Here is a 131,866-nt window from a genome sequence, read left to right as displayed (position 1 = left end):
GAAGCTGCTTTTAGACCTTATGCTGGGCTGGCTGCTGACAGCCTCTTTCCCTGGTAGACTGTGGGACAGTGGGGGTCCTTCTATCCAGCTTCAGTCTGTAGGCAGACTCCCTTCTTCTGGGGCCCCCTTCCAGGAACCACACCAGCAGCACTTCCTCACTCCATCTTCTACCTGACTTCCCTGATGACCATGCTCTCCCATATTTAAGGGCCAATCTAGCTACCATGGCAGATCTCCTGCCTGGGGATTGGCCAGATGCCCTAAAGTATGCAGATCAGCCCCTCCTCAACCCCGCCCACTGCTTCTAGAAACTTCTCCAAGTTTCTTTTGCAGGGGGAGCTATCAGAGAACTGACCTCACTCGCAGGCTGACTAATACCCAGGCCTCCAGCAAGCCTCTTATGCTAGAGGGCATTACATACCTTTCCTTCGCCTCTGCAGTCTCTGTCTTAAAGCAGAGCTCCACCCAAACTGGAAAGTTCTACTTTAAGCCTTTGTCCTCCGCTCCCCATTAAGGATTGGCACCTTTTGGGGAGCAGGGGGGGGCAAACGGGGAGCAGGTACCTGAATTTGACAGGTACCCGCTCCCACTTCCGCTAAGATCGCCTAGGCGATTGGAAGCAGAAGTTGTCCTCCCACCCTCCCTCCCTGTAGTCTTGTGGGACATGTGACAGGTCCCAGAAGACTACGGGCCATTTACTAAGCACAGCACTTCTCGCACATGTGCAGTGGGCACCCGGGTGTGAAGCCGCAAGCTATCAAACCTGGGTGCCCACACTGAAGATGCCAGTGCCAGGGAGAGAAGACGTCCGGTGAAACCAGCGGTGGTGAGGACACCGCTGGACCGAGGGAAAGGTAAGTGTCTGTATTTTAAAAGTCAGCAGCTACAGTTTTTGTAGCTGCTGACTTTTTTTTTCAGGTGGAACTCCGCATTAACATCCAGGGGTACTTGGATGGGAACTGTGCAAAAAGTCACGCTTGTCATCTCATGATCTGTGTACAGGTATGTGACAAATGGCCAGAGGTGGCCACAGCAGACATCATGACCACTAAAGTTGTCAGATGAATGAGTTCCAGCAATGGTCCACAATTCATTTCAAAAGAGTTTGATACTTTCCTTTATTTAGAACTACAGATGAAATTTTTTTTTCATTTTGGATAGAGTAAGGGAGGGTTATAACCCCTGTTACATTTTTTTGCCATCTGTACCCCACTGGGAAGATTTCTCTTCACTTCTTGTCCCATAGCCAAAAGAGTACATTAGAGGAAATTCCTCCAAAGTGAGAGAATCTCTGGTTGTCACCAGGATAACCAGAACTAGTGTCCTCATTGGAAGATTTGGAAAACAAAAAAAAAACATATTGTACATCTCGGTAACACATGAACATTTCCTTGTGTTTTTTCCGTTTAACCATTTGGGTACAAACCTACTGTATCTCCCTTCATTTCCAGGCAATTTTTTTTTACCAGGTTAGTTTTCTGTGCTTTGGTAGTTTGACAACTACTTGGTCATGCAATGCTGTAACCAAATTAATTAGATTATTTTTTTATACCGAAAGAGCTTTCTTTTAGTTATACAATTACAATACAATAACCACTGTTTTTTTCTTGATTTTTACTACATAAAGGAAAAAGACTAACAGTTTTTAAAACAAAACCTGATGTTCTGACTGCTTAAACACCTTATTTCTTGAGACCCTGAAATGCTCCCAAAATTGTTTAGAGTATAGTGTATACAGTGCAGCAGTCAGAGTGAAGGGGGACTGTGTAAAGCAAATGATAGCTTGCAAATATCAGTGGTCAGGAGTTAGTACCCCTTTATGCAAATGACCAGGGTGAATGCCTCTTTAAAGGTTGGTGATCATTGGTGTATGCCCCAAAACTGTTGGTGGTCCACCCTGAATTTCTGGCAAGAGTGACAGGTTTTGTTTTTGAACAAGCCAAATGGTTGGAAATAGGAGGTTCTTTGTCAGGGTTTACATACACTTATAAATAATAACTCTTTGTATTTAGGGCTACTTTCACACTGATCCGCTGCAAAAACGCAAAGGCATTTTACCGCATTTTTGCTGCGCTTTCTGAGCGTTTTTAAAGAACATGTGACATAAAAACTGCACCAAAATCTCTTCTCAGAGGCATTTTTGAGGTGTTTTTGAGGCCCTTTTCAGACGTTTTCTATTGATTTCAATGGGAAGAAGCGTTTTGGGGGCGTTTTTTTATTTTTATATGTTATAAATATTTTATTAATTTTCAATAAATCACATTAAATAGTGAAAAATTTTAAAATATTCAACAATACACAATTCCCTTATACTTCTAAAAAAAGAGACGAAACCCCCGACTTGCCCACTCCCACCCCCTTGCCCCCCTCTGCTCCCTAATATTTTCCCTCTTATCCCCTCGCTCCACTTCTTTATTCTTCACTCTCAAGGCACCCTTCTCTTTATTCCTTTCTTATCTCCTCCCTGTCTTTCTTTAAATTCCTCTTTGAACTTATCCCATTTCTCCCACCTTTCTCTGAATCTCACCATTCTATCTTCTTCCTGATAGTAGAGTTCTTCCATCCTATATACATAGTCAACCCTAGTTATCCAATCTTTTTTTTTGGTATTTCCTGCTCTTGCCAAAATTTAGATATTAACCGCATTTATCAGATGAAATGTCAACGACTTCTTATATGTTTGAACTGTAGTCTCAGTTTTATGGAATAAGCATATGTCTGGATCTTTCAGAACCTCAACCTCCGTTATCTCCTGAATTAAATAAATTATTTCTTCCCAATACTCCTGAATTTTAGGGCACTCCCACCATATATGTGCTATTGTACCTTTTATCTGTCATCCTCTCCAACATGAGGGTGATTTATCTATTTGTTGTTTATGTGCCACACATGGTGTAATATACCACCTTGCCAAACACTTATAATTAATTTCCACCACCCTCATATTTACCACTCCATGTGCTAATCTAAACATTTAATTTTTTTGTTGCTTGTCAAATGTTATTCCTAATTCCTTTTCCCATTTCTCCATGTACGCAGGAGGGGCAACCCCCACCATTTCAGTAAGAGTTTTATAAATCCGGGAAGTACCGTTTCCATATTTTATTTGTATTAAAAAGTTGTTCTAGTAAGTTTAAATCCATCATTGGTCTTAAGGGCTTAGGGAGCAAACTAAAAAAATGTTTTAACTAAAGATATCTCCGCTCGTTTAACAAGGAAAACAACTCCTCCTTTTTTTAACTCCTGAAAGGGGTGAATTTTCCCCCCGTCTATTATATCCTTTAACTGTGTATTCCCTTTTTTTTATCCATTTACCTGAAATGTCTTCCCTCCCTGGAAGGAAGCAATCTGTGTTTACCAATGGTATAAACATAGAATTGAATTCCCACCCCATTTGTTTATAAATCAAATCCCATACCCTAATTGCATTTTGTGTGTAAGTGCTTATACTTTCTCCAAATATGCCATATTGATGTGGAATCCATACTATCTTATCCAATTGTGTCCCACTTAATGTGTTTTCTATATTCACCTAACTTTCTCTTAGTGCATTATATGTCCAATCAAAAATACGTGAAAGTAACACTGCATAATAATCTCTTAAAATCAGGCACACTTAGGCCCCTCTTATCCATGTCCATACATAACACTTTGTAACTTATTCTCATTTTTTTATTTCCCCAAATATATCTCAATATCATTTTTCTAATTGTTTTAAAATAGGCTCCTGGGAGTTGTATAGGCAACATGTGGAATTTATATAGGATTTGTGGGACAATTATCATTTTTATCAAATGTATTCGTCCTATCCAAGAGGATGGTCCTACTGATAATCTTCTCAGTTCCTCCTTTAACTTATTTATTAGTGGTTTTATTTAATAGTTTATTTTATATAAATTCTTTAAGCACAAGGTCAATTTAATCCCCAGGTATTTTAATTCTCTTTCCCTCCATGAGAAGGGAAATTCTCTTTGCAAGGTTTTTTTTTCCATTATCGGGACATTAATATTTAATATCTCTGACTTTACCGGGATTAATTTTTAAATTTGACATCTCTCCATAGCATTTCATTATTTTCATTAAATTAGGTAATGCCAGCCTAGGATTAGCCACTTAGAACAGCATATCATCTGCATACGCTGCCACTTTGTGTTCTATCTCCCCTATCCGGATCCCTTTTTATATCTATACTGTTTCTTACTGTTGCCAAGGGGGGTTCTAGGGATAAAACAAACAACAGAGGCGAAAGCGGACACCCTTGTCCTGTCCCATTATACATCCTAAAGAACTCTGATAGTGACCCATTGACCTTTACTGCAGCTGAAGGTTGACTATAAAGCTTTCCTATCCATTTTCTCTTCTTGGGCCCAATACCCAAGATGAGAGCATTTATGTCTAACATAAAGCCCCAATCTACCCTATCAAAAGCCTTCTCTGCATCAACTGACAAAACCAGTACAGGGGATTTTTCTCTCTTACTTTTCTGTATAAGGAGTATTGACCTTAACTTATTGTCTCTTCCCTCCCTCCCGGGAACAAATCCCACTTGGTCCAGATGAATCCACTCGGGCATTAGATCTTTCGATTTGGTTGCTAGTACCTTTGCAAACAGTTTAGTATCTGTATTTAACAGTGAAGTAGGCCAATAACTAGCACATTGGATCCCATCATTTCCCTCTTTTAATATGGGTGTAATATATGCTTGTAATGACTCCTCCCTCATCTCCATCCTTTCTCCTAATGCATTCATATAAATCCTCAATTTGAGGACTAGTTGTTCTTGAAATGTTTTGTAATATCTCACTGTATACCCATCCGGCCTCGGGTTTTTCCCAGCAACTGTCTCCTTCAATGCCTTTTGGATTTCCTCCTGCGTTATTGGGTTTTCTAGATGTTTTATTCAGTCTTCTCCTAAAATTGGTAAATTCACCACTTTTAAATACCTTTGCCTCTGTCTTGTTCTCTCCTCCTGTCCCCCTCTAAACTGTTTCCGATTTATATCATATCATTTACTATAGTATTTTTTTAATACCTTAGTGATATCAGTGGTCGAATACACCAGTTCTCTATTGTCGTCCTTAATTTTCTCGATATAATTCCTAGATTTCTTCTTTGTTTGTACTGTCATTAGATATTTACCCGGTTTATTCCCCCACTAATATCTCTCTGTTGCCATCATATTGAAAGTTTTTCTCACTTCTTCCTCCATTAAATTGTCTAATTCCTCTCTTTATTATTTGCTGCTGTATCTCTACTGCTATTCTCTTTTTATGATACTGTTCCAACTAATATAATTTGCTTACTATGGTATTGATTTTCTATTGCCATTCCTTTTTTTTTTTTTACCCCAATCGCAATCAGTATTCCTCTGATATATGCCTTATGGGCTTCCCGCATCGTGGCCACTGACACTCCTTCAGTCTCATTTCTTTCAAAGAACTGCTCTATTTCTTTTTTTATTCTCTCTTGTGTGTCCTGATCCTGAAGGAGTGTCTCATTTAACTTCCATATGTTTATCCTGTCCTGCTCCCTTCCCCATAATAATTTTGTTGTAACTGGTGCATGGTCTGATACTGTTGTAACTTCTATATTGACCTTAACCAATGACTCCAGTAATCTATGTTCCAACAAAATATAATCTAATCTTGAATATGTCACATGGGCCAGAGAGTAGAATGTATAGTCTCTATCTCTAGGATGTTTAATCTTCCAGATATCTACTAATTGACACTGATATAGCATTCTTTGTATTTCCTTCTGACTTCTACCTTCCCCTCTCTGCACATGCAACTTTGTGTCAACCTGCGGATCTATGCAGAAGTTAAAATCCCCTGCCACAATCAATTTGCCCATTTTGAAATCCAACAGTCTTCCCAGTATATTCTTAAGGTAGGACTCCGGATTCCTGTTGGGGCAATAAATATTTGCCAATGTGCATTTAATCTCTTGTAATCTCCCCTTCAGAAACAAAAACTGCGCCTCAGGATTCTCCAACCTCTCCTCCAGCTTAAATCTTAAATTCTTTGCTATACCAATTGTTGCTTCTTTAGCCCACTTGGTAGGTGAATCAGCATAATACTAGGTTGCGTAATATCTAGAATATAATTTTAATTTTTTTTCCTGTTATAAATGTGTTTCTTGTAAAAATGCTACTCCAATAGATCGTTGTTGTAATTCTCTGAGGATCTTATGCTTTTTTGGTATATTCAGTCCCTTAACATTATAATTCATAAATTGACCACCTCCATCTCTCTAGTGTATATATTATTTTTTTTCTTCTCTTACTCTCTTTTGTCTTCCAACCCAGAGTACCATCAAACTTTAGAAAGGGGCAAGAATTAATCTGCTGTATAATTCTCCCTCCCCATCCCTCCCTCCCTCTCTCCCTTCCACCCCTATTTGTAGCAAGGGAGTAATTTCTAGCGGGTCTATTTCCCCCCTCCTCTCACTCCCCCCCCCCTCAGAAATCCCCCCCTCTCTCCTATCCCCTCCTCCTCCCCTCCCCTGAACCCTTGGGCCTAAGTCTTGCCCTTGAATATGGGGACCTTCCCACTGGCGATTCCTATGTCAGGGTGGGACTCTAAACACTCATGCCCACTCCGCTCCCCATCTCGCAACATTGGGGATCTAGAGTTTGGCAGCAAATTCAGCCTCCAGACTGCCCACACTCACCTTCTCATCATCTGCCTGATTCCTACTGCCCATCTAACCCTCCTGATTTCTCCATACATAAGACTTACAACCCCAGCGTGGGGAAAGAGAGCTGGGGGTGGAGGTGTGTGAAGAAAAAAAAAAAATGCGGGAGTCACCCTCCTTTCCTCCGTCTCCCTCACCCCACACCGGTTTACCTTCTCCTTTTATTTACCGTCTGCCACGTTTCTTTTCCTGACCCTGAACACTCAGTAGACCCCCCTGACCACCCCACAATGTCCATTTCCTGTAAATATAATTTTCTACAGAAGTCACTTAATTCTTTTGGGAATCTCAATCTTGCCAACTTCCGTCTTTCCACCCAATCAGACAGGTCAGGAAACCCCAGTTATATCGAATGGTTTTCTCGCTCATCTGCTACGGTTTCAGGGAGCTTCTTCTAGCTAGCGTCTCAGATGCAAGGTCAGCAAATATTTGCAACTTTATCTCTTCATATTTTATTTCAGGGATCTCTCTGAGCTTTTTTCATATTTTTTCTCTGTCCTCGCAGTGATGGAACTGAACAATCACATCTCTAGGCAAGTCTGTTGGCACTCCTTGCGGTCGCCTTATCCTGTGTACTCTCTCCATTTTTAAATGCTCTATTGTGGATCTACCCATCAATGGGTTAAGCACTTTCTTTATTTTATCTCCCAAATCTTCCCCATGGGATTCTTCTGGCAAACCGTGAATCCTTAAATTATTTCTTCTTTCTCTGTTCTCTTGATCTTCTAATTTGAGTGCAAGCTTTTTATGTTCTCTTTGCATCTCTTCAACCTGTGTTTCTAGTTTAGTGATCAAAAGCGCTCGTGTTTCCATTTTTCCCTCTGCTTCTTCCAATCGTGTCAGCATTTGACCCAGATCATTGTGTATTGCCACCATTTCATTTTTCACAGATATCTCCAATTTTGTGAACATTTCCTCCATATCAGCTTTTGTAGGTATTAGTAACATAACTCCCTGTTGTTCCGAAATACTTTGGTCTGTTATACTATCCACATTTATCAGATCATTAGTCTTGTTCACATCATGTGTCCCGAGTAACATTCTTTAGGGATCTCCACCCCTTTTCTAGTTCTCGCCTGTTGTTTATCAAGGGTTAAATTCTCTGGGCTTTTCTCCTGCAAAGGTAGATATTTCCTTATTGTGCTAGTATTTGCACTTGCTTGAGGGTTTTTTACCCCTTCCCACTTTAGCTGATCTGTTCTTCATCTCTTTAAACGTTGTTGCTGTTAAATTTGCTATTGATGCCTCGCTGCTGTGTTATCCGACCCCAGGAAAAACTTTTTCCTCTGATGACTTGGGAGCAGGAGTGATCTAGCCAGTTCCGCCAACCGCTGAGGACCACTGAGAACCCCTGAAAGTATAGTCCTCCATCCCCTCTAACACTCTACAGTGTGTTTAGACTGCAGCAATAACAGATGTATCACAATAAAAAAATGCCCCACCGTTACTCATGGCAACTCACCACCACCTTTTGTGCTGACAAATCAGGATCTCTTCATCCCAGAGCGCACTCAGTCCCAACCGTTGCCTCCAAGCCTGACTCCAAGTGAGATCAGATGAGTTAGTGAGGGGTCACTGTATATTAGATTTCTAGGGTGTCTCAGGGTCTTCCAAGGTCGCTGTCTCAGTACAGCATAAATCACCTTTAATATACAGCCTGCTCTTCAGCCGTGAAGCCACACTGCATTCCTGGGCTTTGGGACAGCTTGTCACTTTAAAATTTGCCACCAGCCATCAAATGGGCTGTCACCTAGGAAGTCACATGGCATTCACATGCGTGGTCATAGGAACGCTCTCACCGTCTCCTTCTCCTCCGATGCCGCCGCCTCCTGCTCCCAGGGATCCGCCAAGCTTCACTGACCCGCCAATTCTCCCAGGGGCACAGGTCCAGCCTCCACCGACACCTCCTGCCACCGGGACCACCACCAGGATTCCCAGGCTCCACACATGGCTAGTGGCGCCTGGAACTCACTCTGTTCACTGCGCCATGTTCAGGCCCTTCCTCCCTTCATGTTTTTTTTAAGTCATCAAACATGCCCCAAAGATGCTGCAGGCAGGAATTTGTACACCGCACCGCAAGTGCAATGCCGTAGTGTGAAAACATACATAGATATACATTCACATACATAAGGTAGCGTTTTTCTTCAGCTTTTTAGGCTTTTTTTTTTTAACGCAAAAGCACTTCAAAAACTCCTCAGTATGAAAGTAGCCTAAGTGTAGCACTACCCCTTGAGGAGCCACTTGTATTTTATTGCCCAGGTTTCCCCCTTTCTTCACCCCGCAGCCAGGCACAAAGTATTTTCCACAGCCAAGTACAAACACTCTTTCGCTAGTTATCTTCAATGACCAGTCTAAGGGATGTTTGTTTTTGGAGTTTTATTGTACAACTGGGGATAGGGATGGGGAATTTAGTAGGATACTCCAAAATTAGAACTATTTACACCCAGGACATCTAGCTGATCTCTTAGTTGAGCACAATTGAAGTTCTGGCTAAAAGCAGATATCAGACTTATCTTTAAATTGTAGTAACCAGTAGTTTAGGAGTGAGCAAAGTCTCTTTAGTGGTAGCAGTAGTTGCAAGGCTGAGTTCCTGAGGTACAGGCCTGTTACGGCAGACTGTGGAAGTCCAGAAGTATTAGAACTGAGCAAAGTCCAATGCAGTAGCAACAGTTGGACAAGCTCTTCAGAACACCAGCCAGTGTTTCCTTTTCTCAGAGCCACACTGACTATCAAGCACCAGAGGAGTAGCAAACCACACAGAGCCCCCAAGATCTCTCAGTGTTTTTACTCACAAGTCCAAGGACAGGATGGCAGCCTCCTTCCAATCTTCCAAGCGACTCTCTCCAGTGATACCAGACAGATCCTTGGCAGACAGCCCCCCTCAGTCAGCTTTCTGTAGAACCAGGTTCACTCTCTCTAACGTCAGGCCTTCAGGTCGCCCACCGCATAGCAGCAAGTGCCAGGTGAGGCAAGCCTGCCTCCAGCTTGGCTTGGGTCAATCCTCTCCTGGGAAAGATGTTGAACCCATGTTCTCACAGAACATAAATACCATTCCCAGCATGCAATGGGACCACTTTCCCCTGCAGTTGGCCAGGACTGTATCCATATTCATGCTGTTCATTTGCCTACTGCCTACCCATGTTCTGGAAGGCTCTTATAGCTTCTTGAATGCGGACAAAACTCAGGCAAACTCAAACAGCACCAGAACATCATGAGCAGATCTTACTAATCCATCACAGCACTCTGTTAAGCAGAGAACCCAGATAGATTTTCCTAACAGTCTCTCTGTTAAGCAGAGAAACACGGCTATACTTAACTTAACTATACAAATCCTAGCACCTAACTACACTAGGGAGCTACACTAGCACTAATGTGTTTGTGTGTTGTCACTTGCTACTTGCTATCTTTTTTGAGGTGCAAAAAAAATCCCTGTTGGGGGAGGCTAACTGCTGCAGTTTTTAGGTGCAAGGATAACTTCTTACAAGCCATGGAGGGTGCCCATTATAGTGGTGGGACAATGGGAAAGTGTGATGAGCTGGGATAGTACAGCAAAGTAGGGAGGGCAGAGCAAAACATTAAAAATGGTGTCATTCATAGCCACTGTTCCGAAGCAGCGGGAAGCTGCACATGCAGCTTCTGCTGTTTATCAACAGCACTAAGTGGCGCTTAGAGAGTGCTCATAAAGCCCAGGTGCCCAGTCTGTGGCCCGAGGGCTGCATGCGGCCCTTTCATATATGATGTGTGGCCCTCAGACTTCAGCAGTCTGTAGTGGGAATAATGATTAGGGGTAATAGCTCTTATATCTACTATCCTCATGTAACATGTTCCCAGTTTCGTATTTCGTATTGTCTCCAAGCCAAACATGTAGCAGGTACACATTCTCTGACCATCATTTCCTCTATTAGGTCTGCAGTCTGGCAGTCCTCTCAAGCAATTACATACAGTATATTGAACATTATGTGCAGCCCTTTGGTGATGTCAGAGGCTGCAGTTGAGGCCCCCTATAGCTCATGTTGACAACCACTTTCCTAGAGGAATAAAAAATATTTGCACATTTATTGCAATAATTAAATATTGAAAAAACAGTGAATATCCACTCCAAAAGATTTTACCACCTTCATGACCAAGACGTTTTTCGCGGTTCAGCAAATGGCTACTTTAACTGCCAATTGCACTATTGTCATGCAATATTGTATGCAAATGAAATTTTGATCATTTTTTCACACAAACAGAGCTTTCTTTTGGTGGTATTTGATCACCACTAGGTTTTTTATTTTTAGTCATATAAATGAAAACGGAGCGGAAATTTTGAAAATACCTATATTTTCTACTTTCTGTTATAAAATATATCCAAAAAGATCTAATTTCATCGTACATTTAGGCCAAAATATATTCTGCTTCATGTCCTTGGTACAAAAATACCAATAAGTGTATAGTAATTGGTTTGTGTGAAAGTTATAGCATCTACAAACTATGGTAAATATATTTTAAAATTGGACAGTTCTGATGTACTGATGGCCTCTTTAATTTCATGAGCCCCTAAAATGCTAGAACAGTACAAATTCCCCCCAAATGACCAATTTTTTGGAAAGTAGACAGTCTGAAGTATTTAATAAGAGGCATGGCGAGTTTTTTGAAGTTGTAATTTTTCTGTCATATACTGTAAATATATATTTTGTCTTTCATTCAATTTTTTAAAACGTTTTTTCATTTTTTACAATTTTTTTACATACTATCATCAGAGTAGTTCAGTGTCACCATGGTAACACTGTACTACTGTGAGAGGGGGGATCAGGGATTTTTTAACATTTTTTTGCTATTACAAAGAAGATCATTTTATAAGCAAAGTTTTCAACTGTCATGAATGGGTACATTAGGGAAAGTTGTGTTCACTAGTGATCTATGATTGGCTACAGCTAATCACGTAGTACAGGGTGGTATGATTGGCCCAGGTACCATTTGATAGCTGTCGGCCAATCACAGCACAGGGAACATAGCTGTTATGAATTCCTTCATTCATAACTGCTTTGTTGACACTGTACCCTGAATACCAGGATCCACAATCTGCTGTGTCCGGGTGCTGGAGTGGCGCACTGTGCGCCCCTAGCCCGGAGCAGGCTAGATGACATACATGTACGTGATCCAGCCTGCCTGTGCTGCTCGCCCACAGTAAAAATACTGTGGGTGGTCAGCAAGTGGGTATAGCTGTGTCTGAAATTGAACTTTAAGTATCTTTGATCAATTTAAGTTCCAGGAAGTAATAATTTTGAGTTTTTATTCAAAAATGTATCTGAATATTATGTCTGAACATCATTTTTATCTTTTTTTACGTTATTTATCATTTCACCCTATTTTATGAAGACTTTTATAGTTGATCTCTCTCTGTTGGCTGTGTGTAGTGCTAAAAGCTTACTTGCTGGATGACTGTAATGAGAATATAAATTATATTACATCATTAGGCACATTAGGTCTATTTTTTTAATCAGTTTACCCTGAGTTAAAGGATAAGTTCACCTTTGGGAACATGTTACATGTTCCACCCATTTTTAGGGTAGTTCATTGAATCTTCCTGTCAGTATATCTGCTTGCCCGTACATCCTGTACGAGCAAGCAGATATACTGACAGGTCTGCAGGAGACCTGCATGGCACCAGCAATCTGATGATCACTGGTGCAATGCGTTACAGGCTCCTGCAACCAAAAATAATAAATCCACATTTTTTTACCTCCAAAAAAATGTGCATGTATTATTTTTGGTGAAGAGGTGAAGTTATCCTTTTACATTTTTAATCAGTGACATGCTTGCTTTCAATAAGAGTTGACTGACATTGTGGTTTATAGGCACATTAGGCTGATTTACTAAAGAATTTGAGAAACTTCACTCAAAAAATTGTGTTAATGTTCACTTTCAAGATCCATTTGTTTGAAATGAAAATTTCTGTTCACTTTGAATGACCAATCAAGTGCAGATTCTTTTCATATTGGCTAATAATGTGAATATTCACAAAATTTTTAAAGTTGTGATTTTCAGTTCCTTTAGTAAATCAGCCCTATTAAGTTTAAATAAAATTGTAATTTCAACGGTGGACAAAACAGCAAGCACAATATTCATTATGTATGAATGTGCACTGTAAGGCTTCCCCATGTGTATATTTAGAAACCACAACGTTTTTAAAACAACACAGAAAATGTTGCTTTTATTATTTTATACATTTACATATATCTTTTAAAAAAATAAATACGTTAAGAAAATAGTCAATCAAAAGGTACGGTTTTACCCTGATTTCATTGTTTCAATGAAGTCCAAAGTCACCCCAACATAATATATATATTAAGCAAGCCTTTCTCAACTATTTTGTCTGAGGAGTCCTTGAAAAAATGTTTAGGTCTCGGGGAAACCCCAAAATAATTTTCTGATCTATAGATAATGAGACATTAACGGGATCAGATGTAATAGCAAATCGCCTAAATAATAAAATTTACACTAACCTATGCATTGGTGCCTAGTGGAAACACTAACATTGCATTGGTGCTCAGTGGAAAATGCTTTTTTTCCTCGTATTCATTTAATTCTCTCAAATACTCTATTCGTTTATTCCCACAGAAACTTTACTTTTTTATCCTCCTAGTCATTTTCCCCTTATTGCAACCAGTCCTGCTTTGTTGAGAACCTGGGATTGTTCCCAGCAGTAGGGAGAACGTAATGATGCTGCCGACCTAAGATTGCTACCATTCACAGGAGGAACTTCTGTCAATACAACTTCTCCGCCTCTGTCCTGTTCCTTCATTCTTCATTGCTCTTAGATGCCATTCTCCCTGCATTGTTAACAGCCTGTGTTTGCTCCGATCAGTGGGAAAAACTCTCGTCAATATCATTGGGACCACATGCTGCCTACTCCTATCTTGTCCAGTCCCTTCCCTTCGAACACCCACTCTTCTTGGCATCCTGCACAGAGAATACTGTAGGCACCACCAGTTACAGGCTTAGTCATAGAGGCATATTTACATAATTCAATTTATCTATAAATAGGCTTCACCTCGAAAGAACACCAAAGTAGTTATGATTCAGTAGCTCCCTCTTGAATCAAGATAGCCAAAGATCACACTTTAAAAAAAAAAAAACTGGATATTGTACTGTATGTATGTGTAAGTATGCATGCATGTATGTGTATGTGTATATATATATATATATATATATATATATATAATGTATTTATTCCTGACTGGCTGCCATTTCTTTTTTTCATTAAGTACAGGCACACATGAGTTCAAATGAGTTTGGACTTCCTATATGTTGTTTTACCTTTGAGAAGGTTGGTACTACTTCCAAGTCATACTTGCTCTCAGTGTATACAGTACATTGCTATAAATGCTCCAAGGTGGGAGCTCAGATACATTAGAGTAAGGAACTCATTTTGCAGAGGTGCCTTGACATAGTAGTGTGACTTCACATGTATTTTCAAATGTATGTACTGTAATAAAAACCTTGGTTTTTAACCAAAATTTTATAGTAGTTTTATTTAGTTCTTTTGAGATGACTAGGTAGATGGTGTGATGAGGAATTTTCATAATATTTGGTAAATTATATACTTGCTATATATTTTACCAGGAAGCCAGCAGGTGGAGATATTGTCTCCTTTTCAAGTTTTTCTGTTTCCATGTTTAAAAGTATATAGTTTCAAGTGCCTTGCGGTTCACATGCCCATTCGGTTTGGCTAGTAGTATTCCTCAAGAGAACAGCCACAGACAAGAGCATCTGCCCCTCCAGTAGCACTGAAATTCTGTTCCTCACTCCCTTAAACTCACAAAGCACAAGTTTTTTTGTGGTTTCCCTGCCAGGTGCAAAAATTGTGTCCTCCTAAGCTATGCAATGCTACATATAAAAATAACCTGTCTAAAAAGACATAAACACGATCAGACCAATATAATTTTCTTTTATAAGATATAATTTCCTTATATTATCATCCAAACCACCTCAACTGGTGATTCTTGATTTGCAGAAGCAGTGTCTCCTTAAAGATGCTCATACTTTTCCAGACTTCTCCCTCTACTACAGGTAGTAAAGTCCAACAGTTCTGTAATCTATTTTTGCCCATCTGAATTGCAAAATTAATCTTTCAATCTTGACCCAATCTTGAATCATAGTTCATGCATGACCTAATTTGACATTGGGGATGTGGTTTGCCAGGTAAAGATCATTAACACAAAAACTTGGCTTACACTTGCCCACTATAGATCACAAGTGTCCATGAAAATACATTTGTTGGCTCAATCTGTTTTACAGAAGTAGCTATTTGGGTACTGTGTATAGCAAATATGCTTTATTGTATTGACTAAAGGTTGAGCTACGGAATCTTGAAAAGAAAGATTCTTCCAAAAAAAGCATAAGGAAGATAAAAAGAATGACAGGAGCAACCAGTACTGTAGTACTTATGGATCAAAATTGTTGGAATGATGAACACCAGACAAAACTGATTGTGCAATGAGATTTCCTAAAAATGTTTTTAAAAAATAATAATATTGTAAAAAATATGTAAAATAAATAGTAAAAATAAAAAAAACAATTGATGTTGTCCACGGCCCTACTGACTCCAACTTCTACTTTGCTGACCCTGTCCTCTGCCCTACTACCACCCAAAAGGGGAAGTTCTGCTTTAAATACTGGTTCCCCTCTCCCCGTGAGGAATTGGCAGGAGTGGGTACCTGATTTTGGCAGGTACCCACTCCCTCTGTGACCGCCTAGGTACTTGGAAGTGGAAGTTGTCTAACACCCTTCCCTCCCACTAGTCTTCTGGGACAGATCACAGAAGACTATGGGACCATTTACAAGGTGCTGCGCTACTCGTGCATGCTCGGTGGGCACCCAGCTGTGGAGTGAGGACAGCCTGTTAAACCAACTACGGTGAGTACACAGCTGGATCGTGGGACAGGTGAGTAACTGTTTTTGTAGCTGCTGACTTTTATTTTTGTTAGCTTTGACTGGCGTTCCACTTTAAGGTAGGACACGTTTATATTTTTACAGTGACTTATTATATTTTTATGGGTGCTGAACCCCAGTGATCTTTGATCTCTTTCATGTTGCTCAGGTAGATCTCCACCTCTCAGCGGTTGCCTACCCCTGGTTTATACTGTGTCTCAGGAGAAAAGTGCTTTCCACATCACCCTGCGTAGGTAATTCAGTAAACTCTGAGTTTCTCATTTCACCTACTGTACACAGGTTGATGGGGCAAGTGTGCAGTGGAAGTGGAGGGTCATGGCGCGGGGGTCCAAGTCAACTTTTCCATCAAGGCCCACAAGCATCAAGTTAGACCTCTGAACATAAATATATAGAAACTTTTCTATACTTATAAAGTAATTTTAACCACTTGCCGCCCAGCCACTGTAGATATACGGCGGCAGGGCGGCACTCGCAGGCAAAACCACGTTTTAAAACATGTGTTTTGTAAACAGCTAGGGGACGCGCCGCCGCCCTATCTGTCCTGCCGATCACCGCCGCAGATGTGAGTCGCCGGGTCACAGCCGGTCCTTACCGGCTGTTTCCCGGCGATCGGCGGCAAACAGTGACAGACAGCACAGCTGCAGTAGCTGTGCTGTCTGTCACTTCCCTGTCAGCTCGAGGATGAGCTGATCGAGAAAGAACAGTTTCTTTCTCGATCAGCCTTGTCCCATCCAGTACACACCCCCGCCCCCTAGTAAAACACTCCCCTCACTCCTATAACCCTTCCCTGCAAAATAAAGTTAACCCCTTCCTCCCCCATTGCCATTAGTACAGTGTCAGTGTTTTTTTTTTTGCACTGATCACTGTATTAGTGTTTTTGGGGATGTCAGTGACCCCAAGTCAGTACCCCCCAATGTCAGAATGTCCGCCGCCGTCCCGCAATAAGTCGCTGGTCGCTGCCATAAGTCCCTGATCGCCGCCATAATTCGCTGATCGCCGCCATTAATAGTATAAAAAAAAAACTAAAAATCCCAGTATCTTTCCCGCCATTTGTAAACGCTATAACTTTCACGTAAACCAATTCATTTACACGTATTGGGTTTTTTTTTTTTTAGCAAAGACATGTCGCAGAATGCATTTTGGCAGAAATTTATGACTAAATTTGATTTTTGCATTTTTTTTTTTACTGGACATGTTTTATAGCAAAAAGTCCAAAATATTGTGTTTTTTTCCTCAAAATTGTCAGCCTTTTTTTTTTATAGCGAAAAAATAAAAACCGCACAGGCAATCAAATACCACCGAAAGAAAGCTCAATTTGTGGGGAAAAAAAGGATGTAAATTTCATTTATGTACCGTATTGCATGACCACGCAATTGTCCGTTAAACTAGCGCAGCGCTGTATAGCAGAAAATGGCGTAAATTGCAGTATTTATACCATAGTTTGTAGACGCTATAACTTCCACACAAAGCAATCAATATACACTTATTGGGATTTTTTTTACCAAAAACTTGTAGCAGAATACATTTTGGCCTAAATTTATAACCAACTTTGAGTTTACTATATATTTTTTATAGCTGAAAGTAAAAAATATTGTTTTTCTTCAACATTTTTGGCCTTTTTTTGTTTATAGCGTGAAAAATAAAAAGCGCACAAGTGATCAAATTACACCGAAAGAAAGCTCTATTTGTGTGAAAAAAAGGACGTAAATTTCGTTTGGGTGCAGCATTGCATGACCGCGCAATTATCAGTTGAATTAGTGCAGCGCTGAGTAGCAAAAAGAGGCCTGGTCATTAAGGGGGGTAAATCCTCTGGAGCTCAAGTGGTTAAGGACTTGTTAACTTTTACATTGCTTTATTTGTGGTTATAGAAAATAGGCTCTAGGCAAAACCCTAATTCAAATAGCTATTTATCATTGTCTGCTTTCTTGACATGGACTTACAAAAAGGTCTATAACAGGAAGAAAATCCTATCTGCACCAATATCTTGACAGCTTGGGGGAGATTTACTAAAGCTGGTTCACTCGGAATCTGGTGCAGCTGTACATGGTAGCCAATCAGCTTCTAACCTTAGCTTGTTCGGTTAAGCTTTGGCAATACAACCTGGAAGCTGATTGGTTTTTATTCAGAAGCTAACCTGATTTTGCACTCTCCAGCTTTAGTAAATAAACCCCCTTGTGTTCTGAACAAAGTTATCAGCTGCAACCCATGGAATTCAGCAGATTACACAATCCTTCATGCTGCCAGTTTCAAATGTAAATTCCTTTGCTAGGAGTAAATTTGTAACCTGAAGTAGAAATATTTCTGAATTTTTCTTTAAAAAAGTGTTGAAAAGTAATTACATACCCGACTTCAAATTACCAAAGTAACAAAAAATAAAATAAAATAACAAACATATATATGTTATACTCACCTGCTCTGTTCAGTGGTATTGCACAGAGCGGCCCCGATCCTCCTCTTCTCAGATCCCCCGTCAGTGGTCTTAGCTCCTGCTTTTCTTTGTGTGTCTCCATAGCAAAGAGCCAAAGGATTCTGCTGCTGCTTGAGGGCTGTGTGAAGAGAAAGAGAGAACAGATGCAGCCGTACACAGCTCTGGATCTGTGTAGAAACAGTTTTTTTCACCTTAATGCAAGGAATGCATTAGCTTTAGTATCACTTTTAGTGGCAAACTGTCAGAATCTTGAATCATTTTAACTATTTGACCTCCAGGAGATTTTAACCCCTTCATGACCAGAGCGTTAATTTCTACTCAGCACTGAGCTACTTAAACTGGCAATTGCTCGGTCATGAAACACTGTACCCAAATAAAAACTTATGTCATTTTGTCACACAAATAGAGCTTTCTTTTGATTGTACTTGATTACCACTGGGTTTTTATTTTTTATTATATAAACGAAAAAAGATTTAAAAAACAGTATTTTCTACTTTCTTTTACAAAACATATGCAATAAAAAAAAATTTAAAATCAAATTTCTTCATAAATTGTTTTTGGTAAAAAAATCCCAATAGGTGTATATTAATTGACCTGAGTGAAAGTTAAAGCTTCTACAAACAATGGCCTATACAGTATACTGGAATGTACGCAGCTACAGATGCTATGCTGATAATGGCAGTGATCAATGACTTAAAATGGGAATACGATAGTGTGGTGGGCAATCTGGCAATAACAGCCACTGGGTGGGAGGGACATTAACTGACTGACACTGACGTCACTAGTGACACAAATACAGTGAACAGGTATAAAACTTTACACTATATTAATGACACTGGCTGAGAAGCAGGTAACATCTAGGGGCAGTCAAGGGGTTAAATGTGTGCCTACCTACGTGCAATGTGTGTAATATGTGCTGCTTTTAATCAGAATTTTTTCTCCCTGATTTTCAGGGAGAAGTAACAGTCAGATCGCTGTTCTGTGTACACAGAGTCCCGTGTGTTTGTAAACAGAGAACTGCCTGCATTACATGTACTGTTGGGGGGCAGCAAGCAGTTAAAGGTGAATTTCAAGCAAACAGCTGAATACACAGATAAAATACATACATATATGCTTTTTAATATATGAGAGCTTCTTTACCTGCCAAAAGATTCACATTTTTGTCAGTCCAGGTCTGAGATTTATGCAGCTTTAACAGAAAACACAATCATACTGATAACCTGAGCATTCTCTGCTACAGGTATGCAAAAGACTAGGTCAACCTCCCTGCCCTCACCTAGCCTGTGACTGCACAGCGAAAGAGCAGCAGCTCACTGATGATATCCTCCTCCTCCTCCCAGCTCTTGTCAGCATGTCGTTTTGTCAGCACATGTGCATGTACCCCACTTGATTGGTTCCTAGTGCTGCTGATTCCTGTCCAGTCTGAGTGCAGCTGTACAAGAGGTTGATATCATGACTGCAATAATTGGTGTTGTTTGTTTACGTTTTTATAACTGTAGTTCAACTTCTTATTCAGCACTGCTCTTGTAACAAAAAAATAAATCCAAAGGCTAGGTTTACACTATGCCAGTTTCCCTGTGGCCACATTTGCATGAGCGCAGTAGCCCATTCATCTGAAAATGCAAAAGGTTGTTGCATCTTTTCCAAAATCACAGCTGCAGGGACACTACATAGTGACCAACATGGGAAAACGCACTGCAGTTTCCAGTGTGAGGGTGTACCTTTAAGAATGAATGTCACCCCCCCATGCATCTGCTAATGCCAGCGTGTTTATTGGTGCGGGAATGCGTGTGATTATACAGTCCAATACCCACCTATAGTGTGAACCTAGCCATCAGCATGACTGTGTTCATATTGGATGAAGCCATGAATTTTTTTTTTTTGACCAGACTTAAAGGATAAGTTCACCTTTGCGGGAACCACCCATTTTTAGTCACAGCCGCGCCTGCCACTACCCCTCCCTCTGACAGATAGTACAGAGAAGCTTCTCGCCATACTATCTGTCGGATTTGAAAACAGCGCGGCTGTACGGGGCTCCGCCCACACGGCCGCGTCACTCATTCACAGAGTTCAGTGAATGAGTGCCTACAAGTCCCGGCAGCTTTAGCAGCTGTTGGTTTGTAGCTTTCAGTGAACTACCACGGTGCTGTGGAGTGCCGTGATAGTTCATTGAAGCTTCTTGTCAGGATGTATGGTCAAGCAGATATTCTGACAGCTCTGCAGGAGACCTGCATGGCATCAGCGATCTACTGATCGCTGGTGCAATGCTTTACCGGCTCCTTTGGACAAAAAAATGCAAAAAAATTTGCTTTTTTTTTTTTGTCCAAAAGGTGAACTTATCCTATAAAGATCAGGCATAATTTTTTAGGAACCACTGATTATGCTAGTGACTCCTGTAAGGAAATATGCTTTATTAACTGGCATCAATTTTGTATAATGCCTTCATTTCTAGATGTGTGAACAGTTAGTTTCGATTTTGTAACTTCTTTTTCCTTTTCTTAGACTAGTTTCATTTCTGTAAATGGAACTACCTTAGATGGTATTTCTCAATTACTGGCAGTTTCTGTTTTTCTTGTAACTATATTGATAGTAATGGAATGTTTCATTGGTTGTCCTGAGATTAAGCGATGCCTACTGAGTTCTGTATAACTGTTCTTGTCATGCATTAAATTTACCGAGATTTAGCTTGCACACTTCGGTGTCCGGAGCTTTATTTCTCCCAGGCATGAGGGGGAAAATAACGAGGACAAGGGCTACAGACATAGGTTGAATTCTTGCAACTCCTAAGGGAAGATGAATAAAGTTTCTGAGATAAGTTCTATCTCAGCTGGTACCATTGCCCAAAGCAACTAATCAGCTTCTTTCTTTCACATTTTCCCCACAACTTAGAAAGTGAAAATTTAAAAGCTAATTTGCTACTGTCTTGTTCTCAATCCTCCCTTCTCATGTGTCTAAGGCTGGCCATACATGCATTTTTTTTTCAATTAGACAGCAGCCTGATAAGAAAAAAAATATGAATGGTTCCCCCCATCCACGCAAGCGAGGTGGAGGCAGGAATCTTCCCCACTGCGATATTGTATTCTGACAGTGGAAACTCATCAGCTGTCAGAATACACTGATCAACAGTACAGCCAACTGAGCTAAAAACAGTGACCTGTTAGGTTAGTAGCTAGTAATCTAGGAATGCATGACATCAACTGAACAGTACGCTAACTGTTTCTTTATCTATGATAGTTCTGTCTTATCCTTTTAGCAGGAGCCTGACTTTCCAGACAACAACATTGTGTTCAAAGATCAAACAACCTTTTTTCTTCTGCATTAATAACTGAATTGATCAAAAAAAAGTATTTTCTTTAACAAAACAGTATGCACAGCTGGCCTGGAGCTAGGTGGTGTGACTACATTCCAAGTCACAGGTAAACGGAACATGATTTTTTTTTGACAGAGATCAATTTTGTTGTGCAACAAACTGCAAATCAATAGCAACGGTCCATTCCAACAGTAAAAAATCCCTGATTACCTTTTTTTAACAATGGCATGAAACGTCCATAATAAGTGAACCATAATGAACGCTTATTATTAATGGAAGAAAGGCTATGTCCATTGTATTAAGACCCTCATTCTAGAGAATGGCAATACATTAATACACGTGGTTCCATGTGAATTGGTCAGAACATATTAGTTTCTTACTTCCGCATGGTTTTTATGTACTGCTAAGAATCTCTTCCTTTTTATTAAATCACCATTGGGCAAATTTGTGTCCCAAATATATTCTGGAGAAAGCACTTTGGTGGGTTTATTGTATACCAAATATCTGTTGAGATGGGACTCCTCCTGCCAGACAGCTTCAATGTTCTTTTTCTTGTCCTCTTCGATTCCATTATGGCAAGCTGTGCTAACCTTAAGAATTTCTTCCACCTTCCCACCGTACAATGCTGCCATATAATAGAAGTCCCCTTCACCATAAGGTATATAAGCAGCGGAAATGGGCCGTCGCTCATATGTAAATCCTTGTGGATCAGCAAGGAAGTACCCTGGATGTATTGTGGCAAATAGGTCACCAAGGATTTCCACTCCCATGTGGTCATTAAAGACCATGTCCACATCAGCGCATACCAAGTAGTCAATCTCATTTGGCATCTGCTCCTTTGTCATGACAGTCAGGATTTCCATTCGTCGCATGGACACATCTTGCCATCGCTTGTCGGCGGACACTTTATGCAACTGCAGAATGCGACCTTCACCCATTTTGGGCTTAACTACATCATCGACTTTGTCAGTGAAAACATAATATGTAACATTATGGCCAACCATGAAGAAACGTTCTGCTGATTCCAGGAATGGACCAAGAAACTGAATATACCTGGAAAGAATGATGCCAGTGTTAAAAAAAAATACTCTAAATACAAGAAAAAACAAATCCAATATTATCAAATAAAGCTGTACAGATTTCAATCAATCGTTTTAGGTTTTCTTTGCATTTATCTGTACTATAAGTAAAAATAAGGACAGTATCGGGTCACCTAACCACTTGTCGCTCCCACGCAGTATATATATGTGCTTAGGTGTCCACCAGAGCGCTTCCCTCTGGTGGACACAGCAGATCACTGTTCATGCAATCATGTGATCACTATGATTGCAAACAATCTATCATGAATGGCTTTCCATTCATGAACAACTTGATTACTGCTGTCATCTGTGATTGGCCCACAGCAATAACATGTTAGCTGGGTACCTGTACCATGTGATTAGCTTAGCCAATCACAGATCACAATCAAAAGCAAGCTGTTCATTAAAGGGAAACCCATTCATGACAGCTTATACAGTGTTCCCTGTTCACCTCCCCACCAGAGTAGTAGTCTCACTATAGTGACACTGAGCTACTCTGATGACAGGGTGTAGACAAATGTTAAAAGATTTTTTTTTTAATGTTCAAAATGTTCGTTTTAAAAAATGGAATTCAAAAAAATAATTTTTTTTTCATACTGTCATCACTCAGTATCCCTGATGACTGCCACACCAGTCATATGATGACGCTGTACTGCACTGGTGACAGTATGTAAAAATTAGTTTAGTTTCTTAATTTTCAAAAAAACTATGACAAAAATTACAACTTAAAAAAATTGTCCATGCCTCTTGCCAAATACCTCAGAGGTCTACTTTCTAAAAAGGTCTACATTCCAAAAAAGGGGTCAGTTGGGTGGTAATGGTATTGTCCTAGCATTCTAGGGCCTCAAGAAATGAGATAGACGTCAGTGCATCAGGACCGATCAATTTTAAAACACATATACCATAGCTTGTAGATGCTATAACTTTCACACAAACCAATTAATATACACGTATTGGGATTTTGTTTTTACCAAAGACATGTAGCAGAATACATTCTGGCCTAAATTTATGAAGAAATTAGATTTTTTTTTATTGGATTTGTTTTAGAACAGAAAGTAGAAAATATTGTGTTTTGTTTTCCCCCCCCAAAATTTTCAATCTGTTAAAAAAAATTATTAAACCAAACAAAAACTCGAACTATTAAGCTCCTGTTCACATATCGCGTAGCAAGAATAAGCGCTCCCGCTTGTGATTTTTGTTGCGCGATCTTCACATGTTGCGCATAGAGCAGCCCATTCACGTCAATGAGCTGCACCATGCACGTCTCCCAAAAGAAGCTCCTGCTTGTTTTTGGGCGACAAGCTTAGCTTGATTTTTCAACACTTGCATTGCCTTGCAATTCTGTTGTATAACAATGGTGGCAGAATCACACCACATTCAGGGTAGCATTGAGATTAATGGCAACTAAATGCGCAATGCCCTTTTTGCTGCAATTTGGAATCATGGGCATTTCCAAATCGCGTAATATGAATGCGGCCCCATATGTAATGACTGTATACGTTTCCTTTAATCTGCCTTTTTCTTTTTTTAATTTTACATTTGATCTGGCCAGTAGGAAAGACGCAGGGAAGTGGATATCGATTTATAGTTGGAGGATATGATTGTGTAGTAAGTTGTTATTATTATTATTATTATACAGTATTTATAAAGCAACAATAGTTTGCTCAGCGCTGTACATTACAAATGGGGACAGTAATGTACAGTGCCCCGATGATCAGTGTACATGTCCCCTCTGCGGAATGCCGATTTCCGGCTCTCCTCTCCTCTAAAGCTGTCGGCGTGACCGCTCGAGAGGAGAGAAATGCCGATAACTGGCATTTCCCTGTTTACATGTGATCAGCTGTGATTGGACACACCTGATCACATGACCGAGCCAACATCTTCAGCTCTTTCTGTGGATTGGTGATCCGCTGTGTCCGAGGGACACAGCGCACCGCCGATCGCCACGCTGCGCACTCCCTGAGCCGCACATGCGCAGTGAGAATGGAAGTACGCCATATGACGTCCTATCAGAACGAGAGAACCACCTTGCGCCCGTCATTGGACTTTATGGCGGGCGGGAGGTGGTTAACAGATCAAGCTATCTAGCAAAAGTGGCAGTTAGAGGGTTGAAACAAGTAATTTACTACTGACGGGGGTTACAATAATCAGTTTTTATTTATCACAAAAACAAAAAAAGTTGTTGCAGTAACTGCTTAAAAATTGTTGGCTGGAGTTCACAGTAAGACTACCGTCCTCCATGCTGCTCTCCATAGTGTCTCCATTGCTCCTCCAGTGGAGTGAAGACACACTACGACAGGATATGTTTTATTGGCTGGATTACCAGGTAAAAATACATTTAAAAAAGAAATTAAAACAAATACAGCCACCACATTTCAGGGATTGATAAACTGAAATATATGAAATTTTTGTTTTGAGGTTTAATATCAATTTAAATTAAACTAAAGAAAAAACATCTGAATGGTACAATTATATTCCATTTTTTTACACTGTTTTTCTTATATTTCCTAATACTTTTTGTAACTGCTCAACACTTTTGAGAATATGTGGCAAAGCAGTCCAATCCCACAAAACCAGTACATTTACTCATACTTACTTTTTCACAGCAAATACAAAGAGTCCTATCCTAGTGTCCTTATGTTGCTCATTTAAAATGTTTAAATTATATATTCCATCCCAGATGATTGGAGCAAGCCAAGAAGTGAGAACATTCAGACTGGCTTTCCTAATGACAGATAAAATCGATTAGATTAACAACATTCAACACAAAAACAGCACTCCAGCATTGGTTATTCTGTTTTCCAGTGCTGGACATGTTGCAGTCTTACATGACAACTTCAGACCAATCTCTAAATGCATATCTGAAACACATATAGCATCTCTTTAGATTTTAAGGGCGAATTCACACCCTAAAGCCGTTAAATCTCAAAGCAGATGGAGTGATTCACCACTGCAGCCGCTCTGCGTTTTTGGCTGCGCAAGGGGGCAGTGTGGTGCGTGGCACATGGCCAGAGCAGGTGCTACACTATCTTGTGCCCTAGGCAAGACCAGCTACTTGTGCACCCCCCCCCCCAAAAAAAAGAAAAATTAAAAACAGTAGAAAATATTACATTAGCAAAACATGAAACTGCAAAATTGCTTTTAATGTGCAAAAATAAGTTCCATAAGATGCCAACAGCACCAATATTAAAGGTAAACACAGTGTCATGGATGGATTGCATCTGTGGCTGGCAGTAGCAGGGTGACAGTTGCAGTGAGTGCAGGATGATAGATCCCAGGCTGGAATTCTGCAGGCATTGGGGGGAGATAAAATGCTGTGACAGCAGGCAGCTGAACTGAGTGCCCCCACACAGTGACAGATCCAACAGTGACACAGATCAGCAGGCCCAGAAGGCACTAGAAGAGTAGGCTGTAGGTTTGTGATGATGTCATCACTCACTGACACATTGCACATGTGATGGATGTCCGGCCGGCCGGGTCACATTCACACAGATATGAGACATCAAAGTCAGACATTACCTTCCCCCACAGGCGCAGCTCTGCCTCCGCTGATGAATGGGAAAAGAAGGGCTGGAACTCCACAGTGATCAGCAGCTGCCAGCCGGCTTACAGCAAATAATGGAGTCTGAGAGGAACACTGGAAGGAGCTCAGCTGCTACACTGGTCGCAGACACCCGGCATCTTCTTTTGTAGTTTCTTCCTCCCCTCTGCAGCCCCTCATCTCTGCTAAAGGATTATTCATGACTTGACAGAGTTCCACACAGAGAGTTCCGGCCTTTGCTGTGTCCAGGCGCCCCTAGGTGGCAATGCGCCCTAGGTGGCCGCCTAGTTTGCCTAGCGGAAGCGTGGGCATTGCACATGGCTCCCTTTTTTTGTGCAAGCTTTATTTGAAGTATACAAAATGTACACTTCATTCACTGCAATGTAAGGCAGCGCTGCGTTGCCCAATAATGCAATGTGATTCAGCTCACTGTGCTGTGATGAAATGCAATATGTCTGCATTTTACCACAGCACACTGCAGCGCAGTGCTAGGCAGCATTGTAGTGTAAATGCGACATATTGGAAACAACTGTTTCCTGTGTGTTCCTGCAATGACAGGCGATTTACAATGCGGTATACAGTGTGAATTGGCCCTTAGAGTTTCCTAAAGTGATGTGCATACTCTTATGATCAATTATATCTGCTGTGCTATACAGCTTCATAGCGGGCAGAGAGGGAACCTGCTTTTTTTTTTTAGCCTGGGGTTTGGTACAATGCCTACTGCCCCCAAACTGGGCAATTTAAGAAATACCAGGTTTAAGAAGCTGCCAATTTGCTAAGGTGATTTAAACTGCTCTTGAGCACTGTAAAGGCTCCCCCATGTATGATGTTGCTTTAATACATACCCCCTACAATGCTATTATGCCTTTTGCTTGTTGATAAACGTAAGGTCCTTTTTATCTGTGACTATCACCTGTATAAGGTATGCCTGGGCAACCACTGACCAGATAGTTAGTTAGGGATATTTTCCACTAGACTGTAAATGTGCAGTAAAGTAGTTACACTTCGACACTCAGTAAAGTTTGCTAAATCGTTCACCAAGCCTGGTCTGAAGTTAATTAAAGGGGTGCATGAAGGATCAAATGGCAGATAAATGAACTTGGGTCAGTTAAAGCACATACGGGGTATAAAGTAAGTATTACAGGAGGCTAACTTGGCACCAGTAAGGAGGAGAGCAGTTGCCATGCATAACTTTGGTCTGGATTCAAGAAAATAGCAGCCTGTCATGAAGCATGGTACCTGGGCACGGTGAGGTGTTCTGCTGTAATGAGGGGGTCATTGCTCTGGCCTCCTCCCCAGTGGTCAGTTTTCCATAGCAATCAGGACCAAACCCACATTATGGAAACTCTCAGCTTAACTGCTTGGTATGGAAGAATTAGAGGAGTTAAAGCAGAGCTCCACACAAAAGGGGAAAGACTGGTCTCCCGCTCCCTATTAAGGACTAGCACCTTTGTGGAGTCGGTACCTGAAATTGGCAGGTACCGGCTCCCACTTCTGCTGCAATCACCTAGGCGATCAGAAGCAGAAGTTGTTCTCCCCCCCATAGTCTTCTGGGACACATGACAGATCCCAGAAGACTACAGGACCATTCAGAAAGCACAATGCTACCACAGCCGGGTGCCCACACTGAAGATGCCAACGCCGGGAACACCAGATGGCTGGGGAAACGGGCTGCGGAGAGGACACCGCGGGATCGAAGCACAGGTGATTGGCTGTTTTTTATAGCTCAGCCCAGCACCTACATTTTTTGTAGCTGCTGAATTATTTTTTACAGTGTGACTGGAACTCGGTTTTAAGTTAGAGCATGCATGAGGTCTGCGCAGCTGCTTGGCGGGACCCCATTCTGTCACTGGGAATGAGGTGGCAAAGGTACACTGAACAGGTGGATTGGGCACGTGCTCAGCAGTGTCCCTCCTAAATGCAACAGTTCACGAGCAAAGTGTGCAGTGATATGGGACAACTTGCTTTACTGCATTTCCATTATTTTGCACAGGTGATTTGATCAGTTTCACTGCCTTAGTAATTACCACAGCTGTTTCATCTGAGGGAAATCCTGAAAACATGACCTGTTGGGGGTCCATGAGGACTGGAGTTGAGAAACACTGCTTTACTGGGACTCCGTACACACATTCATTGCACACGGTGCAATGGCCAATTTCACCTGAACACGGCCACCGCCTTGTCCCGGGGCACTGATGGGTATGTGCACAGACAGGGCTTACAACTAGTGAAACCAGACCACCAGACCACATGTGGTGATGTTTTGTCACAGCTTTATTGGCAATTTTGATCTTGCCAGCAATTGATGTTTATGGCCTATGCTCTCAAGGTAAATTTTGGGGTCAGTCTAATGCCAGTCTGGCACTGACGGTAAAGACAGGCCTCTTACACTATGTGGTTTGTTATAAGGATGCTCACAGTGCAACTGTGACTGGAACTGTTGCTTGGTACATTTGGAAAGTTCACTGAGGCTCCATGCACACTGGGCATTTTAATAATGCTGGTAATGTTAGCTATGTAAAGTCACGTTAAAAACATGAGTTTTTTCAGCGGTTTTTAGCATTTTTGTATTAGTGTTTTGCAGTGTTTTTTCACGTTTGCGTTTTTTAGAGGTTTTTTTGACCCCCCCCCAAATTTTCTTTTTGTTCAAAAAAAGTCCAAAAACTCTGGTTTGCTGTGACTTACCACGGTTTGCCACATTTATCAGCATTAGAGCATTTTTACAGCTAAAAAACGTCTCTAGAAACCCACTAGTTCTGTGGGGTTTTTCCAGCCAAAAAACGCTGATTACAGTCTATGTGTGCATGGATACATAGGATAACAATTTTGGGTGGGGCAAGGTATTGGTTTATTAGTTGGTCATAACTGACCCTATGCTTCTCAGCATGGGCTTCCCTAATGAACTAGTAGTGGCCTCTCTTTCCAGTTCCCTGCAATCAAATCTAGAATGTGACTAGTCGGCATATGAAACCTGAACCTGAGTAGGGGAGTTTTTATATTACCACAATCCAGCTTTAAAATGTATGTTAACCCTACAAAATTATATTTCATTTATGCCTTGCAGAAATAATAAGTGTACAAATGTATTATTCTAAATTCATAAATTTGGTAGTTACTGTATAGGAATTATATCATGATGCAAACTTATGAAATATTTGATTTTGATGATTAATCATGGTTAATATGGGTGTGAGCAGGGGCGGACTGACAACTCATGGGGCCCCCAGGCAATAGGGGATCATGGGGCCCCTGTGTCCCAAACTCAAGAAAGCCTATGAAAAAGGTTCTAGGGGCATCTCTTGGGGCCCCCTACTTACCCCGGGCCTTCGGGCAGTGCCCGAGTTTCCAAATGGTCAGTCCGCCCCTGGGTGTGAGAGAAGTTTTGAATAGCTTGATCAGTAAATTGTATAGCATAGCAAGCCAGAAATAAATACTGTATATAGCAAACAAATTAACTGAGATGAGTAATATCTACCATGTAGCATCCTCCCAGCATCCCAAATATAGCAATAGCAAATGTAGATCCCACACCCCACTGGAACTTTTCAGGCAGAAGCACAATGGAATATATCATCTAAAACGTATCATTCTTTATTGCATATACATAGCGCAAACACAGTAAAAAAAGACCAATAGGTCGATCAAATCTTATGGTCTTTACATATGGCTGTACCCAGATGCATATGAGTATACACCTGAAACTGCCAAGTTAAAATTAATTCTACAGACTTCTGAATGCACCTTGTGGGGCCTTCAGGGATCCTTGTGATAGTTGGAGGGACTTCTTGGGGTCACAGCCTTGCTGCTCCCTGTGGAGGCAAATTTCAGCCTCAAAAGATCTACTTTGGGCTATCCCCATGTGTAATATTACTTATATTGACTATATGAGTGTCGATCAAAAAACGCTTTTGAAGGGAAATGTATGTCTTTTAGGTCTGTCATTTTGTTTTCCCCCCACTCCATTCTATATTTTGTACTAACATGTTGATTAATTGTTTTGTATTATATCCAGAATGAGTTAATGAAAATATGCTGTGTCAGTTATGTGTTACAGAACTGTACTCACAATATTCTTCTATTTTTTATCTTAGCTTAGCCTTGGTAGAGACGGAGATAGTATCCAATTATTTCTTTGTACTAACAGCACCTGTTTCTGTTATGATATAATTAAAAGTCAAATACTTCTGTCCCATGGGAAAATAACTGTTGGATACTTGTAACCGATTTCAAAGCCTGAGAAAATCATGTTTACAGCCTTGACAAGTATCTAGCGAGATTCTATTGTATATAGTAGATAAGTGTTTTAAAACAATGTAGAAACTTTCCTTATTCCTGGGAAAGTGAAACTCCACTTCTCATCACTTTTCAGAATTGACGTCAATGTTGTCTTATTTGTATTCAGCCAATCAATTACTGACAACTCCGCTTTTTGATACTCTGTGCCCCCCACCTTTCTTTTTTCTGTTATATTAATTTTCTTCCCGCTAATAAACTTGAGAGATTTATTTCACCTATCACTGTGTGTATGTCTGTTGTTTCTGATGGTGAAGTTAATCCTCCGGACGCGTCCGTACCTTCAACAGACTGATAAAGACAGCTAGCCACGGGCTAGCGACAACCTTTCAGCTTTCTTGGTACCATCAGATATATTTTTATTGTAATCTTGACTTATTCTTATCTGATTTTTGTCGATATATGATTGATCTTTGTGTGTTATATTTTAGAGTTGATGTACCCAGTCCTTCCCCCTGAAGGAGTTGCTTTCCGAAACATGTTGGGATCTGGGATATATTGAAGAAACACACTCTGTTTTATGACTGGCAGTTTCTGTATGGTGTATATTCCTATGCATGGGCAGCACAGTGGCTAAATGGTTAGCACTTCTGCCTGGCAGTACTAGGATTGCTGGTTCAAATCCCAACCACGGCATCACCTGCCTGGAGTTTGCATGTTCTCCCTGTGCCTGCGTGGGTTTCCTCCGGGTACTCTGGTTTCCTCCCACACTCCGAAGACATGCTGGTAGGTAAATTGGCTCCTGTCTAAATTGGCCCTAGTATTTGTATGAATGCGAGTTAGAGACCTTAGATTGTACGCCCCTTGAGGGTTAGGGACTGAAGTAAATGTACAACATACATGTAAAGCTCTGTGTAAATTGACGGTGCTATATAAGTACCTGAAATAAATACAAAAATAAATAAATAAATATGCATCTGGGTACAGCAAGCATGTTTTGTCAGTTAAGCTGTATATTGTACCATATGTAAAGACCAGACGATTTTAACAACCTATTGGTCTATTTTACTGTGTTTGCTCTATGTATATGCAATAAAGAATGATACTGAAAGTTTTCGATGGTACTGTATATTCCATTGTACTTCTGCCCAGAAAGCCAGAGATATTTAACCTGAAGGCTGGTTCATCATAAATATTTGAGATAGCTGTGCTTAGAGTAGATAAGCCATAGAATAGATAGTGGATGTTTTTAAAGTAAATCATTACCAAATACTATGCAAGTATTGTATAATCCTCCTGCGCTCAATGGAGTATCTATAAATCACAAGCAGCTGGCACTCAGACCGATCCCATACAGAAGATACTAAATATATGCAAAAGAGTAGTGCAGCGCTTAGTCACACAATCACATAAAATCCCAAAATGACAGATGAATAATATTATTAGTACTGTATATGCTCTTAGATATATTAGAGTGACTTGTAGTACCACAAATAACAATAAACGTGACCCCCCTCACTCCCACTCTATACCGTGACAAGTGGATATAAGTAATCAAGGTGGGTAAACGCAATTCATAACATGGTAAGTAATGGTGCTCAATACAGTAAAAGTTCATGCATTGTGCGTGATCACACAAAACTTCCAGTGCTGGTGAGTGACTCTCCTCCTATGGCTGAATTGCCCCCCTCACCTCCACTCTGCGGCTCACTGGGCCTATGTGCCTTCAAGATCACTAAAGGATCTTTCCTCCAATGCTGTCCAATGGTAGCCTCCTGCAGACCTCTCATCAAATGGGGATGATATTCTGGGTGTACTGGCTCCTGGTCTCAGCTGGGTCTCCCACTCATCCAGGTAATGCAAATATAAGGAGATACTCTGACAGTGTAGTATGCCAAAGCAAAGTGCTTTATTGGTACGGTCAAAAAATGGCACTTACATCAAGGTGTCACAATCCACTGCTCTCCCCCACATGTATGGGTGTACTGCATGTACACCCATGCATGTGGGGGAGAGCGGTGTACACCCATACATGTGGGGGAGAGCGGTGTACACCCATGCATGTGGGGGAGAGCGGTGTACACCCATGCATGTGGGGGAGAGCAGTGGATTGTGACACCTTGATGTAAGTGCCATTTTTTGACCGTACCAATAAAGCACTTTGCTTTGGCATACTACACTGTCAGAGTATCTCCTTATATTTGCATTACCTGGATGAGTGGGAGAGCCAGCTGAGACCAGGAGCCAGTACACCCAGAATATCATCCCCATTTGATGAGAGGTCTGCAGGAGGCTACCATTGGATAGCATTGGAGGAAAGATCCTTTAGTGATCTTGAAGGTGCATAGGCCCAGTGAGCCGCAGAGTGGAGGTGAGGGGGGCAATTCAGCCATAGGAGGAGAGTCACTCACCAGCACTGGAAGTTTTGTGTGATCACACACAATGCATGAACTTTTACTGTATTGAGCACCATTACTTACCATGTTATGAATTGCGTTTACCCACCTTGATTAATTATATATCCACTTGTCACGGTATAGAGTGGGAGTGAGGGGGGTCACGTTTATTGTTATTTGTGGTACTACAAGTCACTCTAATATATCTAAGAGCATATACAGTACTAATAATCTTATTCAGCTGTCATTTTGGGATTTTATGTGATTGTGTGAAAGTCTGTTAAATATTATATTCTGAGTATATTTATTTAACCACTTGAAATCAGCGACATACCGGTACATCACTGGATTAGAAGATTAGTGTCCCGGTCATTGCTGCAGCGATGACCAAGATAAAATTTTTTAGGGCTGGTGATTACCTTGAATGTGAGATATAAGCATGAACTTCAGAGAGAGAGCAATAATTCTAGCACCAGATCCCCTGTGTAAATCTAAAGTGGTAACCTGTAAAGGCTTTTAAAGCATCACCTATGGATAATTTAATGTATCTCAGCTTGTCGCCATTCTACAAACATGCTCATTTTTAGAACATGACATGATTGGTATCTATTTACTCGTAGTAGTAAGTAACATCATCTTTTATATTTTACCCCAAAAAATGGGTTTTACATAGTTTGTGTGCATTAAAAAGAATTGACGTGTATTTTCTTTCAAAAAATGTGCGCAAATTCCGCGTGAAAATTGCAACACCCACCATTCCAGGGTCTCTGCTTAAAAAATACATAATGTTTGGGGTTCTAAGTTATTTTCTGGCAATAAAATGCTGTTTTTTTACATGGAGGAGAAGAATGTCAGAATTGGCCTGGGGCTCAGGTGGTTAACATACAGTATATACAGACATCGTTAAAAATATTGGCACCCCTGCATTTCTGTCAGTGCACCACTTCGCCCAGAAAATTGTTGCAATTACAAATGTTGAAGCGTTCTCATGTTTTTTTTTTTGTATGTATTGGTATGACACAAAAAAGTGGAGAAACAAAAAGCCAAATATGACGCATTCCAAGCAAAACTCCAAAAATGGACTGGACAAAATTATTGGCACCCTCAATTTAATATTTGGTAGCATACCCCTTCAAAAAAATAACTGAAATCAGTCACTTCCTGTAACCATCAATGAGTTTCTTACACCTCTCTACTGTAATTTTGGAGCACTCTTCTTTCACCAACTGCTCCAGGTCTCTCAGATTGGAAGCGTTCCTTCCATTGCTGGCCAGTTCAGTACTCTCCAGCGCTTTGTCTGAAACCATTTCTGGGTGCTTCTTGATGTGTGCTTTGGGTCATTGTACTGCTGTAAGATCCATGACCTCTGATGGAGACCAAACTTTCTTACACTGGGCTCTACATTGCACCCCAGAGTTCTTTGGTAGTCTTCAGATTTCATAATGCCATACACACAGTCAAGACAACCAGTGCCTGAAGCAGCAAAGCAGCCCCAAAACATCAGTGAACCTCCACCATGTTTGACTGCAGGTACTGCATCCTTTTCTTTAAAGGCCTCGTTGCTTTTTCTGAAAACAGTAGAATGATGGACTTTACCAAAAGGAAGTAATTTTGTTTCATCTGTCCACAGTACATTCTCCGAAAAGGATTTTTGCCTCCTCAGGTAAGTTTTGGCAAACTTCAATCTGACTTTTTTATGTTTCTGTGTTAGCAGTGGGGTCCTCCTGGATCTCCTACGATAGCATCCCTTTTCATTTAGACGGCAGCATATAGTGCGAGCTGACACAGTTGTACCCTCTGCCTGAAGGTCAGCTTGAATTTGTCTGGAAGTTGATTGAGGTTCTTTAGCCACCATTCGAGTAATCCTTTGTTGCATTCTCTGATCAACTTTTCTCTTTTGCCCACATCCAGGGAGATTAGCTACAATGCCATGGGCTGTAAACTTCTTGACAAAATTGCACACAGTAGACACATAAAGATTAATGTAGTACTACTGCCCTTAAGGGTTGCTTAGTAATTTTTGGGTTCCCTGTCAATCTGTACCTTTTGTTGAAAGCCCAACCTCTGCTGACACCACCGTGCTTTCATGACCAAAGTAAATCACAACTGTAAAATGGACTCACACAGAAGTTGGGATAAACCAATATGAAGTTTATATTGGAATCAAAGGTAATTTGGTCAAAAAGAACAAAATGACACTGATATATGCAGTAAATATAATCACTCTTGGCAGTTGTGAGTGAAAGTAACAACATACACAGTAAAGTAACAGTAATTGCTAACAGAACTGCTTTCAGAAATAATCCACTGCCTCCAATCTGAGGAGACTGCTGAATCCCCAGTGAGCAGAAACAACTATCAAGAAACAGATAAGCTCACTGTGGGTCCTCAGAACTAGATGACAAGGATTAGATGTGAAGGAAAGAGAATTCTCATTTGAAATTTAGCACTGTCCCTTTAAGAACACTACAATGTCTTATGTGCACTTGTTGGGGCCCAGTTGGTATGAAGATGAGTTGAGGTGTGAAAATTAGTTCCTTGGGGTGGTAACACAAGAATAGTGAAGGAACAAGGGAGATTTAACACTTTTCCTTCTGGTGGTAGTGAATTAGGGCAGGGTCCCCTTTAAGGCACTAACATGGGCAGGCTTGAAGTAATGAAAAGCAACAATTGGCATAAATGTCTATAGGCAAGGACATCTCTCTTTGTACATCAATGGCAAAAATTAACAGTAATGGGAACCCTGCATTGTGGAAGAAGTGAAACGTGTTGTTTCAGTTGGCCCTGTTGTATCTTGGCCTGCAACTGTATGTCCTGCGGTCACCTTGTACAATAAACTGCAATGCAGATGTATCTCCACAATGGTGGCTGAGAGAACTAGTCCGCAAACTGAGTCAACTATATGTAAAGTTCACAACTATGTGTAGATAGATAGATAGCTGAGGTGGCGAACTGTCAGTACTCCTGTGGTTAGTGGGTGCATGGGTCTCTCTTACCCGATCAAAGTAATCCCTGGCTCAGACTCGGCATCCCATCTGGTCAGATTGGCCTGCTGGGCAGCGTGGCAGACCGGGTGGTCAGTAGGCTCTTTCTGCTCTTCCTCTCTCTCCAACCCTGGCTCTGCAGCCTAGTTCAGCAGTCAGCCCACCTATTTTTTCATTCAGTGTCTCCCTGCACTGTCCTGGCCAGTCTCCCGGGCTTTGATATTTATATGCCACCGCCCACGCGCTAGCCTTCCTGGGAAATGTAGTCCCTGGCTGCCCTTCCTACTAGCTGAGTCCTGCTATTCAGCATACAAGATCCAGAGGGCTGTTCTGTCCTTGTGATTGACCTTGAATGGCAGTCTACCGCCATCTAATGTCCATTTTAATGAATTGCAAGTAATAACATTTCAATGGGTTACAGTAAGATCTCTGGAGATGAACTTATAACCTTGAGTATGTCCATGCTTTTTCACAATTTTTGTTCTCAAATCCTCAGACAATTATTTTCCGCTCTTTCTTTTCTCCATTCTCCATGTGGCACACAGAGACACACAACAGAAAGGTTGAGTCAGTTTTTCACCATTTTAACTGGTTGCCGGCGTGATTTCTATACTATTAATTGATACAGGTGAGTTTAATTACAAATTACAGGAGCAACATAAACTTGGAATGCAAACATTTCTTACATTTTTGAGAAAGTGCTAATCATTGTCCAGTCCATAATTGGAGTTCTGCGAGGAATGTGTCAGATTTGGCTTTTTGTTTCTCCACGTTTTTGTCATACCAATACAAACAAAAGAAATAAACATGAGAATGCCTAAACATTTGTAATTGCAACAATTTTCTGGGCAAAGTGGTGCATTATCTGACAGAAATGCAGGGGTGCCAATATTTTTGGCCATGACTGTATACATATAGTTTGGTAACAGACTTAAATTACAGAACCATGCAGAAAATGCATTTCAAAACAAGAGTAGGGTGCTGCTGTTTGTTCTGTCAAACTCATTGACCTCGAAAAAGTGCTTCAACCTTCTCCCATCGTTTAAAAGATAGATTATGTAAACAATATTTTCAATATCTTCAGTTTCCACTCAGCTGTTGAAGTTCTCACAATATTGAAGTTTTTAAGGAAAGGACTTGGAGATTGGAGTCTTAAAGTGGTAGTAAACCGCATTCAAAAAGAAAAGGCAAAAAAAAAACCCTGCAAGGTAAAGGCATAACGTGCTAGTATGCATTGCATTGCATTGCATATTAGCACATTATGAAGTGCTTACCTTGAAACAAAGCCGTCCAGCGGAGCACTGTCACGGCTCCCTGGGGTTTCCATCTTCCTTCCGGGATCACAAGCTGGCTGACTGGCCAAGCTGTGATGACGTCACTCCTGTGCATGCACGCCAGATTCCTGGTCCACAGCACAGTGGTGCCAGCTATCAGAAAAGGCTAATGTCTCCTAAACGGTTCATGTTTACTAGATACTAATTTTACCTACAGGTAACCTTTAATATAAGCTTACCTGTAGGTAAAATTATTAAAGAAGAGTTTATTACCACTGTAATGAATATGTAAACCCAACAGTTCATATTCCTGATATGTGCCTGCTATACCATGCATTTGTATGAAAACATATCCTGTTGTCTTGGTATTGCTTCCTTTTGTGTGAAATCCCTGGTGTTCCTGCCAGTCCCCTATCAAAAACTCCTCCAATGATCAGACTTGTCCTGTCAACCCCCTCCCCCAGCACAGCCTTACACTGGGAAGATCAGTGTACTTCTGTTTCTCCCCCCTAGCGCTTATGCAGCTGAAAACAAAGGGCATGTGATCACTCAAAAAAGTAGGAAAAAAAGGTATTTGTAATGTTTTATTTATACACATTTATTCCCTTTAATTTCTATAGTTTAAACCAAATAGGTTGTTTTTCAAGGTGAGGGTTTACAAACGCTTTAACCTAAACATTGGGTGTTCAGAGAGGAGACACATCACATTTCAATCACATACATTTGCATATATACCCTGACAGACACTCTTTTTTCACTTAGCAAACAGCTGTCACTCTGCCCCACCCTCTTTCAGAACATGCTATTTTTTGTTCCTTTAGTAGACACACGTTGCAGTGATTGGACCTGCTACAACAGACAAAAGCTCATCTTTCTAAAACACCCCATAAACCGCTCGATTCCCCTACCAACACAGAGTGTTGATGGGGGTATGCCGCATGCAGCACTAGTGTATTTTGTCTTCCCTGACAGCAGAGCACAATGATCACGGCTAGCAGCTATAGCCACGAGCAGTAGTCACATACAAAAAAATCCAACAGGCTAGTTGTAGTGAAGTCTATCCAACGATCGACTTAAGTACAGCCAGCCTGCCCATAGATCAAAACTCGGCAGGTTCAGCAGGGACCAGCCAAAATTCGATCCACCTATTTGCAGCTTAAAGTGTATGTAACTCTAATATGTAAAATAACCTATTCAGTTTAAAATAGGAATTAAAAGTAAAAATATTTGTGTATAGATATAAAAACATTATAAATACCTTTTTTTTCCCCTTTTTTTTATAAGTGATCACATACAGTTGCAAGAAAAAGTATGTGAACCCCTTGGGATTAGGTGGAGTTTTGCATGAATTGGGCATAAAATGTGCTCTGAACGTCATCTAAGTCACAACAATAGAAGAACACAGTCTGCTGAACATAATACTACACAAACATTAGATGTTGCCATGGTTTAATTGCGCATAACATGGAAACATTCACAGTGCAGGGAGGAAAAAGTATGTGAACCTTTGGACTTAATAACTGGTTGACCCTCCTGTGGCAGCAATAACCTCAACCAAATGTTTCCTGTAGTTGCAGATCAGACCTGCACAACGATCTGGAGTCATTTTGGACCACTCCTCTTCACAAAACTGTTTCAGTGTAGCAATATTCTTGGGATGTCTGGTGTGAATCTCTCTCTGAAGGTCATGCCACAGCATTTCAATCGGGTTGAGGTCAGGACTCTGACTGGGCCACTCCAGAAAGCGTATTCTGTGCTGTTGCAGCCATTATTTTGTTGAATTACTTGTATGCTTTGGGTCATTGTCCTGCTGCATCACCCATCCTCTGCGGAGCTTCAGTTGGCGGACAGATGGTCGTACGTTTTCCTGCAAAATGTCTTGATAAACTCTGGAATTCATTTTCCCATCAATGACAACAATCCGTCCAGGCCTTGAGGCAGCAAAGCAGCCCCAAACCATGATGCTCCCTCCGCCATGTTTCACAGTGGGGATGAGGTTTTGATGTTGGTGTGCTGTGCCTTTTTTTCTCCACACATAGTGTTGTGTGTTCTTCCCAAACAACTCAATCTTGGTTTCATCTGTCCACAGTATATTTTGCCAGTAGTGCTGTGGAACATCCAGGTGCTCTTTTGTAAACTTCAAACGTGCTGCAATCTTCTTTTTGGACAGCAATGGCTTCCTCCGTGGTGTCCTTCCATGTACTCCATTCTTGTTTAAAGTTTTCCCTATTGTAGATGTGTCAACAAAAATGTTAGCATGTGCCAGAGATTTCTGTAGGTCTTTAGCTGACACTCTGGGATTCTTCTTTACCTCATGCAGCATTCTGCGCTGTGCTCTTGCAGTCATTTTTACAGGACGACCACGCCTAGGGAGAGTAGCAACAGTGCTAAACTTTCTCCATTTGTAGACAGTCTGTCTTACCGTGGACACATGAACATCAAGGCTTTTGGAGATACTTTTGTAACCCTTTCCAGACAGTGCTTCTTGAAACCAGTAAACCCAAAACAGGTGTGTGTTTTTTAAGGGCAGGACAGCTGTCAGCAACACATCCAATATCCTCACACTGATTGGAGTCAAGGTTGGCTCACTCCTGGCTCCAATTAGCTCTGGGAGAAGTCAGTAAGCTAGGGCCTCACATACTTTTTCCTCCCTGCACTGTGAATGTTTACATGTTATGTGCAATTAAACCATGGCAACATCTAATGTTTGTGTAGTATTATGTTCAGCAGACTGTGTTCTTCTATTGTTGTGACTTAGATGACGTTCAGAGCACATTTTATGCCCAATTCATGCAAAACTCCACCTAATCCCAAGGGGTTCACATACTTTTTCTTGCAACTGTACTTTCTGTTTTCAGCTGCATAAGAGGTGGAAACAGCAGCACACTGGTCTTCTCGGTGAATGGCTGAGCAGGAGGGGGGGGTGAATGTAAGCCCAAGTTCAATTCTTGGAGGAGTGCAGGCAGAGGGCTCAGCACAACTAGAAAAATGTGTTCCCCTGTTTAGTGTGGTCAGTTTTTAATAGGAAGTAAGAGGGGCTGGCGGGAACACCAAGGAAGCAATACAAAGTGAATGGGATACTTTTCATACAAGTACATGATACAGCAGGCACATATCAGGAATAAGAAACAATGGGATTATATATTTTTTACCTTTTTTGCTTTATTTCCTGTTATTTATTTTTACTTACCCTGAACTACGCTATTTATTTTACCTTTTGCATTTATTTTATATTTTGATGCCATTGTGCGATACAATAAAGTCACACTTATTTTTATTTTGTTGGCTATTTCACCGAACTTATTATCCACAATCAATTAAAACACTAAAAATATAAGTGTCACAAATTCTACAATAAAGCTAGGTTCACACGTGCGAGGGCAGTTGCAGGTGTGGGAAGCTCACCTGTTCCCAGACCCACAACCACACGCAGCCAAACCAAGCTGTTTTTTTACAAATGCTCAGAGCTATTATTATTATTATTATTATTATACAGGATTTATATAGCGCCGACAGTTTGCTCAGCGCTTTACAATATAACGGGAGACAATACAGCAACAATACAAGAGGGACAGGAGGGCCCTGTTCCTTGGAGCTTACAATCTAGGAGGGAGGGGCTAGTGGTACAAAAGGTAGTAACTGTGGGGGATGGACTGGTTGGAAGAGTAGACGATTCCAGTATTAGCTGAGGGCAGGATAGGCTTCGCTGATAGGTTTTCACCCCATGCATCTGCTTTGCAGGTGTGAGAAATTACGTGAAGCAAAAGTGTCATGCTAATTCCCTGTGACTAAGGTTTTAGAGCCAGTTCACTCCACAAAAACATTATCCAGATTTGTTCTGGATGTGTTTCTGCATGTGCTTTTTTAACGCGTTTTGATGTATTCCAGTGCATTTTTTTAATGCTTTTTTGGTACATTTCCAGATGCTTTTTTTCCTCCTTTTTTGGGTCATTTAAATTGCAAAATCTTTATTTACATCAAGACAATGCATTTCCTTGGCTTCCTTTCCCTGTTTTTTTCACTGTACCGGTGTTCGATGCTTTTTTTATGTATTTTTGATGCTTTTTTACTTTGTTCCAATACAGTTCTGTGCAGGAAAAATATCAGCATAATGTACTTTTTTTTCTTGAACTGGAAAGCACTACACTGGTGTGAACTATGCCACTGGAACCCATATAACCTACTTTCCGTGGTTTTCTGATGCAGAAAAAAAGCACTGCACTGCACCATGTGAACAAGCCCTTAACCCCTTGACGCTGACGTAACACAAATATGCGGCCTCACAGAACTGGGCTTTTTTCCATGGGGCCGCATATTTGTGTACCTGACCGCAGAGTCACTGAGAGCAGTGGGTCCCGTTCTAATGATAGGGGCCAGGGACTCCCGATTACAGGTCACATGATCGCTGTGATAGCCTCTGATTGGCTATCACAGTGATCAGTCACTGTACAGCCCGGCCCCCTTGTTTTTTTTCTCTCAATGAATGGAGGAGAGAGATACATTGTATCTCTCTAACTCCTGGCATAGAGGGGAAAAAATGTTTGTTAAAAAAAATTTAAAATAAAAAAAAAAATAAAGAAAAATACCTAGATCAAGGTTTGATCTAGTTCAGTGCCAGGGTTAGTGTTTGGGTCAAGGTCAGGGTCACTGATTTGTTGTCAGTGTGTTTTAGGTAAAAAAAAGACAAAAACAAAATGCGCACTATTGTTTCTGGGCTGTACTATGGGTACAAACAACAAATAACATACCCATATATGGTATCGCTGCAATAGTCAAGACCTAGATCATTTATTTTGGGTTGTTTTTTGGTGGTAGGTTATGGTAGTAACAAGAAACACACAGCTAAATAAAAAAAAAAATTTTTTTTTACTATGTTGGGACAGTTTTCCATTGATAATAAAAAAAAAATCAGGAGATATCCATTACCATTTACCACCAAATAAAAGCCCAATTTGTCCTGAAAAAAACAAGGTATAATTCACCTGGATGTACAAAGTAGTTGTGATGATATGTACGGTTTTACTAACACAAGTCAACGTTGCAAAATTGTGCTTAGGCATTTAGATTTGTTTTACCCTTAGGCGTGAAGGAGTTAAAGAAGGCACAAGGACCTTTTTTTCTGCTTTTTCAGCAGGTACAGCAGTCCATTCAAGTCAATGGGCTGCTGTGCCTGCACAAACACAGGCTGCACTGAACACATAGGCCTAGCATAAGGTAAGTTGTAAATGTTGCTTTGTATTTCCATTCTCATTCATCTTCTAGAAAACATTTGATGGTCCTTCTAGTTTCCCTTTCTGCCTCTTGCATTCTGACCCCAAGTACAGAAGTAAATTCATGCTTGGGTGTTCAGTTTGTGTTCCTGAGCTTACTGCTCAATGCTATAGGACACAGTGTGCCTGTACTCTTGTAGTCAGCTTTGTCCCTGACATGCATTGCCTCTATTACACAGTATTGTTTTCCTTTTTTGAAATGACCGGAGAGCTCGAACCCGAAAGAAAGACAGAGAAGATGGAAACGCAGACAGCGGTGAGAGGGCACCACTGGAGGGCTTTGTTTTAAGGTAAGTCTGTCATATTGTTCTAGTATGCACATTATGACTTAAACCACCTGGGGGCCCAATTTTATTTTCTCTGTTGGACGGCTTTAAAGTGTTACTAAACCCACAACAGTAAAATCAATCTGTATATGCAGTAAAGCATGCTTGTTATACTCACTGTAGAACATAAGGAGTTAATCCTCTGCATTGTGTAAAAAGGATGTTTAATGCTGTCTTTTCTGATCCTCCCCTTCTTCCACTGTCCCCGACTCATCTCCTGATAGAACAGAGCCTTGGGGGCAAGCTGCACATGCTCATTTTGGTGTGTATTGCTAGAGAATTTCTTTTTTTCTTGGGATGAGTGCATGTGATTAGTACTGCCCAGACAGAGGATCAGGGGTCATGCAGTTTCATAGGCAGTGAGAGGAGAATGAAAACTCCTCCTACATGTTTCAACCTGTGCTCAGCTGGACATTGATAGAAGTCACAAGACTGATATATATCTATCTATATAAATATATATAGATATATATGTGTGTATTTAGCAGTTTATATTTACTAAAATATTTGCATTTCCATGTTCTGTGTACTGTGGGAGACCAGATATAGTGAATGCAGAGTCCTTGGTTTAGTAACACTTTAATACCAGACTCCCAGTGCTGCAAATCAAAGTTAGTGTAAATCAATAAATAGTGCCAATAATCCACACAACAGAACAGTCCACCAACGTTCAGGTTCCTAGGTATAGTAACACTTTAAGACTAAAAATGTTATATCCTACCTTCTATTTGAGTCATTTGTAAGTAGTTTCCTCTCACAATGCGCCAATTCTACAGACTTGTCCTCTACTTTCTGTGAGCAGATGTTCATTCTCTGTGAGCAGTCACCCACTTTATGTAACCAGTTAGTTTTCATTTTGAGTTGGGACAGTATCTCTGGGTTGTTTACACTGCAAGGTAACAGAAAATGAGAAAAAAATTATGCAGTGTTTTTTTAAAACAATAGCTAAAATAATACAAAATATTAATATACATTACTCAGAACTTGTAAAAGATGTGGAAACAAATATATAATTAACAGTAGGACCACACATCAATTTGGTTCACCAATAAAAAAAAGTTGCTACAAAAAAACTCCAAAAAGTAAAAAAAAAAAACAAAAACAAAAAAATCTGTCACTTAACCCAAGGTTTTTCTAATCCACAAGCAATTTTATATGAATGTAGCACTACCCCCTTGGGGGTTGCTGTTGATTTGGGTCCCTCCATAGTCCTGCACAGCTAGGCAATATGCATTCACATACATTTGCATCAGAAATCAAGCTTTGAGCTTTTGTTTTGTTTTTTATTGTATTTGAACTGGGATAGGATTAGGGGTGTAAAGGGTGACCAAGGGAACCGACAACTGAGGACAAAGTTCCTGGAATTATTCACAAGCTTCTGTTCTGCAACACAGTCTCTGTTAGAGAGCTAGCCAGCATTTCCATAATGTACCACCCCAGACCCTAGATGAAAATTGTCCTCTTTACCCAGCAATCTAGAGGTTCTCCTGAGCAAGGGATCTGACTCCTGTCCCCTTTAAATAATTGAACAGTCACTGGAAGGGGGCTAATCTGGTTTCTCACCAGAGTGCTTCTTACCCTATCTGCCCAGGGGGTGCAGGTATACTCACTCAGATCCTCACCTGTATTGCTTGTGGGTCGGCTGCTGCTACCAGGACTATCAGCTGGGCTGCTCCTTCCCTGCCATAGAGTAGGTCCTTGCTCTGGGGGCCAGTGAGTTCCGAGTTTTCCTTCTTTCCAGCTCCAGACTCACAGGCAGGCCCCATCCCATTAGGCCTCCTTGCAACCTCCTTCCTCACATCTTCCTCTCGACTCTCCACACTCTCCGCACCAACTTCCTGCTACTGAGAATTCTCCAACACTTTTAAGAGTATCCAGACCCTTGCTAACCTCTTGTTGGAGATTGTGTAAGACTCCTCAAGAGTGCAGCCAGCCACTCCTCAGATCCTCCCACTGCCTTAAAGGCCTTCCTCCAAAAGCCTCAGAGCAGGGGGACATTCCAGAGGGGCTGGCCTGCAGAGTCTCTCAGCCCAGACCAAAATTTGACCCCTCTGGCGACTCTAGCTAGGCTGAGCAGCCCTTGTTTAACCATTAGGATCTAGCTCTTCCTAGCTAAACTAGGAGGGTGCTACATGAGCTGTGGCCTATTTTGGCAAGCCTATATACCTTTTGGTGAAGGTGACTTCATAGTTAAATGCCAGTATTGTATGGTGGGAGGGTGGAAAAATATGACATGTCACAGGTCCCAGAAGGCTGCGGGACCTGCATGCGTGCACAGTGGGAAGCCAGATGTGAAGCCGCAAGCCGTAACAGCTAGATTCCCACACTAAAGATACAGGCAAGGTGCTGAATGTCAAGTCTTCAGGCACTCACTTCTGGTAGAAAGCACTGGGTGGGACTTGACTGCCAGTTGCTAGTGCAGACCGATGAAGATGTCACTGAAGAACAGGGTGAAGCAATCACTGTGGAGCAGAACCACAGAAGTACTCACTGCAGTGAAGAGAACTGGAGCAGCAGCTGGCAGGGACATAAGAACACTCGAAAAACTAGAAACATAGTCTGACATGAAGCTGAAGTCCGCAATTGTGGAGGCAGACAGCAGGCATAGTCAGGAGGGAACCCAAGGTCACCCGGGGAATAAGCAGAGGAAAGCCATAGTTAGGAATTAGTTAGCAAAGGCAAAGTAGAAATTGGTCAAAGACAAGCCATGTAAGCAACAGGAAGGCAAACAAAGACAGGTCCAAAGGCAAGCCGGGTCTGGAACGGGTTAACAAGTCGGTCAATAACAAGAAGGAAGAATAGAGAATGATGCAAGAGCAAGCTTGGTCAGCAATAGATAAGATCACCCAGCACATATTAACTCAGCTCTGCTCCTTAAATAGGCCTTTTGACACCAGAGCTGGAATTAGGCATATATACCCATGTAGCTGTGCAGCATGCCCACATTAGTTAGCATTTTCATACAAATTTGCACATGCAAGTGGTTTGCAATGACATTAGATCTTCAGCTGTGCATCTGTATATGCACACCTCATCTTATCATGCCATCCTGACACAATGTGAATGATCCCTAAATGTGCCTTATGTAGAAGACCTATTAAACCAATGGGGAATTTCTCACATTAAGGCTGCAGAAGCTTAAAGCAACCCTTTCACCAAATGTAGTGAGTTAAATGAGTTAAATGAGTTAAATGCAGTATTAAAATGTAGAAAATCAAACACTTACTGCCAGAATGTTTGTTATTGCACAACACTAATTCACAAATGTGCTTTTAAAAGTGTTAGGGAATTCAAAACATATAGGATTTTAACTAATTAGCTCTTTTTATTTCCATAGACCTGCTTTGTCCTCCAACATCTCCAGTATCTCCTCTACCTTCCAGAAAGACCTCAGCTGACAAGATCGAGGGACCATGCAGGAGGATGTACTGTATTGCTAACTGCTGATGACAAATCTCATCTTTTCAATAGCCAGTTTCTGGCCAGGGTCAAGGAGATGATACCAAATATGGAAGAACAGAACACAAAGACCAAACTAAAGTGACAGAATTATTATTTGGTTAAATTGTGGATAGACAAAAAAACAAGTGGAGTATAGCGGCAATGTACTTGCTTAACAGTTCTGTGAACAGTTCCACAAACTATTAACACCCAGAGCACAATCTCACAAGAACACAGTTGCAGGAGTTGTAACAATGTTAGCGGCACAATGGCAAGGTTCCAGCAGGCAATAGGTTGTCACTTTAGCAGGCTTACATTACTGGAGCATCATCTGAGTAGAGGCCTGGCTGCAGGTAGAGTGGCGGTGTTTATGCAAATAGAAGTGTTATTCTTTGGGTCCCCAGTGCGGAAAGCGGCTGTGACTCCTTGAAGCTCCAAAGCCAGCATCCCACTGCACATGCATGAGCCGCACTGCGCTGTATGTATAGTCTCGCAGCCTCCTGTGATGTGTACCAGAAGGCTACGGGGGGGGGGGGTGCCAAACATCTGGTGGAATCGCCTAAGCGATCTGACTGGAAGTGAGAGCAGGTACCTAGGTACCCGCTCCTACCCCCAGAAAAACATTTTTTAAAGAAGGGGGAGGGGGGGACAGGACATAAAGCTGAACTTCCCCTTTGATTTCCTCAGAGGGTTCTCAAACCCTCTGAGGAAGTCATGTGCATGTGATTTAAGGAGTCAGGGCAGAGTTAATGACGTCATCTTGTTAAACCCAAAAGTAAGTAGTATTTTTCTCATTGCACGGCCGCCAAGCCATACTCTTATGGGGGAAGTGTATATGCTTTTATCTGTGGTGCACCTCAGTTGTGCACAATATTGTGTGAGTGCATATTTTTTTTCAACTTTTTAAATAAAATAATTAATATTTTAGGGGGAAGGCACTATGACTTCTCTTATTTCTTTGAGCACCTGTTGTGGAAAGTATATAAAAAAGCAATATATAGGTAAACACATAAAAGAACACTCAAAACAAGTGATCCAGTAGCACATAAATATATAAGTGAAAAAAATAGTGGACATATAAAGTGAAAGCTGAGTGTATAGTCCAAAGAAAGTCCGAAAGCTACTTCTTATCCACCAAGGGATTCTTCCAAATCTTCAAACTAAATCACCACGTGAAGACAAATAAATGCTGTTCCCCTATCGGGTTTACACTCACCAGCAAGTGTTGCCCCCCACTCTCATGGTTGGCTAAAGAAACCCAATCAATATCTCCTGGTGGGCTGACAGATCAATCAGTGCCAGTGTCAATCATCTCCTCCATACTTTATAATTGCCTATTCCCCAAAAGGTCGACAATGATTCGTAAATAATGAGAATCCAAAAATAGTGGCACTTACAGAGGAGCCTCCCCCTCCTTTCAATACTCCACACTCGGACCAAATGACTATGTAAGAGAAAACGAGAAAAGCCCCAATGGTGCAGTACAAAACACAATACTTTATTGCCACAAACAGACTGCCACTTACAGGATAAATAAAAGTAAAATGCCCAAAGATGCTGCACATTAAGTGGGCACATTAATGTAAACCAAGCCAGTGCTCTCACCACCGCCGGATACTCCGTCTCTGACGCTCCCGCGTCACTTCCGTTTCCGGAGCGTCACTTATGGTCGCTGCATAGCCTCGCTCTGATGCATTTTGTCATATTCGACTTACTCGGGTCTACCTTGTCGACCTTTTGGGGATAGGCGATTATAAAGTTTGGAGGAAATGATTGATACTGGCACTGATTGATCCGTCAGCCCACCAGGAGATATTGATTGAGCCTCTTTAGACAACCACGAGAGTGGGGGGCAACATTTGCTGGTGAGTGTATACCCAATAGGGGGAACAGCATTTTCTGTCTTCACGTGGTGATTTAGTTTGAAGATTTGGAAGAATCGCTTGGTGAATAAGAAGTAGCTTTCGGATTTTCTTTGGACTATACACTCAGCTTTCACTTTTTATGGCCACTATTTTTTCACATATATTTATGCGCTACTGGATCACTTCTTTTGAGTGTTCATTTATGTGTTTTGTTTGATATTTTTGAAGTAGCAGCATTGTGGTAGTTATCCATTTATGTGTGTATTTTTACATATTTGATTTAATTTTCACGCATTCAGCACAGTTTTTACACTCTTTTTTAATATATAGGTAAAGTTTGGTGACCTTTGGAAATAATACCAGAAGCAAAGAAAAACAGGCAGGTGTGGAGGATGAATGGCGGTGCACAATTCCAACAGTGGAGTATAAAGGACCATCTGACATCCTTCATCTTTACTGGCATCCCAAATGCGGTGCTATTTTGCAAAGATAGCGGTGTGAGAATTGTGGCAAAACGCATCTGGCCTAGGGCTAAAATTTGATCCCTGAGCTTCTTTGTTGTGACAAACTCGGTCAGAAATGCGTGTTAATTGCTTTGCAAAATGTTAACAGGGCCTAATGACATTTACTTGGGAAAATTATTTCAATATCTTTCCGCATAACTAAAATATTTCTACTGTATTCCTCCACAAATTCCTTCTTCCTTGAACTCTTATAATACTTGCACTTACCAAACTCCCACGCTGGGCTTGCATACAAGTCAGTGGCATACCCTCTTGCTTCATTTCTATTATAACACACCCAACAATGTGCCAACAATTCTTTATCTTTCCCCTTATGAACCCTGCTACTTGTACTCCTCCAAGACATAATCCTAGCTGAGCTGTGATATGTTAGGCTACATACACATGGGTGATGGAGTGTGGATAGATTTCTGTGTTCAGAGGGAGCCTAATACCACTTTGAGCGCAGCAACTCTCTGTGCTCTGGCCTCATATAAACTGGGTGATTAGCTGTGGTCAATTTGTGTGCAGCCAGAACTCTGCAGAAACACCGACTCTGCACACACACCTGCTGTGCCCCGGGTTGGATGGAGGCTCCATTTGCAGGTAACTGCACAGATGAGCACTAGCCATTGATTTATACCAGGGATCCTCAAACTTTTTAAACAGGGGGCCAGTTCACTGTCCCTCAGACCGTTGGAGGGCCGGACTATAGTTTAAAAAAAAAAACTATGAACAAATGTGGACACAGTACAGGAGATGACCAGAGACTGCGGACATAGTACATGAGATGACCAGAGACTGCGGACATAGTACAGGAGATGACCAGAGACTGCGGACATAGTTCAGGAGATGACCAGAGACTGCGGACATAGTACATGAGATGACCAGAGACTGTGGACATACTACAGGAGATGACCAGAGACTGCGGACACAGTACAGTGTATGACCAGAGACTGCGGACGTAGTACATGAGATGACCAGAGACTGCGGACATAGTACAGGAGATGACCAGAGACTGCGGACATAGTTCAGGAGATGACCAGAGACTGCGGACATAGTACATGAGATGACCAGAGACTGCGGACACAGTACAGGGTATGACCAGAGACTGCGGACGTAGTACAGGGTATTACCAGAGACTGCGGACATAGTACATGAGATGACCAGAGACTGCGGACATACTTCAGGAGATGACCAGAGACTGTGGACACAGTACAGGGGATGACCAGAGACTGTGGACGTCGTACAGGAGATGACCAGAGACTGTGGACATACAACGGCGGTGGGAATACTGGGCTGGCCGCTCCATAAGACGCACAGACATTTCCCCCCAAGTGTGTCTTATAGAGCGAAATATACGGTAAACGCAGGACACCTTGTTAAGTCAGATCTGTGTACAATGTAAAGAGAGAGAGGGGGGGGGGATAAGGAGGCGAGAGAGAGAGGAGTGGGAGAGAGAGAGAGGATGGGGGGATAAAGAGAGAGGAGGTGGGGAGAGAGGTGGGGGTAGGGGGAGGGGGGGGTAGGGAGAGAGGAGAGGGGGGGGGAGAGGGGGAGAGGAGGGGGGGAGAAGAGAGAGGAGGGGGGAGAGGGGAGTGAGAGGAGGGGGGGGAAAGAGGAGGGGGGATGGGAAGAGAGAGAGGGGGGAGGGGGGATAGAGGCGGGGGGAGAGAGAGGAGGGAGGAGAGAGAGAGGAGGGGGGAGATAGAGAGGAAGGGGGGGAGAGAGAGGAAGGGGGGGAGAGAGAGGAAGGGGGGGAGAGAGAGGAAGGGGGGGAGAGAGAGAGGAAGGGGGGAGAGAGAGAGGAAGGGGGGAGAGAGAGAGGGGGGAAAGAGGGAGGGAGGAGATCGATCATCTATTGCACTTATCTAGGGTCCGTGGCCGTAATACCCAACATGCAGCGATGGAGTCTCCTCTCTTGCTCCCCCTCTTCATGGTCAGCTCTAGGCTCCGCCCTCCAGCCGTGACGGTTGCATGCACTGATCAGAATAGATGGCCGGCTGGCTACAGAGAGGCCAGGTGAGTGGTGCGGGTTCATAAGCCGAGCCCACCTTCCCCTTTTCTAGAATTGCTGATCCCGCCCTCCTGCCTCCCGCCTGAGCCCTGCCGAGCTCTCCCAACCTGCCAAACCCTAGTCCCTTGCCTTGCAGCAGATACGTCCCTGCCCGGCGGGCCAGATAAATGTCCTCAGCGGGCTGCATGTGGCCCGCGGGCCGTAGTTTGAGGACCCCTGATTTATACAGTGTACAAATCTTACAGCAGCTGCTGACAGATACTGCTGGTCAAACATAGTGAGTGAAGAAAGCATTTAGATCCACCTGCCAGAATCTACCGATTTTAGCTGGCAGCCTTCCTGGTTGCTGCTATGCAGCTGTATGACTGTAGCCTTACAATTACATGTACAGTATATGTATAACATTCCAATGAACATATATCAGGAGATATTGTATGTATCTTCTCATTGTATACCCGATATAGTGGCGTATCATCCATGGGTGCAGGAAGTGGCGTATCATCCATGGGTGCAGGGTTTTCACTGCACACGGGCCCAAGGGTGCTGTGCACATCCTGCACCCATGGATGAGATGTATCAGGAGCAAAGTCAGGGATGATTGGTGCAGTGGTGGTGGCTGTTACAAGCACCAATCCAATCTCCCTGTGTGGCTTTCAGTGGAGCAGCTGGAAGCTCTCTGACACAGTACCTAGTCCCCCCCCCCCCCCATACTCCATAGCACGCAGCAATGGCAGAGCAGAGGTGAGAGCCTGATCTGCTCTGCCTCCCCCTGTTCCCTGTGTGTGGGTGGGAAATTGTGTACAGAGCAGCCGGCTGCTGTGTGATGCTTCTGAAAGTGCCAGTAAGCCAGGAACTTCCTTCCCTCCTTTCCTTTCATTCTTTCTTTCTTCCTCCATCCATTCCCTCCCTCCCTTTTCCTCCTTCCTTCCTCCATCCCCTCCCTTCATTTTTTCCTACCTACCTACCTACCCTCCTTTCCTTTCTTCCTTCCTCCATTCCCCCTCCCTTTCTCCCTTCTTTTTTTCTTTTCTTTCCTTCCTTCCTTTCTTTCTTTCCCTACCTTTTTATCCCTTTTCTTCCTTCTTTCCTTCCATTCCCTCCCTTTTCTTCCTTCCTTTTTTCCTTCCTTCCTCCATCCATTCCCTCTCTTTTCTTCCTTCCATTCCCTCCCTTTTCTCTCTTCCTTCATTCCCTCCCTCTCTCCCTCCCTTTTCTCCCTTCTTTCTTTCATTCCCATCCATTACCTCCCTTTTCTTTCTTTTTTCTTTCCCCTTCCCTCCTTTCCTTCTCTTCCTCCATCCCTTCCCTCTCTTCCTCCCTTCTTGCCGACCTGATATGCCTGCATGTGTATGTATGAAATCTTTTCAATAAAAATACTTTGAAAGCCAAAAGATGTATGTTTGAATGGTTGTAGGAACAAAAACAGTCAATACAATATTTACACCATTTCTGAAAAACCTGATCTCTTCACCATGCGTACAAATGCCAACAGCTTCTGCTGGATGGGTAATGTAGCACCAAGTAGCAATTGTGCACATGAGCGGAAACCTGCCACACATGCACATATGCACCGCACTTTTGCAGCCTATTCAAATGAATGGGCTCTCAAAACAGAAATGCAGAACATGCGTGCTCCAGTGTGAACCAACCCTAAACAGAAAAGGGTGCAGCCTTGTTCTATTTTGAAAAACTGACCTGAACAGACACAGATGTGGGCAGATGTAAATGAATGATCGTCCATTTACATCCCCCCACCCATAGACATAGACATACATTTTGGTTCAGTCTAGAGCCATCTGAAAATCTGACTGATGGATCTAGACTGAACACCCATGTGAAAGGGCTCCTAAACGATGACACACTGTCTCAGCACACTGGCTGGAACATGGCCAGTACGAAAACTATACATTTTTGCATGCCAGGCATGCAAAGGACTATCCACATAACCATGTCTATTTCTGGAAATACAAAACACTCCTAAGCCAACATGAAGTGACAGCACCTACAGACCCCCATCCACCTCCAGAGATGGGGATCTGGTGATCCACCATATAATTTAGTGATTACGGTGAAGCAACCAATAACTATTCATCCAGTAACAGGGGCAAGCTAAAAAGTTAAAGTAGTATTTAAAGGATAAGTTCACTTTTCATAACATGTTACATTTTACACCCATATTCAGGGTGTAATGTGTAACATGTTATGAATGCACCGGCCCCCGCTTCCCAGCTTTGACAGCTAACGGGATATTCTTACCCCCCCCCCCCACTGGCTGTCAAATTTTTAAAAAACGTGGCCATCCGGGGCTCTGCCCGCCCGGCTGCATCACTCATTTATAGTCCTCTGTGAATGTGAAACTACAAGTTCCAACAGCTTTACCGGCTGTTGGCTTGTAGTTCCCAATGAACTACTATGGCGCTGTGGAGTGCCGTGGTAGTTCATTGATTTTTCCTGTCAGTATATCTACTTGTTCGTACATCCTTATAGTGACAGATCTGCAGGAGACCTGCATGGCACCAGCAGTCTGCTGTTGGCTGGTGCAATGGTTTCCAGGCTCCTGCAACCAAAAATAATACCTGCAAAAAAATGTGCATTTATTATTTTTGATAAAAAGGTGAGCTTATCCTTTAACCCAAATCAAAATATGTGCTATATTGCAGCTTACCAATCATTAGATGTGGTGGCTGCATCAGTATTCTTTTCTTAGGCTTTTTTCCTTCTGTTTTCACCTGGTGATCTGGCCAGTAAGGGCTCGTTCACACTAGGCTGTTTTGCCAACGCTTGCCAAACGCCCCTATAGCGTTTGGCAAGCGTTGGTCCGGCGTTTGAGGAGCATTATTAACGCTCGGCAAACGCTCCGCAAACGCCGCATGCGCGGTTTAGCGGCGGTTGCTAGGCGTTTGCCGAGCGTTAATAACGCCCCACAAACGCCTATAATGCAGTTTGAATGGTGTTACCGCTCCGCAAACGCCCCACAACCGCACCGCAACCGCACCGCAAACGCCGGCCGGGCGTTTGCGGAGCGGCACCATAGACGAGAATAGGAGGCTTCAAAGCCTCCTGACTCGTCCAGAGGCGTCCGTTTTGCCGCGACGCGACGCAAACGCTCCTGTTAGAACAGCACCATGTGCTGTAATGTGCAGAATTGGCAGAGGCGTTTGGGAAGCGGTAAAAACGCTTACCAAACGCCTCTCTGCCGCCTGCACACAAGGCTAGTGTGAACGTAGCCTTACACACCTCCGGTATTAGTGAGACACAACTCTGGCTGAATGAGCACAGAAGGCACAGCAGACAGCAACATTGTCAGTCTGGGGGGATGGGAGTGCTAGATGTACTAGCAGATTTAAAGTGGTATTAAATTATCAGTTTTCTTTTCTTTGGCTTTATTCCCTCTGTTTACATCTGGTGACCAGGCCAATAACACACCTCCTGTATTAGTGAGATACCACTTTGGAGGAATGAGCCAGAACACAGCAGACAGCAGCATTGTTAGTCGGGGAGGGATGTGAGTGTTAAATGTATTAGCAGATCTGAATACAAATAACAAGCCAAAGCCAAACTCCAGCTAACACTTTATAGTCATTTACAGCAAACATTTTTTTCCTTTTGGGATACATGTTTTACATGAATGAATAAAAGCTGAATGAATAAGAGCTTACAACAAAGAGTTGCATAGAATTGTGAAATAATGGTCACAAGTTAATGAAAAAACAAAGAAATAGGCTCATCGATGAAAGGCATATAGATACAGTACATACAATGTCAGTGCATAACAGTGAATTAGCCAGCATTTTTAGACAATTGAGTGGACAAATCGGAAATGGAAGTATCCCACAGTTCCCAAACTGCTTCAAAGGTGGGGACAGAGTTAGCATGCATAGCAGTGAGGTACTCCATTCTTCTAAGCTCTGCTATAACCGTCACCAATTCTGATCGAGTAGGAGATGTAGTAGAAAGCCAATGCATAGGAATGGTTTTCCTGGCCACTGTTAAAACATGAGAGGATAGTTTCCTGGCAAATTTAGAGAGAACTGGGAAAGGTTGGCCCAGCAAGAAGTGGATGGGCTCAAATGGAATCTGAGCCTGTAAGAGTAGCTGTAAAAAATTAAGGACCTCTCTTCAGAAAAGTGCAATGCGTTGGCAAGTCCAGAAGATATGGAAGAGGGTGCCAGTTCCCTCACCACATCGCCAGCAGACAGGAGAAACACTCGGAAGAACAGTATGGGTGATCCGGTGAGATTTATTATGCCAGATGAAGAGGAGGAAAGATTTCTGGAGGGAACGCAACTTGGACATGGAAATAGGAACATGAAGCTCCTCAAACAGATACAAAAGTTTGGGCAGTATGGTCATTTTTAGCACATTAATCCTTCCAAGGAAGGAGATGGCAAGGTTGTTCCAAGATTTTAAGGATTGAGAGATAACATGCAACGGAGGGGAAAAATTTGCTTCATAAAGGGAGTGGTAAGGGGAGGTAAGGTTGGTACTTAAATGTCTCAGGGCGTGGGGGCACCAGCGATAGGGATAATTGGACTGAAGGGGAGATAAAATGGCAGCTGGTATGTGGAGCGGTAATGCTTCAGTTTTAGACATGTTAACCTTATAACCCGACAGGGCTCCAAAAAGCTGTAGAGTATGATGTAAGACAGGCAGAGTAATGTGGGGCTCCGTCAGAGTCAGCAATATAACATCAGCAAACAAAGATAGTTTGAATTCACTATTGTAGGTGCGTATCCCATGAATATCTGGGTTGGATCTGATAGCTATAGCCAAGGGTTCCAGACAGAAGATAAACAACAAAGGGGAAAGCAGACATCCCTGGCGTGTACCACTGGACATCAGAAAAGAAGGGGATAAGAACAATGCCAATTTGACCTGGGAAGAGGTAATGGAGTAAAGGGCTCTCAAAGCAGCTACAAACGGACCACTAAACCAAAATCTCTCCAACACTAGAAACATGTATGGCCAACTTAAGCGGTCAAATGCTTTTTGGGCGTCGAAGCTCAACAAGAGAGTAGGATTCAGGGACTTATTGACGAGATCAATAAGGTCAATGGTCCTCCTGGTGTTATCTGGGCTTGTCTAGCCAGGACAAAGCCCACCTGGTCTCTGTGTATAAGCTTGGAGATACATTTGGCCAGTCTATTAGCTAATATTTTCATAAAAATCTTGTAGTCAGAATTTAATAGAGCTATAGGGCGATATTTATCTAGAAGGGAATGGTCTTTATCCGGCTTGGGGATCACAGAAATATATGCGCATGTGAAATCAGCATGTGGGTGCGGCCCCTTCAGGAGATCCCAAAACAAAGTCAAAAGATGAGGGGCTAAGATACCAATAAAGAGCCTGTAATATGAGTAAGGGAGACTGTCCAGTCCTTGGGACTTGTGAGTAAGAAGGTGTTTGACAACATCCAATAATTCTTCAATGGAGATGTCTGCACTCAGCGCTGTAAGATCGGAAGGTGACAAACATGCAAATGTAAGGAGTTAAAAAAAGCATCAAAAGCAGCTATCTGAAGCGGTAGCTGAATATTAGGGGCCAGGCAATTATAAAGCTTCTCATAGTATTACCCAAATATTGTAGCCATAACATGCGGGTCACATGTGGGTTTGCCATTGGTCTGGAGTAGATGGCCTGGTAGTGAAGGGGGAGTTTGAGATTTATGCCTATTCACGAGCATGCAATGTGGTTTATTAGAAAACTCATACAATTTTTTGCCTAGCCCAGGCAAGAGACTGAGCGGTTTTATGCAGGTCAAGAGCCCTAATTTGATCCCGTATATGGGAAACTTTCTGGACCCAAGGTATAGATGGATTATCTATCAATTGACCTTTGGCTAAGGACAATTGGTGTAATTAGGGATTGTCTGGCACAAACAGAGGCCTATTTTAAATGAGTGCCCATGGAAATACAGAGGTCTCTGAAGATGGCTTTATGGGCCTCCTAGATGGTTGAGGAAGAAGATACCGAGCCAACATCAAGGTGAAAGTAAGCATCCAGACCCTGAGAGAACTCCTCTTGAAGTTGTTCCAAGCACAGAAAACTCATTGAGGCGCCAGTGGCAGACCTTAGGGGGGGGAGTTAGGAAGAAGGCGATCAAGTGACACTGAGGCATGGTCTGACCAGGTCATCGGGTTGATCTCTGAAGAAACCAAAAAGGGGATCAGGAGGGTGGTAACAATAAAATGGTCAAATCGAGAGAACATGCGATGCGGAGTACAATAAAACGTGAATTGCCGATGGAGAGGATGTTTGACCCGCCAGGCATCAAAGAGATGATGCTCCTGAATCAATTTGCAGAAAGCCGTTGAAAAGGAGAATAGCTGCTTCAACAGAGTTGGGGAAAAGAGCACATTCCTATCCTTATGGGGAGACATAACTAGAATAAAGTCCCCCCCAACAATCATGCATGGAGTAGATAGGGTAAATAACTTATCTAGAGTTTTAGAAAGAAGTAACAGCTGACCAGAGTTGGGCGCATACAAATTCAAAAGCACAAATGGAGAGCCCTCGTACATACATTCCAACAAGACATAGCGACCAAGTGTGTCAACCGGGGAGGAAGAGACCCTCAGGGAGCAGTTTTTCAGGATCAAAACAGCTACTGCGGCTATCTGGAGGGATCAAAAGCTGAATATGATTGGGGAAAGCTCTTGGAAGCAGAGCGAAAAGAGCCATCCTGATTGAAATGGGTTTCCTGAATGAATATAATATCTGCTCCCGAGGATCTGAACTCCTTCAGAGACCTTTTTCTCTTCGAGCAATCTACCACATTTTTTGCCAATTTGAGCCTTGGATTAGGGGATCACCTATAACAAAACTTTGTTTGGGCCGGGAGAACATCTTTCAATTTTTTATCTGCCCTCAAGAGTGGCCAATATCTTTTGAATATACTTTCTATCACTTTGTGATGTACATTAAAGTCCATAATGATAGGCATTTGGTCAAATAGTGCATCCTCCTTCATCCTATCTTGAATTAGGGTATTTCGATCCAGTTTAGCTACCTCTTGAATTATTTCATCTATAGAACCGGATTGGTAACCTTTCTTGATAAAGCGTTCTCCTGTAATTTTAGCTTGATCCTGAAAGTCTTTTTCATACGTACAATTCTGTATCAATCGGATAAACTGTCCTTTCGGTATATTTAATAGCAATGGCGGACGATGGCAACTATCAAAGGGAATATACCCATTTCTATCCACTGTTTTAAAATATGTTTTATAATTTATTATTATCATCATTATTATTATACAGGATTTATACAGCACCAACAGTTTGCTCAGCGCTTTACAATATAAAGTTGTTAGACCCCATCTTTCAATATAATCTCAAGGTCTAGAAAATTAATTTTCTTCTCATCCACAACCTATGAGAAATGAATATTCTTGGTATTAGTGTTAAGAAGATTCAAGAGCTCCTCCAATCTGACTTTATCTCCTTGCCAGACTATGATTACTCCATCAATATATCGTTTTAAAAGCTTCAATTCCTTCGGGGGGTTATTATAAATTGATTCTTGCTCCCAAAGAAACATGAAAATTTTGGTCAAACTGGGGGCAAAATGAGCTTCCATGGCTATTCCCCTAATCTGCCGACAATATTCCTGATTGTGATTATATTGAAAGATGGGGGTCTAACGGCTAACACGTATTTGTGGATAGAAATAGGTATATTCCCTTTGATAGTTGTCATCATCTGCCATGGCTATTAAATATACCAAAAAGGACAGTTTATCTGATTGAGACGGAATTGTACATATGAAAAAGACATCCACATGTTTTTTGCATATGTTGTTTACACTTGGATGAGGGATATGTGCATTTATTTGTTTTTTATATTTTTTATAGTTTATTGTTCATGCACTGAATAGCGCAGCACCAATTCACTTTTGATTTAAAAAAGAAGTTATACTTACCTGCTCATGTATTGTGCAGGCCAGTCTGTTACCTCCTCTTCTTGGGTCCCCGCCTGTGCTCCCTGCCCCTCTTCTGCAAGTGCCCCCATAGCAAGCTGACACTAGCGCGGTTGCACTCACGAGCTGAGCTGTGTGCATCCATAGATACACATAGATGCACACAATGCGGCTCAGCCCCGTCCCCCTGCTCCCTTCTTGCAAAATTTGATTGACAGCAGCAGAAGCTAGTGGCTCCTGCTACTGTCTCTGTGTCCTGTAAGAAGAGGAAGAGAAGAGAGCACTGCAGTAACAGGGCACAGCGCTGGACTGAGAAATGTAAGTATTGAGGGAGGTGGGTATACAATTACTGGAACATTTTTTATCTCAATGCGAGGAATGCATTAAAGCGGAGTTCCACTCGACCTATCAAAAAATAAAAGTCAGCAGCTACAAAAATTGTAGCTGCTGACTTTTAAAAAACAGCCACTTACCTGTCCCTCGGTCCCATGGTGTGTCCCCCGCAGCTCGTTTCACCTGCCGTCCTGTATTCCAGGATGCCGGCATCTTCAGTGTGGGCACCCGGCTGTGATAGCTTGCGGCTTCACAGCCGAGTACCCACTGCACATGCCTGAGTAGCGCTGTGCTTCATGAATGGTCCTGTAGTCTTCTGGGACCTGTCACGTGTCCCAAAAGACTACAGGGTGGGAGGAAAGGAGGACAACTTCCGTTTCCGAGCGCCTAGGGGATCGGACCAAAAGTGGGAGCGGGTACCTGTCAAATTCGGGTACCCGCTCCTCAAAGGTGCCAATCCTTAATGGGGAGCGGGGGAGCAGTCCTTAAAGCAGAACTTCCCCTTTTGAGTGGAGCTCCGCTTTAAGGTGAATAATATCTTTTGAACCACTTATAGCTTGGGGATCTGGAAAATTCTCATTTGAAGACAAATTTAAATTTTATGAATACATTATAAGTCTTCAATAATAAAGATTCATGGAATCTTTATATTTCTCATTTTGATAATAAAAGTGGATTTTTTTGGTTTCTGCTTCTATGAGGATTCCTAGTGTGTAAAACAGGATGGGCAAATGAAAGTAAAGCAAGTTTCTGCTAAACAATGTGATAGGGAGGGGTTCCCATATACCGCATCCTGTGAATATAAAAATAACAAGAAAAAGGTTTGGATGTGCCTGTTCAGTGATATGTATTCTGCTGGTACTTCTAGTGCATCAACCATACAATATTATTTGTGAACTATTCACCTGACCTTTTAGACCTACTAAATCTTGTAAAGATACATTTTGCCTGTACTTTCCCTATTTCCTGTATACATACAGCTGAACAGGAAAATCTACTCAGGAAAGTTTCTCATGCATTCTGGTTAGTTTCCTCTGTTGTGCTGATGTGTTTAGCCTCTGCTGGGAATATTGTCATGCAGAAAAAAGTCTAGTTCAGTGTTTCTCAAACCATTTTCAGTTTCTGCACCATTTAAAGCATGCAAAACTTCAGGGAACTCCAATCTAAAATGTAAAAAAACATCAATGTTACTTATCAGTGGGAAACTTGAGCCTAGGACGATGGACACAACTGCCATGATAAAAATTAAAGTGTTACTAAACCCAGGACCCTGCATTCACTATATCTGGTCTCCCGCAGTACACACAACATGAAAATGCAATTATTTTAGTAAATTTAAACTGCTAAATACCTTTTCTCATTAGCAGTATTTAGCAGTCTTGTGACTTCTATCAGTGTACAGCTGAACGCTGGTCAACCTTGTAGATGGAGTTTTCATTCTCCCCTGATTGTCCTACGAGGCTGCATGACCCCTGATCCTCTGTCCAGACAGTGCTGATTGGTCTTGTGCTGATCACATGCACTCTCCCAAAGAAAAAAACTCTCCAGCAATACACACCAAACTGAGCATGTGCAGAGTGTCCGCTAGGGCTCTGTACTATCAGCAGATGTATTGGGGACAGTAGAAGAAGAGGAGGATCAAACAGCCTTTTTACACAATGTAGAGTATTAACCCCTTAGGTTCCACAGTGAGTATAACAAGCATGCTTTGCTGCATATACAGACTGATTTTACTATTGTGGGTTTAGTAACACTTTAATATCAGAAGCCCCCCTTCACACCAGAATTCCCCATCACATCATAGTTTTCCCATCTCACTAGAGACTTCCCTATACATTAGAGGCCCCCCATATACATGAGTATCCCCCATCACATCAAAGATCCCCCCATCCAAGAGTCCTCTCATCACATCAGAGACCCCCCAATCACAGAGCCTCCCAATCATACAGTCCCCCCCACCATAAAGCCCCCCACTCACACAGTCCCCTCATAACATAGAGCCCCTACCTTTGGGTGTAGCAAGCGCCAGGAGGAAGAAGTGGACTTCTATCCTTTCCTGAATGCAGGGAGCAGCTCTGCATACCACCTGCCTTAGATCAGCATCATCCCTTGCCATGGTGTGTGTGGGCTAGCAGCAAACAGTGAATTTGTGCATTTTGGCCCTAGAGTGTCATTGGCTCTATGGGCTGGAAAGCTGACCCATCCACAATAGCACAACTTATAATACTAATCCAGGCAACCTGGGTTCCATGCTTATGACACAACTAGGGAGCCCAAATGGCACACCAGGGTAATGCGACACTCCAGCTAAGAAACACTGGTCTAGTTCATACATATGTAGCACTACCCTTGTAAGGGTCACTGAGTTTGTTTTGGGTCCCTCTAGGCTCAGCATAGCCAAGTAACACGCATTTTCCACATCTTTTGTACGCTAGAGTCAATGAACAGTCCTTAAGATTGGTTTTGAAATGTTATTAGGGATTAATGACTTGGATGGGTTCTATGGGTATCTGGAATGCCTGAGGAACTGCAGAGCTTGAGGACGAACTCCTTGGCAACTATGTACAAAAAACTGGATTAGCAACAGTCTCTCTTTAAGGAGCACTAGAGCCCCTTTAGTGTATCTCCACAGACCACAGATGATTCCTCCTCTTCACCCAGCTGCCTAAGGGTATCCCTGAGCAAGGCGGCTCAAGAACTGCCAACTGCACAGTCCCAGATGAGGAACTAGTTGAGTATTACACCTGACTGCCCTCTCCCTTATCTAGCCCAGGGAGTGTAAGAGTACTCACATTGTCCTCTCCTGTTAGCTTAGTGGGTTGGTGGCTGCCTTCAGGCCTTACACTGGGCTGGCTACACAGGCTGTCCTCTCCTGGAGATGTTGAGGCAGTAGAGATCCTCTTGTCCAGCACCAGCCTGTAGGTACGCTCCCCTCCCTGGGGCCCCCTCCCAGGCTCCACACTCCAGCCTTCCTCAATCCATCTTCCACCCAATACTACTCTGCTGCACAGGCTCTGCCACTTTTAGGGTTGCTTTGGTCACCATGCCCAGCCACCTGCCAGGGGATTGTCCAGGTTCCCTCAAATATACAGTTCAGGGCCTCCTCACCTCCTTCACCCCTCTTCAAGAATGTTCTCAAAGTCCTGGAATGGTGGGAGGGCTCCAGAAGCCCTGACATGTTAGAGCCTGTCCTGAAGTGACCTTACTACCTCACTCTCAGGCTGACTCATCCCAAGCTTCTACCCAGCTTCTGTCTATAGAAAAAAAAACAGCCTATCTAGCTAACCTGGAGGGCATTACAAATATAAAATGCATCTATAAGTATAACTTATGGCAATAACGTTTTACTTTTTAGTTTTGGATAGTTTGGAGATGGATTAGAACAGTTTAGATTACTCACTGGCAGTTTGCAAGAGAAGAATGCTGTGGTTATGTTATCAGGCCATACTGTATGTGCAGAACAGGAGTGCAGAAAGTAAGAAGGTGGCATAATATATTATTAGCATTCAAAGGCTGATGGATCCTATCGTTCACAAAATTATTTTTTTTATCAGTTCTTTAGAGTCCCATTATTCCAGTTCATGGTGTGTTTAAGCCCTGATGAAGGCGGACTGAGTCCTTTGGAGTTCAGCCTAACCACAGTCACTGAGCTCCATGAAACAGATCTAATGTTAGTAATTTGGGACCCCAATGGTAAAAGAACCAGTGCCTCCCACATACAGTATATTCTGAGTCAATAAAAAGTGTTCATGTCACCCAGCCAGGAACATGGGTACCCACAGAAGGACCCTCCTCCAGTCCAGAAGAAGGCCAGTGTGAGTAGAAAATGCTGTGGCATCAATGCCCAAATAGTGCCCTATTGATGGTATTAGGGGAAGGATTAGTGCCCCATCATTGGTGTCACTGGGGGGGGAATATTGCTCCGTCATTAACGTCAGTGGGAGGAATAGTGTCCATTTGTTTGTGTCAGTGGGAAGAATAGTGCCCCATTGTTGTTATCGGGGAAGTAATATTGCCCCAAAGGGCCGAATACAAAAATAGAGCCGCAGTTTGGAGACCACTGACCTAGAGTATTAACACTCTTGTGTCTGTGTATACCCAAGGTATTACTTTAAAGATCCTTTGCCATTTTCCAGTCACTGCAGAACATTGTGAAATAAGGACTAATGGATAGAAGAAATGACTTTCAGTTACAGTGAGAATGCAAAAGTAGCTACAGGTTACAGCTTTGTAATTTTGCTATCTGAGTGAGGTACAATGTAAGGCAATGTCTAGTGGATGCCCATAACTTCAATATCCAACACAATCTAAGGGAGGCCTAAAATAAAAAAATTTCTAGCACCCAAATACAATTTTTACAGCTCAAAGTAACTGAAGAAGGACTGGTCCTTGCTGCTCTTATCAGCCATTTTTTTTGTCCTTCTCTGCCCTAGTATACCAGAAGAGTGAACTGCAACAGACAAGGAACAGAGGGCGCACCAGCCTAGCGCATTACCTTAACGGTATCTTTATTCATATAAAAACACAGATGTATACTCACAAGTGACATCAAATGAATGGCATATCAATCCAGTAATGAGAATGGCCTGGTCCCCTGAGCAAGTCCCAATAGAGGATAGGTAATGCAAAAGGCTGACACGTTTCGAGGGGTGATCCCCTCTTCCTCAGAGCCAATTTTGGATGTTGGACAACTCATGAATTTATAGTGAAACTAGAAAGATCATATGGTATCCAGTGCCAGCCCCTCTTATCAGTGGGTGGGTACTTAGCAAATACAAATAAACACTTCTGCACAAGACCACAACTGCAATTAGGATGTGCTATATGTCAAATCATGATGATTATCAGTATTTATATACTTATAGTTGTAGTAATTAATATTAACCATTAATTTATTATTATTATCTAGGTACTATCTAATTGCAGATGTGGTTTTGTGCAGAAGTGTATTTAATTATATTTGCCAAGTACTGACCCACTGATGGGAGGGGCTGCCACTGGATACCGTGTGAATTTTCTAGTTTCACTATAAATCCATCAGTTGTGCAACATCAAAAATTGACTCTGAGGAAGAGGGGATCGCCCCTCGAAACGTGTCAGTTTTTTGGATCACCTATCCTCTACTGGGACTTGTTCAGGGGACCAGGCATTACTCATTACTGTGGATTGATGTGCCATTTATTTGATGTTGCTTGTGAGTATACATCTGTGTTTTTATATGAATAAAGATACCACTGAGATAATGCGCTAGGCTGGTGCGCCCTCTGTTCCTTGTCTTTTGCAGTTATCTTTCCTCGAACTGTTGGAGGGCAGCAAAGCCGGTGTCATGATCGAAATATCTGAAGTCATCCACTAAGTTATCTGTCTATACTTGTGCCAATACACTTCTCTTAAGCACAGGAGGTTTTCTTCTTTCTTGACCAGAAGAGTGAACTACTGCTATAATTTACTGTGTTATTAAGTCAAATCGTTACTCAGGCCACCTTTCTTTCAGATCTTTCATGGGTCTTCACTACAAGCACCTACAAGCAGGTGCTGCACGCTGTACAATGAGGATTATGAAGCAATCTCTGCAAACAATCTCCTCCTTGGTGTCACGCTGAATAGATATCTAAAGTACTTTTTTTCCATTTATCCAGAAAATATTCATAATAAAGCCATTTGTACATTCTTACATCCTTCCTGCTAAGTTATGAGAAACGCCCATCGTTGTTTAACAGAACACAATCATAGTTGTTACCGTACTCTAGAGCTTCCTATTTACTCAAACTTTTTTATCACATTCGTATGTGACAGAAACCACTAGAAAAAAATATACATCACATTTCTGTTCACTTTTGTTCGTTCAGGATCCATCCTGTATCATCAGTATCTTTACAGTATTTTTACAGTGGCTGTTTTTGGCTTTTGGAAGTTTTTTCTACAGCCAGAAAACTCCCCAGCATGTTATCCTATGTGTCCATGCACACATAGGTTTTAATCAGTGTCTTTTTGGCAGGGGCATCTTTTGGCTGGAAAAAACCCCCATAGCTAGTGGGTTTCAAGAGGAGTTTTTTGGCTGTATAAACGCTCTAATATTGAAACATGGTAAAATGCAGTAAAATGTGGCAAACTGATGTTTTTGGACTTTTTTGAGCAAACATTTATTTTGTGTAAAAAAAGCTAAAAACCACAAACACGGAAAAACGTGGCTAAACGCCAATGCAAAAACGCTAAAAAATGCTGAAAAACGCATGTTTAATGTGGCTTTACACAGCTAACGCTATCAGTGTTTTTAAAATGCCCAGTGTGCATGGAGCCTTAGGGCTCATGGAAACTGCAGCTGCTAAGCTCACGTTTAGGAGCTGTTCAGCATTTTTTTCAGCAGCTCCTGAACTCACCCTAATGTTTTCCTATGTGTCCATATACACATCTCCGTTTACAGTCGTTTACAGGCAGTTGAGTTTACAGTCGTTTTTTGGAACGCAACAAACTTGATTTTATCAGCGTTTCAAACGCAAAACGCGGCTAAACGCAGCAAATTATAAGCGTTTGCATTTGAAATTTTTTTTTACCTCTTCAAGTTCCCAATGCTGTCCAGAGCCTTTTTTCATCATGAAAAAAATGCATGCAAAGAGTTTTCAAGGTGCTCAGATGGACAAAACACTGAACACAGGATGTTCCCACCAAGCTTGTCACACATTGTAATGACCAATTCACACCTCAGACCTCTCCCACCCTTGGAAACAAAAGATATGTTAATGACCATTCACACCTCAAATACCTCAGGAAGACCCCCTGCCAGGTGTCCTAATGACTCACTCCACTAGACACCTATCCCACCCTTGGAAACAAAAGAAATGTTAATGAGCACCTCACACCTAATTATCTTAACACATACTGCTGTCTCTGCTTCTACTCTCTGTATTTCTCTGAAACAGTCTGAAATAGTTAATAATTTACCACTTTTCAGTGCATTCTGGGCATTTGTGAGGTTCTCCTATGCTTATCTTTAAAAAACGCTTCTAAATACAAATGCACATAAATGCGTTATGCAAACATGGCTAAACAGACGTTAAACAGGTGTTTTTTAACCTACATTTTCCAGTAGTCAGTTTCCATCGTTCAGAAACGTCCCATGTACATGGGGTCTAAAACTCCTAAAAGCTGTTATTAGCTGTGTTTAGCTTGTTTTTCTGCTCCAAGGAAAAAATGTCACCAGCACACCGAGGATCACCAATGTGGGTCCAAAGGTTTTAATAAACCACAGGTCACATGCCTGATGAAGGGGTCCTGCGAGACTCCGAAACGTTGCCTTGCTGTAACTATTTGATGGTTTATTAAAACCTTTGGACCCATATTGGTGATCCTCGGTGTGCTGGTGACATTCTTCCTTGCTGATTCTGTTCGGTTCCAGCCGACGGTCACTGCAGCACCCACTTATACACACAGCCATTTTTAACGCAGGAACGTGTGCGTTTGGATTATACACTTGCATCCTATGTGTCCATGCACACTACTTTAGGCTATTAGCGGTTTTTGAGCTTCAGCTTCTAGGAGCAGAAAATTTTTTTTTTTGTGGAGTTTTTTGTAGTGTTTTTCCAGCAGAAAAAAATGCTCCTAAATGCAAATAAAGGCTCCGTGCATACTAGTGTTTTTTTAAGCTCCTAGAAACTGTTATTAGCATTTTTTCTTAAGCTAGAAGCTAAATAGTGTCATCCTATGAGTTCATGCACACTACTTTAGGCTAATAGCGTTTTTTGAGCTTCAGCGTCTAGGAGCAGAAAATTGTTTTGTAGAGTTTTTTGGAGCATTTTTCCAGCAGTATAAAATGCTAATCGCTCTTAAACACCCCTAAACGCCACTAAAATGCTCCTAACAGCTTTTTTCTACATGTACTGTAAAAAGGCTAATAAACGCTCCTAAAACGCTGCTAAAAACGCTACTACCAACATTTTTATCATTTTTTTCCAGCATTTTTTGAGCTTAAAAAAAACACTAGTGTGCATGGAACCTTAATGCTACTACAAGCTAGCACAAAAATGCATATTTTTCTAGCATTTTTTGAGCTTATAAAAACATTAGTGTGCCTGGAGCCTCAGTCATGGAGGCTCAGCATCGCATGTGGGTGTTACCTAAGGCGGTCTGCATGATTTGAGCCCGAGGTTAAGTACCCAGAAGTCACTTATTAATCTTAGGATTTAATTGGCAACATTTTATTGGCATCTAGGTGTTACCTCCAGCCTAGAAACTGCTCTGTCCTTTCAGATACTAATTGGTGTACATATGTCTCTGACTGAATACTGAACATTTTTCTGTAATAACATGGAATTAAACTAGATCTACAATTACATATTTCTACTGATCACATCACATCTCAATTACCCGAATCTTACATTTATGTTACATCACCCATGATGGCATTTTTGATAATTGCATAACTCTTCTCAAGAGCCTGTCCACTGCTTTCATCATGGTACTCCTCGGGAGGAGTACTGAGGCAGGGCACAGTGATGTTTTTAGGAAGCTATGTTAAGCAACCTGCTGCCCCCCCCCCACCAGCTATAATCTGTCTGATTGCACAGAGAAGCACAGAGACCCAGTGATGACATCACTGGGTCTAAAATAAGGTATGTAATGGAAACTGAAAGTTTTTTTATATGTAATTAGCATGTTGATTGGGGGGGAGGCAAATTAAAAGACAGATTAAACGTCAGCTTTAAAGTATAACAAACGGCAATACTTTTTTCAGTTTTGAGTAGAGTGGAGAGGGATTAGAACACCTGTCAGGTTTGTATTGCTGTCTGTGCCCTCGTTAGGGAGATTCACCCTGTTTACCAATATCACTGAAGGTGAAAGTAAAATAAAATCCCAAAATTGTGTGTTGTCCCCAGAACAGTAACAGAGGGGAAATCTTCCAATGGGGGCATTAATTCAGGTGACCCTGGTGACAACTAGGGATTCCCATGGATTTCCTCTCATATCCTGTTTTGGCTATGGGGCGGGAAGTGAAGGAAATTTTCCACAAAGGAACACAGATGATGAAAAAAAACTGACAGGGGTTATAACCCTCCCTTACTCCATGTAAGGTGAAAAAAAAAGTTTTGCCTTTAGTTCCACTTTAACTTTTCCCCCCACGTATCCACAATAAAAAAAAAGAATGGACTGAGTTAAAGTATACAGTATGTACAGTAAACCCTTACCTGGTAAACTAAGCCATTTGGTGTAAAATCTAAATGAAAGGCAAAATATTTGTGTGTGTATGTTTATATATATATACAGTATATATATATATATATATATATACATACACACACACATACACAATGCCTAATTTTTTCTTTAAGTGATCACATGACCTCCGTTCTCAGCTGCATAGGGGCTTCGAGAGGTGGCGGAAGAGACTGCAGAGGAGAGTGTCAGCAGAGAAACAGCAGTTCACTGATCTTCCAAGTGAAGAGCTGTTCAGAAGGGTGTGTCAGCACAAGGCTTGGCCATTGGAGGACATGCAGGCTGTATTACCAGCACTGCCAGAAAACTGACCACACTGTGAAGGATGTTAATATATGCCTAGCGTAGTCAGTTTGAAATAGAAAAGCAGAGGGACTTTTAGGATCACCAGGTATTTTGCACAAAGGAAGCAATACAAAGAGAACACAATGCTTTTTAACTCAAGTATATAGTACACCAGATACATATCTGGAATATGAAATTTTGGGGTAACATTCGTTAAACTTTATCTTGCATGAAAATATACATCTATGCATGCTAAACAATCATGCATGTTCATCCATGAGAGCACATCTAAGTGAAAAAAACACAAATTTGCCATAACTATTTAGATAGGTCCTTTATACCCTGAATGTACCAATTATTGGTTTCACTACCATACTAAAGTTTCCATTTTTTTTACACTCACAACCAAAAATGCTCATTATACACCTTTGTGAAAAGCTTAGAACTCCTAATTAGTAAACTGCAATATATTAACTTTTTACGTAAATACGCTTTAGGTTTCCAGATTACAGAGTATAAGACTTCTTGCACATTAGCGGTGAATTGCTTTTCACAGGGTGATATAGTAACGGCTGAAAGGTGTTCAGGAAGCTCTCCAAACGTCTTCTTTTGGTTTTCTTTTTACTTTTATTTTAAATGGCATTATTTTTTTTACTTTTATTTTATTTATTTTATTTTTTTTTTTACTTTTATTTTAAATGGCATTATTTTAAAAGGTTTTAAATTTATTGCTGAATGGCAATTTTACATTGTGGGACCGTGCTGTAATTGTGAGCAGAGCATTTGGCTCACGATTGTGCTGCAGCCCCATTGAGCTGCCTAAGATATCTACCACACAGGCAATTGTATATGAATAAAGCAGACAGGTACATTTGCATGAAACATAGGAGAGGTGTATAAAATGAAAGAAGTATGCCCAGTTCTATGTACGTGTTTGCTGGGCACAGTTGTCCACCAACTGCTGCTTTCTGTAAAAACAGTACAGCCTAGTTGGGATGTCAGTGAGTCCCATCACTAACAGAGTTTGTCCTGGCAGTTCAATGATCAGAGCATGCTTTGTACAGTATACTTTTCATCCAGCTATCTGTACCAACAAGCCACACTGCTTTCAAAATCATTAGCTCATTGCTTCTTGAAAGTTCTTTCCTAAACACATCGAAGAACACGTTCATACTTGTTATCAAGGCTTGTATAAAGCTTTGCATTTACTAAAAAGATTGACATCTGCTGCACTGAATGCATACAATCGGTCTTTTTGAACAAAATCTCCTTGTTGGTGAAATGTGGTGCTTTTACAGAGAAAACCACGGAAATGTTAAAAAAAATGGCATGCACTTTGCTCTTTTATTTAAGTTGTGGTGTTCTTTCCTAACGTTCATCTCAAACATATTAACCACTTCAAGTCCAGACACTTTTACCCCCTTCTTGTCAAGGTTAATTTTCAGCTTTCAGCGCAATCACACATTGAATGACAATTGCACAGTCATGCAACACTGTATCCATATGCATTTTTTTGTATTTTTTTGAGACAGATACAGCTTTATTTTGGTGGTATTTATTCACCACTGGGGTTTTTTTTTTTTGCTATACAAATGAAAAAGTTCAAACATTTTGAAAAAAAAGTGTTTTTCTTATAACATTTTCCAAATAAATAATCTTTCTTAATAAATCTAGGCCAAAATGTATTCAGTTATCTTTTTAGTAAAAAAAAAAAAACAAATTAGTTTATAACCAAAAATTATAATTTAAAAAAAAAATGTTTTACATTTTTATTTTTTTTATTATTATTTATGTTTTTTTCATACTGTCACCCTAGCAGTACAGTGTCACCATGGTGACACTGTACTACTTGTGGGGGTTATGAAGATTTTTTTTTTTTTTTTTACACTGATTGCAGAAAAGTCACACTTTCACCCTTGAAAGTAAATTACCATAAACCTTTTCTCAAATACCTCCAACCCCAACACCCTAATAATAGTCCACACTGCAAAATAATATCCACAGAAATAATAATGTCCAATATATAATAAATCTTAAAACATTAAATAAAGTGTCCAATTCAATTCTCCAATCCAGATCCAGAATTCCTCAAAAAAATGACACTGAATATAGTGTATTACCTTCATAAATCTCACACTCTTTAAATTAGTGACACGTGATTCATGCATAAATGCAATATTTTTCAGTATACACTTTGCTAACGTGAAAAAAAAATATATATATATATATATATATATATATATAAATATTTCAATTATACCATATTATATTTTATTAAATAAATCCACATTAAAGCATAAAATACTCCAAATAAATAAGTCCACACAGCACTCTGTGAATTTCAACACATCAAAGGTGAGTATCAACACATCAAAAATAAATTGAACACTCTGTGACACTTCATACTAGTGGGATTATATGCTATTACCCTCTTGAAATCACAACAAGCATAAGATGTAAATAGTGTTTATATGTCAACTTCCATTAGGCATCACAGGTGAGGTGATCATTCAGTGATGCCACACACTAGTGGGATTCAAGGCAATTACCCTCTCGTAGCATAGAAGAAGTCGGAAGTGACGAAACACATCAGCGATGTGACATCAGACGTTAAACCGGAAGGTGCGGCGCGGCCATTTTGGTTACTGGATTTTCTGTTTTGAGAATTGCTAGGACAGATGGACGGATTTTTATCTTTAATGTAAGATTCTATTAAAATTTGTTGGTTATCCTTTATACTCCACTAATGATTCTCTTCTTTACCCTCATGAGGAATTGGGGAAATTGAAAAAGGCATACCCGCAGGGTGGAAGCTGACATTAAATGTACCGTTTATAAACAGCCACCCGACCCTGCACTGCCACCATCCGGCCGTTTATATACAATGGCCTGATGGGAAGTGGTTAAAGGAGAAGTAGGGCCAAAGCTGTTTTGGCCCTACTTCTCCTGGGGATCACAGGAGTTATCACAGGAGTGCACTTCATTCTGTAGAACTACCCCTTTGGGGGTTGCTGCTGAATTTGGGTCCCCCTATAGCCCTGCACAATCAGTCAATGAGCGTTCACACAGCTTTCATCCACAGACAAGAAATCAGGCCTTGGGCATTTGTTCTGTTTTTTTAGTTAGGGGATTTGAACAGGGATAGGGTTAGGGGTGTATAGGCTGCCCAAGGAAACCAAAATCTTGAGGACAAACTTCCTGAACTATACACTGCTTCTGCTTTAAGACACACGGTCACTGTTGGATTGCTAGCCAGCAACTTCAGTTGTAGTACCCCAGATCCCAGATTAACTCCTCTTCCACCGAGCAGTCTGTAGGTAGTCATTCCTTTCCTGAGCAGGGGATCTGGCTCCTGTTCTCTTTAGTAGGTGCACAGTCACTAGACAGGGGCTAATTCGGTTTCCCACCAGAGTGCTCCTTCCCCTATCCGCCCAGGGGGTGTAGGTGTACTCACTAAGGTCCTCTCCTGCACAGCTTGTGGATGGCTGCAGTTACCAGGCTTGATAGCTGGACAGCTCCTTCGTGCCACACAGGGGATCCTCTCCTCCTCTACATAACCAGGCTCACAGGCAGGCCCCATACTAGTGAGCCTCCTGCCGGTCCTTCTCCACCAGCCTCACATCTCTCTCCTCTGCTCTATTCCACCACCTCCTCTACACTCTCCAACACATTCCCTACACTCTTCAACACCTGCTACTGAGCAGACTAACACCTTTTAAGGAGTCCAACCCCTTGCCAAGCCTCCTGTTGGGTATTGGCTGAAGTTGTCAAAGAGGTGCAGCCAGCTACTCTTCAGATCCACCTACTGCCTCCAAGGCCCTCCCTGAGAACCTCAGAGCAGGGGGGAATTAACCAGAGAGACTGGCCTGCAGAGTCTCTCAGCCCTGACCCAAATTTGACCCCTCTGGCTATTATACCTGAGCTGCTAACAGCTCCTGACTTAATCATTAGTGATTCTAACTCCATGTAACTAGGAGAGTGTTGCACTTCTGCTAAAGCCTGTTGTAGGCTGAAGGAACTCTGCCAGTCCAGACTCTGGAGAGATCCTGACATTGATGTTGGAATCCAACCAAATGCCTGACCAGCAGCTGGCTCAGCCTCTCACCCAGCCACCGAGAGCCTGAGCCAGCTACAGTCCTTCCACAGTTCAGTGCTCCAGTGAGCGCTGGAGAGGAATAGCAGAAATGGGGTGTCTGGCAGTCATAGCACTCTGCTCAGTGAAGACCAAAAACTGAGCGATCAGCGGTCTTTGATTGCTCAGTTCTTGGTGTAGAGTCAGCGGGAGATAGATGCACCGTTGGTGCATTCTCACTTGAGAGTCATGTTGTTGCATACTTTTTGGGGCGTTTTGTCCCACATTTGTATGTCCGTTTTTCGAGCGTTTTTGCACAGGGCTTTCCAAAGTTTTAGAGCTTGGGCATTTTTGCATTAGCCAATAGAGAAATCTATCACCTGTTCCATTATTTGTTGCTATGTGTTTCTACGTTCAGCTGCTTTAATAATGGACCCATTTGCCTGAATTAAGCTCCAAAAGTAGCTCCAAATTGTTTTTGAGCTTTATGTGTTTGACTTCAGGTGTTTTGGCGTGCAGATGTGAAACACCATCATAGAGAATAATTGATTTGGAGCTTTGAGCTTCAAGCTACAAAATGCTCAGGTGTGAATAGAGCCTAAAACTGCATGTGCTAGCATGTCTCATAGTACATTTCTATGGATGCTAAACATACTTGTACATTCATTATAGAGAATATACCTACACAAGGAAACTTGTTTGCATTTAAAGCAGTATTAGGGCTCATGTACACGAGGCATTTGGAAAACTCTTCTGAACGATGGAAACTGACTGCTGGAAAACGTAGGTTAAAAAATACCTGTTATCGTTTATGCGCGTTTATGTCCGTTTGCGTTTAGAAGCATTTTTAAAAGATAACCTCAGGAGACCTTCCCAAATGCCCAGAATGCACTGAAAAATAGTAAAAAATTAACTATTTCAGACATTTTGAGAGGAATAGAGAGAGTAGAAGCAGAGAGAGTACCTGTCTTTTCTGGTTGTATTCACTATGGATCCCATTATGAGCATACTGCAGCACGTTCTACCATTTTTTCCTTCACGCGAAACCTGGAACTGACTGCGCTGGTGTACCAGGTCCATTTGAATACATGGAAAACACTTTGCATGCATTTATGATGATGAAAAAAGGCTCTGGACAGCATCTGGACATGGAACAGTTAAAAAAAAGCTTCTAAACGCAAATGCTTATAAACGCAGTTAACTGCGTTTACACGCATTTACAAGTGTTTGGCATTTGTAATGCTGGTAAAATCTACTCCTGAACACAAGTTTGATGTGTTAAAAAAAAACTCTGTAAACTCAACTGCCTGTAAACGACATAGTGTACATGGACACATAGGAAAACATTAGGGAGAGTTCAGGGGCTGCTGAAAAAAAAGGCTGAACAGCTCCTGAACTTCGGTTTATGAGCTGCAGTGTACATGAGCCCTTAAACCCAGAACCCCAATCATTAGATGTGATGGCTGCATTAGTTTTCCTTTTATAGGTTTTGTCCCTTCTGTTTTTACTTGATGATTTGGCCAGTAATACATCTCCTGTATTACAGTGTCCCTCCCCACTCTGGATGAAGGAGCACAAGGGGCACCTTTGGTCAGCAGCACTGTCAGTCTAGGAGGTGTGGAATGTTAGCACTAGTAGATTTAGATACACTAAGGCTCCATGCACACTATTGGTTTTTTTAAGCTCAAAAAAACTCTGGCTAAAAACCGCTGGTAATAGTGATTTTCAGTAGTGTTTTAGTAGCATTTATAAGCATTCAGAAGTGTTTAGGAGCGTTAGCGTTTTATTAGCATTTTACAGTACATGTAGGAAAAAAAAAGCTAGAAAGTAGCATTTTGGTAGTGTGCATGGACACATAGGACAACACAGCATGGCTTCTAGGAGCTAACAAAAAGCTGACAACTGCTTCTAGGAGCTTGTGTGCATGAAGCCTTAAAAATTAAAGCCAAACTCCAGCTCACAATGCAGTTATACAAGCAAATCCACCAATAGTTTTTTTTCTTTTGAGATAAAGGTTTTACATGAATAAATAAAAGCTGATCATTGTAAGCACACCTGTCAGTGGCAAATGGTTTGTCTCAACTCTCTAACTGCTACAAATGCAGGAAAGCGTGTTCTGTTGAAAAGCAACCAACTTACTGTCTGAACAGAAAGCAAGGCCACAAAAGAAAACAAATGTAACCATCACATGGCCTGCCGATGGAAAAAAAAAAAAATTTTCTTGATCAGCAGACCATGTTACAACTTAAGTCATACATTTAAAAACGGTGCATATTCCTACGGTCCCTAATGTGCCTTAATGCAGTGGTACTAGCCACTCTGACTATATGGGCCCTACAGAAGGTAAAGTAGCACTAAACTCTGCTTTAAAAACAAATTCTATTCAAGTAGGTATTGTTAAAGTGTAACTTAGGGCCCTTTCACACTGATCAGTTTTTAATCAGTTTTTCAGTTAAAAGAGTGGATGAAAAATGCATCCCTTTGAGAGTTCTATGGAACTCTTCAAACCGGTCAGTTGCATTTCAGTTGCGTTTTTGGTTACTTGCACACTACTCCTTTGCAAATAATGTGGTAAAAACACCTAATCGTCTGCTTTTTTTAACTGAAAAACTGATCAAAAACTGACCAGTGTGAAAGGGCCCTAACATGCACCAAACATACACCTAAGGCCCCTTTCACACTAGTGGACCAATTAGGTCCGCCTGTTCGTTTTTGAGGTGGGTCTGATCAGACCCTCCAGTCTCCTCTATGGATTGGCAGATGTAAACAGACGTGTCTGTTTACACCTGCCTACATCCGATCCTAACCACTGAAAACAGATGAATGGAGATCCGTTCCCTAAACATACTGCCAGAGCTACAATGGAATGGTTTAGATCAAAGCATATTCATGTGTTAGAATGGCCCAGTCAAAGTCCAGACCTAAATCCAATTGAGAATCTGTGGCAAGACTTGAAAATTGCTGTTAACAGATGCTCTCCATCCAATCTGACAGAGCTTGAGCTATTCTGCAAAGAAGAATGGGCAGAAATGTCACTCTGTAGATGTATAAAGCTGGTAGAGACATCCCCAAAAAGACTTGCAGCTGTAATTGCAGCGAAAGGTGGTTCTACAAAGTATTGACTCGGGGGGGCTGAATACAAATGCACGCCACACCTTTCACATATTTATTTGTAAAACATTTTGAAAACCATTTATCATTTTCCTTCCACTTCACAATTATGTGCCACCTTGTGGTCTATCATAAAGTCCCAATAAAATATATTTATGTTTTTGTTGTAACATGACAAAATATGGAAATTTTCAAGTGGTACGAATACTTTTTTCAAGGCACTGTATGTTCATTCTGCATGGTCTCACTGTATGCAGGAATATAGCCACCCTCCCTTGCTCACTCCCGAGATGGACTATGGACTATGGGATTTCTAATGTGCAAAGAGAAGTGCACATGACTGCAACTAATATGCACTTTTGAAAGTTCAGGAGTACACAGAGCACATTACAAGGAGGTAGAAAACCACAGTAAAAAACAATTTCATGGAAAACAGATTACAGGGTGATTAAGTAGTGCATGTGTATGGATCATAAATGGCATAAATGAGGATATTGTTTAAACTGGCCATACATTATACAATTTTATTACTCAAATTCCTTTAGATTTACCTTCAACTATGTAATGCAAGGCTAATTCAAATGGATAATGCTCTAGGTAAATGTTAAATATTGTGACACATATTATTTAAGTGTCTTAGGCATTTGAGGTAAAGTGTTCTAGTGCCAGGCTGATTTAAAACAGTGTGACTTTTATTTAACTCACACTTGGCAACAACATGAAATGAATACAAAAGATAAAATAAAATACAGAGTAAATTATAACAAAAGTTGTAGATTATGGAAAAAGAAATAAGCTTTGAAAAAATGTCTAATCTGTTGTCTGTTCTATGAAAAGGGTTTCAGTCTTGGCAGGGAAGACAACAGGTGTATCAAGGCTTTGTAGGCCTTAAAAAAACGAAAATGTTAGTATGGCCCTGATTTACTAAGAATTGAGTCTACCAGCAGATGCTGAACTCAGGCAGACTCAATTCAAACAATCTAGACCTGTCAGTCTTCTGAAAGGCGTCTAGCAAACTCATTGAAAAGCGTCTACTTGTAGACTCTTTCCTGTTAGTAAATGTGGAATCGTGTCTGGCACATTTTTAGGTGCAAATATGTTCGTTAGGTGGCGCACAACCACAGGCTTTGTTGGCGTTTTTCTGTTTGCATATGAGAATACTTATAATTTAAAGTAAAAGTACACCTATATATTTATTTTTTTTTTTTTTTATTGCAGACCTTTATTTTTACATTCAACTGTCAAAATAAATATTATCCAGACCTTCAAAATAAGTAAAATCATTACAGATATAATTATAAAGGATACGAAACAAAAATAGAATCAACAGAACTAAGGAAATCAAATTAGAATACATAAAGATATGCCTAGTGCTGTTTGTTAAACACAGTAGACTCGATCGAGTGCCGTCTGTCAGTGGACTCCACACTGAGATTTACTATTGAACAGGGTCCAAAAAGAAAGCGCCCACAGAAGACGTCTAAAATGTGTTCTGCACATGCTCAGTTATATCCGGCCATGGACACTGGAAAAGCGTCTAGTTCTTCACTGTGACAACTTGCTTTAAAAAAACAATTTTTTACACATTTTAAAATTTTTTTGAAATGTCAGATATTGTTTAAAGTGAAGTCCTGATATTTGGCAAAGCAGATTTCAATGTGAACATGTCTCTGCAGTGATTTTTCATGATGTTAGACGTGCTTCTTAGCAAGTCTGCTTTTTGAGTCTGATTCCTGGGCTGTGTCTCGTTAGTAAATTCAATTTGGAGTCTACTTGTTGACACTTTTCTTTAGTAAATGTCCTTGCAGCCTAAAAGTAGACGGTCGCTATTAAAAAGTAGATGTTAGCCCACAGAAATGTGCCTAGGCACAATAGTAAATCAGGGTCTATGTGTCAGCTGCAGAATGTGTAGATGTATGTCTCTGAGTGTATGTCCAAGGTACTTCTTATATATGTTTTAACAGACCGACAAAGAGCCAACCCACTAAACAGTTATTTCATTATTCAGTGTGAGCTAAATATGTAAAAGCCTTTTTTGTAAATCTTCTATACTCTTAGTGTGACTTTATCGTCAAACCTCTTAGTCAACAGAAATACATGATACTGTTACAATGGACTGTTATGTGAGCTACACATAACTTACTCTTTTACAACTTTTAACATAAAGACAATAATCACCAACTATACTTATCACACACTATTGTTAACGGATTAATTAACTATATGAAATAATTATCTAACTATCTATATTATGGATTAGACATGATTTTCTTTATAAAAACCATATTCTTTCTTTGCTCTACTGCATACCGATATCTTATTGTATTCCTTCCGGTAGCTATTCTTAAAAGACGTTTATGACCTTCTGTCCTCTTAGACATGAATATACCATGGTTCATCTTGAACACCTGTTTTTCAAAGCCTTTCACACACGCAAAGTTAAAATTACACTAGCTCAGTGACTTTCCTTGTCATATAGGGCAGACAGAGATATGAAAGAATACAGATGTCTGTTTTATGCTGAATTAATTATTCTACAGTGAACCCTTAAAACATTGTAAGCACTATGAAGACCTTCACACCTCTGAATTAGTGATCAAAAATTGAAAATATAACACTGTAATAGTTAAACTAAATAAGTGCATACATATGCCCTATGAAGACCCTCAACCCTCTGAAGGGCAATCAAATTTGAAAAAAAAATAACTGAATACAGTAATCATAAATACGGGTAAGAAACCATACCATATGGTCAAATCAACCTATAATTTCATGCATTATCTTTGAGCTCTATGAAGACTCTGAAGAGTGATCGAGGTTAGTAGAAAAATTTCAAAAACAAAAAAGCAATAACAAAAAGTCAATATAGACATAAACCATAGTCCATAAGTATGAGAAGAAAATTCCACAATCAATGGTATTATTGTAGACAATGCTGTAAATGCAAATAAACTTGCTACAACTGGTCACCAGAGTGCGCACCACCACCAAAGTAATGAATGGAGGCTTACCAGAAATGGAGACCCCTTAATTACAGGGGGTCCCAACCAGCTTTATAATGTAGAGCACTGGCAGGCTTTCCATATCCCAAAGCATGGAACTTCCCGGACTCCAACATGAATGTGTAGTGCCAGACAAGGAAAGAAAGAAAAGACATGCCTCTCATAGTGCAATATGTATCAAAGACTTCTTTATTGGTGCAAATAGGATCCTTCTTACAAGCTGTAGAGCAATTAAAAGCATTCACATGAATCATATCCAAGACGGCCGACAGCACGATAGTGTCAGTGGGACGGAGGCTCTGCCCTTTTTTTTTTATTATTTTGTTTTTGTTTTGTTTTGTATCAAAGACTTCTTTATTTGCACAAATAAGATCCTACTTACTACTTGCAGATTTGTGACTTCAGTTGATTGGGGATTTGCAAGGGCCTGCCTGATTGGATACAAATTGAAAGTGTTTAGGTTTGACCTCATATTATATGGTTTTGGTAAATTGTACAAGAAAATTGTATAATGTATGGCCAGCCCTATACCCCGTACACAGGATAAAAAAAATTGTCCGAAAAATTTTGCGGAACCACTGATCGAACGATTTTCTCTTCGTTGATGAGCAGGATGTTTTAACCAATAACGATATTGCGAACAAAAAAATCCAGTTGAACAATAGTGAAAAATGTTGTTTCGCATACGAACGACCAATTTTCTATGCGGTGGTATGACGGTCGTATGAAAATAATCTATCAAGCGCTATCACACATGAGCGGAAACAGAAGATAACCCGGATGTTTTTGTCCAAGGAATCTTCGTAAACACGAGCGAAAAATCCAAATGTTAAAAGTAGATTGGCCTAATGAGATAATGAAACCAGAATTCTGCAGATTATATTTTATGTATCACTGTTTATGTATATAGGTCATGTAATAAACTATATTATACTCAGGGGAGGACTGACCATTTGGAAACTCGGGCACTGGGTCAGTAGGGGGCCCCATGAGATGCCCCTGGTACCTTTTTTATAGGCTTTTTTGAGTTTGGGCAAGGATACAGGGGCCCCATGATCCCATATTGCCCGGAGGCCCCATGAGTTGTCAGTCCGCCCCTGATTATACTCATTGCTGGTAATTGTGTATATCGCTCTTTCTGACCGGAAGGGTGTGGCTACACGGTCACACGCACACTGCATCACTTCCACTTGTATGGAAGACGTCAACACTACGATTTTTTTAGATTGGTTAATGTGGGCCACGATTTCAACCAATGAACAAATGCCTCTCGTTCGTCGATTTTCAAAATGTGTATTCCCACCTTTAGTGCCACTTTAACGGGATGCAATTCATAGAACACCCAATTAAATTTTCTAAACACCATGCACCCAGTGGATCCTGATGAAGGGGGATTGCACACCTGAAGATCCTTTTGGTCTCTACCCCAATAAGGCCTTGGGTTGCCACATCATCCCTTTAAAACCGAACACACATTGCATAAACAGTTTCTGAGGCTAATTTAGCTCTATTGCTGCCAGAGCTGTTTTTGCATACTTTGCACACATGTTTAAAAAATCATTTTAGGACTGAAGATTACACAAAACCCCCAAACATTATATATTTTATGAAAGCAGACACACTATAGAATAAAATACTGGTAGTTCCATTTTTTTTATGTCACACGATATTACCGCAAAATATCAGTAAAAAACACACAAAAGGGAAATTTTAGGGCAAACAAATGCAATACATTACCAAAATTTTGGTAAAATATAAAAGAAAAGGTTGCATCAAGTAAATAGATACTCAACATGTCAAATTTGCGTGTGCCTGTGAAATGGCGACAAACTTCAGTACTCTATATTTTCTACAGGCGATGCTTCAAAAGCCCCTATAGGTCATCAATTTAGTGTTAAAGAGATAGTTTTATTCTAGAATCATTGCTTTCACACTGGCGTGCGTGGCGATATGTAACATGTGTATCACAATTGACGTTTTCATGCATAGGCGCCCCCGACATGTTCGTTTACGTTCGTACGTGCGTATATTTGGCTGTGGGGGGTCTCCATTTTTTTGGGGAAGGGGATGTTATGTGCTTGGGTGGAACTTTATTTTTTTGCAAAAAAAAAAAAAAAAGTTATTTACTTATATTTTTTTTATCACATAGGGACACAAAGTCACCTATGTAGAAAAAAAACTAAGAAACAGCGAGCACTCATGGCCCCCAAAACGTCACAATACGCTGTGATATGATCACTTTAATAATCTTTTGGATCTCCTGTTTCAAAGATCCATGGTGTGCTGCAATACAGGTGACACTCAAAAAATTTGAATATTGTGCAAAAGTTAATTTATTTCAGTAATGCAACTTAAAAGGTGAAACTAATATATGAGATAGACTCATTACATGCAAAGCAAGATAGTTCAAGCCGTGATTTGTTATAATTGTGATGATTTGACGGCTTGAACTATCTTGCTTTGCATGTAATGAGTCTATCTTATATATTAGTTTCACCTTTTAAGTTGCATTACTGAAATAAATGAACTTTTGCACGATATTCTAATTTTTCGAGTTTCACCTATATATGTTTTTACTTGTATTTGGAGTTTGGGGTCACTACAATGCACCACATTATGTGCATGTAACTTTTTTTGAAAGCTAATGATCCTCAGGACCCCAGTGGAGTTGTGTTTGCAGAGGAGTCTCATGTCCAGAGGAAGGATCTTTTCCCGCACTGTCTGTCTGGTCCGTTTAAAGGGGGTTTCCTGCCGATTCTTGGTTGTAATATACCATTCAACATATTACGCTTTGATTATGCACATCTGGTGAGTGCTCATTTTTATTAATCTCCCGCACAGATAAAGCCACATGGAATCATTTGACACCATATGTGCAACAGGACCCATTTGCAACACTGTATGCTGTATGCTGACCCGATTGTGTCACGCCTTCACCACCTTATGAACACTCTTTGCTTTAAGACTTTCACAGTTGAACATTTTCTTTTCACTGCGCCAATCATAGTGCTTCATCCATTTATATTTATATCACGAATAATGATCTAATAATTATAATTTATTATTATCAATAAATATTATTTATTATTTTATTTCAACGGTTTGTCATTTTTTAGCGCTGCACTGTTTTCTGTTTGTATAAAGTCCCCTATGTAATGATTTTTAAGGTGACAAGTTCTCTTTAATGAGATATGCAGGGTCTAAAAGACCCGTGTGGGTGAGGGAACCAGAACACACACACAGTCTGAATGATCTGTTCCAACATACTAGAGCTGTGACTCAGCATCGTGAGATGTTTCCTGCTAAAAAGACTGCATGCCCCTTTATACTTTTCATAAGTAAATACACCAACAAATATGTATAAATCACTTAGTCCATAGTGAGCACCTTTAAAGTGACACTAAAGCTTTTTTTTTTCTAAATAACAAACATGTCTATACTTACCTGCTCTATGCAGTGATTTTGCACAGAGCAGCCCCAATCCTCTGATTTTTGGGTCCCCTCCAGCACTCTGGGCTCCTCCTCCTGGGCACTCCTGGCTCCTCCTCCTCGAGCAGTGCTCCCAGGGAAAGTCGCTTGCCCTGAGGGCACCTCTGCGTGCTCGTCCCCGAGCTGCTGCTCTATGCGTCCATAAGACACAGAGCCGTGGCTCGGCCCTGCTCTCTCTTCATTGGCTCACTGTCTCAGCCAATGAGGAAGAGTCCCCAGACAGCAGAGGCTGTCGAGAACATTGCTGGATTGGAGGGGACTCAGGTAAGGATTGGGGGGCGGGCACTGCACACAGGTTTTTTTACCTTCATGCATAGAATTATTATTATTATTATTATACAGTATTTATATAGCGCCAACAGTTTGTTCAGCGCTGTACAATATAACGGGAGACAATACAGCAACAATACAGTTCAATAGAAGAGGGAAAGGAGGGCCCCGCTCCTTGGAGCTTACAATCTAAGAGGGAGGGGCTGGTGGTAAAAAAAGGTAATAACTGTGGGGGATGAACTGATAAGAGAAACAGAAGATTCCATTGTTAGCTGAAGGCAGGATAGACTTCCCTGAAGAGATAGGTTTTCAGAGATCATCTAAAAGTGAGCAGAGTAGGCGATAGCCCGATAGATTGGGTTAGAGAGTTCCAGAGGATGGGGGAGGCTCTGGAGAAGTCCTTGAGATGAGCATGGGAGGAGAAGACAAGGGAGCTAGAGAGCAGGAGGTCATGGGAGGAGTGGAGAGGACGGTTTGGGTGATATCTGGAGACAAGATTTGGTGATGTAATTTGGGGCAGAACACATGAAGGTAAAAACCTTGAGCCTTTGGAACCACTTTAATCAAAGTAAGATGAGTAGATTCTGTCTGATGTGAGTACAATATCCCTCCTGGATCTCAGGTCCCATTCACACTATGTTGTTTTGAATGCGAGCAGAATCGCTGCGATTCTGCCCATGATTTAAAAACGGCTTGCTAAGATAACAGATCGCGCAACAGTGTGTTTAGGTGACATTCATTTTAATGGCACCTAAAAACACGGTGCGGTTCTGCCCTGTCGCTCGATAAATCGCATTGCAGAAAACATGTCGCTCAAAAGAAGCTTCTGAACTTCTTGAATATTTGCATCATCACCATCAACATTAAAGCGGAGTTCCACCCAAAAAGGAAAGTTCCGCTTTAAAGATTGGTCCCCCGCTCCCCATTAAGGATTGGCACCTTTGGGGAGCGGGGGGGGAGACGGGTACCCGAGTTTGACAGGTACCCGCTCCCACTTCCGCTGCGATCACCTAGGAGATCGGAAATGGAAGTTGTCCTCCTACCCTCCCTCCCCCGAAGTCTTGTGGGACATGTGACAGGTCCTAGAAGATGACGGGGCCATTCAGGAAGCGCAGCGCTACTCGCGCATGCGCAGTGGGCACCCAACTGTGAAACCGCAAGCTGTCACAGCCAGGTGCCCACACTGAAGTTGCCGGCGACTGGAATACAGGACGGCGGGGGCAACGCGGGATTGTGGGACAGGTGAGTGGCTGTTTTTTAAAGCTGCTGTTTTTGTAGCTGCTGACTTTTTTTTTTTACAGTGTGAGTGGAATTCCTCTTTAAGGCCCCATTTACACTATGGCGTTTTGAACTGCGGGCAGAATCACAACAATATTGTGTGAATGGGACCTCAATACTGATGATGCAGATATTACAAACACAGCAAACAACACTAAACACAATGCTGTAGCAAATTGTATTTATCAATTAAAAAGAAAAAAAGGCACAAAACATTTTTGATGCTGCTGTAATAAAATATTTTAGCACAAATGGAATCACTAAAGTCTTATGTAAAAACGTAAGTCCTCATGCATGCGGTACATTTTGATTACACTGGTAACATTAAAGTAAAGTCACATTAAAAACATGAGTTTTGATAACGCTGGTAACATTAGCTGTGTAAAGTCACATTAAAAATGTGAGTTTTTTTAGCGTTTTTGCATTAGCATTTAGCTGCGTTTTTCCACATTTAGCGGCATTTTCCCACATTTTTCCACGTTTGTGGTTTTTGTGGGTTTTTTTTTACCAAAATTGTTTTGGGGGGGGTAAAAAAAGCATCCAAAAACACCGGTTTGCCACGTTTTTCAGCGTTAGAGCATTTTTGCAGCTAAAAAACTCCTCTAGAAACCCACTAGCCCTGGGTTTTTTTTCCCAGCCAGAAAATGTCCCAGCCAAAAAATGTTGATTACAGTCTATGTGTGCGTGGACACATAGGATAACATGCTGGGGGATTTACTAGCTGTAGAAAAAAACGTCAAAAGCCAAATACAGCGGCTGTAAAAACATCCAGTGTGCACGAGGACTAAGGCTGGTCATACACTATACAATTTTCTGTCCAGTTTCTGCCCAATTTCTTTAAGATTTACCTTCAACTGTGTAGTGCAAGGGCCTGCCTAATTGGATACAATGAAAAGTGTTGTTTAAGTTTGACCTCATATTATATGGTTTTTGGTAAATCTAAAGCAAAATTCTTAAGAAAATTGTATAATGTATGGCCAGCCTTAATGCAGTATCATAACAAAAAAAAATGTCCAGGACATCCAATAAAATATATAACAAAATTGTAAATCCTATAGAAGTTACTTACCAGAACAACACAACAAACAGCACCACTATCACCGTAGCTCCCAGCACATACTGTCTGGATGACAGCATTTTCTTCTTATGGCTGACAATGACTTCCTAAGAAGGATCCAGATGTTTTCCTTCCAACGAGATAACAACCAAGAAATTCAAGTCATCTATTTTAGAAGAGCCAGCAAAAAGTAAGTGGAAAAGGGGCATGTCCTGATGAATATATATTCATGTATATAATGGGTAAAATGCAGCCATCATGGTACCATCTCTCAGACTGAGCAGATTCAGAAGCAGCCTGACAAGGCAGCATGAAGGGAGTGAACCTTTTGTATGTGTTCCTCCTCTATATCTCATGTTACAAGTCCACAGCACCAAGCTGCGCCTCAGCACAACCAGAATATGACCCCTAGAAATGTTCTTCTTGTTTACCCTACAGCAATGGAGGAGAGGAAAATTCTTCTGAAAATAAATATATTTACCATAATGCTACTTAAGTACACAACTGTAAAATGACTGCCCAGACTATCCATCCTCCTCCGTACGAGGATGTAGGTTCCATGTACACGGGACACTTCTGAACGATGGAAACTGACTGCTGGAAAAACGTAAGTTAAAAAACGTCTATTTAGCCGCGTTTGCATACCACGTTCATGAGCGTTTGCGTTTAGAAGCGTTTTTTTAAAGATAACCTCAGGAGGCCTTCCAATATGCCCAGAATGTGCTGAAAAACAGTAGAAAATTAACTATTTCAGACATTTTGAGAGAACTAGAGGAGAAGCAGAGAGAGCAGTATTTGTTGAGATTAGCTGCCTTTTTTTGTGGTGTTTGGATGTGTTCCAGCTCATTTCTGTGCAGACATTATTTCAGCAATGTCTAACATATTTTCTTTCATGCGAAACCTCAAAGTATGATGTACCAGGTCCATTTGAGTACTGGGGAAAACGCTTTGCATGCATTTTTCATGATGATAAAAGGCTCTGGACAGCATCTGGAAATGGAAGAGTTAAAAGAAATTTCCAAACGCAAACGCTTATAAATACTTTTAGCCATGTTTACACGTATTTACAAGCATTTGGCGTTTGAAACGCTGATAAAATCTACTCCTGAACGCAATTTTGGTGCATTAAAAAAACGACTGTAAACTCAACTGCCTGTAAACGACATAGTGTACATCAGTGGTTCTCAACCTTCCTAATGACACGACCCTTTAATACAGTTACTCATGTTGTGGTGACCCCCAACCATAAAATTATTATCATTGCTACTTCATAACTGTAATTTTGCTACTATTATGTATCGTAATGTAAATATCTGATATGCAGGATGTATTTTCATTGTTACAAATTTAACATAATTAAAGCATAGTAATTAATCACAAAAACAATAAATATTTATTTCTAATTACAAATAAATTAAATTTTGTCTTGAAGCATGGTGTTGCATGGGTCTTAGGCGACCCCTGTGAAAGGGTGGTTCGACCCCCAAAAGGGTTGCGACCCACAGGTTGAGAACTGCTGGTGTACATGGACACATAAGAAAATATTAGGGAGAGTTCAGGAGCTGCTGAAAAAAAAAAACAAAGAAAAGCTCCTAAACATGCGTTTATCAGCTGCAGTGTACATGGAGCCTTAGGAAAAAATATAAGTAGGTTTAGTACTTAAATTAGATGCAAACTGTAACTTGATGACATTATTTATTATTTATTTCAGGTACTTATATATATATTGTACATTCGCATCAGTCCCTAACTCTCAAGGGGCGTACAATCTAACTGTGTATCCTTACTGGTTTCTTTTTTTTTCACCTCTTCTAGCCTTGTTCAACCATTTCCTATCTACACTACAACCTCAGACTAAGCTTAGCATACCGCTCAAAGCCAGGGATCCTGTTTCCATGATCCATTGGAAAGAAGGAGTGCAGATGTGATAATGAAAGCAGAAAAAGGAAAGCGCCATCTAAGTGCAGCAAACCAACAATTTTTATTAAGCTCATAAACTAGCAACTCACGTGTTAAAAACTGCAACTCGCCTCCCTGATCTTTATGGTGACCATGATTAATGTTCCTAGGAACCCTAGAGTTTCTCTGCTTAATCAGCCTATTCTAGGTGTCTCTAGGTCTGTTCAGAGCTTACTATATTTTATGTTTTTAGCAGCTAAAATTGCGATTGCTACAGCAAGGAAGGGTCTGGTGCAGAGGCGGATTGACCATTCGGGCACTCGGGCATTGCCCAAGGGCCCGGGGTCAGTAGGGGGCCCCATGAGATGTCCCTGGTATCTTTCATAGGCTTTTTTGAGTGTGGTTTGAGTGTGGGCAAGGACACAGGGGCCCCATGATCCCTTATTGCCCGGGGGCCCCATGAGTTGTCAGCCCGCCCCTGGTCCGGTGGTTGACTTGGCGTTGATGAAACGTAAACTCTCTTGGATTATGGTCAATGATACTTCTGCTGGATACTTCTGCTGGATTTGAACGGATCTGGAGCCCATGGATTGATTACCTGCAAACTGGGTTTTAATGTTGATGGCTGCTCTGTTTGAGGTTCTGTGGGGCTGGTCATGCAGGTGGCTTCTCTTCTGTTCTGATCTTTTCTATTCTTGTATTTCTCTTTCTGCTCCCCCCCCCCTTTTTTTTTTCTTTTCTCTGTCTTTTCTTTTCCTTTTCCTAGATTTATTCCCCCTTTTTTTTATTTCTTTTATTGATGTTTAATCATTCGGCCCTCTGTTGGATTACTGCTGTGTTGCAGGCTATAATCATTTAATGTGGTGTGATGTTTTTTTTTTTTTCTTCTCTATACTGGCTATAGGGGAATTATAGCTTGTGTGTTTTGACACCTGGGTTTTCATGGCAGTCCCAGTCTTTTTACACCTTTAGTTTGATGGTTTCCCGCTATGCGGACGTCTATTGCACAGATAGTTTGAGATGCTATACTGTGTTTCAATCTGTATTTTATATGCAATGATATAAGATGTGTTTATAAGTATGCACTTTGCTTGCGTTGCGAGTTATATTGTGCCTTGGAAGGGTCTACAAGGATTGTTGTATAACTGTTTCTTTGTTCTGTTTGTTATAACAATAAAAATATTGAAACAGAAAAACTGCAACTTACTTATCAAAATGGTAAACACTGCTGTCGTCCTGGTCCCAGAATCTGACGTCACTCCCACCCCTACGCTGGCGGTGTGCTCCAAGCTGAATTGCAGTATTCCTCCACCTCCCATCTCTGGTTGTCGGCTCTGGTTATTGGCTCTGGCTGCTACAATATCCAGAGACATAGTGATGGCTGCCTGGTGCACAGTGGGATTCTGGGACTAGGGCAACAGCGGGGTTTAACCTTTTGATAAGTGAGTTACAATTTTTAACATGAGTTGCCAGTTTATAAGATAAATAAAAATGGTTGGTTTGCTGCACTTAGATGGTGCTTCCCTTTTTCTGCTTGCATTCTGTTTCTAGAGTTCACTTCTAACTCTTGGATAGCAGCCACAAGTTTGAAGCAGACCATAGGAGTGTTTCCCTTGGACTCCAGACTGGACTTTAATTAGACTTTCAAGCTGTGTTGTACAAAGGCTTAGCCCTATGGTTTTAACCCTTCATGTGCCACAAATACCCCTTTACAGGTGTATCAATGTGCCCATCCAGAGCAGTTTGTGTAGTGGAGAGGAGACACCATGGGGTTTATGTACTAAAGCTGGAGAGTCCAAAATCAGACTCCCTTCTGCATAGAAACCAATCAGCTTCTAACTTCAGCTTGTTCAATGAAGCTTTGGCAATGAAACCTGGAAGCTGATTGGTTTCTATGCAGAAGGGAGTCTGATTTTGGACTCTCCAGCTTTAGTAAATAAACCCCCATTTGTCTCCACCAAGTAACCACACACCTTGACATATTGTGCCCCCTCACATTTTTCGTCCCAACCACCAGAGCTTAGTCGTGAGCGGGCGAAACACGTTTAGCTGTGGTTGCTTGGCGGCCACATGTAGGCTGAAGCCGATCCTCACTCGTGTGGCAGACAGAGTCGCAGTACTGTGGAGACCAGGAGGAGGCAGAGACCCAGCCGGGAGGGTGGGAGACATCTCTGGCCTCTCGGTGCCGCACGGTGGATAGATAATCTCCAGCGTTGGTGGTTGCAGCAATCTCTTGCAGTTTTTAATCAGCATTCTAAACTAATTCCAGGACTCCAGTAGGATTACGGTTGCAGAGCAGTCTCAGATCCAGAAGAGGGAGTCTCTTTCCATGCTGTCTGCCTGGTCCATTTAAAGGGGGCTTCCTGCAGATCCTTGGTTAATATATGGTTCAACACATTGCGCTTTTACTATGCGCATCTGGTGAGTGCGCATTTTTATCAATTCCCTGCACGGATAAAAGTCACATGAAATAATTTGATACCACCTGTGCAATAGGATCCATTTGCAGCACAGCTTTCTGAATAGTGTTTGCCAGACCCTCACCATCATATGAACATTTATTTTGTTTAAGACTTTTACAGCCGCACTTGTTTTATTTGCAGCTCTTCATTCACTTTTATGTTATCACTTATATTTATTATTTCCATATTATCATTAATATTTTTAGTTTTGCACTGTATTATAATATTTTTTTTCAGCGCTGCACCGATTTTGTTTGTATTTCTTTTTCAAAGAATTTTATTATAGAACAGGAAACAGCAGATAATCAGTGAAAAAACAGATGCAATGACCAGCAGGAATATAACATACAAAAGATTCGATGAATAATACAGAATATGCACTGATGAGAAAACATGAAAATAAACGACGTACAAAAGTGCCGTATGGGGGAAAACACAATAAATTGCAGAAATAATAGACATTTAGAGACCAATAACGTAAAAAACTCTAAGGGAAAAATGTTACTGTATCAGCATACAGAATGCGAGAAGAACAGGAGATGGAGCCTCTCTGAATACAGATAGGTACTTAACACGCAGGGCTCTCAAAGGAGTCCAGCACACGGATGTAGTGTTGCTGGTATAACACTCAAAACAGGAATCACAATCAGCACAAATAACATAAAAAAAAACAGACTAGACAAGAGGAAAGAGAGGAGCGAAGAGAAAGAAGACAAAAAAAAAAAAAAAAAAAAAAAAAAAAAAGGGGCTCCAGAGGGACCGCAGCAGAGAGAAAAAAAAAAGGAGAAAAAATAAACTGGTGTGTATGTTTTATATCGACAAAAGGGACTGGTCGAATCTCGACAGTTGAGCTATATCAAGCCAAGGACGCCATGTCTGTAAAAATTTTGTATGAGTGTCTAACAGTATAGCTGTCAACTTTTTGTTGACCATTATAAAGTTCATCCGATTTTTGACAGCCTCGAAGCTGAGGAGGGGAGTCTTCCAAGCCCTCGCAATTAGAGATGAGCGAATCGAACCAGGCGAACCGGAATTCGAGTCGAATTTCAGGAAATATTCGATTCGCGTCGAATCCGAAATTTTGCCTACTTCGGGTGCGCGAATCGAACATTTCCCGATCAGCCGGCAAAAGTGTCCCTGCAGTGAGCTCCGCTATTTCTGACAGTTCTCTGACAGAAGGAACACATGTTTAGCGGTTGAAACATTGTATCTATTAGTTTCCATTTAGGATACAGATGTTTCAACCGCTGTACATGTGAAGAAGCTGTCAGAGAACTGTCAGAAATAGAGGAACTCTGCACATACACTTTTTGCCGGCTTGGAATTATTCTTCTTTTCATCCTACTTCTTCTTCTTCTTCTTCATCCTCATCCTCATCCTCTTCTTCTGAGGATGAGGATGAAGAAGAAGAAGAAGAAGAAGAAGAAGAAGTAGGATGAAAAGAAGAATAATTCCAAGCCGGCAAAAAGTGTATGTGCAGAGTTCCTCTATTCTGCAGATACACTTAGAGGAGCTCTGCAGATACACTTAGAGGAGCTCTGCACATACACTTTTTGCCGGCTTGGAATTAATCTTATTTTCATCCTACTTCTTCTTCTTCTTCTTCATCCTCATCCTCATCCTCAGAAGAAAAAGAGGATGAGGATGAAGAAGAAGAAGAAGAAGTAGGATGAAAATAAGAATAATTCCAAGCCGGCAAAAAGTGTATGTGCAGAGTTCCTCTATTCTGCAGATACACTTAGAGGAGCTCTGCACATACACTTAGAGGAGCTCTGCACATACACTTTTTGCCGGCTTGAAATTAATCTTATTTTCATCCTACTTCTTCTTCTTCTTCTTCATCCTCATCCTCAGAAGAAGAAGAAGAGGATGAGGATGAAGAAGAAGAAGAAGAAGAAGTAGGATGAAAATAAGAATAATTCCAAGCCGGCAAAAAGTGTATGTTCAGAGTTCCTCTATTCTGCAGATACACTTAGAGGAGCTCTGCACATACACTTAGAGGAGCTCTGCACATACACTTTTTGCCGGCTTGGAATTAATCTTATTTTCATCCTACTTCTTCTTCTTCATCCTCATCCTCAGAAGAAGAAGAGGATGAGGATGAAGAAGAAGAAGAAGAAGAAGAAGTAGGATGAAAATAAGAATAATTCCAAGCCGGCAAAAAGTGTATGTGCAGAGTTCCTCTAAGTGTATCTGCAGAGCTCCTCTAAGTGTATCTGCAGAATAGAGGAACTCTGCACATACACTTTTTGCCGGAAACCGCTGTATGGAGGGAATGTCCCATAACTGTCAGAAATAGACTATTTCTGACAGTTCTGGGACATTCACTCCATACAGCGGTTTCAACCGCTGTATGGAGGGAATGTCATAGAACTGTCAGAAATAGACTATTTATGACAGTTCTGGGACATTCACTCCATACAGCGGTTGAAACATTGTATCTATTTTTTTCCATAAATGACATTCTGCAAATACACTTAGAGGAGCGCTGCAGATACACTTTTTGCCGGCTTGGAATTAATCTTATTTTCATCCTACTTCTTCTTCATCCTCATCCTCATAAGAAGAAGAAGAAGAAGTAGGATGAAAATAAGAATAATTCCAAGCCGGCAAAAAGTGTATCTGCAGCGCTCCTCTAAGTGTATCTGCAGAATGTCATTTATGGAAAAGAATAGATACAATGTTTCAACCGCTGTATGGAGTGAATGTCCCAGAACTGTCAGAAATAGACTATTTATGACAGTTCTGGGACATTCACTCCATACAGCGGTTTCAACCGCTGTATGGAGGGAATGTCATAGAACTGTCAGAAATAGACTATTAATCACAGTTCTGGGACTGTCCTTCCATACAGCGGTTGAAACATTGTATCTATTTGTTTCCATAAATGACATTCTGCAGATACACTTAGAGGAGCGCTGCAGATACACTTTTTGCCTACTTCTTCTTCTTCTTCATCCTCATCCTCTTCTTCTTCTTATAAGGATGAGGATGAAGAAGAAGAAGAAGAAGTAGGATGAAAATAAGATTAATTCCAAGCCGGCAAAATGTGTATCTGCAGCGCTCCTCTAAGTGTATTTGCAGAATGTCATTTATGGAAAAAAATAGATACAATGTTTCAACCGCTGTATGGAAGGAATGTCATAGAACTGTCAGAAATAGACTATTTCTAACAGTTCTGGGACATTCCTTCCATACAGCGGTTGAAACATTGTATCTATTTGTTTCCATAAATGGATCCATTTATGGAAACAAATAGATACAATGTTTCAACCGCTGTATGGAAGGAATGTCCCAGAACTTTCATAAATAGTCTATTTCTGACAGTTCTATGACATTCCCTCCATACAGCGGTTTCAACCGCTGTATGGAGTGAATGTCCCAGAACTGTCAGAAATAGTGTATTTCTGACAGTTATGGGACATTCACTCCATACAGCGGTTGAAACATTGTATCTATTTTTTTCCATAAATGACATTCTGCAGATACACTTAGAGGAGCGCTGCAGATACACTTTTTGCCTACTTCTTCTTCTTCTTCTTCATCCTCATCCTCTTCTTCTTCTTATAAGGATGAGGATGAAGAAGAAGAAGAAGAAGAAGTAGGATGAAAATAAGATTAATTCCAAGCCGGCAAAATGTGTATCTGCAGCGCTCCTCTAAGTGTATTTGCAGAATGTCATTTATGGAAAAAAATAGATACAATGTTTCAACCGCTGTATGGAGTGAATGTCCCATAACTGTCATAAATAGACTATTTCTGACAGTTCTGGGACATTCACTCCATACAGCGGTTGAAACATTGTATCTATTTGTTTCCATAAATGGATCCATTTATGGAAACAAATAGATACAATGTTTCAACCGCTGTATGGAAGGAATGTCCCAGAACTGTTAGAAATAGTCTATTTCTGACAGTTCTATGACATTCCCTCCATACAGCGGTTTCAACCGCTGTATGGAGTGAATGTCCCAGAACTGTCAGAAATAGTCTATTTCTGACAGTTATGGGACATTCACTCCATACAGCGGTTGAAACTGCTGTATGGAGGGAATGTCATAGAACTGTCAGAAATAGACTATTTATGACAGTTCTGGGACATTCCTTCCATACAGCGGTTGAAACATTGTATCTATTTGTTTCCATAAATGAATCCATTTATGGAAACAAATAGATACAATGTTTCAACCGCTGTATGGAAGGAAAGTCCCAGAACTGTTAGAAATAGTCTATTTCTGACAGTTCTATGACATTCCCTCCATACAGCGGTTGAAACCGCTGTATGGAGTGAATGTCCCAGAACTGTCAGAAATAGTCTATTTCTGACAGTTCTGGGACATTCCCTCCATACAGCGGTTGAAACCGCTGTATGGAGTGAATGTCCCAGAACTGTCAGAAATAGACAGAAACTGTCACAGAACTGTCCTTCTTCTCATCCTTCTCCTTCTTCTCATCCTTCTCCTTCTTCTCATCCTTCTCCTTCTTCTCATCCTTCTTCTCATCCTTCTCCTTCTTCTCATCCTTCTCCTTCTCCTTCTTCTCATCCTTCTCCTTCTCCTTCTTCTCATCCTTCTCCTTCTCCTTCTTCTCATCCTTCTCCTTCTCCATCTTCTCATCCTTCTCCTTTTCCTTCTTCTCATCCTTCTCCTTCTGCTTCTCCTTCTCCTTCTTCTCATCCTTCTCCTTCTTCTCATCCTTCTCCTTCTTCTCATCCTTCTCCTTCTCTTTCTTCTCATCCTTCTCCTTCTTCTCATCCTTCTCCTTCTTCTCATCCTTCTCCTTCTCCTCATCCTTCTCCTTCTTCTCATCCTTCTCCTTCTTCTCATCCTTCTCCTTCTCCTTCTTCTCATCCTTCTCCTTCTCCATCTTCTCATCCTTCTCCTTCTCCTTCTTCTCATCCTTCTCCTTCTGCTTCTCCTTCTCCTTCTCCTTCTCCTTCTTCTCATCCTTCTCCTTCTTCTCATCCTTCTCCTTCTTCTCATCCTTCTCCTTCTTCTCATCCTTCTCCTTCTCCTTCTTCTCATCCTTCTCCTTCTTCTCATCCTTCTCCTTCTCCTCATCCTTCTCCTTCTCCTTCTTCTCATCCTTCTCCTTCTTCTCATCCTTCTCCTTCTCCATCTTCTCATCCTTCTCCTTCTTCTCATCCTTCTCCTTCTCCTCATCCTTCTCCTTCTCCTTCTTCTCATCCTTCTCCTTCTTCTCATCCTTCTCCTTCTCCTCATCCTTCTCCTTCTCCTTCTTCTCATCCTTCTCCTTCTCCATCTTCTCATCCTTCTCCTTCTCCATCTTCTCATCCTTCTCCTTCTCCTTCTTCTCATCCTTCTCCTTCTTCTCATCCTTCTCCTTCTCCTCATCCTTCTCCTTCTCCTTCTTCTCATCCTTCTCCTTCTCCTTCTTCTCATCCTTCTCCTTCTCCTTCTTCTCATCCTTCTCCTTCTCCTTCTTCTCATCCTTCTCCTTCTCCTTCTTCTCATCCTTCTCCTTCTCCTTCTTCTCATCCTTCTCCTTCTCCATCTTCTCATCCTTCTCCTTCTCCTTCTTCTCATCCTTCTCCTTCTCCTTCTTCTCATCCTTCTCCTTCTCCTTCTCCTTCTCCTTCCTGATCTCCAAGGGCATTTAAATTAAAGGTACAGTGTTCTGCACTAATTTAAAGGCTCTCTGAAGCCTAGAAACCCTTTTTATAAGCCATCTTCGTAGCGAAGAAATTCGCATCGAATCGAATTTCATACTGGAATTCGCCGAATCAGCCGAATCGAATTTTTCAATACTTCGCTCATCTCTACTCGCAATCGTCAGCTTGGTGGCCATGAATAAGTGCAATGCCAGCTGCCGTTCAGGGTGAAGTAGGTCCACTAATGGTTTAAATAAAAGCACTTCATACGGGTTGCGCTTAATGTCTGTGTGAAACATAGTGCGGAGAAGGGCATAAACTCCGATCCACAATCTGCACACCTTGGGGCAAGTCCACCAAATATGAACCATAGTACCCATTTGTTGACAACCCCGAAAGCAAGTCGAGGAATATGTGGGAATAAAACGAGCCAGACGAGCAGGCATGTAATATCATCTATAGAGAACCTTATAGGCATTTTCTAGAATGATAACATTCCTAGAACATTTGGATAATTGTTGGGTCATGATCCGCCAATCCTGCTGATCTAGAGTGCCCCCAAGTTCCGACTGCCAACGCTGATGATAAGAACGGACTGGAGGTGTTCTATGAGAAATAATGGAAGAGTAGACCAGGGAAATTAGACCCGGAGCATGGGGTCTATGTCTACATTGACTTTCAAAGGGGGTCAATCTGTAGGGTCCCGAATGTGTTTGTATTAATGTATTGATAAAGTGGCAGAGTTGAAGGTCTCCAAAATGTTCCCGCAATGGGATATTGTAAGAAGAGCGCAAAGTTTCAAAGGTGAGCGGTAGAAAGCATGGAATGTATATCATGGAAGCCATTTGCTTGCCACCAAGCAAACTGTCCAGGATTGTCACGACCTGGGGGGAATAATGGGTTGTGTAGCAACCGTAGTAAAGGTAAATGAGCAGAAATGAGGCCAGCTGAATTTAATAGAATCCCAAAGACGAAGTGTTAGCGTCAGCGTCTGACTAAGGGATGAGGGTCGATGAGTAGAAGGAAGCTATGGCAAAGAACAGAGTGGAATCGGGTGGGAGTCGATCAAGTCTACAGTAGCCCACAAGGGAAAATGATGAGATGCATGGAGATGGGCTAAGGGGGCAATATTGGCCGCCAGATAGTAAGGCTGAAGGTTTGGGACAGATAACCCACCCTCGGCCTTACGAGCAAATAAGATTTGTTTGCTGATTCTGGGTCGAGAGGAACTCCAAATGAAAGACAGGAGTTTTCGCTGGTGAATACACAATATATGTGAAGGAACAGGGACTGGTAAAACTCAAAACACGTACAATAATTTGGGAAGAAAAGTCATGCGGACCGCATTGATTCTACCGAACCACGAAAGCCGATAGTGAGACCAGGAGGACAACTCCGTCAAGTCATTAAAAACAGTGGGGAAATTAGCCCGGTAAAGTCCTTCGTAAGTCGGAGTAAGCTTGATTCCTAAATACGGCAAGGCCAAAAGCCATTGAAAAGGGAACAAATGTTTCAGAGTCTCCAAAAGTGATAGTGAGAGGGTAATTGACATAGCTTTGGATTTGGCCTGAGAAGACTGAAAAGGAATCCAAACCCGCAAGTAGGTTTGGCAAAGTAGCCCCCGGGTTCGTAACCGACAACAATATATCGTCAGCGAACATAGATAACTTGTGTTGGGAACCAGCTACATCTATTCCCTTAATATCAGGATGCATACGAATGGCTTCTGCCAACGGTTCCAAAGCCAAGATAAATAGTATGGGAGAAAGTGGGCAACCTTGTCTAGTTCCCCTGCCAATCGAAAACGTTGAGGACTCAAAACCATAATATTTGAGTTTTGCTTGAGGGGATGTATATAGCGAGGAAATCCAACGCAAGAACGAGGGACCAAAGCCAAAATGATGAAGGACCGACATGAGATAAGGCCAGGACAAGTTGTCAAAGGCCTTATTGATATCTAAAGATAGGAGCATCATATCAATTTTGCGAGTATGGGCCAAATGTTGTAACTGTATAATGCGTCTGATGGCGTCTTCGGCTTGTCTGTGGGGGACGAAACCCACCTGGTCCTTCTTAATCAAGCGAGAAAGGAAAGAATTCAAACGAGTGGCTAAGATCTTACTGAGACTTTTCATGTCAATGTTAATAAGAGAAATTAGCCTGTAATTTGCCCAAGAGGAATGATCCCGATCCGGTTTGAGGATCATAACCACATTAGCAGTCAAAGAGTCAGGGGAAAAGTTTGATCTTCCCTTCACCACATTGAACATAGCGGCAAGGTGAGGGGCAAGCACATCAGCCAATTTTTTGTAATATGAAGCTGTGTATCTATCTGGACCTGGGCGTTTGCCCGTCTTCAGATCTGCAATGCATTGCAGAACTTCCGATGCTTGAATATTACGGTCCATCAGGTCCTTATGAGCCTGAGTCAAAGTAGGTAAGGACAAATGGGACAAAAAAAATCAGATATAGATTGGGGATCAGCCCGTGTAGGATCCGCATAAAGTCTGGCAAGTCGATGCTGGAACTCCTCCAATACCGCTACAGGATTACTGGTAAGAACATTCTGACGAGTGCGTAGAGAAATCGGTTTAGGGTGCTGCGCAAAAGAGCGCAATCTACATGCTAACATGGAATCTGGTTATTTGCTTTACTATACCACTTCTGGCATGTCCAACGCAAAGAGCACTCAGCCTCATCAGTCAAACAGAGATCTAGTTCCAGGCGAGCCTGATCTAACAACCTACGGTTTGATGGGGTAGGTACCTGCTTGAAGTGAGCCGACGCGGAAGCTAGTTTTGATTCCAGCTGACACTGTTTATGTTGTCTATCCCTCTTCTGTCTTGCAGCTATCTGAATAATATGACCCCTGAGAACAGCCTTGTAAGCTTCCCACAACGTCACCGAAGAAGAGACAGAACCCGAGTTTAGCTGAAAATATTCTTGTAGTTCCGCCTGAATCTCCTTCAGTGAAAGTAGAGAGTCATTCATAATCCAAGAGAGGTAGGATGGCTTACAGAGGAGAGATCGACAAACCACCAAAATGGGGTCGTGATCGGACCATGGAACCGTGAGACTAGAGATGGAGCATACCAAAGGAAAATGTTTACACAGTACAAAAGCGTGGTCAATTCTAGAATGAGAATGATGAGGGTGAGAATAGTAAGTATAATCTTTTCCCCGGGGGTGGAATTCACACCATAGATCTACCAGGTCGTGGACGTGGAATAATTAGAGTTCTCTGCAGAGTATTTATCTAGGGAGGGATTTAATACTAAATTGGAATCTCCTGTCATCAGAAGAGTACCCCATTGATGGAGAGCCAGGAGGGAGTAGATATGTGATAGAAAGGGTCCAGGGTTGACATTGGGAACGTAATAGGTCAGTATTGTAACATCTATACCCTGAATCGTGCTCTGTAATAAAAGATACCTGCCGCTTGGGTCAGCAATACGCTTCACACAAACAAATAGGGTTTTGCTGTGAAAAGCAACAATAACTCCCCTTTGTTTAGTAGGGCCAGTAGCCTGAAAAACCTGAGGGTAGCGTGCATCAAAATATTTAGGGGCAGAAGTATTTGAAAAATGAGTTTCCTGCAGACAAGCAATATCGACATGGTGAGCCCGGAGAAACTTGAATATCTTTACCCGTTTTTGCGGAGAGTTCATGCCCTGAACATTAAGGATAACCAGTTTAGTGACATGGCGATCGGAAGGGAAAAAAGATCATCTCCGCTACGATCTCCGAGAGCCCTGAAAAAAAAAATTATAAAAACACAAAACACACATGACAAGAAACAGAGAAAAAAAAAAGACAGGAAAGAAGGAAGAAAACGAGAAACCTTCTGGTATACGAACAATATTCAAATGAAACAGTAAGATCAGAACAAACATTGTAATAATCCACTGTGGGTGAAATACCCACAAAAGGGCTGGATAGCAGGCAGGACACTAATCCAGATCACTAACCAGCTCGGAGGGGGACACCATAGTCCACCGGAACTACTCAACTTAGTTAACGCAAGAAAATACTAAACAAACAACTTAGGCTAATAAACCCATGTATAATTAACCTTTAGATGGCTAATAAGGCAATAAGAATCTCAGTAGACTAGAACTTCAAAAATTAAGAAGCTCCAAAATAGCCGGAGGGGTGAGACCGCCCACGGGACCACCCAGTGAACAGAGTTACACCCTGAGGTCCGCAACCAGTTCCGTCCATCAACTATAACATAAGTAGAAGCATCTACACAGAACTAACATGGTTATTTAGGCACTAGCCGCTGTGGAGGAAGTGCTACAAGGCATAACTGCATAGGAACACCTATGGGCAGTGTTGCCCACATCTCAAAAAGTAAACAATAGATGTGAAAACCCAACCGGACACAGAGGGGTTTATTTACTAACCCTGGTTGACTCAGAATCTTGTCCACTTCTGCATAAAAACCAATCAGCTTCCAGGTTTTATTGCTGAAGCTTAACTGAACATGCTAAGGTTAGAAGCTGATTGGCTACCATGCACAGGTGCTCAAGATTCTGAGTCAACCAGTTTTAGTAAATCTCCTATAGAATGTCAACTTGCAGAAACTTCCTGGAAATGCTGGGCCTGTAGAGACCGAAGAGCCTGGGAGCTACTCTGACTTGGAGGAGAAGATTTATGTGGAGACTGGGAACTCTGGGGGCATGTAGAAACTGTAGCCTCCTCGTTCTGGGAGTGTGGTAACTCCAATTTCAGTTCCTGAAAGTGACGGCGAAGATCCGCAAGTGAAGAAGCTTGGAACTGAAGACCGTGGAAGGAGAAAGAGAGCTTGAAAGGAAAGCCCCATCTGTATTTGATGTCAGCTGATTGTAGAATCTGGAGATAGGGTCTGAGGGTACGACGTTTCGCAATCATGACTGGGGACAAATACGCAAAGAGCTGAATAGAGTGACCCTGAAATTCCAAAGCCCGACGATTCTGAGACGCCTGTAGTAGACACTCTTTGGTGCGGTAAAAGTGGAATTTAATAATAATGTCCCTGGGAGGGCCTTCCGTGGGTTTAGGAGCTAAAGCTCTATGGATACGGTCAAACTCCAGTCGTTCCAAGGGGATCTCAGGGGCCAGTTCCTGGAATAGAGCGGTAGCGGTACCCTGTAGATCAGTGATCACCTCAGGAACCCCGTGGATGCGAAGATTATTTCTGCGGGCTCTGCTCTCAGCATCTTCCAATTTATCTTTTAAAGTGTCCAGCTCAGCATGCAGATCATCCACCTCCTGTTCATGGCCCTCCAGGACCGTAGTCGCCAGATCCATATGTTGTTCTAGTTGATGGGCACGATGACCCAATTCTTTTAGGCCTCTTGCCAGATCAGAAGATAATTTATGAGAGGCAACTGAAATCTCCTCTCGCACTATGGTGCGGAATTTGTGTAACAAGGCTTCAGGGTTTTGTTCAAGAGGGCCGGTCAGTCCCGATGGGAACTGCTGCTGACTATCGCCATTCAACTCAGGATCCCCTGTAAGTTGCATGATGTCATCAGGCTCTGGGCGTTAGCTTGCTAGTGTGGCTATGCACAGGGGATTGCTGCTGGGCCCGGTGTTTGGGTTTGGTGCGTGGGGTACGATGCATTTTTAAGAGAAGCCCAGGTATTTTACAAACACCTTCAAGCGGTTGAAATTATTCGTCAGGATGTAGAAGCCCAATTGCCGAGATATATGTTCCGGTGGCACGGCACAGGGAGATCACATGGTCATCTTCCGCGATTACGTGTGCGTGTCCCCCGACGGGGTTGCTTTCACATAACATCCATGGCTGCGGAACACATCATGCGTCCCACCACAGCCAATAAATTGTAGAAAAGATTATCGTACTGGGAAGGGAAGGGTAGATATAAACTGCAGATGTAACAGTAGCGGTACCTTCCTTAGGGTGATGAAGTCCCAGGCAGAGCGGGTGAAGACCCCAAGATCTGAGCAACCTGTGGGGTGCGAGGGTCCGCGACAATCAGGCCAGGTGGTCAGCATCAATGAAGGCCTGCAAGGGGGAGACACAGGAACCCCTGATTCACCCCCCAAGGAAAGGGGGCTGATGAATGAAACCTCCATACCTATCAGGGGCCGCTCATCCACTTCGGTGGGCCTCCGGGCCCTATTGGAATATGTGCAGGCCTGGTGTGATCTCCGGGACCGACACAGAGGCCAGGGGAACCCACACAGGCCGTCCCAGCAGCAGGTCTTTTAGCAGGGGGCCTTGGAGGCAGAGCGTCAGCGTCCTGTCCCGGCCGCGGTGGCAGGAAAGACCGTGGCTTCACACTCCGCGGTAGGCCGCAAATCGTGCGGAGCTCCAGATGACCGGAGGGAGGATGAAAACGCCCAGAACCCCTCCTCAGATGTCAGGCAGGGGCCACAGGACCTCCGGTGGCTGTGTAAGGTCCGCTGTCACCTGGATGGCAGCGGATTTAACTAGGGTGCCGGAGCTCGGGATCAGGCGTCTGCTTCGGTCGCCATCTTGGACACTCCCCCTTGTTTGTATTTCATATAAGGTTTAGGGTTCCTTTATAGTGCATTTGCTGCTGATCTAATCAGATTCTTGAGCGCTCACTGTCTGTAAGGGACCGCCTGGCGGTACCACTAGCACTCCACTGAGTAGGCGTCCCCAGCGCACGGAGTCTAAGTCCCAGGGTGCTTGTTCACCAGGGCCCCTGATGGTGGGGATGGACTTGGAGCCCCCTGAGACCAGGTCGTGGCTACTGGGTGCGTCCGTCAGTGGTAGTGGTATGCGCCAAGGGCTCCCACGGGGAAGAGTCTGATATGAGGAGGTCAGCAGACCCCACTGCACGAGATGGATGGATGGATGAGCAAGGTCAGACGGGCCGGGTCGGTAACAGAGAGGACGGCAAGGTACAAGGCAGCGGGCATAGAAAAGTCGGGTCACACGCCAGGTCAGCAACAGCAGGTCAAATCCAATAGGGGGCATTCAGGAGAGAGGTCAGGCAAAGCAAGGGTCTGGGCAGGAGAAATACAGCAAGGTCAGGTACAATCCGGGTCAGCAACTTACGATACACAGGTTCACGGATACAGGATACAGGTAAGACCAGAAGGCACTGAATGACAGCTCAGGGTCGTTTAAATATCCCGCCCTGCGCTGCCATTGGTGCCCAGCGGGCGGCCGCGGCTTCTACTGCGCATGCGCGAACTCGAACGCCGCGGCCGGCCCGGACCCAGTGCTCGAGTCCCTGCACAGGGCGGCATACTGCGCCTGCGCCGGGACCATCGCGGCGGGGATCGAGGGGATCCCTGACATTGCCCCCCCGCTACGGGCAACCTCCGGATGCCCACCCGATCTCTCCACCACGGGTGATCGCGAAAGAACCTCCGGACAAGTCTAGGTGCATGGACATTCTGGGCTGGTTCCCAGGAATTGTCCTCAGGGCCATAGCCCTTCCATTTGATTAAGAATTGGGCCTGGCCCCCCCTCCTTCGGCACTTCAGGATTGATTCCACCTCAAATTCCTCCTCACCCTCAACCGTTATGGCTTCCGGGGGTCTAGATTCTCGGTCAGGGAAGGCATCTGGGATTACTGGCTTCAGCAGAGACACATGGGTGGATTTTGAGTGTGTCAGGAAGGACGAGTTCGTAGGCCGCTTCGTTGACCATCCGTTTAATGCAGAAGGGGCCTATAAACTTGGGTCCCAATTTCTTCGACGGACAAAGCATCTTTAAATTGGACGTCGCTAGCCAAACCTTCTCCCCAGGCCGCAACACAAGATCTCCCCTCCGTTTCCTGTTGAATGCCTTCCTGTAGTCTTCCTGGGCCCGACTGATGGCCTCTTGAAGCTTCTTATTGTTCGTGGAGAAAAATGTTACTACGTCTTGCGATGCTGGTACTGGGCATTCCGGGACCAAATCCGGGAGGAAGACAGGGTGAAACCCATAGTTGGCAAAGAACGGGGACTGGCCCGTCGCTGAGTGACGGGCATTGTTATATGCGAATTCCGCTAGGGGGAGAAGTGGCATCCAGTCATCTTGAGTAAATGAAGTGTAGCATCTCAAGTATTGCTCCAGGGTCTGATTGGTCCTTTCGGTTTGACCGTTAGTTTGAGGGTGGAATGCAGAGGAAAGGGACAATTTGATGTCCAGGGCTTTGCACAGTGCCCTCCAAAATCTCGACGTGAACTGGACCCCTCGGTCTGAGACAATGTCTTCGGGGACCCCATGCAGCCTTACTACCTCACGAATGAAAACTCGCGCAGTCTCGGCTGCCGAGGGGGTTTTCTTCAAAGGGATGAAGTGGGCCATCTTGGACAAGCGGTCTACGACCACCAGGATTGCTGTGTGGTCTAGTGATGGCGGAAGCTCGACTATAAAGTCTAACGATATCTTTTGCCAAGGCCGTTCAGGAATCGGTAAGGGTCGCAGCAGACCCCAAACTTTGTTTCTGGAAGGCTTATTCTTTTGGCAGGTGATACAGGACCTTACATAGCCCTTACAATCTTTAGCCATGTCCGGCCACCAGAAGGAGCGTCGGAGAAGTTCCAGGGTCTTTTCTGGGCCAAAGTGCCCCGCCATCGGGTGGTCATGGCAATGGCCCAAGACCAGGGTTCGGGCTTCCTCCGGCACCACAATCCGATCTTCCCTCCATAGGAGTCCCCCTTGTTGAGGTAGAGACGGCTGAGGTAGAGACGGTTGTGGATGCCTCCATTATCTTGGAACGAAGGTCCGACTGAAGGGCCAAGAAGTTTCCCGAGGACAAGATGGTGTCGGGTACTGGGGTCTCCTTGGCGTCCTCGTACATACGTGATAACGCATCTGGCTTAGTGTTCTTTGATCCAGGCCGGTACGTAATGTGGAAGTTGAATCTAGAAAAGAATAGTGCCCATCTTGCCTGTCGCGGGCGTAAACGCTTGGCGGTTCTCAGATATTCTAGGTTTTTGTGATCAGTAAAAATTAAGATGGGGTGCATAGCACCTTCCAGCAGGTACCTCCATTCCTCTAATGCCGTTTTGATCGCCAGTAGCTCTCGATCACCGATATCATAATTCTTCTCTGCTGGGGTAAGCTTCCGTGAGAAGAAAGCTACAGGATGGAGCAATTCCTTGGTGCCCTTCCGCTGGGAGAGAATGGAACCTACCGCATTCTCCGATGCATCCACTTCCAGGATGTAGGGCAGGGCGGCGTCTGGGTGACCCAAAATGGGTGCCGAGGTGAACAACTTCTTCAAGGCTTCAAAAGCTTTCTGAGCTTCAGGTGTCCATCTGAACCGGGTTCCCAGCTTGGTTAGCTGAGTAATGGGGGAGACCAGACCCGAGAAGTTCTTGATGAACTTTCGGTAAAAATTTGCAAAACCAATAAACCGTTGGACGCCTTTCCTGTCCGTGGGTTCAGGCCAATCCAGTATTGCAGCGACTTTCTGGGGATCCATCGCGACCCCCGCGGTGGAGATGATCAGGCCCAAGAAAGTAATGCTGGATTGTTCGAAACAACATTTCTCTGCCTTGGCGTACAACCCATGCTGCCGCAATCGCCCCAATACCCTCACTACATGTATTCTGTGTTCCCCCAAGGAAGGGGAGAAAATCAAAATGTTGTTTAGATAGACGATAACAAAGACATCCAGGAAGTCCCTAAAAATGTCATTCACAAAGTGTTGAAACGTGGCCGGAGCATTACACAACCCGAACGGCATGACCAAATATTCAAAATGGCCGAAGCGGGTGCGGAAGGCCGTCTTCCACTCGTCCCCCTCCCTTATGCGAACCAAGTTGTATGCTCCCCTCAAATCCAGCTTTGTAAAAACCACTGCTGTTTTTAAACTTTGGAACAATTCTGGTACTAACGGCAGTGGGTAACGGTTCTTTATCGTGACCCTGTTCAACTCCCTGTAATCGATACACGGCCTCAAGGTTTTGTCCTTTTTTTCAACAAAGAAAATTCCCGCCCCCGCCGGTGAAGTAGAGGGGCGGATGAACCCCTTCTGGAGGCTGTCCTCGATATATTCCTTCAGGGCTCCCAATTCGAGCTCTGAAAGGGGGAAGATTCGCCCAAAAGGAATTTCTGAACCGGGTAACAGGTCAACGGGACAGTCATAAGGGCGGTGGGGGGGTAGAGTATCAGCTCCCCGCTTGCTGAACACATCTAGAAACTCATGGTAGGCTGCTGGGATTACATGTTTTAATTCAGCTTCCCCCTCAGAGCACAGGAGGATTTGGGGGACCCCCGGGCCCGAAGTGCGGCAGTATACCCGACAGTATGGAGAAGGGAACGAAATTACTCCGGTCTCCCAGTCAATTTGGGGGTTATGGGCCCGTAACCATGGGAGCCCCAAAATGACTGGGAAGAGGGGTGAAGCTATAGCATCCAGGCGGAGCAGTTCCTGGTGCTGGCCGGCAATGACAGTGGCGATGGAGGGGGTTTCCTGGTTCACCACCCCTGATTTTATCCGGGAACCGTCAGCCAAATAAATATTGAACCCCTTCTGTTTCAATTGGAGAGGAATACCCTGCTGGTGAGCAAACTTAATGTCCAGGAAGCAGCTGCATGCCCCCGAATCAACTATGGCTGACACTTCCACGGTCCTTTCCGGAAGCTGAAAGGAAAGGGGCACCACTAAGTATTGGGATGGACTAACATTGCCAATGGACAAGGAAGAAGAGGTGCACTTACTCAGTTTCTGCGGGCAGGATCGTACCATATGACCAGCTTCGCCACAGTAGAGGCACAGGTTCTGGGATCGTCTGCGCTGATGTTCCTCTGGAGATAGTTTAGGCCGCGCCAGGCCGAGTTGCATAGGTTCAGGGATATCTCCAGGTGGCCGGTTCTGGATGTTTGGCCTAGGTGCTTGACTGGGCCCTTGAAATGGCCCCCAGGGATTTCCATGACCCTGGCCGGACCTCTCAAACCTGCGTTCCCGCAGTCTACGGTCAATCTTAATAGTCAGTGCAATTAAGTCCTCTAAAGTCTCAGGCACCTCCACCCGGGCGAGCTCATCTTTCAGGCCTTCTGATAGGCCTATACGGAACTGATGCAGGAGAGCAAACTCGTTCCAACGTGTGCCCCCCATCCAGCGCCTAAATTCAGACGCGTACTCCTCCGCCGCTCGGCGGCCTTGCCGGAGCGTGTACAAAGTAGCTTCAGCAGAAGCTGCCCGCTGTGGGTCATCGTATAGGATGGCCATTGCGTCAAAAAAAAAGTCAACCGAGCTAAGGTGAGGGTCATTTTTTCCCCGCAGTCGGTGGGCCCAGTCTTGGGGTTCACCCTGCAGGAGGGAGATGACGAACCCCACCTTCACGGATTCAGTCACAAAGGTTCGTGGTTGCAACTCAAAATAGAGGAGACAGGACTCACGGAATGACCTGAAGCGTGTGCGGTCCCCGTGAAACCGTTCCGGTAGGGGTACTCGGGGTTCGGCCGCCGGGAGTGGGGCGGATGCCCCAGAAACCGGTACAGGGGCTGCTACGGCCGGGGGTGCGGGGACCGCGGCCTGTGGGGCAGAAACGGATATAGTGCAGGTCTGGAAGTGATTCTCAATCTGCTGACATCTGTCCTGCAGGGCCGATACGGCCTGCGTCAAGTTAGACAGGTGCCTGCAGATCTCCTCAAGCGGCGAGGGCCCTCCTCTAGACTCAGTCATGGCCTTCTGGTACTGTAAGGGACCGCCTGGCGGTACCACTAGCACTCCACTGAGTAGGCGTCCCCAGCGCACGGAGTCTAAGTCCCAGGGTGCTTGTTCACCAGGGCCCCTGATGGTGGGGATGGACTTGGAGCCCCCTGAGACCAGGTCGTGGCTACTGGGTGCGTCCGTCAGTGGTAGTGGTATGCGCCAAGGGCTCCCACGGGGAAGAGTCTGATATGAGGAGGTCAGCAGACCCCACTGCACGGGATGGATGGATGAGCAAGGTCAGACGGGCCGGGTCGGTAACAGAGAGGACGGCAAGGTACAAGGCAGCGGGCATAGAATAGTCGGGTCACACGCCAGGTCAGCAACAGCAGGTCAAATCTAATAGGGGGCATTCAGGAGAGAGGTCAGGCAAAGCAAGGGTCTGGGCAGGAGAAATACAGCAAGGTCAGGTACAATCCGGGTCAGCAACTTACGATACACAGGTTCACGGATACAGGATACAGGTAAGACCAGAAGGCACTGAATGACAGCTCAGGGTCGTTTAAATATCCCGCCCTGCGCTGCCATTGGTGCCCAGCGGGCGGCCGCGGCTTCTACTGCGCATGCGCGAACTCGAACGCCGCGGCCGGCCCGGACCCAGTGCTCGAGTCCCTGCACAGGGCGGCATACTGCGCCTGCGCCGGGACCATCGCGGCGGGGATCGAGGGGATCCCTGACACTGTCCCTTTGTTCAGTAACTATCCATTTCCTGTCTGTGCTCAGGGCTGGTTCACTGTAGATGCGGTGTGACTGCGTGGTGTGAAGTTTGGTTATTCCAGTGCAGTCTTGCCGCATGGACAAGGCAAAAAGACTTGTCTCCTATATGCCTGGTTCATTGCGTTGCGGTGGTGTGTGGGCACAGTGCGCTGAGAAAAAGCACTGAATGTTGAACTTTATGAGATCTTTGTGACGTCTCAATAAAGTTTGTTTAAAAAAAAAAGGAAACACTGTGATCTGTCAAGCTCAGCACATCATCACTGTGCTGAGCTCAGCTGGATGGCACTGCACACCAACCACTGCGCTGCATTGGTGTGAACCAGCCCTCACTGCAACGGTCACTGCATATCATTACTTTATAGCTTTTTCCTGATAGTGATAACCAGGGGCATTGTTAGGATTGTGTAAGACCTGAGGCATCCTTGGGTACTCAGAAGAGGCAAAGTAGGTAGCTCACTGCGCCAATGGGTGGGTGCAGCCAAACTGAGCTAACATGGGACATAGTTAAATTGAACCAGAGCATGCTCGATATATACATGGTACCAGGGATGGACTGACAACTCATGGGGCCCCCGGGCAATAGGGAATCATGGGGCCCCTGTGTCCTTGCCCAAACTCAAAAAGCCTATGAAAAAGGTACCAGGGGCATTTCATGGGGCCCCCTAATGACCCCGGGCCCTCGGGCAGTGCCTGAGTTTCCAAATGGTCAGTCCGCCCCTGCATGGTACATACATGCCACATTGCCTTTCTGCACAAAATCTACCTTAAAAAATAATTCACTAAAATAGTCAGTGACTACTTAGCAACCACCACCTACAGAGGCAATAAACACTTTGGTCAAGAGTACGTAATGTACAATATAGCATAAAGAGTGCATGGCTCAGGAGTATAAAATGTACAACATAATATATTTGTAAGGAGTGCGTAGCACATGGAGTTCAGGGGTCAGGGGTAGGTATCGCATAGAGCATTGGTTAGGAGTACATGCCCCTAGGGATGTGCATAATAAAAAAAATGTGTTTTGATTCAGTTTCATTCATAAAGTAAATTATTTAGTTTCATCATAATCAATATGTTAGAATGATTGGTTCTTGAAACATTTCGTTATTTTGGGAGAGTACATATTCATTGTTCTGAATCAATTCGTATTTTGTGAAGTTCTGTTATTCTTTCGTACTTTTTACATATTTATTCTTTACGGTAAATTGCATTCATTTCCTTATTCCCAACTGACTTTATATGTTGGGCCATGCACATACAAATTAATCAAATGGTCTCTCAAGTTCAATCCCAACACAAAAAGAATCTTAGTATATACACGCTAGAATAAAAACAAATTTTATTCCAATTATTCATTTTGTCGTTACGTTATTTTGGATGCTTCTAATGTTAGTAAAGAGGCCCAAACTATCTTATCATGTCATCTGAATGAATACAGATGAATTTGTGGTGTCGTATTAATTTATTTTGGATTCGTTGAAATTTGTTACTATTGTGATATGGAGATCTGGATACATCTGAATCTCCAAATAACACAGATATTTATCCAAATTTCAATTTGTGACAAAACTAACCACACATGTTTACATAACACACAGAGCGCATGGGCTATGCACGTATGCTGCAGAGAGCAAAGGGGAAAAGAGTAGCTAACACAGAACATGCAGGGGTCAGAAGTAAGCAAAGAGTGCAGAGGTCAGTAGTAGGTAACACACGGGGCGGGGGATCATATTGCACAGAGTTCAAGGGTCTTGTGTGTGTGTGTGTGTGTGTGTGTACTGCAGGGAGTAGGAGTATGTAATGAACTGTATAGATGTCAGGAGTGGGTATCACACAGAGCACAGGGGTCAATAGTGCTTTACACACAAAGTGAGGGTTCAGGAGTACATAACACACAGAGTGCAGGGGTCAGAAGTACGTAACACAGAGAGTACAGGTCTCCCCTCTCCAATCCTCCAGTGCACATATTTCCCCTCTCCAATGTACCAGAGTACACATCTCTCCCCCTTCCAACCCCCCAGTACATATATATCCCCCCTCTTTAGTACACATCTGTGCTGCCTCCTGCTGCACATCTCTCCCCTCTTATCATCCCTTTTACTTCATATATTTGACCCTACAACCCACAATACACATCTCTGCCATCCAGTACACATCTCCTCCATCCTCTAGTACACAAATCTCCCCCTCCAACCCTTCAGGCACACATATCTCGCCTACCACCCCCTGCAGTGCATATCACTACCCCCTCCAGTACACATAGTAATAATAAAACCAAAGCTCAAGAACTTATTTCTGACTCTGGATGCAAGCTTTTGTGAAGATGTGTGATGCCTTTCTGTGCAGGACTATAGGGGGACCCAAATCTTCTAGCAAGTCCTAAGCGGGTAGTGCTACAGTTATAACCCATGTCAGATTTTTTCACCATCTGTGTCCCATTGCAGAGATTTATCTTCACTTCCTGTCCCATAGCCAAACAGGAAGTGAGCGGAAATCTCTGCAAATTAAGGGAATTCCTTGGGGAAACTAGGTTACCACAACTATTGGAAGATTTCCCCTTTATTACTTTTTTGGGGACAACCCAAAATTTGGGATTTTCTTTAACTTTCAATGATAATGGTAACCAGGACAAAAAGAGAGGGTGAATCTCCCTAAAGGGGAGCACAGACAGCAATAAAAACTGATAGCTGTTCTAATCCCTCTCCACTCCATCCAAAGCTGAAGGAAAAAAAAAAAAAAAAGTTTCGCCTTTAGTTATACTTTAAGATTGAACTGCTTCTCATCCAATTTTATTCTGTGGCCATGTGCCTTCCCTGGAGACCTTAAAATAAATAGTTTCCTCCCAATGCTAGAGTCGCCGTTTAAAGATTTGTATATTGCGATCATATCTCCTCTTAAGCGTCTCTTCACCAGGAAGAATATGTTTAATGTTTGTAGTCATTCCTAATAACTGTGGTCCTCCAGCCCTCTTAGCTTTGCCATCCTTCTCTGGACTCTCTCAAGTTCAAGCACATCCTCCATGAGGATAGGTGACCAGAATTGGACAGCATACACAAGAAGTGACTGAGCCAGGGTTTTGTTAAGTTATGGAATTATAGTTTTATCTCTTGAATAAATACCGCTTTTTTTAATTTATGCTAACAGTCTGCTTGCCTTGCTTGCTGCAGCTTGGCATTGCATTCTATTGCTGAGACTGTGATCCACAAGGACCCCCAGATCCTTTTCCATCCTTATTTCTTCCAGAGGTTTTCCCCCTAGAGTGTAACTTGCATTCATATTTGCCAGGTACATTACTTTACATTTTTCAGATTTAAACCTCATCTGCCTGGAGATCCTCTTGTAAATTAGTAATATCCTGTCATGATGATATTGTCCTTTTTAGCTTTCTATCATAAGCAAACACTGAGATTGAACTATTTATTCCAACCTCTATATCGTTTAAAAACAAGTTAAACAGAATTTGTCTCAGGACAGAGCCCTGGGGTACCCAGCTCACAACTCCAGACCATTCAGAAAATATTCCATTCATTTATCACCAACCTCTGGGCGTGCTACTGCATCCAGTTTTCTGTCCAGGTACATTCAATATAATCAACGCCAAAGGACATCAATTTATAAACTAAGCATTTATGGGGTAGCATATCAATTGCCTTAGAGAGGTCTACTGTAGATATACTACATCCACAGGTCTTCTTTCATCCAAATGTTAAAAGGCTGGTCTGGCAAGAAAAGTCATTCATAAATCCATGTTGGTTACTACTAATGATAATAATTTCTTGAATATGGTTCTTATCATTCCTTCCAATAGTTTACACACTATTAATGTTAGGCTGACTGGTCTGCAGTTTCCAGGTATATATCATAGCACTTTTTGAATATTGGTGCCATGTTGCTTTTCGCCAATCAGCTGTTAACACTTCATACAGTAAGCTGTTAAAAAACTTTTTAACAACTTCCCCTGATCATCTTTTATGGGGCCAATATGTTCTGACCTATACTTCTTACTATTAATGAATTTGAAAAAAATGTAGGGAATTTATTTTTCTTCTCCTTAGCAATGTGTCTATTGCAATCTATTTTAGCTATGTTGATTGTGCTCTTGCATTTCTTATTGCATTCTTTGTAGTTTTGGAATGCCAAAGGTGACCCTTCAAGTTTTTATTTTTTAAAGGGCAGTTTTTTTGTTCAATAATATGCTTTTTACATTAGTATTTAACATTCCAGGTTTCATTTTTATTCTTTTATTTTTTATTGCCCATTTGGAATGCACTGTTGATTGCCATTATTTATTATGTCCTTAATGCACTCCCATTTGTTGTTAGTGTTTTTTGTTGCAAGACTTTGATCCCATTTAGTATCATGTAGTAAAGTTGGCTTTTTTAGTTTTCTTATCCTTCCCTCGTGTTTCTCTTTCCTATACTTTACAACAATCGTAAATACAAAGTAAAACAAAATTCAAAACAATGTACCAATATACAGTATACTGGACTTTTTATGCCAGCATTCAGAAAGTAAATTTTACAACAGACATAAAGTATAAAAGTACATTTTTTTAAATTCATACATCAATGGGAGCAGGACAGGTAGGCAAAATTGAGTCAGCATGCAAGTTGTGTGTCTGACTTGATGCATGCATTCCAACTTGGGGCACAGCATTTCAAAGGCAAGAAGTGGCTTGCCCTGTGAATGACTTATATGGAACAGGGTGCAGCAAGGATATGTAAAAAGGGAAGGAAGAGTCTCTTGGGGGAGTTATCTTTGGATGCCATTGTGCATCCAACTACTGAGGTAAAGACCACCTTCATCACTAGGTACTTGTTTTTGTTCCTGGCTGGGCAGTTTGGTTCAGTTTTATACCGCAATTTTGTGTTTCTTTCTTTAGGTTTGCTACAAGACCTAAAATGCAGCGCAACAATGTCTATACAAATATGGTGATAACAATATCATACATGCAAATGAAAAAACAAAAAACTGTGCTTGTGAAAATCAATGTGTGCTATACCAGATGTCTTACCAATACATACATATAGGACCCCATAAACTGCACATAACCAGTGCTATAAACGAATAGTGCACACAAATAGCAAATAATATCCTTAATAGAGAACTGTCCCTTTAAATCTTGAATATCAGCACATGGACTTGTGCGGTATATATCCTATCAATCATGATCCAAATACACTGACTATGAGTGTCATCCAAATATGGTCTAAAAAAAATGGTGAACCATCCCTTTAAATCCACTGTACTTCAAATAGACCAGTGTACCACACTGCTGTATGAACGTGTACAGTGCTCCTGTGTCACCCCTTAGTGCTCATCCACTTCCAACACTCTATTGTGCTCACCTCCAAGTTTTACCTGTAATGACAGGTCAAACTGCGCTTTCCCCTTTAACCCGGGAGGGTATAGTGGTACATAGATCTTCACCACCATTAGCCAGCACTTTTAAACATTTCCAGATTGCTCCACATCCATGTGAAAAGAATGCTCAATATAGTGTAATATTGCCACTCAAAACAGCCTTTATTTAAAACAATCTAGTAAAACTCACATTAAAATGTGTCCTCCTGGGACACTACAGGGTTAAAAACTCACTATACAGTGTTTGCTGTAAGAAGTGTGCAGAAATCCCTTTTCCAAAATGGCGGCACGTGCACTTCCAGTTTGCGGCATGACGTGTCATTGGCATACCCTACGCGTTACATCATGTCACGTGACTTCATCAGGATGAAATCACGTGATGTAATTGGACACAGCTGACCACAAGATAGAGCCAACGTCATCGGAATGCAGCTGGGCAGGCGGAAGTGATGTCATGACCGGAAATGACGGCCAACAATGTTGGCGCATTGTGGAGCATGTGCTCCTTCTTCAGGCTATAAGGGTGGTATATATGGGCAAACAGGAAGGCACATAATTACAAGTCAAGAAATTAAATAAATATCCATATAGTGCAAAAGGAATTGCATAAATGAATGGATGAATACCAATATGGATAAAAACATGAGTATACAGGTTTCTAATGCTTTGCAAATTAGAGGGAGGTGGTACATATCATTGTGGAACTATAATAACCAGCCATCCTAATATGAAGTAGACTAGAGTATGACACGCTACTTAAATACATATGAAAGACAAAAGAGAGGTAGTGGTATAATAAAAAATGTGTGTGTGTGTGTGTGTGTGTGTGTGTGTGTGTGTATACAGTTGTGTTCAAAATAATAGCAGTGTGTTGAAAAAAGTGAATAAAGCTGAAAATCCTTCTAATAGCTTTTATTTCCATACACACAAATGCATTGGGAACACTACACATTCTATTCCAAATCAAAACATGAAGAAAAATATATCAAAGTTGTGTTGTTCCTCTAAAAAAATTGAAGAAAAGTGAATATTAGTCTGTTCAAAAAATAGCAGTGTTTGTATTCTTTACAAACTCAAACATTCACTATATAAACTGAAAAATGTTTGAAGATTTTGCTTTCCTTTGAATCACTTAATTAATATTTAGTTGTATAAGCACTGTTTCTGAGAACTGCTGTACATCTGTGTTGCATGGAGTCAACCAACTTCTGGCACCTGTGAACAGGTATTCCAGCCCAGGATGATTGGACTACATTTCACAGTTCTTCTCTACAGTATTTCTTGGTTTTGCCTCAGAAACTGTATTTTTGATGTCACCCCACAAGTTTTCTATTGGATTAAGATCCTGGGATTGGGCTGGCCACTCCATAACGTCAATCTTGTTGGTCTGGAACCAAGATGTTGCACGTTTACTGGTGTGTTTGGGGTCGTTGTCTTGTTGGAACACCCATTTCAAGGGCATTTCCTCTTCAGCATAAGGCAGCATGACCTTTTCAAGTATTCTGATGTATTCAAACTGATCCATGATCCCTGGTGTGCGATAAATAGGCCCAACACCGTAGTATGAGAAACATCCCCATATCATGATGCTTGCGCAACCATGCTTCACTGTCTTCACAGTGTACTGTGGCTTGAATTCAGTGTTTGGGGGTCGTCTCACAAACTGTCTCCGGCCACTAGACCCAAAAAGAACAATCTTACTTTCATCAGTCCACAAAATGTTGCGCCATTTCTCTTTAGGCCAGTCAATGTGCTCTTTGGCAAATTGTAACCTCTTCAGCACATCTTTTTTTCAACAGTGGGACTTTGCGGGGGCTTCTTGCAGATAGCTTAGCTTCACATAGGCGTCTTCTAATTGTAACAGTACCCACAGGGAACTTTACACCTTTGATCTTCCTGGAGCTGATTGTTGGCTGAGTCCTTGCTATTTTGGCTATTCTTCTATCCATTTGAATGGTAGTTTTTCGCTTTCTTCCACGTCTTTCAGGTTTTGGTTGCCATTTTAAAGCATTTTAAAGCATCTGCGATCATTTTAGCTGAGCAGCCTACCATTTTCTGCACTTCTTTATATGTTTTCCCCTCTCCAATCAACTTTTTAATCAAGGTACACTGTTCTTCTGAACAATGTCTGGAACGACCCATTTTCCTCAGAATTTCAGAGAGAAATGCACTGTAACCAGCATATATAACATTTGCTGCCTTCCTTCCTTAAATAAGGGCAATAATTGCCACCTGTTTTTCAAAGAATGACTGACCTCACTAATAGAACTCCACACTGCTATTATTTTGAACATGCCCCTTTCAATTAATTATTCAATTACACAGAATCAGCAGCGTGCATGTTATGACTGTTGGGTCTGTTGGATTTCTATTACTCTACTACACCTGCTAGTAAATTATTTGCCATGTAGAAATATCAATATCTACCAAAAACAGTGATTGATCAGGTTAGTGATGTCTGACTGTGTCAGGGCTCCCAGGTATGACCAGAGGTGTGTGACTGATGAAGGGAAACGCAGACTTCAGATATGTGATAAACAATACAATTTATTAACACTAACCATACAAACATAAACGCAGTGCAATACTAAACATAATACAGTGCAAACAAACCAAACCAAACCACCCACAGATAACAGTACATACAAGCAAGCGTCGTCAGGCAGGCCGGGTCAATATCAATTGGGCAGGTAGGTACAGGGGGAGCAAGCAGAGAATGGTCGGGGTCACAGGCCAGGTTCAGCAGGTAGCAAGCAGCGTAGTACAGAGGGTCAGGCAGAGGGATGGTCAGGGTCACAAGCCAGAGATCAAAACAGGTAACAAGCAGCGTAGTACAGAGGGTCAGGCAGAGGGCCAGAAACAGGATGCAGGACAGATACAGGGCCCAGGACAAACACAACACCAAGGCAGAGTCTGTGGGTCTGGCCATCCCTTAAATACCCCAGCATCATCAGTTCCAGGTGTTAGCTGGCTGAAAGGTTGAGTCTCTGATTGCTGGGAGCACCCGCTGGCCAGCCCTGGTACTGCAGATCAAAAGGCAGGTGAGTCCCACCATTGCTGGCCAGTCCATTCCTAACAGTACCCCCCCCCCCAAGGAGCGGCCTCAGGACGCTCCAAACAGTCCTAGCTGGGCAAAATGTTCCACCGCCCGGGTCTGGTAACTGGCGGGATAACAAAGACTGGCACACCGGGCTGGACTCCGGGCAGAGGCACACCGGGCTGGACTCCGGGCAGAGGCACATCGAGCAGAGGCACACCGGGCAGAGGCACACCGGGCAGAGGCACATCGGGCAGAGGCACATCGGGCAGGACTCCGGGCAGAGGCACATCGGGCAGAGGCACATCGGGCAGGACTCCGGGCAGAGGCACACCGGGCAGAGGCACATCGGGCAGAGGCACATCGGGCAGAGGCACATCGGGCAGAGGCACATCGGGCAGAGGCACATCGGGCAGGACTCCGGGCAGAGGCACATCGGGCAGGACTCCGGGCAGAGGCACATCGGGCAGGACTCCGGGCAGAGGCACATCGGGCAGGACTCCGGGCAGAGGCACATCGGGCAGGACTCCGGGCAGAGGCACATCGGATTACCAGGCGAAGCAGCAGGCAGCGGGCCACCAGGCGGAGCAGCAGGCACCGGGCCCCCGGGCGGAGCAGCAGGCACCGGGCCCCCGGGCGGAGCGACATGCATCGGGCCCCCGGGCGGAGCAGCAGGCACCGGGCCCCCGGGCGGAGCAGCAGGCACCGGGCCCCCGGGCGGAGCAGCAGGCACCGGGCCCCCGGGCGGAGCAGCAGGCACCGGGCCCCCGGGCGGAGCAGCAGGCACCGGGCCCCCGGGCGGAGCAGCAGGCACCGGGCCCCCGGGCGGAGCAGCAGGCACCGGGCCCCCGGGAGGAGCAGCAGGCACCGGGCCCCCGGGCGGGGCGACATGCATCGTGCCCCCAGGCGGAGCGGCGGGCGCCGGACCCCCAGGCGGAGCGACAGGTCTCGGGCCCTCAGGCGGAGCGGCGGGCGCCGGACCCCCAGATGGAGCGACAGGTCTCGGGCCCTCAGGCGGAGCGGCGGGCGCCGGACCCCCAGGCGGAGCGACAGGTCTCGGGCCCTCAGGCGGAGCGGCGGGCGCCGGACCCCCAGGCGGAGCGACAGGTCTCGGGCCCTCAGGCGGAGCGGCGGGCGCCGGACCCCCAGATGGAGCGACAGGTCTCGGGCCCTCAGGCGGAGCGGCGGGCGCCGGACCCCCAGGCGGAGCGACAGGTCTCGGGCCCTCAGGCGGAGCGGCGGGCGCCGGACCCCCAGGCGGAGCGACAGGTCTCGGGCCCTCAGGCGGAGCGGCGGGCGCCGGACCCCCAGGCGGAGCGACAGGTCTCGGGCCCTCAGGCGGAGCGGCGGGCGCCGGACCCCCAGGAGGAGCGACAGGTCTCGGGCCCTCAAGCAAAGCGGCGGGCGCCGGACCCCCAGGCGGAGCGACAGGTCTCGGACCCTCAGGCGGAGCGGCGGGCGCCGGACCCCCAGATGGAGCGACAGGTCTCGGACCCTCAGGCGGAGTGGCGGGCGCCGGACCCCCAGGCGGAACGACAGGTCTCAGGCCCCCAGGCGGGGCGGCGGGCACCGAGTCACCAGGCACAACCGTGGGCTCCGAGTCAACTGGGATGACCGCTGGCACTGGGTCAGACATTGGATCGTCTGGCTGGACAGCGGGCATCGGGTCACCAGGCATCAGGTCATTTGGCTCGACAGCGGGCACCGCGTCATCTGGCAAGGCAGTGGGCTCCGAGTCAACTGGTATGACCGCGGGCACTGGGTCAGACATTGGATCGTCTGGCTGGATAGCGGGCACTGGGTCACCAGGCATCAGGTCATTTGGCTCGACAGCGGGCACTGCGTCATCTGGCAAGGCAGTGGGCTCCGAGTCAACAGGCACGACAGTGAGCACCGGGTCATCAGGTACCGGATTGTCTGGCTCGACAGCGGGCATCGGGTCACCAGGTATGACAGCGGGCACTGGGTCACCAGGCATCAGGTCATTTGGCTCGACAGCGGGCACCGGATCAGGTACCGGATCATCTGGATCAACAGCGGGCATCGAGTCAACTGGCCTAATAGGATCGTCAGGCTGGATCAGTTCATCATGCTGGGTAGAGGCATCAGGCTGAATGCCGGCGTCCGGCTGAGTAGAGGCTTCAGGCCGAGTAGAGGCTTCAGGCCGAGTAGAGGCATCAGGCCGAGTAGAGGCATCAGGCCGAGTAGAGGCATCAGGCCGAGTAGAGGCATCAGGCCGAGTAGAGGCATCAGGCCGAGTAGAGGCTTCAGGCCGAGTAGAGGCTTCAGGCCGAGTAGAGGCATCAGGCCGAGTAGAGGCTTCAGGCCGAGTAGAGGCTTCAGGCCGAGTAGAGGCATCAGGCCGAGTAGAGGCATCAGGCCGAGTAGAGGCATCAGGCTGAAGAGAGGCATCAGGCTGCGTACCGGCATCAGGCTGAAGAGAGGCATCAGGCTGAATAGAGGCATCAGGCTGAGTAGAGGCATCAGGCTGAGTAGAGGCATCAGGCTGAGTAGAGGCATCAGGCTGAGTAGAGGCATCAGGCTGAGTAGAGGCTTCAGGCTGAACCACGGAAGGCAGGTTCACCGGTTTGGATACTGGCAGGATGGTATTGGTTGGAAAGAATTTTCGCTTTTTTCTGGTTTTAACTACTGGAGCACTGCAAGTAAACGCAGGTCTGCAAACGAATGGAGCAGCTGGAGACAGAGAAGAACTGGAGGATGGAACAGGAGAGGGAGCGGTTGCTACAGAGGGCTCTTTTACAGGGTTAAAGGCAGGATAGGTGCAGCGAGTGGGAACAGGGTACTGACATGCGGTAGATAGCAGGACAGGAGGAGCTGTTGGGAATGCAGGAATAGAGTTTTGAGGAAATAGATTAGAAGCAGGACGGGGTCTTTGTAAGCTGACTGAGGCTGGGTGCAACAAATCTGTCCATGTCTGCAGTATGGGTTGAACAAAGCTGAGCTTACACAAAGCCTGTCTGGTCAATGACTGCACTGCGTTTATACAAACTCTTAGTGTCTGTGGTGAACATGTGGAATAACGCTCCAGAAAGTAACCCACATCATCCTCTAATAACCACACCAGGGACTCTACCTGGTCTGCACTAAATGGTGGCAAAAATTCATCCCTGCATTCGGGGAAACCAGATGAAACCAACTCTGCACAAACCTGAATCAATGGCTGCACCATAGAGAAAACTGTGCCCTGATCTACTAGAACATGAGCGAGCCGTATACATTCTAGCAGTTCATCCCGGGTATACTCCTTCAGAGTCTGATAAGCATACTCCCTGTCATCAAACACTAGCAGATATAAATATTCAACCTCATCAAGATCCATCCTTCCCATCAACAAGCCAAGATGGCTTCCCTGTGCAGCCACTTCTGGTCAGGATTGGCCTTGGTGTAATGTCAGGGCTCCCAGGTATGACCAGAGGTGTGTGACTGATGAAGGGAAACGCAGACTTCAGATATGTGATAAACAATACAATTTATTAACACTAACCATACAAACATAAACGCAGTGCAATACTAAACATAATACAGTGCAAACAAACCAAACCAAACCACCCACAGATAACAGTACATACAAGCAAGCGTCGTCAGGCAGGCCGGGTCAATATCAATTGGGCAGGTAGGTACAGGGGGAGCAAGCAGAGAATGGTCGGGGTCACAGGCCAGGTTCAGCAGGTAGCAAGCAGCGTAGTGCAGAGGGATGGTCAGGGTCACAAGCCAGAGATCAAAACAGGTAACAAGCAGCGTAGTACAGAGGGTCAGGCAGAGGGCCAGAAACAGGATGCAGGACAGATACAGGGCCCAGGACAAACACAACACCAAGGCAGAGTCTGTGGGTCTGGCCATCCCTTAAATACCCCAGCATCATCAGTTCCAGGTGTTAGCTGGCTGAAAGGTTGAGTCTCTGATTGCTGGGAGCACCCGCTGGCCAGCCCTGGTACTGCAGATCAAAAGGCAGGTGAGTCCCACCATTGCTGGCCAGTCCATTCCTAACAGACTGCTATTATTTTGAACACAACTGTATATATATATATATATATATATATATATATATACACACACACACTATGTTGCCAAAAGTATTGGGACGCCTGCCTTTACACACACACTATGGGAATGTTTGACCATTCTTCCAGAAGCGCATTTGTGAGGTCAGACACTGATGTTGAACGAAAAGGCCTGGCTCACAGTCTCCACTTGAATTCATCCCAAAGGTGTTTTATCGGGTTGAGGTCAGGACCATTCAACTTCCTCCACCCCAAACTAGCTCATCCATGTCATAATGGACCTTGCTTTGTGCACTGGTGTGCAGTCATGTTGGAACCGGAAGGGGCCATCCCCAAACTGTTCCCACAAAGTTTGGAGCATAAAATTGTCCAAAATGTCTTAGTATGCTGATGCCTTAAGAGTTCCCTTCACTGGAACTAGGGGACCAAGCCCAACCCTTGAAAAACAACCCCACACCATAATCTCCACCAAACTTTACACTTGGCACAATGCAGTCAGGCAAGTACCGTTCTCCTAACAACCGCAAAACCCAGACACATCCATTAGATTGCCAGACAGAGAAGCGTGATTCATCACTTCAGAGAACACGTCTCCACTGCTCTAGAGTCTAGTGGCGGTGTACTTTACGCCACTGCATCCGACGCTTTGCATTGCACTTGATAATGTAAGGCTTGGATGTAGCTGCTCGGCCATGGAAACCCATTCCACGAAGCTCTCTGTGCACTGTTGTTGTGCTAATCTGAAGGCCACATGAAGTTTGGATATCTTTAACTATTAACTCTGCAGACAGTTGGCGACATCTGTGCACTGTGCGCTTCAGCATGCGCTGACCACGCTCTGTCATTTTACATGGCCTGCTGTTGTTGTTGTTCCCAGGTGCTTCCACTTTGTTATAAGACCACTAATAGTTGACTGTGGAGTATTTAGTAGCAGGGAAATTTAACAGATGGACTTATTGCACAGATGGCAATAACGGTACCACGCTTAAATTCACTGAGCTCCTGAGAGTGATCCATTCTTTCACAAATGTTTGTAGAAGTAGTCTGCATGCCTAGGTGCTTGATTTTATACATCTGTGGCCATGAAGGTGATTGGAACACATGAATCCAATGATTTAGAGGGTTGTCCCAATACTTTTGGTAATATAGTGTATGTATATATATATATATATATATATATATATATATATACAGTATATATATATATATATATATATATATACAGTATATATATATATATATATATATATATATATATATATATACACACACACACAGTATTTTCTGGCGTATAAGACTACTTTTTATATTTAAAAATATACCCCAAAAATTGGGGGTCGCCTTATACGTGGGGTATAAAATGTGAACCTTGAGTTTGTTTGGCTCAAGCTGGCTGGATGTGTGGTAATACTGTACATACAGTATACTGTGCTGAGCCAAGCTGGCTCAAAACAAATGTGCCTATAACAGATTAATCTGTCAGCCCGCTGGATGTGCGATATATACAATATACTGAGTCAAGCTGTTTCAAAACGTACCGGTACATCCCTACTGTAATCAGACCGCTGGATGTGTGTATATACGGTAGCTGAGGCTACATACAGTATACACTGGGCCAATCACGGCGAGTGATGTATTCTACTAATGAATACAAAGCCTGCTCGGATTGGCTGAGTCAGAGAGGTGGGCTGATGATGTCACAACCTCAGCCAATCTGAACAGGCTTTGTATTCATTAGAATACATCGCTCGCCGTGATTGGCCCAGCATATACTGTATGTAGCCTCAGCTACTGTACATACACGCATCCAGCGGTCTGATTACCGTAGGGACGTACCGGTACGTTTTGAAACAGCTTGTCTCAGCGCGGTATACTGTATGTACATTATTGCACATCCAGCGGGTTGACAGATTAATCTGTCATAGGGACATTTGTTTTGAGCCAGCTTGGCTCAGCGCGGTATACTGTATGTACATTACTGCACATCCAGCGGGCTGTATATATACTGTATGTAGCCGAAGCTACCGTATAACCGCACATCCAGCGGTAACCATCTGATTTGGAATTTGATCCATGTGATGACTGTCTTACAAATCTATCACAAGATGTCATTCATGAACTTATGATGAACATGAGGATTTTGAAGGATTTTTAGTACCGGTAAGTCATAACCATTATCAATTAAAAAGCTGATGTTTTTAAATGGTGTTGCCTCTTAAGGGGGGTAGTCTTATATGGGGAGTATAGCCCAAAACCTATGTTTTATACACCCAGTTGCCTTATACGTCGGAAAATACGGTGCATATATATATATATATATATATATATATATATATATACAGTATATATTTCTTCATTTACTTATTTTCCCCTAGGAAGGATTGGACCTAATTAATAAAAATATATGTACATTACATGTATATTTTATTTATCTATCTAGTATATTTTATATACAGTATATATGTATATATATATTCAGTTGTATCTGACCCTGACTCGTAAGCAACTTTTTCCATGAATTATTTTACAGGGTAGGTTGCCAGGTCTTTCCCCAACCCCTACTATGCAGGAGATCCCGCATGGCCAGGGATGAAACTAGGACAATTTAGAGAGGAGCCAATTAACCTACCAGCATATCTTTGAAGTGTGGGAGGAAACCGGAGTACCCGGAGGAAACCCACGCGAACACAGAGAGAACATGCAAACACCATGCAGGAGGTGCCATGGTTGGGAATCGAATCCATGACCCAATTACTGCAAGGCAGAAGTGCTAACGACTAACCCCCTGTGCCGCCCGCATATATATATATATATATATATATATATATATATATATGATTTCTTATTTACTCCCTAGTTTTGGCTAGTGTAGGGACATGGACCTTATTGCCTGTTTTCCCCTGTTGAAAGCCCACAGCATCATGCATTAAACATGTTAAACATACAGCCCCATTCACTCAAATGGTTTGGATTAGGTGGCAGTATTGCCCATCAAACACGACTGTACTGTATAGTTTCTCCCATGGCCATAAAACATCACAGCCGCGGTTAAGGGGGGTGGTGAAACTGCAGCTTAGCTGTCTATTTTTACTGTCCTCGGCTGCAAGTGTGAACAAGCCCTTACCCTGCTTCATCAGCTCTTCAGGAACCACCTTTTAGGTTGACTGCACACTATACAACCTGATTGTACAATCTCCTTGTGGCCAGAGCTGACATTTCCTGCACGGTAAAACATCACATGTTACTGCACAGGAAGTGTCACATGTGGCTGGTGGTGCCTTATGCTTTTTAAGAGTAGATCTCTGTTTATTTTTGCTTTTTACTTTATTGGAATATTCCATGTGACATTTCATTCAGGTCTATGTATTGCAGCTCAGATGCTGTGTGTGGAAACACAGGGAAACACAGGGAGAAATGGAGGTGCGGATGAGCTGTGGTGTGGGATGGAAAACGCAGACATGTTGCAGATTTCGGCACCATAGCACACCCAAATGCTCCTCAATGTGTGAACAGGGCACACAGTAAACAGTTGTGGTCCCTTGCAGTGATCGGTGGTTTTCTACTGCAGATCCACACTGATGTAATAGAAGGACAAACCCAATTGATGCAATCAATCTTTGTACAATAAGGCAGCCCCCCGCACTGCATAGAAGATTGTAGATGTAAAGGAGATTGTACAATGCATAGTCTGTGGTCAGCATTTTGGTGGCCATATACCCTCACCGGCCACTTTATTAGGTACACCTTGCTAGTACCGGTTTGGATCCCCTTTTGCCTTCAGAACTGCCTTGATTCTTCATGGCATAGATTCAACAAGGTGATGGAACCATTCCTCAGAGATTTTGGTCCATATTGACATGATAGCACCATTCCACCACATCCCAAAGATGCTCTATTGGATTGAGATCCGGAGATTGTGGAGGCCATTGGAGTTCAGTGAACTCACTGTCCTGTTCAAGAAACCAGTTTGAGATGATTTGAGCTTTGTGACATGGTGCATTATCCTGCTGGAAGGAGCCATCAGAAGATGGAGTCATAAAGGGATGGACATGGTCAGCAACGATACTCAGGTAGGCCATGGCACTGTAATTGGCTCAGATAGAGAGTCAGGCAGCTGATGTCACAATCTCCACCTCAACCAATCAGAAGAAGCCTTGTATTCATAAAAATACAAGGTTTCCTGTGAATGACTGAACAGCACTCAGCCCTACTCAGTTTTGTTCCTGAAATGGGATAGGAAGTTTCTGTACTGATGCCGGAGCACAGCACTGTTTACTGTATATAAGGGAACCTGCATATATTTATACACTCACTGGCCACTTTATTAAGTACACCTTGCTAATACCGGGTTGGACCTCCTTTTGCATTCAGAACTGCCTTAATTCTTCATGGCATAGATTCAACAAGGTGTTGGAAACATTCCTCAGAGATTTTGGTTCATATTGATAGCATCACGCACTTGCTGCAGATTTGTCAGCTGCACATCCAAGATGTGAATGTCCCGTTCCACCACATCCAAATGGTGCTCTATTGGATTGAGATCTGGTGACTGTGGAGGCCATTGGAGTACAGTGAACTCATTGTCATGTTCAAGAAACCAGTCTGAGATGATTTGAGCTTGGACATGGTGCATTATCCTCCTGGTAGCCACCAGAATATGGGTACACTGTAGTCATAAAGGGATAGACGTGGTCAGCAACAATACTCAGGTAGGCCATGGTGTTCTAACAATGCTCAATTGGTACTAAGAGGCCCAAAGTGTGCCAAGAAAATATCCCCCACACCATTACACCACCACCACCAGCCTGAACTGTTGATACAAGGCAGGATGGATCCATGCTTTCATGTTGTATACTCCAAATTCTGACCCTACCATCTGAATGTCACAGCTGAAATCAAGACCAGGCAATGTTTCTTCAATCTTCTATTGTCCAATTTTGGTGAGCCTGTGGAAATTGTAGCCTCCATACTGTTCTCAGGGCACCCGATGGGACCCGATGTGGTCTTCTGCTACTGTAGTCCATCTGCTTCAAGGTTGTGAGTTCAGAGATGATATTCTGCATACCTTGGTTGTAACAAGTGATTATTTGAGTTACTTGAGTTACTGTTGCCTTTACTGTTCCTTTATTAGACAAAGACTTGGTTGAGTCCATAACTAATCGGTTTTTGTTTGGTTTGCTATTATACTGTAAAGTGCTGTGTAAACTGTTGGCGCTATATAAATCTTGTATAAAAATAATAATAATAATTTCCCATATGGAAGAAAAATATATTTGAAATAGATTTTTAAATATATTATTTCCAAATATATTTACATATATTTGAAATGCTACAATTTTGACCACATTCAGTATATTTCAAAATATATTTATATATATATACCGTATGTTGAAATGCATTTTTATTACAAAATATATGACAAATATGTTTAAAAATACATTTCAAATATTTGGAATGCATTTACAAATATATGTTAAAATGACTTTTTTTATATGTTAAAAAAAATCTGAAGAATATATTTTAACCACAAGCCTACAGGACACTTATACCTCCTTCCTGCCCAGGCCAATTTCCAGCTTTCAGTGCTGTCACGCTTTGAATGAGAATTGCGCGGTCATGCAACACTACCCATATGAAATTTTTAGCATTTTTTGAGCTTTATTTTGGTGGTGTTTACTCACCTCTGGGATTTTTATTTTTTCTTAAACAAACCAAAAACCACTGAAAATTTTGAAAAAAAACATTTCTTAATTTTTGTTATAACATTTTGTAAATAAGTGATTTTTCTCCTTCACTGATGTGCGCTAATGAGGCTGCAATGATGGGGCACTGATGGGCTGCACTGATAGATACTGATAGGTGGCACTGATGGGCACTGATGAGGAGGCACTGGTAGGTGGAACTGATGGGCATTGACAGGCATCACTGATGGGCACTGAAAGGCAGCACTGATATATGGCACTGATAGGTGGCACTGTTAGGTGGCACTGACTGGCACTGTTAGGTGGCACTGATGGGCACTGATAGATGGCACTGACTGGAACTGATAGGTGGCACTGATTGGCAGTACTGATAGGTGGCACTGACTGGCACTGATGGGTGACACTGAAAGGCAGCTCAGATGGGCACTGATATGTGGCATTGATGCAGCACTGATGGGCACTGGCACGTGGCACGTGGCACTGATGAGCACTGACAGGTGGCACTGCTGGTGCTACACTGATCATCAGGGCACACTGATCATCAGTGCCCTGATGATCTGTGTACATGTCCCCTCCGTGGAATGCCGATTATTGGCTCTCCTCTCCTCTGTCAGCGTGACAGCTCGTGAGGAGATAAAAGCCGATAACCGGCATTTCCCTGTTTACATGTGATCAGCTGTGATTGGACACAGCTGATCACATGACCGAGCCGACATCTTCGGCTCTTTCCGTGGATCGGTGATCCGCTGTGTCCCTCGGACATGCTGCGCTGCGTGCTCCCTGAGCCGCACATGCGCGGTGAGAATGGAAGGACGTCATATGACGTCCTCCCAGAATGAGAGAACCACCTTGCGCCCGTCATTTTACTATATGGCGGGTGGAAGGTGGTTAAAAAATATATATTTTTAAAAATATGTTTTTTTTAATATATTCTTCAGATTTTTTTTTTCCTCTTCCATTTGGGTTACCACAGTTTTACCAATAGAAGGCACTTTTTTGAGTTAATACATACTTGAATAGGATTGTTTTTAGCTTCAAGCTAAGGCTGGCCATACATCATACAATTATCTTGTCTAATTTTCCTTTAGATTTACGAAAAACCATATAATAGGAGGTCAAACCTGAACAACACTTTCAATTGTATACAATTAGGCAGGCCCTTGCACTACGTAGTTGAAAGTAAATCTAAAGGAAATTGGGCAGAAATTGTATATAAAATTGTATAGTGTATGGCCAACCTAAAGTTTATATCAATCTTTAGTGATTGGGTTTAGGTGAACCTAAAGGCTAATTAAATGTGCTTTCTGACTGCGTCCTTGTTAGTGGTTCACTGATTGACAGGGGCACTATTCCTCCCACTGACACCAATGATGGAGCACTATTCCACCCACTGACACCAATAATGGGGCACTTTTCCTCCCACTGACACCAATGATGGGGTACTATTCCTCCTACTGACACCAATGATGGGGCACTATTCCTCCCACACTGACACCAATAATGGGGCACTATTTTTTCCACATTGACACCAATGATGGGGCACTATTCCTTCCACTGACACCAATAATGGGGCACTATTCCTCCCACTGACATCAATGATGGGGCACTATCCCTCCCACTGACTCCAATGATGGGGCACTATTCCTCCCACTGACACCAATGATGGGGCACTATTACTTCCACACTGACACTAATGATGGGGCACTATTCCTCCCACACTGACACCAATGATGGGGCACTATTCCTCCCACTGACACCAATGATGGGGCACTATTCCTCCCACTGACACCAATGATGGGGCACTATTCCTCCCACTGACACCAGTAATGGGGGAACTATTCCTCCCACTGACACCAGTGATGGGGTACTATTCCTTCCACACTGAAACCAATGATGGGGCACTATTCCTCCCACACTGACACCAATGTTGGGGCACTATTCCTCCCACACTGACACCAATGATGGGACACTATTCCTCCCACACTGACACAAATGATCAGTCACTAATCTTTCCACTGACATCAACAATGGGCACTATTCCTCCCACACTGACACCAATGATGGGGCACTATTCCTCCCACTGACACCAATGATGGGGCACTATTCCTCCCACTGACACCAATGATGGGGCACTATTCCTCCCACTGACCCCAATGATGGGGTACTATTCCTCCCACTGACACCAATGATGGGGCACTATTACTTCCACTGACACCAATGATGGGGCACTATTCCACCTACTGTGGGAGGAATAGTGTCCCACCATTGTTGTCAGTGGAAGGAATAGTGCCCCATCATTGGTGTCAGTGGGAGGAATAGTGTCCCACCGTTTTTGTCAGTGGAAAGAATAGTGCCCCATCATTGTTGTCAGTAGGTGGAGCTCTAATAGGAAGAGGTGGAGCCTAAAGAGGAAGGGGTGAATTTTACAGACAAAGGGGTGTACCTTAAAGAAGAAGGGGTGGGACACATTTAGATGTGGGGGGGTGCCCATTTTTAGTCTTGCCTAGGGCAGTACAAAACCAACATACACCACTGACCTCATGGTAAGTTGACTAGATTTTCAAAATGAAATCCAGGTAACATCCTATTGCTTTTATTGGGGGTGGAGCGGGGGTTGGGAACATAACAGAATGCAAAGCACGCCACACTAAATGTTGGTTGTGACCACGCTAACAGTGGGAGGGGCCTAAGAGGGTATGATATAATGACACCTAGGCCAAACTTTGCTCTGAGTCAAGAGTGCTGACCCAGGTGTGCATTGCAGGTCACCGTCACAAGCAATGGCAAGGCAACAAATAATCCACAACCCTACTGACCACAAATGAAGTCTGCACAAGTCAGGAGAGGAAGGACTGGGGCCACCATATAGTATTGCCATGTGAGATGAGCAATAAAGCTGGCCACACCCCAAAATTGGGGACTAACATTAGGGACACACCCCATTTTTAATAGCCAGACGAGTAAAATACTGGTCAAGTGGAAACCTTAGTTTCAGGTCACATTCTCAAAAAATAAGCAGCAAAAAGATATAGAAAATTTTATCACACATATATAAAGAAGATCTGGACTGGAGAAGCATCCCAATTAAAAGGAAGTAGAGAGCAAATTACTAGAGTGGTCTTTCTGCAGCTGATCTGTCCCCCATTACTGACTTACCATGTTTTAGTCTGCACCGTGCCTCTGTGTGGGGGCTACATGGGTGACAACAGTGAATGTCCCTTTTTTGGTTGTAAAGCTGTTGGAATACAGTGTTCATGTATTTTGTGCAACAACTACAACAGTACTCAGTAGAGATATATTCTTCAACCAGTAGATGGCAGTGTTTATAAGTTTTTAGCTATGTCTATGGTATATTCTAGGTCTTTTCTCTGAATAAAGTTTCCTGTTTCCTTGTTGCGGTGAAGCAGAAAAGCACATGTGGACTGGGCACTGTCTGCTCTGTAGACCTATATACACAATTTCTAACAGATTACAGGCCAAGTCATAATCGACTACGGCAAAAAAGTGCAAGATAAAGCAACAGAATAAAAAAAATGGCCAGTAAGGGCTCGTTCACACTTGACTTTATTTCCAACTCTTGCCAAACACCTCTATAGCGTTTGATAGGCGTTAGACAGGCATTTGGGAAGCGTTTTTAACGTTCCTTGAACGCTCTCCAAATGTCCTATGCACAGTTTTGAGGCCAAGCGTTAAAACCGCACCACAGATGCCTATAATGAAGTTAAATGGTTTCAACGCTCTGCAACCGCCTCACAAACCGCCCCGCAAACGCCTGCCAGGTGTTTGAGGAGTGGAACCATAGACTTGAATGGGAGGCTTACACTCCGCCTGACTCGACATGAGGCATCCGTTTTGCCTTGACGCAAACGCGACGCTAACGCTTCAGTGTGAACAGCACTGTGTGCTGCCATGTGCAGAATTTTCATAGGCATTTGAGAAGCGTTAAAAACACTTGCCAAACACCTGTCTGACGCCTTCTGATATAGTTAGTGTGAACGTAGCCTTTGCTATAATAAGTAATTCTTTGCTATAAGCAAATTGTGTAAAAAAAAAAATACTGATCACTTCCCAAAAGTAGTACAATGTTACTATAGTAACATTATACTACTTTGGTCATAGTGAAATATGAAAAAAATATCTTAAAAACAGAGAAAAAAAATGTAATAAAACATTAAAAATTATATATATATATATATATATATATATATATAAATCAATTAATCAATAGATCAATTTTCAGATCTATACCATAGTTTGTGAACTCTATAACTTTCCTACAGACTAAATAATACATACTAATTTGGGTTATTTTCTCCAAAGAAATGTAGTAGAATACATCTTGGCCTAAATTTATGAAGAACAATTATTTATTTGCAAACTTTTATAACAGAAACAAAGAAAAAAGTGTTTTTTTTCAAAATTGTTGGTCGGTTTTTGTTAATTTAGCAAAAAATAAAAAACCCCAGCGGTGATTAAATACCACCAAAAGAAAGCTCTAGTTGTGTGAAGAAAATGATAAAATTTTAGTTTGGGTACAATGTTGTATGACCAAGCAATTGTCATTCAAAATGTGAGAGCGCTGAAACCTGAAAATTGGCCTGGGCAGGAAGGGGGTAAAATGCCCGGTATGGAAGGGATTGGTTCATCACAGGATTCAAACTTATATCCAGTTCTTGGGGTGAAGCTAATAGACCCCTGGGGGTTTATTTACTAAAGCTGGAGAGTCCAAAATCAGACTCCCTTCTGCATAGAAACCAATCAGCTTCTAACCTCAGCTTGTTCAATGAAGCTTTGGCAATGAAACCTGGAAGCTGATTGGTTTCTATGCAGAAGTGAGTCTGATTTTGCACTCTCCAGCTTTAGTAAATAAACCCCCTGATGTCTCCATAAAGAGGACCTTGTCACTACTATCACATCGGGGCTTGTCAGTGCATACATACATCAATACATGGTTAGGACATATGTACATATCTAAACACCTATTACACGTCCCTACACACACCAGAAGTGGAAGAAACATTTTAGGGCTGTTATTTTAATTTATGGGTTGCCTATTAGCAATTTTGGATATCTTCATTAATTGCCTTTCGCAACCGTGCATAATTTACTAGGTTAGCTAATGCATACTAGAACTAAAACTGCTAAATGTGGCCTGTATGTGCAAGTTTTGATAACCTCTGGTCATGAAAGGGATAAATAAAAACAAGAGGAAGCAATGAAAATGGAACTATACCAATTTTTTTATTGTATGTTTATGAAAGTATAAACTTTTAAATTGTCTTCATGTACTCTGATTAAACAGAGAGTCCTTTGGTGAAATCAATTGGCCAAAAGTGGAGATCTAGCGATCCTCTCGGCCATTCACTGACACACTTTTGACCAACAGATGTCAAGCCTGCCCACCACGACAAGGTAGACTCTCCTAGGGCAGGACCTACACTAAGCTACACTAAGCTACCCTACTCAATGCTAGTCATCGTTTTTCTAATGTTGGGTGTATGTTTGTAGCAGGCCTCATCCTATAATCTGTGTGTGCGATCTACTCTCTCCTCATTTGGTTGTCATCTCTCTAAAGTATGTAGCAGTCAGTGTATGTACAAGTGGACGTCCTCTGTTAGTGTAGGACAGTGTATGCCAGTCAATGTGTGTCTGTAAAGAAATGTCAGTCTTCACCTCGGCACATATCCATACTGCTTTGCAATCTGAAGTTCTTCTTCTCTTCTTTCAAAAAATCTTGGTCTTCCCGATTTGACAACGAAGGAGTCCATCATCCTGTCCATCTGTGCGTACAGCTTTAACTTGAAGATCTCTTCTTTCTTCTCTGGTGGAAATGGTTTGGAGATTTCCGGGTTGATTGATTTTATGCCTTTAGATGAAAAATGAAATAATGTTTAGTTTGGTGCACAGAATATAACACTCAACATGTCAAGCCTAAAAATTGCAAACAACAAACTTCAGTTCCCTAAATTTTCCCTAGGTGACATTTTAAAAGCCTCCACAGGTCATCAGTTTAAATTTAAAGTGCTATTAAAGGCTATTTTTTTTAAATTAAAATAAAAAAGAGGTTATATTTATCTGCTTTGTGCAAGAATATTGCACAGAGCGGTCCTTTGCCTCATCTTTGGCAGTCCCATATTGACGCTGTGCACTCCTTCATTGGAGTGCCCCCTTAGCAAGCGGTGTACTATAGGGGCACTCAAGTGGGTGTGCTCCTGAGCCAGACTGTATGCATCTATAGACACACACACCGGTAAGCCATGCCCTTGCTTCCTTCTCACTGGAGTTTAATTGACAGCAGCAGGAGGCTAGGGCTCCCACTGCTCTCAATGTCTCTTGTGAGACTAGGAAGTCAAAGGAGTGGTACTGCAGACGGGACACTGCTGGAGTGGTGACAAAAGTTATCTAAGTGTTTAGGGACAGAGAGGCAGAACAAATAGTGGGGAGCTTCATACCTTAATGCAGGGAATGGACTAAGGTTACAACCATATTGACTTTGGAACAACTTTAAATACATATTAACCACTTCCAGACCGGACACTTTTACCAACTTCCTGTCCAGGCCAATTTTCAGCTTTCAGCGCTATCACACTTTGAATGACAATTGCGCGGTCATGCAACACTGTACCCATATGAATTTTTTAGCATTTTTTTGAGACGGATAAAACTTTATTTTGGTGGTATTTATTTACCATTGGGATTTTTTTTTTCTGCTATGTAAATGAAAATGTCCAAAAATGTTGAAAAAAAGTGTTTTTCTTATAAAATTTTGCAAATAAATAATCTTTCTTCACAAATCTTGGCCAAAATGTATTCAGCTATGTTTTTAGTAAAACAAAATAACCCAAATTAGGTTATAACTAAAAATTATAATTTAAAAAAAACTATTTCTACATTTTTATTTTTTTATATTATTATGTATGTTTTTTTTTTTTTTTTAACATATTGTCACCCTAGCAGTACAGTGTCACCATAGTGACACTATACTACTTGTGGGGGGGTGATGAAGATTTTTTTTTACACTGATTGCTTTTACACCCATAAATCGTATACTAGCTCATTATGAAGGACTTACCTTAAAATGAAGCCATCCAG

At 42.7% G+C, this 131,866-nt stretch overlaps 1 protein-coding gene across 1 annotated transcript; it reads right to left on the bottom strand.

Moving 5' to 3' along the window:
- Positions 1 to 12,863: 12,863 nt before the first annotated feature.
- On the bottom strand, positions 12,864 to 84,637 carry LOC149462800 (histo-blood group ABO system transferase 2-like). Its single transcript, XM_089676326.1, has 4 exons — positions 84,337 to 84,637; positions 43,196 to 43,363; positions 25,047 to 25,175; positions 12,864 to 22,424 (listed from the first exon to the last, which is right to left on the bottom strand). The coding sequence occupies exons 1-4, from the start codon at positions 84,402 to 84,404 to the stop codon at positions 21,740 to 21,742; spliced, it is 1,050 nt and encodes a 349-aa protein (XP_089532452.1). The 5' UTR covers positions 84,405 to 84,637; the 3' UTR covers positions 12,864 to 21,739.
- Between the last annotated feature and the right edge of the window lie 47,229 nt (positions 84,638 to 131,866).

The sequence above is a fragment of the Staurois parvus genome, unplaced genomic scaffold (genome assembly GCF_062004578.1).
Source record: "Staurois parvus isolate SC_StPar_1 unplaced genomic scaffold, SC_StPar_1.0 ptg000166l, whole genome shotgun sequence".
Lineage (NCBI taxonomy): Eukaryota > Metazoa > Chordata > Amphibia > Anura > Ranidae > Staurois > Staurois parvus.
This window is presented reverse-complemented; position numbering and strand designations above follow the sequence as displayed.

What these genes read in the sequence shown, in the direction of transcription:
- LOC149462800 (XM_089676326.1), bottom strand. Translation starts at nt 84,404, where the DNA reads ATGCTGTCATCCAGACAGTATGTGCTGGGAGCTACGGTGATAGTGGTG. An exon ending in CTGTTTGTTGTGTTGTTCTG is followed by an intron (nt 43,364 to 84,336) that starts GTAAGTAACTTC and finishes GTTACCTTGCAG; the next exon opens with TGTAAACAACCCAGAGATAC. An exon ending in ACAAATGACTCAAATAGAAG is followed by an intron (nt 25,176 to 43,195) that starts GTAGGATATAAC and finishes ATCTGTCATTAG; the next exon opens with GAAAGCCAGTCTGAATGTTC.